This window comes from Seriola aureovittata, chromosome 3 (assembly GCF_021018895.1).
Source record: "Seriola aureovittata isolate HTS-2021-v1 ecotype China chromosome 3, ASM2101889v1, whole genome shotgun sequence".
NCBI classification, from domain to species: domain Eukaryota; kingdom Metazoa; phylum Chordata; class Actinopteri; order Carangiformes; family Carangidae; genus Seriola; species Seriola aureovittata.
The window spans coordinates 11,179,573-11,323,751 of NC_079366.1; the positions used below are offsets into that span (position 1 = coordinate 11,179,573).

At 36.9% G+C, this 144,179-nt stretch overlaps 4 protein-coding genes and 1 long non-coding RNA gene across 7 annotated transcripts; all 5 read left to right on the forward strand.

The window, feature by feature from the left end:
- Positions 1–10,875: 10,875 nt before the first annotated feature.
- rbm20 (RNA binding motif protein 20) lies at positions 10,876–59,020 on the forward strand. Its single transcript, XM_056372894.1, has 14 exons — positions 10,876–10,999; positions 41,070–42,102; positions 42,482–42,546; positions 42,999–43,108; positions 44,387–44,487; positions 49,959–50,105; positions 51,260–51,391; positions 51,500–51,579; positions 51,799–52,495; positions 52,584–52,670; positions 52,776–53,355; positions 54,367–54,432; positions 55,683–55,804; positions 57,894–59,020. The coding sequence occupies exons 1-14, from the start codon at positions 10,878–10,880 to the stop codon at positions 57,960–57,962; spliced, it is 3,411 nt and encodes a 1,136-aa protein (XP_056228869.1). The 5' UTR covers positions 10,876–10,877; the 3' UTR covers positions 57,963–59,020.
- A 724-nt stretch (positions 59,021–59,744) lies between these two features.
- On the forward strand, positions 59,745–70,484 carry pdcd4b (programmed cell death 4b). 3 transcript variants are annotated; one of them, XM_056372352.1, is made up of 12 exons: positions 59,745–59,763; positions 60,306–60,412; positions 60,745–61,062; positions 63,299–63,393; positions 63,665–63,778; positions 63,891–64,112; positions 66,144–66,241; positions 67,672–67,786; positions 68,822–68,929; positions 69,260–69,370; positions 69,494–69,633; positions 69,758–70,484. In XM_056372352.1, the coding sequence occupies exons 2-12, from the start codon at positions 60,370–60,372 to the stop codon at positions 69,816–69,818; spliced, it is 1,425 nt and encodes a 474-aa protein (XP_056228327.1). In that variant the 5' UTR covers positions 59,745–59,763; positions 60,306–60,369; the 3' UTR covers positions 69,819–70,484. The 3 variants fall into 3 exon arrangements, with proteins under 3 accessions (XP_056228327.1, XP_056228326.1, XP_056228324.1); XM_056372351.1 differs by having other exon boundaries at positions 59,750–59,835; XM_056372349.1 differs by having other exon boundaries at positions 59,752–59,820.
- A 2,624-nt stretch (positions 70,485–73,108) lies between these two features.
- Positions 73,109–88,701, forward strand: shoc2 (SHOC2 leucine rich repeat scaffold protein). The gene is made up of 9 exons (XM_056372360.1): positions 73,109–73,173; positions 77,022–78,093; positions 78,485–78,622; positions 78,783–78,913; positions 79,450–79,638; positions 80,727–80,849; positions 81,365–81,502; positions 82,408–82,525; positions 83,771–88,701. The coding sequence occupies exons 2-9, from the start codon at positions 77,391–77,393 to the stop codon at positions 83,977–83,979; spliced, it is 1,749 nt and encodes a 582-aa protein (XP_056228335.1). The 5' UTR covers positions 73,109–73,173; positions 77,022–77,390; the 3' UTR covers positions 83,980–88,701.
- Positions 88,702–93,083: 4,382 nt separating this feature from the next.
- adra2a (adrenoceptor alpha 2A) lies at positions 93,084–96,823 on the forward strand. The gene is made up of 3 exons (XM_056367537.1): positions 93,084–93,364; positions 93,711–94,136; positions 94,320–96,823. Exon 3 carries the CDS (start codon positions 94,512–94,514, stop codon positions 95,772–95,774), a length of 1,263 nt encoding a protein of 420 aa, XP_056223512.1. The 5' UTR covers positions 93,084–93,364; positions 93,711–94,136; positions 94,320–94,511; the 3' UTR covers positions 95,775–96,823.
- Positions 96,824–108,312: 11,489 nt separating this feature from the next.
- LOC130166613 (uncharacterized) lies at positions 108,313–110,498 on the forward strand. Its single transcript, XR_008827170.1, has 3 exons — positions 108,313–108,611; positions 109,081–109,170; positions 109,533–110,498. It is a non-coding gene; the product is annotated as an uncharacterized LOC130166613 (long non-coding RNA).
- The last annotated feature ends 33,681 nt before the right edge of the window (positions 110,499–144,179 follow it).

Consider the following 144,179-nt stretch of genomic DNA (forward strand, 5'->3'; position numbering starts at 1 on the left):
CCAGATATTAACAACTCTGCATGTTATATGTTGCCAACTCAGCTGACGGATGATGAGGCTCAGAAGACCAACTCTGCTTATTACACCTACCACATATTTCACTCTCTTGCACCCATCTATATCCTAGTGTCCTCTCCTCTCCTCTCCTCTCCTCTCCTCTCCCTTTCATGTAAAATGTGTACAATAATGTAAAAGTTTTGGTTCGATCTGGAAATTTTTATTGTTTTAATAGACATGACAGCCATTTCCGCCAACACTTGATAATTCACCCAATAAAATAATAATAATAATAATAAAAAAGTGCGACCTATACACTAATTTCTGCAGATTTATCAGCTGCACATTCATGCTGCCAATCTCCTGTTCTACCACATCCCAAAGTGTTGAATTCAGTTCTGGTGACTGCTGAAGTACACTGAACTCGCCGTAATATTCTTGAAACCTGTTTGACATGTCTTTTTCTTTGGGACATGTTGCATTATCATGCTGGAAGTAGCCATTAGAAGTTGGGTAGATTGTGGCTGTATTGGGATGCACGTGGTCAGCAACAAATACTCTCATAGGCTGTGGCATTCAAACAATGATTGATTGATATTAAGGGGCCCAAATTAGACCACCACCACCACCACCATCCTGGACTGTTGACACAAGGCTGGGTGGGTCCATGAATTCATGCTGTTGATGCCAAATTCTGACCCGACCATCTGCAGCCTCAGCAGAAATCCAGATTCATCAGACCAGGCTGCATTTTTCCAGTCTTCAACTGTCTGAGCCTGTGTCCACTGCAGCCTCAGATTTCTGTTTGTGGCTGACAGGAGAGGAAGCTGACGCGGTCTTCTGCTGTTGTAGCTCATCCGCCTCAACGTTCAACGTGTTTTTCATTCTGAGATGCTGCTCTGCACACAACTGTTGTAAAGAGTGGTTATCTGAGTTACTGTAGCCTTTCTGTCAGCTCCAACCTGTCTGTGGTCATTCTCCTTTGACCGTTCTCCTAAGCACTTCTGTCTGCAGAACTGCTGCTCACTGCATGTCTTTGGCACCATTTTGAATCAACTCTGGAGACTGTTGTGTGTTAAAATCAAAGGTTTCTCAGTTTCAGAAATACTCAAAGCAGCTCGTCTAGCACCAACAATCTTGCCAAGGTCAAAATAAGGGATTCTGATATTTGAGATAAACATTAACTGAGGCTCCTGACCTGTATCTGCATGATTTTTATGTATTGTACAGCTGCCACATGACTGGATAACTGCATCAATAAACAGGTGTACAGGTGTTCCTAATAAAGTGCTTGTGAGTGTATATGCTAATGTTAAAAACCTTTCCTGTTATTTATCAATCATTGTTTGAAATCTGTTAATGTCAGTGGATTTATTAGTTATGTTTTTTAAAGATGACACCTCTTGTATTCTCATCTTGCCCACCCCCCCTCGAGTGCTTTCACCCCTGGCATCCCCTCTTCGTTCTATTCTCCGACAATAAACACCATATCTTTTCAACCATCTGCCCGCCCTGCTGTCCTCTGGTATCAGAATGTGGTGTACAGTAATGAACAGATAATACCAACTCCCATAATCAACCTCCTTATCATAAAAAACATGCATAAAACTGTCCTGGTTTTTACAGTCAACAAGTTAATTTGTTGTCTAGCAGGTGTTTGTTAACTGCAGTGCAGAGTGGGAGGAGGAGGGACCCCTGTGAACAGATTGGCACTGTCCTTGCATTTCATGGTGGTCCATCTGCCATGCAGGCCTTCACGGGCTGACTGGCTATCTGTCTCTACTGCTCCAAAGTCATCTCCATATCATCTGTCTGGTTTAGCTGCCTGTCAGCTCACCAGTCTGTCTGTCATCTGTCTACTTGTCTCACTGCCTATCACAGACATGTGATTCTGGTCTGTGTTGAAGTCCCTATATAAACATTTTACTGTCTGAAAGAGCCCTAGATAGAGCCTGGAAGTGGTGGTGAGGGATGGGCTGCAGGCTGCCAAGAAAAGAACAACTGATGACAGTTGTGGTTTTGTAAGCAGCTCTGGGGGAAAATAATCTCATTCATTAAATTAAATCTCAATAAGCACAGCCAAGGTTTTTCTGACATACATTATGACAGCCCAGGTGAATATAGGTACAGACAATTCTTAGGAAAAATATTTTTAGCTGACTCCCCCTCATTATTAACTCATTAGTTTAGACAAATTCAAAGAAAAGTCAGAATTCCTTTAGACCTTGTAGCAATAATCTATCTCCAAACTAGTCTTACATCTTAAAGCATTCAATCAAATGTAAGTCCAATGCATGACTATTCCATACTTTGGAAAGGATCTCTGGATAATATTGGAAACATAGGCTAACTTTGTTTTAGTTAGGCTGTTGGTGATGAATTGGCAAATTATATATAATGCTACCCCTTAAGATAAACTTATGATTAGGATAATACAAAGCATGAATACTGACAATGTGTCCTCTATGCTCTCATGTAGTATTACATTATCTGATAAAATATGTAGCCTTATATCAACAACTCTGCCAGGTACTGTTAAGAAGTCCAAATTCCGTTTTCCTGCAAACGCAACCCAGTGAACTGCTCAAAATCTAATGTTAGCATGACTTAGTGCTTTTTTCCACAAGAAACCTTCACGTAGTTCTCATGTTTAAATAACTGAGCGATTCCTTCTCTCATAAACTCTTACTTTGTTCTGCTCTCTTAAGATTCAGGAATAACTTTATTCAGTACATACACCTCTACGTTATCAAGCTGGATACTGTTGTCATGGCGGTCGTTAAGGTCAGCTAGTAACGTGAATTAGCCACTAATGTTAATGCTAGGACAAACAGCACACTCTATTGGTCAGTCTGGTTGGTAAGCTAATCAAAAAATCCCAAACTTTTGTTAATATAACATCTCTTACTGAGCAATGCAGCTGCTGCTTTCCTGAAAGAAAACAATTAGAAAACACACACAAACATACAAAACGAATGAACTAAATAAGTCATCAAATGAAGAGTTTCACAGGCAGTAACTGGCAGTCAACGCAAGAAATTACTCTTGAGACAAAATGGAGTGAAGTCCTGGGTAAGTTGTCGCGAACAACACAGTTACACTCACTCCTAACAGAGACACGTATTTAAAATGTGTTGCTGCATACATTTATGCAGTGGAAATGATGAAACTATAAACAGGTGAACTCAATTAGGCCTTTTTCACAGTGTTTCGACTCTGTCACTCTAGGAAAAAGCACAGGTGTCACTGATAACATGAACGATATCCCTAAACTATGTCAATACAAGGATCCTGAAACTGAAGTAGCTAAATGAAATTCAGCACCACTACATTTATTATATACAGCTGTGTGTTTTTTTGAATTATGACTAATTAAAATGTATTGAATGACAACGACCCATTACTGCTGCAACTATGTTGCTAACATGAGCAAAAGGCAAAAACTTTGAGCCTTTTCAGAGGAGGTAGGGGAGATAAAATATCTCATGTGTATTGTAATATCCAGACAGTTTACCTTTATTTCAGCCATGTTGTGTTCAAATGCAAGTGGCTTTGGTGGCATGTGTGTGTGAGGGATTTTAGAGAGCAAGCTAGTGCTCACTGTAGAGTTTGAAGGTAGAGCAGCTCTTATATTTAACATATCCTGTATGGTTCATTACTAGCCTAGTTGGGTTGCCACAATATCCTATAGCTGCCATGGTAAACTACTTCATTAGCCAGTGACCTTCCAATAATATGTTAGCTAGTTAGCTACATTAGCCTCGTAGGCCTGTAATAATATAGGTAAAGTATTCAGCCAGACATTTGACCCTCCCTATACTGATTTCTCAGCCTTTTGCCAAAATCAGCATGATGCCTAACATCAATTAAGTATGAATATACATGAAACTATTATGGACAAAATACTGAGTAAGATTTTAATTAAAGCATAATATTTGTTTTGTGTCTCAGAGTAATGTTTATTTAGCTGACACAAATCAGCTGACAGGCAGACAGACATTAACCCCCATTGGCCTGCTGTTGAGCTGTTGGAGCCCTGCAGGAGGCCCTGGCTCAGACTCCGTGGAACCAAAGGTCACCAGCCGTTCTGGCAAGCCAAGCTTCTGGCCTGAGGTAAAGTGTGATATGCTTGAGATGGATTGGTGTTGTTTTAACAGCTTATTCTGTTATTTGCATGGCTTTTCAATCTGGATTTAATTTGAATTGCTGTAAAACTAGCAGGGATTCTTTAACAAAACGTGTTACTGAGTGTAGGAATGGTCTGAAGTGGTAATCTGTAATAGTCCATTGTTCATTTCTTTTATTTTCTAGTTGTAGTCATTGTTTTTTTGCATGTTATTTCGCAGAGAAGTGTCAAACAACCTGGACAGAGGTGGTCATGCTGTTGAACTGTGTTGTGTTATATGGACAGGTGTTTCTATTATTTTGTCCACCCCATTCATATCAATGAAGGTAGGCTAGAATAAACACCTCACTGTATAATACAGTACAGTTCAACAGCACCATAAACTACATCCTAAAATTGATCATAATAATTGAATAAATAGCTCTTTAAAACAATTTCAATAAATCTGAACATTACAACCTTCATGGAGAAGGATTTGTTGCAGAACTGCATTAGGTTTAGATAGGGGTTCCTAATAAACTGACAACTGAGTGTAAATGCTTACAGTCAGGATTCCACTTTAATGAATGAATCAAAAACATTTTACTAAGTAACTGAATGCAGCCTTCTACACAGCTACTTTCTTAACTTTCTTTTTACATTAGCTATTTCATTTCAGCTGGAGTAATATTTAAGCCAAGTAATAGTACTTCTACTTCAGAATAATGTTCTGATAGTCTTTTCATCCCCAACAGGAACTTGATGGAGTAAACTGTGTGTACTCAAGTTTTGCCTGTCAGAGGATTATTTTTAGGTAAGTGTGAAGTCCTGAATATACAGTTTAATTTGTATTTACCTGTAGCTGTTAGGCTACCCATTTAATTACAAGAATTTGTACTATCCTTTTACCAGACTTGCCACTTAGTTATTTGCTAGTTAATGTAGGTGCTGTTTAAGTCTATAAAATGTGAATGTGTTAACAAACTCTCCTAATCTCAGCTGTAAAAGCTTCTAAGGTTTGTGGTGAAATCCATTAGCACATGATCTGATGTAGTTTCCACTGTTAATGTTGTTCAGGTCTATAAAACATTAAGTGTTCATAAACTTTATAAATTATTTTTGGCTGTTTAAAATAGGCCCTTTTCTGCTTGTTCTCATAAAGCCAGTGACATGATTTGATGATAGCGACTCTAAATTCTGTGGCACGGCTGTGTGTCACTGTGTAATTTTAGTTCAACAATAAAAAAAAAATGCAACTGCTGTGCTGTCGTGAACAATGGAATTTACAGGCTGTTGTTGTCAGCGATTGCTGGTGCCTCATTCCTTTTTTAAGCTCTTTTTATGAGGTCATGTGTTCTCTGGATCCTTGGCCAAATGCTGATGGCTGATCTTTACTAGGACTAAAAAACCTGCCATGAAATCTACCTTCCCTTACTTTACTGAGATAGCAAGGAACCTAACAATATTTTTTGGCATTGGAATAAAGGCGAATTTAAGTTTTCTTTGACTGTGTAAGTGCTCTGTTAGAGCCTGTTCCATCATGCAGAGTATACATTTCTATGTAATCCACTCTTTTTGACACAAAATTAATCATTTAAAAAGATAAAATTATCTTAAACTGCTTCAACCCAAAACCAGATAAACACTTCTGTATGTTTGTGTACTGCATGTCACTGGTGCTAGCTGGTGGGCCTGTTCACAACAAAAGAGGCCTGCTGAAATAGATACCTACTTCTCATGCAATGTCCATAATCACGTTTGACCTTCAGTGTGTATGTAAGTGTGTCACATGTGTTCGTGAATGATTTTGTGAGCTTCGGCTTGTCACACACTGTGGCCTGCTCAGTTCTCGACATAGAGGTCTCACTATAATGAGGCTAAAGGTAGAAAATTAGAACAGTTTTAATTAACAGACTAAGCCCGCTTAATGACTTCACACATGTCAGCTTAAATCCTCTGCAAAATAAACATTCCCCACTTCATGGGAATGCTCAGCTCCAGAGTGGCATTCTCAGCTGCACTGGGAACATTTTCTGGAAAACTGATCGCTTGGAAAGGGAGCTGCTTTTCACTTAGCACAGTCTTATTTCATGGTATTTCAATGGTATTGATTTTTATAGTTGTTGTTGTTTCACTGAATTAATGTGTCCCAAAATATAATGGTGATACTGATAAGGAGAGGTTATATTTTTAATCCTACAAGATTAGCACGTGAGACAAACCATCTCCCTGTTTCATTTGATCTGAAAACTAGAGACTCTATAAAACCTCTTGATTTCCTAATATTGGCTGCATGCATGGTAGCACACACAAAGTTCTCGCCCTATATCTTTAAAGTCGTTTCAGAAGTCTTTCATGATTTTCAAAATTTGATCTTATATTTCAGAGAACACAGCCAACTTCTCCCATCAAATAAAACATGTAGTACTATCTCGCAGGGCTGTACATCCTATTTTTAGTATCTATTACCAGTGCTAGATAGTTTGGACATTTTGTAGCATACACCGATTTACTGCTGGACTGACATAAAATCTTTTAAAATCACGTTTCTTCAAAAGATTAATCCCCATAATATGTAGATTTCATAATTTTTTTACCCTCAATACACACATTAATAAGTAAAGGACTGACACAACTTGAAACGCATTTAGGAACAAATATTGTTCAGTGGTATATTGGTTTGAGAAGTCGTGACTTGGACTTACTCATTTTGTCATTAGTTAGGTCTTTACGAGGCCTCATGCTGCCACTCTTAATCATCAAAAATGACTTTTCATCACTCAGCTGTTCACCCACAGCTGGCTACTCAGATCTCAGTTTGCACGAACTGAGAGCTGGCGAGGCTGCAGTGGTGAATTATGGTTATTGTGGTTTGATGGCACCCTTTAGAGGAGTGAGAAGGCTTTACTGGTATTCTGATTGACTGCAACTACCATAAACAACAGGAACAGACAGCGTTTTTGCATAGGCAGCACACAGACGGACTCAGGCACACAGACTCACTCATGATCGTGAAGTTCTTTCACTGTGATCATTTTTTAAAGTTGGATTAAGAACAATAATGTTTTCCCATTCCTTAGATTGCTGTGGCTGAGACGTAGTGGCACATATTTTTTCATTTCAAAGAGGTTGGTGTAATGTATGTGACAACATACAACTGCAATGCGTACATTTTAAAGTCTGAGTTCCTAAATAAAGTCTCTTCCATTGTTCAGTCCTGCCACAACATCCTATGTGGATACATGTCGGTCCAATGAAGGAAACTGAAATCTGACATTACCTTTCTCTTGTTCATCTTAATTTCATTTAGATTGGTGCACTGTTCTCCAGAAAGCCCTTGAGAAAAGAAGAGAACAGTTTCACTGTATGTATAATAAACATCCTCTCAGAGCAATTTGCCAGTAACTGTTGTGTTGTGGATATCTAGAGGTGCAGTGTAAGAATTGGGCAACTGTCGAATTCATGCTCCAAACATATAAGGGGCAGTATATTACCAGAAAGTTGGAGAGTCCATTCCTGTTGTAAGAAACAAGGAAATGCACCTTTTGGAGCCTCCTCCACTCTCCCTTTTCTCCTGTGCCACAGTCGTACTGGCCTTCAGGCATACCTGGACACATCCTGGTAGGCTGCCGCATCAGTGGGCCAGTTGACCATTAAAACATCCACAAAGTTTTTATTGGCCATCTCTGTATACCTGTCATTCGGATTGGCACAAGAGTGTGCTGTGTGTGAATTCCTTACTGGCTAAACACAACCAAGTTTCAACCCTCACCCTCATGTTGAGCTCATGTTAACTTGAATAAATCTAAATTCCCGAGTAGTTGACATGTTGCCAAACCTGCATGGATTGGGGAATAATGTTTACCATCTTTGGTTATTGTTAGACTAAAAATGAAGATTTAACACCCAGTCTGCCCAGTCAGAGAGACAGCAAAGATGTAGTGGTGCTAGGAGTAGAAGACGAGGTAGGAGATGTTGAGGAACGCGAGGGAGAGGGAGAGCAGCTGGAGCAGCAGGATCAATAGCTGAGCTGGAGTACAAAGTGAAGGGATGATGCCGGCAAAACAGGTTTATAGCATAATCACAGTTACTAGGAGGACTAAGGGCTAAAGTGACTCACTATCGCCTCTTGAGGTACAAGGTGGTATTACGAGACGGGACAGACCAGGGCTAGCTGGTTAGCATGCTGATCTCTTTGGAACACAACATATCGACACCCTCTTAAAATAATGGCCTAAGTCATTTTTTCAGGTTTTTCAGGAAACACAAAAAACTCAACAAAAGAGTCACACTTTTGACATAGGCCATTATACAACCGGGGGTAGAATTGCATGTTCCCCTCAACTGAGGATTCAGGCGATTTTACCAGAGGTGGCCAGCATCATGAGGGGGTGATTTAGGCAAAAAAAACATTTTTGTCAAAACATGACTTAGGCCATTATTTTAGGAAGGTGACGATATAGACGTCTTTGACATAACGTCAGAACAGTTATTTCTTCACATTCTGTTGTTAATCTTTGTTAATTTTTTTATTATTATTTATTTATAATTTTTTTATACTCTAAAACTTACATATTGCCCCTTTAATTGTAATTCACCTCTGTTACTGCCATGCCTAACTGAGTCATTCAGGCATGCACCATTATAGAAACCACTTCATGCTACAGTGGTATCTGCTTTCTCCCAGGGCCAAAAATAAGTGGGGGGATTGTTATGTGGACTTGTGACATGAATATATGCACACGTCTGCACACATGCAACAGTTTCCTGGTGGTTGTCAGCAAGGAAACTGTCATATATATTTTTTTGGAATTTTGCCATTCATCATTTAAACAGCCAGTGTGAACATGGAGGGAATGCCTCCTGTCTTGATTGAAATATCCATTGTTTTAACATGATTTATAATTTAGGTCCTTGTCCACTGCTGGGAAGCAGCATGTTTTGACAAGTCAGTCGTAATAAATAAGGTCAGTGCTGAATAATGTACAAGAGTAGAAAAAGACCGACCGACCTTTATGCAACCCTAGCTTTAGATAAATTCTGTTGCAAGTGAGAGCTGTGTGTGTAAGACTCTTTGAGTGCTAAGATGTGAACTACACACTTCTTGCTGCCACTTTTAATGAAAAGACCATAAGTGTGTGTTCAGACAGAATGCAAAGCAAATTTTTGGCTTTGCCTTGAGACTGTCAGTCTTTATCCGCCCCAGTGCGCCCAGCCAATGTAGCAACAGATGTTAGCGGTAAGTTAGCAAAGGACTCACCAACCATGCGTGTGGACTGATTCTACGTGTGGGACAGCTCAGTCTCTGACTGACCTCAGAGCTTATCAGGGAACTCCAGTCCCTCTGGTCTTTTTCTTTTTTCCTTTCATCTCTGTAGAGGAAGAAGTCCAAATCTCTGATTATGTCATAAAAATGCTTGAGTTATATAAACTAAAGCCACTTGTCACAGTGTTTTGTTCACATCTGAACATTTTGTAAAATCCATTCATTAACTTTTACACCACTTTTTAGGATTAAAGCAAAGTAGCCAAATGTCTTGCTATTTAGTGAACTGGAACTTGATGTATATAGTGTATATATCCTTGTTATTGTTAATATATTTTAAAATCTATTTTAAAAAGCAAAGCAAGTAGTTTCACATGATTGTTTTCTGTGGAGGCAGAGTTTAGGCTTCTGAAAATAGCGTTTTCTTTAATGTTCTACCAACCTTAAGAGCAAAGTCAAATTAAGATCCTCAGGTTGATCCTTTGGAAACAGTCTTCACTCACAGTCACAATTTTACCCTACCAAATGACAATTTCCTATCCAACCAAAATATATAATTAAAAATCTAATGAAACAAGACTTGAAGCTAGACCCTGTCTCTTCCTTTTGAGGTGTGGTGTACCATTGAAGGATTGCTGACATGCTCTCACTCAGTACTATTCTTCCCCTAACATTGATTTATTACCAAACCCGTCCTACCTTTTGGCTCACAGATGTGAAACCCCAAACTGCCAGACCATTACAAAATGTGAATAATCTGACACTGTGCTCCAGGGACTGGAGACTGGACCCCTCCAATGATTCAGCAGCTAAATTGATCCCGACACCTACTGAGTGACTGATGGCATTCCCAGAACCCCAGTGCATCCCTTCATTGGCCAGACTATGTGTGGGTGAGTGTGTCTGTGTGTGTGTGTGTGTGTTTGTGTGTGACTGTAGAGGTGATAATCAGCAGTGGCCGGAGGGACTTTCTTGTCCCTGTTGTTGTGCCGCGTGGAGCTGTCCCGGACTGGGTCTCCCAGTTGGTCCCTTTCAACTCACCCCCCTTCTGCCGTCCCCTGAGCCCACCTCCTCTGTTATTCCCTCTTAAACTTCTCTCAGTCAACCTCCTGTTTCCCTTTTGAAGAGGCTCTGCTTTGATTTGCCCATTTTTGACACTGAAGAGAAGAGTGGAAGTAAAGGAAAGTCGTGGAGGTGTACATAGTGTAGTTTATAGTAAACGAGTTGGAGAGAAGAGGCTAAAGGGGCTTTGCTGGCTTTGCTGCTGTCGATCAGGAGAAGCTTTGTGGAAGAGCCCCTGCTGAAGCACTCAGCAGCCGGTCTCTTCCCGCCTGCTGGCCTTTCTGTCATCTGTCCATGTAGTAGGGGGAAAGAAAACCAGAGCAGGCTAGAGAAAGTTGCCTCATCAGGATTTGCTGTCTTTAGATCGTGGTAGTTATTTTTGAGGGGGAGTGTTTTTGGAGGTTGGGGTGTTAAGGCTGCAGGTGGTGCTAGGGAGTTTGTTTTGCCATGCAGCAATCTTGGGATCGGACAAGTAGCATTGAGAGTGTCAAGACAAGCCATACAAAAATGCTGGGGAAAGGACAAAGTGGCGGATATCCACCTGAGACAACGGGTGAACTCTTGCAGAGGTAGGAGGAAATTATGTCCACCATCAAATCAGAGGTTATATACAGTACACGCACATGCCTGGTGCTCACATGGCTGTATGAAAAATTCATTTGTTCCACAGGGATTTGGGTGATACCATTCATGAATACACATAATTTCCAAAAGTAGCCGTGTTGGTGGGAAGTGTTTCCAGAGGATGAATTATTTCTGTGCTGGAATGTCCAGCCGTATGAAATCTCCCGCACTGTATCGGGTCTGAATTTGATGTCTGTCTCAAAACTAAGTATTTGGATATCTCCTATGAAGTACTGGAGTATTTAATGCAGCACCGTGGAGTTGAACTGGACTCTGTTAGTCTTAAAGTAAAAAAGCAAATATGCAAAAGAGTGTGAACAAAAAGTATAAAACTTTAACTAATTATTCCTTTTTAATAAATGTTGACTTATTTTGAATGACAGAAAAAAATAGTGAAAGCATATATTTCATTTCTGATGAATCTGATTTCTTTTATCTAAATTTTTTCAGTCACATCAATTTTGAAACAAGGATTTAATTAAAAAAAAGTGTGTTTATATAATATATATATAATAATATATATGTATAAAATATACATACATAATTGCAGTAATTTCAACAACTCCTATGTTCCTAATTTATTCTACCACTAAATAAAACCTTTACAAAGAGAATTTGGGACACGTTACGTTTGAATCTTTTTTACTTTTACAATGGTTACATGTATTGCAAACATCAATAAGAAAAAATATACTTTTTATGATTAATTGTTTTAAAAGTCATAAATGTTAATATTTACGAGCACTTTATTGGAACACTTATGATATAAGGGTATTAAAAACGTTATTATTATTATAAAATTATTATATTATTAAATATATTTAACTGAACTGCTTGCTGCCAAGTTTTCTCACTTAAAATTTGCATCTTTGCCTATAGGTAAATTGTATGTTCACACAGCAATATGTATAATTGAATTTGTATAACTTTGTTAAACACAAGCAATGATACAAAATAAGATATTTTTCAGTATGTACTAAATACATAAAACCACTCATTTCATGTTTGACATACCATACCTTGTGTCTAAGATGTATAGATTTTGTTGCCTTTTTTGTGTTTATCCAGAAGTGGGAAATTCTGATGTAGTGCTTATAAGAAAAAAATGCCGTGGGTGAAGTCATTTGAGTCAGGCCTCTTGCTGTGAAAACATGTCAAGGCCCTATATTCAATTTCTCAGCTTCACTGTATAGCTGTATGTCAGCACTGGGTGCGGCTTTCACACTTAACACGTCTCACAGCTGAAAAAAAAAAAGGTGCTGTAAATGCTATCTAACAAATCCGAGCGTTATATTTTGCCGTATTCAGTGTATTCAACAGATGTTTTGTAAGACATGAAGTATTGTGTATTAAGTAAGGACTGAATCTGTTATTTTTGATTACACTTTTCGTCCACATTAGCAAACAGCGATGGGAACAAGAATGTAGTTTGTCATAATTTTATTGTTAATTATATATTATATATTAAATTATCATCATTTAAGAGTGCAGTTCCTTGGAGTCTAACTGGATCGTATGCTACTGGAGGCTGACTGTACTGGTTAAAGATTTGTCATGGACCCAGGAGAGATAATGAATAAGAATTAAATTGTGTAGTAAATTGTGATTTTATGTTTTGTGTGAATGTGTTGGTGATTACATTTTATTTGATTATTTTCTAAGCGACAAAGTGAAAGTCCATACATAGATTTAGAACTGCTGCTTATTTTAGTTAAACGAATTACGGATATACTGCCCCACCTGATATAAAGCAGGGGTTTCTAAGATTTTGTGTTAGCCAATCTTTTCTACTGTGTATATCTTTTGTATAAAGATCTGTTCATACACAATTGCTTAAAGTCATATTTACAAGGTTACATGTTACACTCAATTAATTGCACACTGTGATTAATTGATTGGCTTTGCTTTTCTTTCTTAGTTACATAACCAGTATCTGAAAATGCCAAAATTTATAGATTTAAAGTAAAGCTGGGCTTCATACAAGGGATCACATAATGTAATTATTCTACAGTGTATTTTTCATTATTTAAGTTTATCTGTATAGGACAATATTATAAGGCTCACATTTTCAATGGTTCCTGACCCAACCCGGGATTTCTAAGTCTAATGAAAAAAATTAGAGAAACTTTGTTAAGAGATAAACTAAAAAATATCAAGACAAACCAATTTAAATCACATTAATCATATAAATCACATACATTTTCAGAGAATAAACAAAGACCTTGTTGTTTGTTCTGTTTGAGTCAGAGTTTACATCTGTAATCACAGTTGCCGTCTCAACACCTGTCAGGGTCTTATACTGTTACGGGATAATGTCTGGTCTTAACTTCTTCTTCGTCTGCTCTTATATGATATAAAAACCTGTTCTTTGTTGTCATCCTCTGGACAGGTCATCAAATATAAAACTTGGGTGTCTGTTGCATTAAATATGTAATTCCAGATGTCCATCAGGACATCTATCAACATATCAGATGTCTCCCACAGTCAGCTGGATTTTCCAAATCTTTTTTAAATACCACTTTACTCAGGTTAAAATGCAGTCAATCTAAGGCCTGGGTAAAATACAAGTCACCTGTAAGCACAGCTCTTAATATAGTCCTAACAGTGAGTGAAAATGATCTACTATAAGACCTTTTATATATCTTTGTTATAGTGGTTTTGGTGCTTTGACCATTGCTGTAGCATGTTCATGTATGCACTTTGCTGACTTGTCGTTAACTACATACACTAATGTGTAGTGTGTAAAAGTAAACAGTTATAGGTGTAAGGTAGGGGCAAAAAAAACAAAGCATGGAGTTTGACAAGACTTGTGTCATCATAAATAAATCCACTGGTTTTATAAATGTAAGTCTTTGTTTTGGATCCAGGCAAGCAAGATGTAAAAAATAGTCAGAGACATGCGGTATGATGAATAGTGACGGGACTGAAGGATCCAGGTGGCTAGAGTTATAGTTTGATAGTCTTGTTAGTTTGGTTTTGATTATTTGTGATGAGTTCACTATGATGGATTGTACTACTGATTTGTAGTCTAAGAGATTAGTTAAGCATGGTTAACATGTTTTGTCACACCATTTTCACATTAGCATTCATCCTATTTCACTTTCCTCTTCTTGCTGCTCATTCCCACCTGCTGGCTCTATATCACTTTGACGGTCTGGAAAGTTGTCTAAACAAATTTCACCTGGTACCGCGGTCCCTGCATCCCCTCATCAGTACACTGATACGTGAAAATGTCACAGGAGTGGTAAATTCTACTCAATTGTGCTTTTCATTCTGCTTTATTTGTGGTCACACTCTATGTGCTTACAGGTTGGTTATATTTTTTCTTGAACTGTGGTGTCAGCAAATCCATAGCTACATTTCATGATTTAACCTGAAGACACCAAGTGTTATATAGTCTTTCTGACACTCAACATAATAAAAGGTGCCATTTGCTGTAAAGCAGTAAAGAATAAATCCCTCAGATTTTATGTTTCCTTTTCTTTTTGTGGCTAGTTGTAAAAACTGCTAGTTATTTCACAGCACTCCAGTGTCTCAGGCTAATTTCATCAGCATTAGTAAAGTTAAGTAATTCTAGTCATATGACAATATTAGTTATTACAGAAAGAATAGAAAAAAACTGATATTTAACTCCATATTGAACTGTCCATTTTTTGCTCATCTATCTATGTCTGTCTGGCTGAGTATGTGGTTAAATCTTTCAAAATATTACAACAAATCTCCATAGGTAACTTAAACCGACTGGTGAAGTGAGAGTTTCAGTCCTGTCCCACCAAAGGTCATTAACAAGGGCTTTCCCACACCTCATATGGCTCTGCCCGAATGCTTGTCTGGACTTAGATGTGATGATTGATTAGAGAGCTGGCTTTACAGCTCTTTGACAAGGGGGGGGGGGGGGGGCACCATTTATTTTGTTATTTGAGAGAAGGACAAACAGATGTTTTTGTTTTTTTGTTTGTTTTTTATTCCTGCTACTGAACAGCGGTTCATAGTTTATCCATAGAAGCTAGATGGTTGTATTAAAAAGGAATGGCAGTGTATACTCACTGTGTCGGTTGCCAACTACAAAATGTACTTTGAAACACCATTAGGAGGATTTTGTGGTATTAACATAAAATCCTCACTGCCGCAGGGACTAGATGTTATCTCTTGTTTAGCAACAGATCTCATCAGTACAGCTCACGACAAGTGGCAATAGATTAGCTGTGTCCTGGTCGTGAGAAGATTTTTCTCCCCTTTGCTTTGCTTACAGAAATTGTATATTTATTGTGTCACCCCCTGTAGTCTTACAACCATCTCCCTCCCCCACCACCACCTTAAGCACCAAGTGTTCATTGCTGTGTTGACACATGGCAGCAACTGCTAATCTTGATGTTAAACGGCTGACAGTTGCATCGCACCAGGCAGGGACCTCTGAGGCCTCATAGTTGCCATGGCCATGTTGGCGCCCACTTTTGTGGTGACATAAGTCAAGTCTAGGTGCACCCTTTAATCAGATAATTAAATCAGCATAATGTTGTTATGTAAAACACACCCATGATAACAGCCTAAACCACAATGAGGTGCAGTGAGAAGAATGACTGATTACATCTAACCTAGATACAGTAAACCTGCCTTGTATGCGCAAATGAAATTCTAGTGGCAGGTACATAAGCCTCCCGGTGTATAATTCAAAGTGACAGAGCATAATAGCAAAACATTAATTTGCAACACACCTCTCTAGCATGACCTTTATGCAGGAGGGTTGCACTTCTAATTTTGATGACATCTAGCCCTTGTTCCACTTGAGTTTGAATGCACTTATTGTGAGTTGCTTTGGACAAAAGCTTGAATGAATGCGATGTTATGTAATCTGAACAAACACTCCATCCAGGAAGGCCGAGTTAACCGGCGTAACCCATTCGGATTCATCACTCCACACACAAAAAGTCTTCATATAGTCATGGTGCATGGAATAATCTTCTCCACTGGAGCCCAACTTTGTGATTTAAGGTTTAAAGGAACAATGATTTTGTGCAATGAAGCATTAAAACATTTCAATTGATTTAACACACGTCATTCCACACCTTGATTGATTTCATTGCCAAAACTATTAAATGCACATTCTTTGACACAATAATTTGAGCATACCGTCTTTAAAATATGTTCATAGAAACACCATTATGCCCGGGATTTGTGGATACACCCCTCAAATAGTGAGAAAAAATGCAAGAGAAGGTCAATTTTTTTATATAGAAATCTTGGCTACTGCAGCTTTATTTTTAAGTATATTTTTTGGGGGCTTTTTATGCCTTTATTTGATAGTATAGTGGAGAGAGACAGGAAACGGGGAGGCAGAGAGGGGGAATGACATGCAGCGAAAGGCCGTCCGATGCGGGATTCAAACCGGGGCCAACTGCAGCGAGGACTGTAGCCTCTACACATGGGGCGCCTGCTTAGACCACTACGCTACACGATGCCCCCGGCTACTGCAGCTTTAAAGATGCTGTAACCGTTCTTCTTTGATTCTGTGGTTTGTTTCAACTGATCAGATCTGCTGTTTTATTGCATACACCAAAAACAAGTTCAAAGTCAGTTTTGTCTTTTGGCTTTCTTTTCACTATTATACCAGTGATTGTGCAACCCTAGGATGTCAGATTGTATCAGTAAACATCATCAAATATCTACCAGTGCTGTAAATGTTTGTCTGTGGTTCTCATCCTGCAGCATCGGGTATTGTGTCTTTGTGGAAAAGCGTTTACTGGCGTTGAGTTGGTCGACTTAGCAGGGCTAACTATCTGGAACAATGGGAGTGGCCAGTGTTAAAGAGGCTTAAATGTCTTTATACACTGTATCAGCATTAAAAGATAGCAATGAGAAAAGAGTGCTGTCAAATATTTCCATCTGTATATATTTACCAATGAGATTTGCACATAACTTGGACAGGCTTGAGTGGGATACACCAGTTAATCCTAAAATCATCACAGTTTCAGGGTTTAGTTCTGGCGGCTATAAATGACCCCGTAATGTGACTCAAATGGTCTGATGGCCTTCTGATATGATGCAGAAAAAAATGTGAGCTTGTGCAGTATTAAGTAAAATGAGAAGCTGTGATATAGTTTGTATGGCTTGATCACCGTCACTCAGTGTCATCAGCAACAGCAGCAGTTGCTGGTCAGTTATCTATTAATGCTAGTGAACTCTTGCAACACTGAATTGAGTGTAGTTCCATAACACTGTCCGAAGAGTTCACTTTATGACACTTTGATTCCCTGAAACATTAAGCAGCAGTTGACCTTAGCTCAAACCACAGGACACAATCAATCAAGTCCTTTGGGATCAGCTCTTCATCACTGCCTTTCCAGTCCTTAATGCTTAAATACATGAGCTGGCACAGTTTAAAGGTCTCGGTGTAAACACAATCTAAATTTAAAGGGTTGTTCATATGAAACTAATGAAGTACTTTGCCTCTTAGGACACTTTAAGGTGCAGGCTGCAAGACTCATTAAAATGAAACAAACTTACAACTGTGAAATATTTTAGATTACAGGAAAGTTCTTAAATTCTCTGTGTGTTTGCATAGTGAGTGTGTTTGTGTTAATGTGTCTGTTTTAATGTGTTTCTGTGAGTGCCTGTGTATTTTATGTGCATATATGAAAATCACATATATTTTACACTTGAATTTTGAGTCCAAATCTACATAATGACAGCCCTAATCATCAGTAATTTTCTCATTGATTATAATAATAAAACAAAACCCTGCAATCATTGCATATCCTTTTCTTAGTGGCAGATTTTTTGTGGAAATGAAGGGAAGTGACATCCATCTAGTGTTTCATCTGTCAGTTCTCGGGGACATGGTCCCATATTTTATAAAAAAGTCTTTGAAGAGCTTACTATACAATTAATCTTGTCTATGTCTAGAAATATTATGAGGTCCCAACTTTGCATTTGTTATTGCATGGTCATCCCCTTAGAATAAGTAATATTAAGGTCAGAAGCATAAGACAAGATCTTAAAAGTGGTAGACAGAAATGACACCAGTGTTTCACACTTCCAAACCATATGGTGCAGGTATTCCTGACGCCGCATGCAGAACTTTACGCATTGTCGGATTAACAGAGACCAGATGTCTTTCATTCCGTTAGGATGAATAAATGGACATTAATGGACTAGGACCCCTTGTGGCCATTGTTTCCAGACTGTTGATTTTATTTAGACAAAGGAATTTTGAAACAGATTTTCATATAAAAAAACTTTCATTATGGTTTTCACTTGTGATGTTATTGATGATAATAATGTAACATGCCGTAACTTTTTCAAACCATTCCCTCCCATGATCATATAAATCATTTGCCACTAGTTTTAGGATTTGGTTAAGATAACTGTCTGCTGTTGAGTCAGAAGACAGGAAGGCAGGGATACCCAGCTGGCAGTTTCATCCAGCAAAGCGCTCTGCGGTGTCAGTGACAGAAATTTCATGGTTAGCATGTAACACTGTATATTCTGGACAATATATTATTTCTTGAATGAATAATAAATTATGTAACTGAAATCAAAGCTGGATCCAGGGTTTGTACATGTTGTACTGTTCACATAGTTTAAATCAGTTTTCCAGTTCTTCACCAGGAACCTCCGTTTCTTGCTTCTCGTTTATTTGTAAAGGGGATAAAATTTTACATGAGTGAATCCTGTTTCCCTGCCCTCAAACTGGAAAGGGTAAATCTGTCACTGAGACTTTTGGGGGATTGGGAGGGAGCTGGTTAACCATTTAGCAGAAATGAAACATTTTTTCTCATAAATATGCTCTTGAGTCATTTTGTTGATCAGGTACTGTAGGTAAGAGGCAGTGTAGGTGAGCTTGGGTACGTGGCCACTGTTTGAATGCAGCATAATTAATCCCCACATTTGGTTCCATGAGTCACAAGTGAGTCAGATACTGTTTTAAGATCTTGTCAATATTGCCACTTCTGAGCTATTTTCTTCTGACAAGGCTAACATGAGTAGGGGGGGCCCTCTGCTCCTTGTTGTCGATTAGCTGTTTGTTGGTATTTGTTCAAGAGATATTCAAGGGAGGGAAGAGGGAGAATTAAAGGCTGCTGTGACTTTGCAAGCCACATACAAAGTTGCTTTTTGGCACTCTATACATTGTGCAAAAGCAGTATAGTGTATTAAAATTATACTTTTGAGTATATTAAAATAATAATTTAGACTTCAATAGAGAAACTATTTACAAATCAAAAGAAACATTTTCCACCAGGGACATAACTGCAGAGAGACCAAACAAAGTAGAATTTAGATATTTTTGTGATGTGCTTAAATTCATTCTATAACTTGTTGTGTAGTTCCAGATATAATACAAGAGCTTCTTTTGATCACTCTAAATAAAATCTGGGGAAATTAAATGAACAAGCTGAATTTATTTAGCATTGCAGTTAATATTTCAGCTGTGTGTGTCAACCTAGAAGACATAGCACTTGATGATTAGCTAAGTTTGACCTGGAGGTAAGATGTTATTTTAACCAAGAACGTTGGATAGACTAATATTACTAAACAATTTTCCTAACTAATAGAAAAAGATCTTGATGTTTTGATCACCCTACCGTAGGGCTACGTCAGACATCGGCACAAGGTCCCACATCACACACACAGTTCAGTGAGCCGCCACAGCTATGAATTTGGAAAATGTACTGAATGCATGTTGCCCTACAGGTTTAACAGTAGGACATTAGGGGTGTCTAAGTGACACATAAAACCCACCTCCTGTTTTAAGTCCCACACAGCCACTCTGCTCTGCTCTGTTAGGCCGGCACCAACAGCTGAGGCCAGGGGAGATTGTAGCACGTGTGCTCACCCCAAAGGCATCTTGCTTTCGTCTACATGGTGAGAGGGCCAGAATACAGGAAATCAAATTTACTGTACCTCTGTAGAAGACAGGTGCAGTACACATGTGTACACAGGATCACAGAAGGATCAGAAATTATGTTTTACCAAATTAAAGGAACAGATAGATAAGAAATTGATTTGTCCATCTTCTTGAGCAATTTGTTACCATCCCTTTCAGTTGTATATGAACTCAACTTTGAAAGAGATTCCACCACGCTAAGTTATTCATGGCAATTACTGTCTTGGCACTTAAGCACACATTCATACTGGCAGAAGCTGGGAACAGGCCATACAAAAAAGTAATGTGCCCTTTTCTTGCACACTCTCTCTCTCTCTCTGTCTCTCTCTCTCTCTCTCTCTCTCGCTCTGCCTCTCTCTCTCTGTCTCTCTCTCTGTCTGTCTCTCTCTCCCTCTCTCTCTCTCTCTGTCTCTCTCTCTCTCCCTCTCTCTCTCTCTCTCTCTCTCTCTCTCTCTGTCTCTCTCTCTCTCCTCTCTCTCTCTCTCTCTCTCTCTCTCTCTCTCTCTCTCTCTCTCTCTCTCTCTCTCTCTGCTCACCCTCTGAATGACCGTCCTCCACTCCACAATTTTGTCCATATGTAACCTGTGCGTTTGGAAACACGGTCTGATGCTGCATACTTTCCATGACTACTGTCCCCACTGAGTATTGGCTCAGAGAGGACAGTAGTCACATGCACATATGAATGTGACATTAATTTTGACATATTCATTGAAGCTAATTTTTAACAAAAAATTTACACCCATTTTTTTTTTTTTTTTTTTTACATTTTATGTATATTGTATGTGTGTATGTACGACTGTATGTCCAAGGGAGCTCATGGCTATAGAGGCAACACGCTGTAAACTAATCTGGGACAAAGTATTACTGACGATAAATTTATGTCACTGCATGGCGATAATCAGTGTTAATACAATCCCTTCTTGTCTTGGAAGAGGCAGCGCCCGCTCAAGAATGTGTGACAGGAATGGAAGCAGGCGGACCGAAAAACAGAAACAGGACACAGAGTATCAGAGGCAGATACAGTCTGTGATATATTAAGGATTTACTTTGATTTACTTATGATTTGAAATTGGTTCGTTACATAAATCAAACCGACTGTTAGTGGTTATTGAATTAGGGCTTGAATTCTATCACTGTCAGGGTGTGGATGAGCAAGTGGCCCCCATCCCATCAGCAGGGGACTGGCTATGTATAGGTCCCTAATAGCAGAGATGCCAGGCCTTGAAAGAGATGAGGCTGTTCAGGAGGGAACACCAGGCAAGCAGAAGAGAGGCGAAGGGTGATAATTACCTACCTATAATTATTAATAATCACCAGATAAATGATCCGTGAGTGAAATACGATTCATCCATCCTGACGTCAATAGGTAGAGTGGCAGTGTCTGATTATTTTTGCTAACTGCTGTAGGCCAGAGAGATGTTTATGTGTTTGTCGGGCCACTAAGCTTTTAATTATATTCCCATAGGAGAAAAAGTCAGCTGGTGTAGGATTTAGCTGTATTAAATGGTTAATATGATGTCAAGCCTACTCATTACTTTATCAAGTGTTAAGATCTTGGATACGTCTGTTTGATGCAGTGACAGCGTGATGTACTGTGTGCTAAGAACTTGGACACAATTCAGTGACAAGGCTGTGTGCCCCCCTCCCACACTGAATTACATATACCATGGATGGATGCGTAGATACACACCTAACTGTACCTCTAAGAAATACACTCAAGTCCAGAGTGGCTCAGACTCCCTACTGACAGATTGGCTTTTATGTAAAGCGAATATGTAACCCACGGGTGAAGGTGATAAACATTGGTATTTGACCCTAGCAGTATGGTCTGGCCGCAAGGTTAACAGATGTATCTTAAGCAATTTTGGAACTTCTTAAAAAGGTGTTTTCACACAAGTAAGTCAACTATCAAATTGCTGTGAGTAGATAAACTTAACACAAAGTATTAAAAACTGTTCAAACATGTTGTCTAAGCCTTTAGATAAGATCTTTGATCTTTGGGGCTTCCACCCAGAGGAGTTCATGGCTAGTTTACTTTGGAATTAGCATGAGTTATATATATATTTCCTCATAGTGTACCTTTTGTGCGTTTTGCACATGCAGTTTAAAGACTGCAGCTCAGTAAAGTCTGGCAGTTCTTTCAGTGTGGGATGTTTTTCAGAAGCAAATAGCTTGAAGTGGGTATGTGACTGGACATTTAGCACTATATCATGCATGGCAAAGTCAGACCTTGTGTGATTACTCAGTTGAATCTTTTTCTATCTTGTTTGTGCACGCGGACTTGTTTGTTGTTGAGGTAGTAAAGCAACATGTGTAGGTTCTATAACTAGATTTTGTATCGTGTTGCTTGTCTTACAGATCCAGATTTATGGGTCTGGGGTCAGCAATTTCTTTTCCATCAAAGGAAGGCCATTACCACCATTAGTCTTGCTCAATGTAATTAAATGCCTCTGTGTTTTCACCAAATCATTGCACTATTTGTAGGAGAACCTAATGAAGTAGAGGAAGGGTAATCGGCACTGTTCACACATCTATACATATTTGACTGTATGTAGCAATGAGCTTAAAGAAGCTTAGTGATTTGTGGTGGTATTAAAATACAGTTAGACATGTAATGTGGTTGGCTCATGTTGCATTTTGACCCATTCCTACTGTTATTTTTTCCTTCTAAGGCGAAAGGGAAAGCTGGACTGAGGGAGTAAATAGTATAGGCTGTTCTCAGTCTGGCACATTCAGATCATATGTTTTCTGCAGGGCACCAGGTGGGAAGTTTATAGATTATCAGACAGGCCTTGTCCCCAGCCCTGTAGCCCTCCCCAGCCTTAATAAGTCAGAGTTAGGGGTTAATAAATAAGTTTAGAGCTCAGCAATTGTAATTGTAGATACAATCTCCACCAATGTTAATGGATAACAATCCCTGATATCAACTGTGGAGTATTGGGTTTTAATCATGTGACCAGCCTTTGTCAACAGAGGAAGCAGGTGAACAGAACTATTGACATTGTTGTTGACAGTCGAGAAACAAGTCGCCTTGTATCCTGTGTCAAGACAAATGAAGGTTGTTGCTACTGTGCCTCATGGTTGATAAATACGAGTCGTTTCTCTTTGTTTGTTTGTTTTTGGCCACATATTAAATATGATGACTTCATTTAAGTTTGTTAACTTACTAAACTTTCTAAACTAAACTTTTCATTTAAAATTATTAATCCAAATCCAAATTAAAAGTATTACAATATATAAAAGGGGCTTCAATTCTTATACAATTTCCCTAATGTGTATATGAACACCTTCAAATTAAAGCTTAGACTGCACTCTAACCTCATAGAAACTGTTTCATTTTACTGTGCCATTTAATGTGTTGCTGTTCAACTGCAACATGTTGTGTGCTGGTGGCTTCAAGACTTTTTCAGCTTTCCCTTTGTAAATAAACATGCATTTGACTTGTCTAGTTTCAGTTTGCTGAAAATGTAAATTGTTGATGACATTGTTTACAGAGTCTGTCAGTTGCTGTGGTAAGAGGAGAGTTTTATGTTGCAGTTTATGTCTCTTAGGTCCTGTACGCAGTGAAACTTCTGCAATACACAAACCCTATTTTGAAGAAACATTGCAGCTACAGTTACACATTAATCTAGCCACTCTTCCCCTAAACTAGTTCACACTTCAGCCACAGATTTTACACCAGTGGGATCCCACAGAACTTTGGAACAGATTTACATTCAGGGATTAGATTTAAATGGGCTGAGAAGGATGGCAATAGGAAGAGAGACTCTCAAGAGACCACAGTGCCACCAGTGAGAACCACTCGCTCTGTCACCAAGTCCACTTTGTATTATCTTTCCTGTAATCAAACACCACGGCACCTTGCCAAACTCTCCGCACTATAATAATAACTGATTTAATGGCAGTCATTCATGAATATGTTTCCCAAACTCTAAAACTAAGGAGATTTCACAGTGCATCCTGGTAACAGTAGCTTACCATCTTTGCGTGTGTGTCTAATGTTTCATCATTACGTCAGAAAATGATTCCAGGCTATTGGGAGAAATTTGGATAAGGGTAAAGGAAATTAGAGAATGTGTTTACGTACCATGAGTTAACACGATTATAACATGGATTTACATGCAGTGGGTCAGTAATCAGATGTTCCTGAACCCTACATACTTTGAACTAATACTGCTATGTTTTATAAATTACCTGTGGTGATATATGACTCTGAAACTTGAGGATTTCTATTTTTCTATAGGCACAGACTATTTTATCTAGTGTTCAGGCCACATCATCAAAAATACATATTGACTGTATCATCATAAAACATATCACACAGTGATTGTACAAAAGCAGTTTTAGATAGGCTTTCAGAGCAGACACTGCTCACCTGCACTCTTGGTTGATGGATGTATGAAACTAAATTGCAATACAGGTAAGAGAAAACCCGAACCTTCAATAGTTGGCCATTAATAGTTCTTGCAGTCAATCTAGTTTAAAATCCTCCCTCAGTTGCAAGAGTGTGATCTGTGTAACATTAAGGACCATTGAGTGTACCGAACAGTGGAGCAGCAGGGATTCATAATTCATATTTTCGGTGTAGCGGTGAGTCATGTAAAGGCTTGTGGGTCTGGAGTGAGTCACTGTCTGTCAGCACAGACCTTACATAACACTAAAGCAGTTACTTTGGAAACTGGGTCAGGCATCATCATTGTGTTGATGTAACAACAGTTTGCAGTTCAAAGTAAAAAAGTATTGATTATTATTTAAATGTTTTGCGCTTTTTAGCTTTAATAGCAGTGTCATAAATGTTTTTCAGTTCAACCGTCATGTAGGTTAATGACATCATGAGTGAGTGATCGCAAAATAATCCTCTTCATTTTATTTTTACACTTCACTCATTGCTGTTATTTAACTCTAACGTGCATGCACATTTGTGTGCACATTCATACACTAGGTAAGATGTATCGATCACACCTGTTCTTTGGTCCAGACTGTCTAGGAAAAGTTTGCAGATTGTTACTGCATATATGCATTTGTTTTTTTGCGTCTCTCTCGGGTTGACATTTTGGTGGAGGATGTTCAATCCATCAAACTTTCAATTAACTTTTAACTAAGCATGGTGGACTTGTCCTAAGTCTCCCCTCTCTGGGATTCATTCTAGACAAGACTGATGTATGTGATGTGATGATGTGGCAAGAGGTAGAGCTACAGCTGAGACTGTCAATGGAAACGAGCAAGTTTGCTGCGTGACAAAGCTCACAAGTCCTGTATTGAGACTGTATAAATGTTTGCTAATTAACAATAATAATATGATAGAAACAATTATTTCTAAATTCTTTCAGGTATTACAGCACAAAACATGCCTAATGGACATGAACATGGACATTAGAACATGTTTGTGGCTCTGCCTGGAATAAAAGCTTGATGAGATAACGCCTCTATATCATAAAGACAACTTTGCCTTTCCAACATTATCTCATGGTGCTGGCTCCAAGGTAGAAACAACGCTACATCAGTCTCTATTCCTGGCCTCTGCAATCAGCCTCTGTATTACTGGTATCATCGAGTGTCGGGGATGAATGAAGAGATCTCTGAGTGTGTGTCTCCTGGGGGTGGGGGTGGGGGGTTATGGAGAGAAAGAAAGTGGGAAGCCAGAGTGGGTAAAACAGAAAAAGCTTTATGCAGGAAGAGTCAGTGACAGAGGGGTGTGGATGCATACACAAACAAAGAGAAGATAATAGAGCAGTGCTGTCATGCCTGGCAGTTTGAGAAACATTAGAAATCAGGCATGCTAATGGACCACATAAAATACTCACTGCGATGAGGGAGAGTTTCTGTTTGTCAGCACGAAGTCAAAACCCATACAGAAGAGCTTCCTGGCGATTAACCTCCCAACTAATCAACTGCACTTTAGGGAGACTGGTGGGCACAGATGGCGGCTTCTGACTTCCCCTTAGAGACAACTGTTATTAAGTAACTGGCTATAATTGCATCGCTGATATGAATCTGTTGTCTCCATTCCACGTTTCTCTGAGTAACATGAACTGTTGTAGGTAAAACCTATAGAGTTAGAGTGTACGGTGCCCATGAAATAAATAAAATTGCATTCATGTTTTCGTGTGTGGGTCTGGAACAGTTCAGATACAGCTGTCAGTGAGTCATAAATGCGAAGATAGCAGGGCAGTAACTTTCCTGCCTCCCCGCAGCGTGTGGATTTGCCAGTTTACCCTTGTAAGATAAAACTTTAAGATGGTCTACTGATGCTTTATTTTCTCTGGCTCTGGTGGACTACAGCTATGATATTAAACATGCTTTCTCTTTTATCTCTGAAATGCTGATAGCTTTTGGTTTTATTTGAGACTTCTGCTGATAAAATTCAACATGTCTTTTCAGAAAGTGTCTTAGTTAACACTGAGTATTCCTCAGACCCTTGTTTGAACAGTTTTTATTAGAAATACTTTTCAACCAAAGAAAAAGTTCCTACAAAAATTGTCGACTGCAAGATCTGTAGATTATTATAATGATTATAATGACACTTGATCAAACAAGCCTCGGTTTCATAATCAATAACTAAACTGTTTGAAATTGAGTATTGAGCATATGAGAACAGTGTGATTTGCTGATCAACATCAAGTAAACAGGACTAATCAGTTTACAATACAGTCATTTAAAGTCTCTGAAAGTTGGTGTGCAGTCTTACCTAGTGTTGTTAGTTATCAGTTATTGAGTTATTCATCAACATTGTTTCATGTTTTTTGACTGTTGTTTCACAGCTTTTTCACTGGTTTTAGTAATAATCTAATAAACTGCAGTTTACATTTCTTAACTCAGGAACTCTAGACGCACTCTTACCTGCAGTAATTTTATTTCTTTGGTCGTTGGTCTGTGAAAGACAAACTAACAAACGAAAGATTTTTTTCACATTGGTGTCTGTTTAGCCAGTGGTGATAACCACAAACATTTCCCAATGGGAAATTGGTCTTGGGCTTTTGGACCACACTGTATATGTAACTGTATATTGTGTAAATCTGTGAGATATATGAAGTCAGGATTTAGGATAAGGCCTTTACTTTTATATGATTATAATTTTGTGTTCAGTGGCTGTGGTCTGTTTATAACACAATCCTGTATTTGCGGTTATACATGTACAATATACTGTTTATCTGTATATACTGCACATATATACGTATGTGTGTAACAGGTTTTTCAAAATACTTGCCTCTGAAGAAGGGGATTATACAAATTCCTCTCTTATAATGCACTCACTTTTTTATGAGCACTTTCTGAACAAAGCAAATCCTACCATGTAATTTTTCTTCAGATCTGACATGCTCAACCTTCGTCTCTGGTTTCCCCAGTCTCATATGTTGTGTGGGAAAAAAAATTATTTTAATAATTTTTTTTTTAATTTAGTATTATATGATCATGAAACTAAAGCTAGGTATTGATACTATATATTAGTGGTAAAATAGTAAAATACAAAATGAGAAGTCTTATTATATCACTTCTGTTTGCATTATGTCAATAACCAGGCTCCACAGAGAAATCCCTTGATGGTCATTACTCCAGTGCATAGCCAACCCATTCTGTTCACCAGCTTTGATGGGGATTTCTCACTTACACTGGAGTTGTGCTGGAAGACTTTCTCTTTTTCCTTTTATCTCCTTTTGTACATTTGTCATTTTGGGGACTGCAGAGCAGCTGTTGGAAGAGTTGCTGAGTTCACTCACTTTCATTGTTTAGGCCAATTTGTACTAATGGCTATTTGAGCAGCCTGTAATGCCAACAGCTTCCTGGAATGAGACATGTTGAACCATATGGCCGCTGTGCCCTCCCTGTCACTGTCAGACCTGCATTGTGTCCACCATGTGTGTGTGTGTGTGTGTGTGTGTGTGTGTGTGCGCGTGCATGATTGGCTGTTTTCCCCTAAATGCTTTACCCATCTGTTGTCTTCACTTTGAACAAGATGCTAATGTGATTTCAAGACACTCGAGACAACCATATTAATTCATTTTCATTGTTAATAAAAGATGACTGAACTGTTGTCAACACAATTTTAATTGAACGGTTTTCAGTATTGGAATTTAAACAGAAATGAGCGGAGAGCAAGAGATTCTCACATCTATTATTTAGTCCTCATAACCTCCTTACTCTGTCATTCTTTAACAGTCAGTTGCCCCATAAATAAAACTTATTTATTTGACTCAATAATAGGACATACAATCATTTATCATACTGAAACTTTGTCTGTCTCTGTCTTGCTTTAGATCTGTGTGCATGGTACTGATGTTACCAAGAAACGTATAAAAGCAGTAGAGATCATCTGTAATTTTAAAAGTAGAAGTTCAGAGCTAATCACTGTATTTTGTTGAACCTGAGGCCCTGAAATGATCCCATGCGAGTTAAACTCAATTATAACAGTGATAACTTCATCTTAAAATATTGACATTAGGCACTTTGTGTACATAATTCTTAGTTGGGAAAGTGTGAATGTGGCTTTTGTTTTTCTTTTCTGTGCTTTTCATCTCACACTGAATTAATTGCTTGACAATAATGGAAAGATGTTTATACGGAAACGTGTTTATTATTTTACCTGACTTTTTAAAATCATCAAATATATTTAAATATATATATAATTTTAAATATATCTCTTCTGCTTTTTTCAAAGCAACCTTTCAACCTTCAAGTAGGGAATCCTGTGCAGGCTTGGTTCACTATCATTGTCAGCCACGTGCTTGGTGTAAAAACAGAATTGCTAGGGGTGAGTGGCCGTAAACCAGCATGGAAGTCATATGACAGGTTTTACACTGGCCCAGGCACATAGACATATCATAATGAAATTTCCTGCAAGAATTGATGGGAGCATGTGGAAGCTGGGATATAGGATAGCACTCTTATTTGGGGTTTATTACACTGAGTGAAGATGAAAACATACATTGACTACTGTTGCAGGGATGATATTTGTGCTCTTCTGTTTCCTGAACAGTCTTTTGAACCACAGGGCTCCTTTTGGCACTCGCGTTCAACCACCTGTCGTAGTGGATATAGGCTTGGACTGGATTTATACTCACAACACATTTTTTGGATTATGAATGCTATATTTTGATTTTCTTTCAGTATATACATTTTTGCTGATTCCCCACAATACTCTAAAAATAGAACAGGAAATCCTAATGCTAGCCTAAGCATTGCTCAAGGGCAGTGAAGTAATTTAAAAGAATTATTGGGTGGTGAGAAGGGAGCTGTGCTGCTATTGGTTAGATAGTGAATGAGTGTGACAGCACAGCTGGGTTTGATTGGTATTTGTAAGCCAGCAGCAGTGACAGATGGTAAAATGCGATGCTTGCTTTGGGCAGAGATGGAGGAGAGTAGGAGTGAGGTAAGAATGAAGAGAGAGAGAGAGAGAGAGAGGGTGAGAGGGTGATACTGAAAGGAAGGAAGGACAGAAGGACTGAAGGAGGGGTTGTGGGAATCATCGCTACGTCACCATGTACACCAATATAGCTCCGATGTTGCTGACCACTGTTGGGGAAGACTCATTTTAGGTGTTCCTTACTGCAGCTACTCATGAATAGTGAGGCTGTGGTCCATAATGGTTCATTTATATGTTTATATTTGGAACTGCAGAATTTCATCAAGAAAAATGATAGACTCTTCATGTGTCACCAGGCAGCACAGCAGCAGCATTGCCAGTGAAAAAGAAATTTACTGTCTACACCCAGGCAGCAGCTATAAATAACTATTTCAGAGCAGCAGGAAAAATGGCTGCTCAGGCTCAGTCGTCAAAGCCAATACAATCCTCACCCACTCCTCATATTACTTCACCTCTGAGTCTTGTGACGCTTCCTCTGCTTTAATTCCTGCCTCACAAATATTTCTCCAATCCAACTTAAACAACACTAACATGCTAACGAAAAGAACCTTTCTTTCTGTTTTTTTTTTTTCTTTTTACCTGATTTGGGCTCACCATGTAATACTCCCACTAATGTAGTTCACTCTCCCTGTTTTTTGACTGACCAGAGGATTAATGGACAAGGACCTTTTTTTGTCAAACTTGTGGCTTCTGTAACAGGAGCTATAGCTGCTGTAAGTTTAGACTTTCCCTGCAGCTTGTGCAGTCGCCATCCTTCTTTTTTCCCCGCAGCAACTTTGACAAGCCAGATGGATCTCTGATGTCACTCTGTCCTAAGTCCAAGCAAGCTGTTCAGAGATTCAGTCACCTGGCCCCGAGCTCTCAGCACCCATTTTGACACTCAATGTCAGCGGATCCCAGGTAACTGAGGGGCTTTTCTAAGCTCTTGTCAGCACTCTCTCATCAAAGCTGACCACAGAACACCTGATAAGAAAAGATAGGCAAGTGTTGATAATCTGTCAGAAAAATGGTAGTGTTGGAATTTATGGTTTACATTTGAAGGCTTTGCTAGTTTACTTTAGAAAAGTGCGTCATGCATTTTCTTGAGTCTTGCTTCTTTTCATCTTTCAAGCTTCCTATGATATTTTATTTCTTAGCAAATGACTCAAGCAGCTGTCACTCTCAAGTCCTAAAGCGGGCACTATGTCAGCAGAACCTTAACGACTAATTGCAGTTTTCCTGCTAGGGGACATATTTGAAGGATTGCTCGCTCCACAGTTGGAAGGCAGCTGTCAAGTCAGAAGGTTTCTTTTGACCTGTATGTTTCTCTTTGACCCCAGTATCCCATGTTACACCACCTCAATGGGTGAAACAAGATCATCTACAGCTACCATAAGAGAGATGTGGGGAGAAATGTTTCTCCAGCATAAACCTCTCTGGGTTTAGTTGCATGTCTCTTGGCTGAACGTGTGCTTGTGCGTGACTCAAGCAGTGACTTAATGTCAGGCATGTGCACTTACAGGTTTATTTGACAGTGAATGGCCAAAGCCGGGTACATGCGGTTCTAGTTACCTCACAAACTTTTTCGTTTACCTTGTGATATCACTTCATAAAACCCGTGACTGATCCACAGTATAAATCCGCCCATTTTACAAGCATCATCAGAGAAACACGGTATGAATCAAAGTGATGCATTACTGTGGACGGGCCGGTCTAATGGGGGTCGTGATGAGGCCAGACCCTATGTCTCTGTGGCCAGGATACCTCACCCATTGCTAGGGTGCCATAAATCAGGAACCACTCCCCCCCTGCAACTGTGCCAAATGTGGAGTAAAGCAAGCTGACCCTGCATCCTCACCCATACCTCGCCCCATGCAAGCGTCTCTCATGGCATGATGGTGGCTATGTGTTGACTTTGCAGGTCACAGCTACGTGTCTGATTTGTTGAAAAGTTAAATTAAGGCTCTGGCATGTCAATAACAATTTATGCCATATTGGGAAGAGTAAGGGTTACATGGTCTCCTTATGATTTCCTTATGATGATCCTTGAGTCACATATTCTGAAGTTCATGCATATGTCCATTTGTCTCTGTGTATTAATGAAAGTGTCCACATTTGCTTGTGAGCATTTATTGTCTGCCATGACCATTCTGTCTGTATGGCGGTTTAATCAGCGTTTTAGACAACTCTGTATAAGGAATTCAATTCAAAGTATTTCTCAAGCACTTTCATCTTATTCCAAAAGTGACATTACATTATGAGTCACTGTATGACAATAACTCTCTGCTAATGTAAACATTGTGACTCCCATTCTAGCAGGTTGGCATAGGACTTGCTGATTAAAATGAATACAGTGCCCTCATACGGCAAGCCAACACATCCCTGTCAGACCTCCTGGGGCCAGTTGTGGCAGCATATGGCACCACCTAGTGGGCCATGGAAAAAGTGTTTCATAAGACATCTAGTGTGTGTGTGTGTGTGTGTGTGTGTGTGTGTGTGTGTGTGTGTGTGTGTGTGTGTGACTTAAAGGGAGGTTTCTACAGCTTCATAGAAAGAAAGTAGGAAGAAGTTGAGAGGTTTTTGGTTTTAGGTTTTACGAGTTACTTTTCTGCATATAAGATTTCAGATTTTCAAAGCTCTATTTCCGGCTGTAGTTCTGAAACAAAAACTCCCCCGAGCACTTACCACCACCTACACTACTTGCATTTCCAGTTGCTCACCCAACGAGGATGGTGCTAAAACAGAGCATCCAGCATCACAAAACATTTCCGCTACAAAAGCTTAAAGAACTGTTAGGACCTGTTAATTTCTCAAGTGAAATTAAAAAACTAAGAAAACAAACTAAAAAATATATATATGTATATATATATGTCAAAAAAGGATTACATCGTACTGTAACAAACAGTATTATTCATTGCATTTAGATAAAAAAGATATCTTATTGGTCTCAATGTCAGAAATGTATTTATAAAAATATACCCTGGCATACATAATTGTTTAATAATTATAATTATAATAATGATGTTGGTCATACAAGTTCATATATTAGTATTAGTATTGGAACATAAAATTGGGCCTGATGGTTGTCGTTATTGATGCAACCGTACACCTTTCTCTATGTTTAAATTAGTTCACTGAATTAGTGGGCATAATAATGCTGATGATAATAATGATGATGAAGATGATGATAGCAATAATAATGATAAGAAGAAAAATAATGATTATAATAAGAAGAGGAAGATGAAGGAGGACATACTCAGATAATATCCCTTTTGATGATCATATAGCACATATGGTCGCGGTACAGGATAAAAAGTGACTTTTTCACTCTTTCCTTGTCTGAGTGTGACGCTAACAGATGGACTGACAGTAAATCTGTCAGTGTGATGCTTCTTTGAAAATTAAATTCTTGTGTGCTTAGATAAAGCACTCATTTACAGCTGTTAAAAATCTACAGATAGAGCTCTATAGAAGAAGGCAGAAAAGAAAAATAATAGATACAGTAGATAAAGTTGTAGGCTTATATTTATTATGCTGTAAGATTATTTTATTGTGTGGTACTGTTTTACAATGTATACTTGTTTTATTGTTGTCTGCAATGGCACTGTTTAGAGAGGGGAGATAATGAGAAAAAAAAGGGAATACAACATATAATATAAATCCTATCAGTACTTTTACAAAATTAAAGTTAAAACAGGGAAGAAATTGATTACACATTTATGCAAACATATTACATTATTATGTTTTCATATAAAAACTATAAAACTGTATATAATATTTAATAATCTCAATTTGTTTACACAGTGCAGGAAGACAAAAACAAGCAGGTACTGTTGTTGCAGTGTGTCTCAAACTTGCTGTCCTCCGTCTGTCAGCATCCTTTGGAAAAAGCAGAAACAGCTCTGCATATGTTCATATCATTGCATAAGAAATAAAAGAAATGTGTTTGTACAAAAATATAACCATAATAACCATTTTATAGCTCCAGCTTGTCTAATACATCGCCTGTGATATTTAAAATTATTATTGTTTTTTTAAGGATTTTACTTGCACTACTATTTTAAATGTTGTTCAACATTCAAAAAGTATCTTGTGTAGTCATTCGCACAGAAGAGGCAATTTAAAAAAAATAATTATTTAACAATAAGCCAGCATATTGTTAAAAAATAAATGTTTTTTAATTCCTCTTAATAAATACCCATTTTTGTTTGACTGTGTTTGCATTTACATCTTTTACATCAAGCAGTTTTATTTATTTATTTTTTGTTAGATTTTAGTAAGATGTCCTAAATATTGATAATGATTTGACATTTTAGAAGCACAGCAAAAAACACATTCCATCTCCCCAGTGTTGAGTGCCCCCGTCCCACCGGTGGACGTGCCGACTGCCACCCCCCCACCCCCCCCACCCCACAGCTTCACTCCACTTCACTAGTAATAGTAAATAATCGTCGTCAACTTTATTTCTAGAACACATTTAAACACAGCTTGAGCTGACCAAAGTGCTGTACAAAGGACATTAAAATAATTAAAAACACAAGAAAGCATACTAAATATAACACTATAATACTAACAAAAACAAGAAAACAACAATAGCGCATCACTAATTATACACACACACACACACACACACACACACACACACACACACACACACACACACACACACACACACACATGGATCCCCCATGAGTTTTGTCCTTAATAAAGATTGAATTGAACTGAATATATATACATATATTATCTCTATATATATGTTTGTGTGAGGAAATTTTAGAAGCACAACAATGTCTGAACTTATGAGGAAATTTTTCAATTTAAAATGGATTTGCAATTTGATGTCACATCAGTTTTTTACTGTAGTTATTTAAACCTACAAGGAGGAATGCCAGTTTATTATTATTCATATTTAGATAAATTTGTGCCAGTCACCCAGGTGCTCTTCTCCTTTTGGCAGCATAGTTGGTGATATCAGAGCATCTCACAGGGAGAAAAGAGGCCATTTGTAGAGTATAAACAGTTCCAGAGAGCTGCAAAATCCATTGCTCGAAGCTGTCTGCCAGTCACCAGGCACACTGAAAATGAAAAGCTCTACCAGCAAAGAGTCCATTATAACCCATGTTGTCTCATAGAGTAAATGGGCTTCATGGCTGGCAGGTAGCATATTCTTCAGTGTTCTTTAAAGAAAATTAATGTTCTATAGTTTAGAAGGAGTGGCAGAACATTTGATTTAATATTTTATGTGAGTCAAAAGATGGATGTGGTAGTTGGTCAGTAGTAATCAGATATTTAGTTGTTTTCTACTCTCCTCCTCTACCCCCGTCCTCACACACACATGCTGAGCACTTGTGACTTTTCATCACATGTGTCTCTTCTGCCTGTCCGGTTAAGACAGGGAAGCAGCGTCACTCACATAGGCAAAAGACCACTAGCAGTGATGTTATGCTAGTGTACATGTGCTAGCACTAGTCGTCATGTTAAAGGGAAGAGACATATGTCAGTTTCAGCTGCTGGGCAGAGGTCAGACTATAGAGAAGCAGTGCAGTGTAGTGTCAGAGGTGTAACTTGGACCTCCGCTTCCTGTCTTTTCAAGGTTTGTGTGTTTCTTCCAATACCACCAGGTGTGCTTTTCAATATAAGCCTGTAGTAGTGTAGTGAATGTGGTAGTAAGTCTGTACAGCTGTACTGTGTTGGGGCTCTGCATAGAGGCAGGATTTATGGTTGTCTGTGGAATTGCAGTGTGTTTGGACGCTGTGGGATATTTTGTTGGATGTTTCTCTGGACTCAGTACAGGGCTATTCTGTAGAGTCCACTGGACTTGAATCCTTCCTCTAATTTGTTACTTCCTCCGATGAAGCTCTGTGGACTGATTAGACCCATGTGGCGTTTTTGTTATGACTGCGGACCTGTTTTTGATCTTTGTGAAAGTGAGGACAATGGGGCTCAGCCTTGGACTGTCAAATCAGAATGCGTTTGTTTTTTGGCGCTGACTGAAAAATTTTGAAACAGTTTGCCAAAAGTATTTTCATAATTTATACTGTGTTGTTAGGCCACCAGGTTTACATTTGCAGAAATGTGTAAAAGAACTTGCTGAACTCTCATATTGGTTGTGATGTTTGTTAGTGTTAATGCATATTTAACTTTAAAGCTGAAGGTCTGCCATGTTTTCAATGTGTTTTTTTTAAGTACACAGTAGGAAACAGTTATCCATTAATTTCAGCCGATTTTGACATCAGCTGTTTGTGACCCACATTTAGACCGTAGAAAATCCCAGTCAGATAATTATGTTTTTTTGTGAAATGAATGATACAGCAGTGAATTACACCTGTCTTTGATGATTGTCAGTTGTTGTCAGTCATTAACAATAGTTGTTTTGTTGATTGTGGAGTTATGGACGTGTATTGAGAGGTGAGGTGAGTTTTACGAAAATTTAATACTAACAAGTTTTTTTTTTTTAATGTAAACATCATTTACTTCTTATGCTTTATTTTATTGATATTGACTTACTATTGATATTATATATTTTATTATATTTCTCAAGTACTCTGGGTTGTTTACAGCGTACAGTGTGATCACCATTCTCTGGAAAGCCATAATTTAAAATACAATAAGAAATTGAAAGCATGTGTTGAGCTAAGTTCCTGTTGGACACTTGGACTATCACACTTTCTCGTCAGGCTTTGCACCTGACATTAGGCTTGGCGCTGGATGAGAAATCCTTGCCTCAGGAGCAGATGGGAGTAGAAGGCCATTTCAAATATTACAGCCATTTCTCCATGTCATGTGATTATTTGTTCAACAGATCCATAAAATATTAGGTGTGTTTTCACAAACACACGACTGACAGGAGCCAGGACAGTATCACTTATAAGAAATTCTTGTTACGTTCACAATCACTCATGTTGTTTTATTAGATAAGTCTGTAAAATCTGGCCAAACGTTTAAAAAATAGTATCTGACAGGCAGAATTAGCAAGAGATGTCAGGTGTCAAGTAGAAAGAATAAAATTTATGTTTCAGAATCTATTCTGAAACTGTCCTTCACCTTACACTCCGTTAAAGCCTCTGATTGACAGGTGTGTCCTACATTAAAGCCAGAATATGTTTTAAAGTAAGTCATCACTTCTTCTTCACTTTAAATACACACAAACTGTGTTTTTAAACATGCTCAATAAATAATTTGACTTGGCTCATATTATCTTTATTTTTAAGCCTCATGAACATGTTTCTTTATCTTTAAGCTTTGTTAACCTTATTCCTTTTTATTTATGAAACAAAACAGAAACATGTTGAAGTATGTAAATTTGGAAATCTGGTAACATGCATGAGTTTTTAAAGTGACTACGAGTCTATTCTTAAGACTGAGCTAATACTGTCTGTTGGAATCGAAGCTCTGTCGTGACATGACTGAGTGTGACACTTTTTTCAGCTGTCAAAGGTACAGTATAGACCTTAATCCAAGCGCTATTACGTATTTTCCGCAAAGAGTTTATAGAATGTATTCACCCTTAAGACAGTTCTTTAGTATAGAAGAAAAGTAGAATATCCGCTTTTGCTTATGTGTTTTAAATTATGTGACTCTTAACATGTTAAAATTAATTTGTTTCCTTCGTCAAAAACTAAGTTAATTGCTCCTGACAGGTTCCATTCTTCAGTAATAGTTTTTTGTCTGCTGCCAAAACCTAATAGCAGCCGTGGTTCCCTGCATCGCAAGAATTAGCAAATATCTGATGTATAATATGTTTTTTTGATTGCTCAACAATTGACATGTCAGTGACGACGATTAATCACAAGATGTTTGTATTCCCAGTTGGTGTAAAAAGAGTCTGTTTTACATAAATAACACTTTGCTACGCTGCTCTCTGCTCTTATGCAGAGACTAAATAATGCTCATGATTTAGCAGATCTTTGGTCTGTTTGAAGAGTGGGTTTCACCCAGTGTCTGAATCATTGGGTTTATCAATTTGTAATTTAAATTGTTGTGTTATTTACACCTTACATTATACATACAAAACATAACTCAGTTTCTCTCTCTGGGACTCTCAGTGCATATAGTTACATATATTGTAATGCATTTAAAGTGCATGTATCATAAATTAACAGAATGATAAGCACATCCCATGTGTGTGTCCTGGGAGGTGTCCTGGTAGTGTGGCTGTGAGGGCTGTTTCAAAGTAACATCATTAAATCACAGTGAAGTGTCTTCATTATTACATTTGCAAGCTTTTCTCTCTTGTCATCCCTGTGTCACTCTTTTAAAGTCTTCCCTTTCACACCTGGTTTAGGTTTGTTTGACACCTATATTCTCTATCGTCATCACAAGACTGGTCTGAAGTGTCTAGCACACTCTGCCAGCTGCCCAAGAGTCCATATTAGTCTATTAAGGACACTGTGTCTCGGGATGGCAGAGGCCAACTCTTGTATTTATAGCTTTGAGTCATAAGTTGGAATGGTGTAAGTGTATCTCTCCATCAACATGCTTGTTCGCTTAAGAGTGTGTACAATCGGCAGCAAAACTGGAGTTTGTCAATTGTTCAAAATGCATCAGGTATCATAAGTACATTTGCCACATCTTAGATTGTCAAATGTTATTTTGCACAAGTATGGGCCTATTTTAACTTTTTGTTGATATATCTATCACAGATGCATAAAACCTAAACCATGCAAAAATACCCATGTTGTCCTTTAACTTATTTCTTAAATAAAACTTTTCTGAACAAAAGTACAAAGTGCCTTACAGTGCAAACTTAGCAAAATGAGGTTTAGTCTAAAACGTCTACCAGATGTTTGATCTAAAACACTTGCACTCAATCACATACATATATATAATTTGAAATAATACTTTTTAAGCTTTAAGCTTTTATACCAGTCATACCTTTAGTGACTGAAGTTGCCATAAATTACATTTTCCTAAAACATGCTACAGCATTATCTATTATATTTCAAATTAGTGGGGCAACAGTGTGAAAGTGATCACGTGGTGAATGGTTTTAAAGAATTTGAAATTAAAAAGCGTAATTTTCTTTGTAATCAGCAGCTTCAGCAGATTTGATTTCCACTGTTGCCCTAAGTTTTAACTGGTGAGCAGCCTGTCTGCGTCAGAGTTGACTGGACAAATATTATGGTAGTAAGCCATAACACTGAGTATGACTATTAAATGAAACAGGTATACCAAAAATAAAGGTATATTGGTGTAACTATGTCATTGTGATGTAGAGTTGCAGACACAGAACCAGTTGTTGGAAAATTAGATTCTTCTTCTGTGACAGAATTACAACTGTATTGCTAAGCTGAAATTGCACAACATTCAAAAGCCTTGACTCAATACATTGTTGTAACAATAACATTGAGTTTCTTAAGTCAGTATACAGTATATAAGTCTTTGTATTTTCAGTCATCTCAAAATGCAAAACAAACGTACATAGTTTAATTGCGTTTTCGTGCTCTAGCTCAAGAGTGTGATGGCAGTTTATGATTTGGCAGTGAAATCACAAGACCAATGACAACTATAAAAGCCAGCCGGGAGACTGACCTGGACGTTCAGTTGCGTAAATTCATTTTTATGTCTCTTGAACTTCTTTGTATTTTAAAGGGACAACCACAACCGGCTTTGTAATATATATATTGTTTTTGAAAGATCTGTGTAAACATGAGTACAAATAACCATAATGTGTCAGTATCTCCATGTGCAAAAGTTTATGGCTGACAAATCTCTGTCTAACAATTTAGAATTTCACCCTGCATAATCGGATTGGTCTGTCACCTTTCATCAGGGTTGGTAGGAGCAGTGGCTAGATAGAGGGGTGTCAGGTGCTTAACATAGATGATGTGATGAGTAGTTGAGTAGACTAAGTTTAGACAGCATGTGAGAGCATTCATCAAAAATTGAAAGGACAGACCAGTCAAACAGGGTCATGGCACCAGTGGGCGATGTGGTTTTAATTGGTTCTATTACAGCAGTTTGTGTTGTAGGAAGCTGGTGTGCAGTACAGTATACCAGTAGGAAAATAGAGGCTTGGGCCACTAACCTTTTGATATTTGAACCATGCCCTATTCAGCTGTCTCTCTGTTACTTTAACTACTCTTTCTTTATTCAAGAAATTTAAATTATGTCATACCATCTGTCCGTGGTAGAAATGCTGTGAAAGATTAAATCCATTATTTTCCACTCTGGCGAAAAGTAATTGAAATGATTAGAATTGCTCCTGTTATATAATCTTGAGACATCTTGTTACGATGTCCCATGATAGCTCTGGTTTACACAGAAAGCTAGCAAGAGCAACAAGACTGAATAGTGGAGCGGACACAGAGAGTCTGTTCATGGTAAATGGACCAGTGTAATGACACAACGTAGGTGGTATCAGGAGGCTACTGTCTGCTTATGTCTACGGTTCCCTGACTTAGCGGGTGATTTTTTTTGTCAGTAAACTGGAAAATCATTTCTGCGAAACCAGGAAACAGACAGGCGGGTTTCAGTATTTGTTTTACAATTACATCATGCCCTCCATATTCACATCATTCCCAGTTCAGTATACCTAAACCATTGTCCCGGGTTTTATTGCATTGGGTGGTGGTTGATAGATTTACCAGAGCAGGTGTAGGAAAAAATAAATAATACAATATAAGATATTATGGGCGTATTGCAAGTGGAAATAATGAACATTTGCTTTTTCCTTGCTACTTTCATCAGCCATACCACCAAAGGATAGGTTGAAGAACAACTTCATCAGCAAACTGCTGTGTAAAACATCTTGGCACTGATTACTTTCTTTTGTTTGTCCTAAACCCAGCAGCACTGACAGCCAACTGATGGCTGTGCCCAACTGCCCACCATCTGCTGGTTGATCAGTTTGATTCAACGTGTTTGCTTATGCTAGCTGTGGAAACAGTTGTGTGAATATGAGGAGCTGAAACTGAAACTGAAACAGCCAATCAACAAGAATAGGAAAACAATGGTGCACTGAGTAAATGTCTATTTGAAATACCAGTAATTTATCTTTTTCTGTAGTTTGATGGTTAGTGAAAGTAGCAAATTTAACAGACTCATATGCCAATTAACCCTTTTCTACTGTACAGAAGTGATTGTTGTTGGTGTTTTGTGACGTACATAAAATTGTCTGCACAGCCACAGTTTTTCCATTAGCAGTCAATAATTCTATTGTAGTAATGGTTGAAAATGGTGTGAAGTTAAATGTGAGCAGGACAATGTTATTTCCTCCTATTGAATGTTGAGGAAAAGTTTTGCTACTTTAAATACAAGTCACATTTGAGACTGATATAACATTCACAATAACGACCATGCATTGCCCTTCTGTGCCAGTTGCAGTAGGCAGCATTAAGTGTATCCAATCGGTGTTTAAAATTTCGAATAGACATTTGCTCTTCCTCCACAACCCACGCTTCCATAACATACATAGCTTGTATTAATGTGGCACCACCCAATCTCATTGACATTGGTTGCTGCTGGCATTGTTCCTGCATTCATGTTTCCTCCAACTCCATTGGAGGGTTGCAGAGAACTCGTTGCTGTATATCCTACTTACATTCCTGAGCTGGCAAGTCAGAGTGTCTGAGCGTCTGCAGACTCAACTGACATTATGTCATTTATAATAAGAAGTAGTGAGAAGCCGCTGGCTCTGATTTAGAGTCTGTTAAAAGTGCCTAGTCTGAATCCCACCTCCTTGCTTATGATCACACAAAACCTCTCAGCTATTGTGTGGCAACTAGCAAGTGATTCAAGTGGATTAGTCCTTTGAGATTCATGAAGTATGTGATGTTTTTGTTTCCTACAGCATCAGTGCGATACCTGTAGACTGCACCGATAAGAAAGGCCTCCAGGTCGGTGGCCAGTTGCCAGGCAGTGTGCAGGCGGTGCCTCAGCAGCAGAACCAGCAGCTCCTCCTGACTCCAGCCAGCCTCCAGCTTGCTCAGCTCCAGGCCCAGCTCACCCTCCATCGCCTCAAACTGGCTCAGGGGGGCAACACAGCCACTGCCGCCACTGTTCTCAATCAGGTTCTTTCCAATGTCGCCATGTCCCAACCCCTGTTCAATCAGCTACGGACTTCGACTATGGTTGGGAATCCACAGGGTGCCTTCCCCACGGGAGTGCTAGGATTTCCCTCTTCAAATTCAGCCTTGGGGGCCTTAGTGGGTGCGGGATACCACCAAAACCCAGGGAATGTAAGACTGAACCATCCTGGTGGAGGGGGCACAGTGGGCCAACAGGGTGCGGAGTATGGTAAAAAGTCAGGTTCAGCTTACCCCTCTGATACTGACAGGCGTCTTCAGTACAACTTAGTTGGAGGGACATCTGCAGCATCAGCCACTGCTAGTGATGAACATTACACAGTGATAAACACTCAGGCAAAGAACATGAACAATGTTGGTTTTCAGAGAGATTTCTATGGGCAGGATATACAGGGGCAACAAGCTGGATTTAGTGTCAATGAGCAGAACATAAATGTTTATAACTCCCCTGGGCAGAAGGAGCAATGGAAAGGCCCCAGTAGCATGAGTCACACTGGAAAGATGGATATGGTTTCTAATGCTGCCACTGTGTGGACAGCAGCTGGGCAGCCAATTCGTTCCCAAACGGAACTATATAACCCAGAGGAGCCAACCCCTGACCCCAAGTTCAATCACAGTAGTGGGGGTTCCTCGTTGGGTTCAAGTGGCACACAGGGATTTGGGGGCTACCAGCCCCTGCATGGAAGTGAGGAAACCAGAACACTTCAGCCCTATCAAGTCAATGATTACCATGCCATCACACCCACTCAACTGCCACACCAGTGTAGCATCTGTGACAAGAAGGTTTACAACCTCAAGGTGAGTCAACTGATCAGTCAAAACATAAATGCATGCTTCTTTTGCAAATGTTATTGTACACCACAAACTATTTTTTACTATTTTTCAAACTATTATTCACCACATGTGAACATTTGTCAGCTCATACCTTAAAAATAGACAATAGAGAATAAAACAAGCAGGCAACCCAGTTTCACTAACTAACTAATCCAAGATGTTGTCTCTTTAATTGCTTTCAGCCATGAGCTTATACAGGGGGTATGTAAGAGCTATCAGGGGGGTGGGCAAGCAGTGAGCTTCCAGTGTGTCCAAGCTGTTTGAGTCTATGTTTGGACGGTGTGTTTGTGTGTGTGTGTGTGTGTGTTTGTGTGTGTATTTGTGTGTATGTGTGTGTTTGTAGGACTGGGACCAGCACGTGAAGGGGAAACTACACCTGCAGAATCGAACATTGTACACAAACGAAAGGTGAGTAATTTGCAACTCTAAAATTCACTGGACAGAGTTTAAATTGGGTTGTGATCGCAACATGTGCTCCCCCATGTCCTTTTATTACCCTGCAAGAACTTCAGATATTCACAAAACTAGTGGCTTCACACAGTCTATTCAGTTTTTTGTTGATTGTCAAAAATTGAAGTAAGATGTTTGCTTTTACAACTATCTCTTACCATGGTTTGGTAATTTCCTCATTCTCTTACAAGCTGTGTTTAAGTGTGATTTTTTTTTTTTTTTTTTAGATTAACAATATATTGATCATTCCAGAGCAAATCTCTCTTGAGTGTAGGAAGCAATTTATTTTCCTTTTCCTTGCTCTATATACAGCTGTCTTAATGTTTCTATGAATATGAGCTCTGTCACAAGATATGAGTGAGCAAGGCAGGGGAGCAGCAGCTAAAATCAGCCTTCTATGATTGTTGCAGCTCCGCCGTGGTATCAGCTGGAGCTGTTCACTACGCTGTCAGCAGGCCTTCTGATGGAGGTCTGAAATCCGGAGGGACAAACTCCATGGTCTACTCTGCTGCAAGTCAAGGTAGGATAACCCATTCGTCACCACCACCTACCAAGTGTCCCTTTTTGCTGGAGATGTTAGAGTGATGTTTTTCTGATGGCTGGAATATGTGAAACGGAGTGATAAATGGAGGTCAGGGAGTATTTTTAGTTGGGTGAGAGTACTAGGCAACATGTTTTTATAACGTGACGCAGTCTATTTTGATATATTGACTTATAATAAAGTGTTTTGAAATCCAAAATATCAAGACCACAGCACTAACCCAAACCTTCATTCATACTTGTTGGGGGTTTATGACTTTTAGTGCACATATTATAACTGCAAACCCACAAAGCTTATGATCTGTGTTGTGCTTTTCTACACATAAACAAACTGAGCACCTGTTCTCTATCATAGCAATCCTATCTCTCTACTGTATTACATATCCCTGTGTATAATTACTTTAAGACATACATCTGTGGGTGGTCCAGACAGCAAAAAACTCTCATTGTTCACAGTTTCCATGGAGTGGATCTTTTAGCAGCCTCAAGTTGGAGAGATGGTCTCTCACTCTGAGAACCATGGTTACACATGTAACCTTTCAATAGCTGCATTTAGCTGCACACGCTTTTTTTCCCATTCTGATTGAAATCATTCGGACTGAAGATTTCGGGTTTACTGTTCACATGGGATATGATTTACTATGGTCTAGTGTTTACATGCACCGGTGCATGTAAACAAAACAGCTGTGTGACATGCACAGAAGTGGTGAATACATCGTCCATTTGTCTTCCTTAGTGGCTGTATTAAAACAAACTCTCTGTAGAGGGCCAAATCAGCTATGGAGCCGCCATTTTTGGGAAGTGGAGAAACGTATGCCCCCCACCCATTTATGTCATGGCAGAGGGCGTGCGCAGAAAGAACGCAGTCAGAAATCATTTACGTGGTACAATTTTTATTCTGATTGGTTTATGAAAAGGTTTAATCTATCCCCCTCCAACCACTATAGAGCATTTTAATTCTTTTGGGGCTTTTAAATTGATAATAATCTGAATGTTAGTCTCCATGGAAACATATTTGTTGGGTCTTTGTCCTCCAGTTAAGTATTCAGTGTTTAGAAATAAAATAAGAAGTGTCTTCTCCCCATCCGTCAGCGCTGAGAACATGTTTTGAACCCTTTTCTTTCAACCTAGTGTTTTCAAATAAAAGTAAGAGTTTGAGTGAGACATTTCGTTAGCAATATTTATAACATTGAACTAATGTAACTTTTCCCCCAGATTTGCTTTACTATATGAGGACAATTTCAAATTGTTTCCACAGATGTATCCTCAGGAGCCAATACATCATACTTGCCAGCTGCAGCCATGAAGACTTATCCCATGTCAGACACAGGATTTGCCTCACACCAGCCAGAGTCAAAGGTCAGACAAATGTTTGGATTTTTTCACAGAATCATTAGAGTCTGATCTTAGCATGTAAATCAAATTTTGTGACAAGTTCTGAAGAATGTTAGCGACAAAGGAACCTCTGTCGCTCTCGAATTTAATTATTCTATTTAATTAAAAAGTGATTTGTAATGTTTGACCCGTGTCTATGACTCTTGTAATAATATACTTGGGGGGGGGGGGGCGCAGTTTTCATTAGTATTCTAGTATTCTTCAGTGCAGAGTAAGAGGGTCAGACTGAGTGGGTATGTTATCATATTTTATCTCTGTTTAGGTTTTCACTGAATTTTCCTGTACACTGCATCTCTTCCATGTATCTTTAAAGACGTTGCTCTGTAGTAGGAACACGTATGTAAGGTGTGTAATGAATGGATGCCAAATGTGTTTTGTGTAATGAATGGACCCGGACCCCCTTGTTGACAGCTGCTGGGGCCCAACAGCAGGCTTTGTCCGGGCTTGACAACTCTTTTCCAGTGAACTGGATAGCCAGGCAAAGTGTGTAATTAAATACTGGGTAGAAACTAGGTGTTGAGATTTTTCATTAATCCGTAGTTTACTACTTCAGGATTACCCAGCCCCTGGATGAAAATTTAAGCTGTGAAATATGGCTATAACAGGAAAAACCTCTGTATATAGGAACATTTTGTTTAGCAGTGAACATTGATGAAAATATTCATACTTTGTTTTGAACTTTTTTTCCTTTTATTCCTACTTGCATTAACAGATTCAGTTCATTTTAGGCAGGAAATATATTTAACAATTCTACTGTAAAAATTTGTTAGGACCAGACACAACTCAGCTGTGTCTTTAATTGTCTGCCTTTCAGAACAGAAACGGTTTCATGTTAACTAAAGCAGCAAGTTCTGAACAGACCGATGCTCCAACTACGTCACACGCATGTAACTGCATAGCGAACTGCATTTCAAAAATCTTATTTTAATTCTACTTACAGACATAATCAAGACGATGTATAATCACTATGGCTGAAATGTAGAACTTTTGTGGACACTGAAGAATTTAATAGGCTGCATGGTTGGTTAAGACTTTGAGTCACAGTAAAAAGAAAGAGATGAAAATGTACACAACAGCACAGCAACAACAAATTATGGAGACATACTTTATATAACAACAACTACAACCTGGAAAGACGCTGAAAATGTACCACTTGGATTAGAGCAGAGGGTGCAAACTGTGGAGGGTTTCCAATAATGAAGCATAAGTAAATGTTAATCCCTTCACTTTGTCTTTGGCTTCAATTAATAAGGAATATTCATAAGAGCTTATCTGTCAATACTTGCAGCCCAACAGTTAGTTTGTCTGTCCAGAAATGTTGGCTCTTGACTAGAGCTGAAAAACGGCAGCTGTCGATAAGCGCCCATCAAGACGGCAGGTCTCTTAAAAAGCACAGTGCAGATAGTGAGCGAGGTGAAAGGGGGTCCTAGCAAACCTGGGGAAAGCTTAGTCTGGTGCCCAGCACATAGATTTAGGCAATATATTGTTTATTTGTCTTAGCTGCTATTTTTTTAAACTCTTGTAACATACCCTACCGCCCCTTGAATTTCAATGTCCAGAAAATACACTGAATAATGTGCATCTGTATCTACTTGCAACAGAGTTTATATGAAGCACATTAATCTCACTGCTCAAATGTAAGATTCTATTTTTAATGTTGCGTTACTAAAATAAACATTATTCCATGTTTAAACATCTTGGGATTTTCACAGAAATGTAAAACAAAACTCAGCAGAGTACACATATAATAATTACTACAACCATTTATACAGGTAAAATAAAGCTCAGCTGTAGAGTGAAAATAAGATATAAAGAAATGTGTTTAAGACCTGAGATAGGGGGCTGTAACAGATTCTGTAGTTCTTGTTTAAATTATATCCCTTCTTCCATTCCAACAAACGTTTTGTGTGGCTTCGCTTTTTCATGTCAACCATTTGTTGTTCTCTTCCTGGCACTATTTAACAGGAGCCTGATCTCAGTTATGTGAAAGTCATGGTTGGTTGGTTATTGACAAAGGGTTTTATTGGATCAGTGGAAAAATATTTATAGGCTGTGCTACATGAGCTAATGTTAGTTGCTATAAACACACACCTGTCTAAGCAGAACAGGTGGAGTTTTATTGTTTGAGGTTTGAGCAGAGCACTCACACAAAAGTGCACGCACAAACACACACAATGATAATTTGTGAACTTTTATTTGTACGTGTGAAAATTAAAATGTAAACACATATAACATAACATTTGTAGAAACAGACTGTAGAAATCAAACTAGAAGAAAACTCCTTTGGTAAAGTAAAATTGAACATGAATTTCAATGAGACTGATTTTTGATCGAAATAAAGAAAACCAACATTACTATAGACCTGTACATGGAGGCTCACATACATGTGCCTAAGCACATACATGCAAGCTTGCACATATGCATGCTTGCACATACACAGACGTTCCTTAGTTTGGACTGCACTGTCCAGCAGCCCAGTTTTTAAGTAACACAGTAGCTACATGTGAAAACAGAACTCAAACAGAGATAAACACAGGATTACAGCTAACTGCTGTAAGGAGCACAGACCTAAAGACCCCTGGGTCGCACCCCCGGGTAGCGGTGTAAAGTTTCAGGCTGGTGAGAGACTGGTAAAATGATCTGAGGAATTGGCGTGCAAGCACTCTGTGTAGGAACGTGGGGAAAAACTGTGAAACCAAACTGACCATCTTCCTGGATCCTCCAACATGTATCCTGCTTTGTACAAGTAAACAGGCATGTCCTTAGGACAGATTCCAGCTTATGTCAATCAGCATGCTGTCAGTGAAAGCACCATGTGAAATGGTTGTTATACTTTACACCATCTGGCTCTGAGTTGCCAGGTCATGCTGTTGTCATAACACATATGGCTGAACACACTGTGGCAGGTAAAGCCATTAACTTTGACTGTAAGCTGTAGTCTGGGGGTGTAAATTGTCTAATCAGAAGATTTATGAAAAAGTACATCACAGGAAAAAAAATCTGTAAATTATCATAACTGTTTTCTTCAGGTTAAATTGAGAATAACAACTGTAAAGTCAAATAATGTATAGATGAGAAACTGTAATTAACTCATAAGGGTGCAAGGTACAAGGTGTATTTCAATCACAATTAATTCCCAGTTAAATTAAAATACTTTTGACAATTATTTGGAGCTGACCCAGCAGATTGGCTTAGTAGATTGGTTTGTGAGTGTGCAGTTACATAGCATAACTGCACTTCTGGTTTGCGGTCAACAGAAACAGCTACTGTTTGAAGCCTGAGCCAACCTCGACAGTGATATCAATGCTGTGGTCAAACTGTCTGGGCTTTCAGACATAGACAAGGTTTTACAGGTCAGACATTAGTGAACATAGTGAGCAAAGAAGGAGACTCTTGTTCTTTCTAATATTCCAAAGACATAAACAGCCTATTTCTGGATCTGTTTATTGAGCCCAACCTGCATTGACCTTTATATATTCTGGTGGTGGCAGTGGCATTGGCACAGAGCTGTTAATAGAATTATCACTCCTGCATCTGAAGTTGTTAATGTCATCTTGCTGGCCAGAAACCGTTAAGTTGTGGCATAACAATCCAGTAATCTGGCTCATCTAAAGCCAAATCATCCAGGTCTCTTGTTTGGTATTGAATGAGCAGTAACATAGCCTTTCCACAATTTGTGAATAGAAATACCAGTTCAAAATCTAGAGCATCCAATTTGTAAGGGACAAAAGCACTTTTTAAAAAGAAGGTATGAGTCCTCAATTTATTAACTACTTCACCATTTCGGTCTCAAGTCATCATTCAGGATTTTGTGATATAGAATCACATGTTATTAATAGATTATTTGTGATCAGTGTTTCATGTGTTCTCTGAATATGGATACAGTTGCCTCTGATTATGTTTCGACATGCATAGTGCAAAGTGACTTTGAGATCGTAAAAGTTTCCTCCTCCCCCTTATATAGTTCATACTTCATGGCTATTGGACCCAGTGTGAAGTGTATGTTAGTGTTGGGTTTTCCCTGAACAAATTCCCTGTAAAAACACAGACCCTGGCTGCTGGTCTGAGGTGGAATTAGGACTCCCAGTCTGTCCCTGCACATGGGACTGTCCATCAGGTCTGTCAGCCCGAGAAGCAGGAAGAGGAGGAGGGGCACAGGGAAAACTGCAGTTGCAGCATAATGGTAGCAGAAATAAGACGCCGTCATATAACAAGCTGAATTTACAACTGCTTTCTACAGCGATGTTAAAGGAACACGAGGTATCAAATGGTATGTGCAAATACTAGTTTGATGATGAATGTACTGTAGATAGACAGAGCAAATAGTCAGTGGTTGTTGCCTTTGTGTTTTTAAGGTGATATGTAGATATATTGGGGGAGCTAATGAGAAAGATGAAACAACCACTAAAAGGGAGTCATGCAGCTCATCAGAACAGTAAAGATGCACACTGCTCTTCTTTTCCACATATTTCTGAATCACAACATCCAGAGTCCCCGCTACAGTGGAGCAAGTTCTTTAGATTATTTTTGTCAGCTTCATTGTATGTCTGTTCTTTAAATTCTAATTTTGGCAGAGACAGATGTTGAAAAAAATTGTTGGTGGTGAGTCAAAATAGGGAAAGATGGAGCTAAAGATTGCAGAGATTTTAGGATAAATAGTTAAGCAGGGAGTTGGAAAAAAGAGGGCAGTAATAATTGAGCTGGAAATGAAAATGGAGAAAGAAAAGCTGAAAGAGAAAGAACCAAAGACTTGAACTGTTAACTTTATTTGTTATAATGCAATAAAGCTATAAAAGTAAATTATGAAAGTAATAAGCAATAGATTGTCAGAAATAAATAAAACATGGCTACTTAATATAACAATTTGGTTTTACAGTATCTAAAACCAAAATGGATGATTTTACTTTCACCTTCTCGGTACTATATCTCTGTAGCCTTCTTCAACTCCATGAAAAAGGCTCGACTCATTCCTGTGTTACTCATCTTCATATTTCCTTTAAGATAAAAAAGGGGGAAAGACAAATGGATGTTGAGCAGTGCAGGTGTCAAATGTGGGAAATGTCTGGTCCCAGTCAGCTGACAAGTCTCCAAATCCAAACAAGAAAACTTCCATTATCACTGCTGCTCTACTGCCAATTAACTATTAATAGATGCAATGAGTTGGGCTGTATCAAGGAGGGAACATGACATGACATCCTGTATGATAGTGTTGCATTGATGTTAGACAGACTAGTTTCCTACAGTATTCTTGACTGAGATTTTTGTAATTCTCCTTTTTTTTTTGTTATCAGTCCAACAGTTAGATGAGAAGGTAAATATTGATTTCGAGGGTTAAGCCTATCTTCATATTATTACTGATAACACCGTCAAAAGTGGTGGTGTTTTAAACAATGCTTATGGTTCAAAGTTTGTCTTTTTTTTATTTTTATTTGCAGCCATTTCCACCCAGAAAAGCGACCGTAGGGCGTGTTGTTCACATCTGCAACCTCCCTGAAGGCAGCTGCACAGAGAATGATGTCATCAACCTGGGACTACCCTTTGGCAAAGTCACCAACTACATCCTCATGCGCTCTACCCATCAGGTACAATAGATTTGGTCAATTATTTGTTATTCATATTTATATAGCAATAGCAAAATGTAAAGTCTGACCCACATTATTTTTATAATGACAATATATAAAATTGTGGCGATGAACCTACAGAGAATTATCACCTGAATCTGCAGCTCACCATGGCTTTATAGTACTTTATAGCGAGTTTCAGCTCGTTGTTTAAAACTAGACAATGAGCTGTTGTCGTTTTCAGCCTCTGCAGGCTGTTGTACAAGTTGTTGCTGTTGTCAGAGAAAAACTTCTAAAAACCCACTGTACACTATCTGCTCAGCACAGAAAGATAGACAGACACAGTTAAAGAATATATAGTGGAGCATTTAGCAGCTGAAGAGCCAGATATTTACCTCAAGAGTTGATAGAGACCAAAACAAAGCTAAATGAGAGCGGACATTGGCTTTCCAGGTAAACAGAAATGTGACTCCAAATGAACTACAATGTTGCTCTGTAACTGCTGGATTTCTAAATAAGCAACTGTTTGCTAACATCTTTGCCACTTTAACTTAAAAGGTCATGATATGTCAATGTTCTGTTTCTGCTGCCTCCAAGTGGACAAAAATCAGTTATTGCAGGTTTAAAATCATACTAATGATGTAAAATTCAGGCAGTTTAGTTTGTATGGTTTAATTGCATCCTAACTGAATCTCAAAATCATCTTAATAGTCCTTATGTATTTGCACAGATTTCTGTCCTGATGTGCTCGAATTGCTGTGACTAAATTACCAATGTGCATGTTTATGATTATCAACAGCTTTTTTCAGCTGTAACTGTTATGTGGTATCACGTACTTCGCCATAGCTTGCTGGCGGTTTAACTGCCAGTATATGACAGCTCACTCAGGTTCAGAGGTTTCATTTATCAGGAGTGAACCGCACCATTAATATCACCCATATCAAATTCAAGGCATTCATACTAAAATCATGGTATTGGTTACGGAGACTAAAGCAACTGTTCTGGTGATTTATTATAGTAATGAAACTTGATGCCTTGTGATAATAATTTTCAAAGATTCGCTTGCATGCAGTTTGACAGATATGAAATACTGTATGTTATACATCCTGCATGAAAGAACATATAACTGTCAGGAGGACATTATTGTTTACAGCAAATTTCTCTTTTCCCATCAGGCATTTCTGGAGATGGCATATGTTGAAGCAGCTCAGGCCATGGTTCAATACTACCAACTTACTCCAGCTATGATTAGCAATCAGAAACTTCTCATACGAATGTCTAAGAGGTACAAGGAGCTGCAACTCAAGGTAAGACTTAAAAACAAAGTGAACAGTGTGATGTCCCTGAGGGGTCACTATATCATAACAGCAGCTGCTGTTTTAGGTGATGACTAAAAAAAACTTTTTCCTGTTTAGAAACCAGGTAAAGATGTTCAAACGATCATCCACGATATCAACTCTCAGCGGGAGAGGGATGAGATGCAAGAACTTGAACAGTAAAGCAACTTTTAATTCTCCTTTCAGTCACAAATGGTTGATTTTGTGTCACTGAGTTCTTTGAAGCACCAATAGAAATTTAGTGATATGAAAACGTCATAGATATTAACTTAATTTGAATCGGTGCAATATTTCTGAACAAAAAAATTCCAGCACAGTTTTACACAGAGTAGTTTTAGAAGATTCCACTGTGTAATCTGCCTATCATCTGTCTGCAGCTACATACCAGAGAGAGCTCGCTCCCGTAGCCCTATCAGCCGCTCTCTGAGTCCTCATTCCCATAGCCCTAGTTTTACATCATGCAGCTCAGCTCACAGTCCCCAGGGGGCACCATGCAGAGGTCCAGAGAGGAGCAACGGCTTCGGCCCCTGCCGGGGCTCTTGGGATTGGTCATCACACTTAAGAAGGGGTGAGGACGAAAGGGAAAGGGATGACCCATGGAGGAATGGGGGAAGCGTGGATGACGATCGGCCTAACGGACGGGGAGCTGACCGTCGAAAGGCCTACCAGAAACCCATGGATCATATCAGCTCGAGATCTGCAGATGAGCGAGGAGGAGGTGAAGATCGGATGAGGGGCAACAGAGACTGGCACCCACGAGGCAGCCCTCAGGGGATGTCCTTTAACACTTACAGGAACATGGAGGACGACTTCTACATGAAAGAACAAATGTACAAGTCAGACAAGCCGCCCAGACCTCCATACCAAAGGCATGACACAAAGCCAAAGAGGAGGGATGGTGGTGACTACCATGGTAGGCCAAGGCATTCTGAGTTTGAGATGAGTGAGGAACCACTTTGCAGAACACCAGAAGAAAAGAGGCAGAGTTCGCCGGGCAGGGGCAGGAGCAAAAAGACAAGCAGGAGGCACACCACTGCAGAAAAACACGAGAGAGAGAATGCTACTGAAAATACCGTGAGTAACTTTTGTAAAAGTACACTATTGTTGTATACCTGCTTTATGTGACACATTCTTCTAGCAACTAAGTCAATTCTTTTCTCAGGATCGCCAGTCAAAAGAAAAATCGGTTTCACCTCAGCGAAACAATAAACCAAAAGAGGCTACTGAATGTAGTAAAGATAGAGAGACTGTAAGTAAACACTTTGATCTGTATGGAGTCAGACTCTTATTTAACCCTTAAGTGTAAATGTGTTTGTACCCTCTTAACAAGTCTTTTCTTGATCCATTTCCCAAGGAGAAAGAGTGGGAAAGTGGAGTTGACACTGATGAGGAGTGTTGGTATCCTAAGAACATGGAGGAACTGGTCACTGTTGATGAAGTGGGAGGCGAAGATGATTCCATTATTGAGCCAGACCTTCCTGAGCTTGAAGAGTACGTGTCCTGCCCCAAAGAGTCTGCCCAGGAAGAAGCAGTTGAGAAGCATGAATCACCACCTGCGCAACCCTTGGAGGAGCAGGAGACATTTAACAAGAAGTCTAACCAGGAAGAGTCCCGCGGGGCTGCTGGAGACCAGGCTGAAACATCTGTGACTGAGAAAGCAGAGAATGTTTTAACTGAAACCAGTCATGAAGAACAGAAACCCAGCCAAGTGACTCCTGAGCTGCCAACCACTAACCTCAGTGACTTCCCCAGTGAGGAGTTCAAGGCTGCACTGGAGGAGGCATGTTTAGAGGATAAAGTAACCAACTGTGGGCCATCCGAAGAGCCAATGGAAAATCACAGAGTATTAGAGGACAGCAAGACCCAGGAAGTAGGACAGGTCACGGAAATAATCACAAATGGGGCACAACTCAAGGATGACATTCTTAAAAAAGGTACTTTATATGAGAAATCTTTGTAGCTTTGTGAAAACTATACAGATTTCTTTTCAGGATGGTCAGTTAATTGTTACACAAACATGCTTCAGAGTAAACCACAAAGAAAGCCTCTTTTGAAGTATTCTTAATATCACTGGCCTGACTCACGGAACAGATGTCACATTTTTTTTGCTCTAGCATGCCACTTCAAACAAATGTTCCACCTTTTATATGTTATGAACCTATTAATAGCATCAATATTGATTAATCAAGGCAGCCAGTACCGCATAAGAGTGTTTTGATTTCGTTATAGGCATAATAAAATAAAATCAGTGAATCAGTAAATTAAAAACAGCTGTGGTATTCCTATATATTCCTCATGGATCCTACTTGAAAAAATATTTGTCTAGTAAATTTCTCCAAGTGGTGATTACAGAGTCTCAGCGACAGGTGCGCAGGATCAAACACTCTTAACTAGAGAACAAATGGCAAAAATCCTGCACACTGTCCATCACTTGTACTCACTTAAAGAACAACTTTTCGGTCCTCAGCCCCTCATGAGGCAAAATTCAATTCAGTTGTCTTTAGCCTGCTGAAGACAGTTTGGTCGGTTGCTGTCCGCTCTGTTTCTGTACTGTTAACAAACAGCTGGCTCTGGGGACCGAGGCGTCCAAACTGAGGTCAGAGTTGATGTGGATTAAATGGATCGTTACTTCAAAACTGCTTACACGCCGCTCATGCCTCTTTTTATGTGAATTCCCAATGGGCTCTACTTCATAAAATGTGATTCCTTTTCTTTATTCATTGAGTGGTAGTAAATCTTCTTTTCTGATAATTTAACTGCCCCAAAATTTTATGTTGGAGCGAGCCCCATCCCTCCACCAAGTTCAAATCAGTTTGCTGCATTTGTGTAATCCTGCTGACAAATAAACAGACTGTGATAAAAATATACTGTCGGGAAAAGTAAGTATAATTTCTAAGGGGGTTTTGTGCATCCTGCCTTTCTCATAAGTTGTATGCCTTTCACAGAGATGGAGGCCCCCTCACCATCTCGTGAGCAAGACAAAGCTGTCAGTGAACACAGCATCCCATTGGGTAAGCATAACACATTTTATTACTATTATGAGTGAGTGTTGGAGAATAGAGAATAGACAGAATTACTGAGGATGTTAAAACATAGTCAGTAAGGTTCCTATTTTGTCAGCAAATATAATCTTACATGAAATAGACTGAGCATTACAATAATCTGATGAATGATGAAAATTGAATCAGGTTTCTCTGGCTGTAGTCATCCCAGCGTCCTCGGGCTGGTCTATATTTAAACGTTGTCACAGACAAGTCTTGAGCCTGTGGTCTTAGTCCTAAAGATACAGTGTTATCATGTACACCATTAATAAGTGCACTGACAACCTGGTGCATTAGCACTCTAATTGACTGGAATTGCTTGGCCACTTGCTGACCTATTTCCGTGAGCAGGTTGTGAAATGCACCCCGGAGAGATGAGTATTTATATTATCATTGGGGCTAGAATGACATGGCCAAGCACATGGCCGGTGTTGGACCTGCTGCATGGAGACTTACATAAGCTCTGATGCAGTGTGGCAACAATAGACCACAGTACAGACTCAAGAGCTGTGTGTGCCGTGAGCTGTGTTGCTATTTCTGTTGTATGATACCCCAAGAGTGAGTGTGTCTGTCCAGAGCAAACTGTGTCCATTGATACCAAATATAAAACGCTGAAGAGTCGTCTGGTTGTTGTTGTTGCCATGTTGGTCATTTTTTATTGTCACATTGATCTGGAATGGGAATACTGACAGCCAAGTGTGTGTTGTTGAAATGTGCTCACCAGAACAGTGTGTTGATGAAGGACTGAAATATCATGCATAATTGATCTTCCTGTCTAATTTCATGTAATCAAGATAAAGTAATTGTACTGTGTGTGTATATTAATACACACAAAGCACACACATAGAGTCAATCACATTGGCCCCATGTTGTGGTTGAAATATAGAGCAGAGTGGTGAAGTGAAAGGTCACATTATTCAGCCTGCTGTTGACAGAGGCATTGTTTGGTTTAAATAAATAAGACTGACAAAAATGTGAATGAATGAGAAAAACAGATTTACAGTAAATAAAAGAAACTGTGTTTTCTTTACTTTCCTTTTACTTTGGTTTAAAATGGTTTGTTTTCATTTCCAAAGTAAGACAAAAATTGTATCATTGAATCAAATGGATTCCAGTGTCACTTTAAGTTCTACTCACTGGAAATACCCTTTGTGAGTTCCCTCATGTGTCGTACTGATTTCTGGGTTTGAATTCTAATTGTTGTGTTCACTGTCTAATAGGAGTGGAGTTCATTGTGCCAAGGACCGGTTTCTACTGTAAACTCTGTGGATTGTTCTATACCAGTGAGGAGAATGCAAAGACGATACACTGCCGCAGCACTGTACACTACAGGAACCTACAGGTACACACTGCACAGTGACACGCCAGTCCTTCAGCTGACAATGATGACGAGGGCAAGTTTGAGTTAAACAGTTTCCTGAATTATATGAGCATACCGACCCTCAGTAAATGAGTGTCTGCATCACTCACTTTTATTCTTGTGGGTGGTGTGTCAAAAATTGAAATCTATATGCCTCCACGCTCGACTGTACTGAGGGCACTGCTGGTGGCAAAACTCAAGAGATTACACCACCTGTTTCTGGGTTGGTGAGTAATCACTGTGTTTCATACTCAATATGTACAGTCCATTCAACAGTTCATTTAGTTTAATCAGTGACCAGTCAATAGGCAGAAGTTTTATAGTATTATTGATATGATAATTGAGATTAACACTCATTAATCAAGGAAAACACTGGTTCCAGGTTCATAAATTTCAAGCTTTATATGAATTTAGATTGAATGTCTTGGTGCTTTGTTCTGTTGGTTGAACAAAACAATTTAAAAACATCTTGGGCTGTGGTGTGTTTTAAAAAAAAAACTATTTTCTGACATTTTAGAGTGTAAATGGTTAATTGAAAAAATAATTGATAGATTAATCAGAAATGAAAACACATGAATGCAGTCAGATCACAGCAATATATAGCAGCCATATATACCCAGCACACACACATGCCTGTAAACTTGCAACTGTATTAGGTTTCTGATTATTGGCCATTCAGCACCAAGCCATCTTGCATTTCTCTCGTCCCCGGCAGCTGAGCCAAACCAGATGAGCGGCAATTCCCTAACATTTGATGGATTACATTCCAAGAGGAAAAAAACAGTTTTAAACAGTTGTGCTGTCTGTCAAAGCCCTGTGTGTGTGTCTGTCTGTCTGTCTGTGTGTGTCTGTGTGTGTGTGTCTGTGTCTGTGTGTGTGTGTGTGTGTGTGTGTGTGTGTGTGTGTGTGTGTGTGTGTGTGTCTGTGTCTGTCTGTCTGTCTGTGTCTGTCTGTGTGTGTGTGTGTCTGTCTGTGTGTGTGTGTGTGTCTGTGTGTGTGTGTGTGTGTGTGTGTGTGTTGTGTGTGTGTCTGTCTGTGTGTGTGTCTGTGTCTGTGTGTGTGTGTGTGTGTCTGTCTGTGTGTGTGTCTGTGTCTGTGTGTGTGTGTGTGTGTGTCTGTCTGTGTCTGTGTGTGTGTGTGTGTGTGTGTGTGTGTGTGTGTGTGTGTGTCTGTCTGTCTGTGTGTGTGTGTCTGTGTGTGTGTGTGTGTGTCCTGGTGCTTAATAGTTTTACTTTACTCATTCTTCTGACCATAGTTTTAGTTTTACTAGTTTTAATTTATTTACTCATCTACACAGGTGAACCTCAACATTGTTTCTGCATTTTAAAAGGATTAACTGTATCTCATTTAGCAGGCATTCTGCAACCATGCAAGTTTCTATGTCCATTATTATAATAAATTCAAACCTAGAATTATCTTTCTATGTTGGCTCTGACAGTTGTTTTAAAATCAGATATATAATTTCTATTTAGTTTCAGTTTAAAATCAAATTGTCTTCTTTAACTGATTTTTGAAAAAAAAAGTAAACTAAACCAAACCAAACCATTATTGAGTCAGAACCTATTCTCCAATATTGAACTGAAACTCGTGGACATGGTTTTACCAACATGACCTTTTGGGGGCTAATGCATATATTTTTCAGACTGAAGCTGGAAATCGTTGATATTAAATGCAGATACCTAATACACACATTTAACAGATTATAATTTGTCACTTCATAATTGTATTTGTTGAAAATCATACCAAAAAGTATTTGCACTTTTTAAAAAAATTTCAAGTAGCCAAAAGTGTTTCGTAAAATCATGCAATTATCTCCACGATGAGGGACGTGGAAAAGACGGACCAGATAGTTGTTTGTCTACAATGGTGACATTTGAGATTCTGCTTTCTTGTCCTTTTCTCTCTTGAAAAAGACCGTGGTCCACTGGTTCTAATTTGGAGAAAACACTTAATCTTATAAAAGACCTTTTCTAATTATTCACAATGTCTGTTACATTTTGTATTGTTGTATAAAATATATTTAGATATATTTTGGATTATAGATTTTAACTTTTTCTTTTCTCCCACGCAGAAATATCTATCTCAGCTGGCAGAGGAAAGTCTGTCGGACACACTTTCTGAACCCTCAGCTGCACAGTGACATAAGCTAGACCTCTCACCTTTTGGAAAGATTCTTGTACGTGTGATGTTGGTGCCAGGCTATGGTCAACTACAGCATAGATAATGTGACACATGAAAGATAGAGTATGTGGACAATTGCACTGGTTTTGATATTTTGGGGGGAGAGACGACTGGATGTCTAGAATGGCATTGATAATCCCAGCCAAAGATGCTCTCAATTTTGTACATACCTAAAGTGTCATGTATAGTGAGGCTACAATATTTAATTTCAATTTGTTGCTTTTTGGTTTATCAATTTTCTTACTGTTTATTTTATTTGGTTGTGTGTGAATTATTTTTTCATTTTTTGGAATGGAAATGTTTTTGCATTGAAGTCTATTTAGTGAAAAGACTTATATAGTATGGGTTTATGTTAGTCTATTTTCTGAGTTTAAATCAATTATTCTCATGAGATAACCTCATTTTTAATTTGATCTGTACATTGTCCTAGCAACAATGACACATTTATAGCTGCAAAATGACTTGAAATATCAGTCAAGGAACCTTATTACTCAGTTAAAAAGCTGAGGCAGACTCTCAGGTTTGTTGTATTTGTTGAACAGATTTCGATGTATAGCACGATAAACAACATTTACATTTTTATTTATATCTGGGGCTTTAAAGGCTCTTGCCATTTTTATTTAATTCTGTGCCAGTTTGTGCAATACATTATCTGTCAGGTAAAATGTTCATCATTTGGACAAATAATGATGCAACTATGCAATCGATCTTTATTTTATTGAAGATTTACGTCAGATTTAATTCATAAGAAAATCTCAGTCATATCTGCCAACATATAATGCCTTAAATATTAAAGACCTTAAACTGGACCATGTGTTTAATTTATCACAGTTAAACATGCAGTGTTTCATGTTACAGTGATTTGTTTCAGAAGGATTGTCAAGCCAAACTCTGTTTTTGTATACTGTGAATATTGATCCTGTGACATTAATGATAGTGTCGTTTTCATATGATTTTTCATGTGATTTTTTTTTTTTTGATGGAAAAAAATCTTGAATAAATGTTTCAAATACTTGAGTTGCCTCATCAATATTTCAACAAATACTAATCATGTCATAGTGCCTGGAACTAGTTTCAGAAGGTATTTCTGCTTCTCTCTAACAGTGTGTATGCAATGTGGTATAATGATTATACAGTCATGAACACCCCCACAGACAGAGTTCAGTGCACCATCCATTTTCTCTACCAGCTTGTAATAGGACTTTGAAAGGACTGTAGTAAAAGAGCGCCCCCAAGTGTTGTGGCAGAAAACATCTGTGTGCAAACCTAAATCCGAAGGTGTAAATACTTGTGTAAAAAAATCAGTTTGGATGGACAATTAACATTGATCGTGCCCAAATTATTAATAATAAATTTTCACTGTCATACATTTAGTCTGCTTACCCGCACAGTCTGCGCATTATAACATCACATTATAATCGGAAGTGAAATAACGGTTCAGGATGGTCAACATTGGCCAAAAAAAAGGCAAAAATCATTATAAATACTTGACAATTTATAATGATAGTCACAATCATCATCATCATCAACTTTAATTAACCAGTGTGTTGTAGTTGATGGCATAAACAATAACCTAATAATAGGGTGCAGTTCTACAGTACCAACGATAGGGGGCAGCCCTTCATAAACAACTCAGACCCCACAGAACATGCGAGAAGAAAATCCCGTGTTGCATTTTCATTGGTTCTTTGTTTTAAAAACCCACGTCCCTCCAGCCAATCAAAGAAGAAAAACACGGAGCTACGTGCCAGAGTTGCTGGGTAGGTGAAACAAAAACAGTGTTCGTGTCGGAGTTAGAAGCTCGGACACAACAGACGGTCAGTGATTTGACAGTGAGTTATTTAATCGACGGGCAAAAGGAGATAGAAATGCATGTTGTATATAACAGTGTTGTTAAGGATTTAACGATTTTATCGTTATGGCTTGAAGGTGTACACCGAGCTAGCGTACTCTGTGCAGTTTGGTTTTATCTTCCACTGACGTTTGTGTCTCTACAACAGATAAATTGCGAGTCAGCGGTGTATAAGAACGACCAAACAAACTGTAAACTGCATATTTTAACTTTGAATAGAGGAAATAACCGTCTTATATGTGCATTTAGATGCCCTGGAGTTTGGTCCTTTGACGCAGCTCCTTCCTTTGACAGTGAACATTCAAGCTAACGCAGCGTCAGCCATTGTTTATCAACACTGTGACTTTGAATGAATAGGGGGAGGGGAAGCTGTTGCGTTGCAGCAAGTCTGGGCATATTATCAACGCATGTCTGCTTATTAAATTTCTTTTTTTTTCTTCTATATTGCAGGTATCATTTGAAACTATTTTTTTGCACGTTGTGCTGCTGCAAAATCTATTTTCTACTGTTAAACATGGCAACTGATTGCGAGGCCTGGCTGAACGCAAACCCTGTTGGTAAGTGTGTGTCTGTCACAGCGATTTAAATGTTCATCAGCTGTATCTGATGTGGAGCACTGGTACTGTTTTCACTGCCTGCCGGTTTAGTGATGTTGCATTTGGCATTGATTTTATTCTGCTGCTCATCCTACAGTTAGTGAGTGACAACAGATAGAAATAGATTATTAGTATAGTTTCTTTTGACATAAACTATCTTATCTTGTATTTACACATGGTTCACACAAACAAGTATAAATGTTTGTATCAGTTTTAGTCTCCTTGATCTGTTCTGCACATAAAAGCTCATTGTCTGGTAGCTCAAACATAAGCTTTTGCTTGTAATCCAACAGAGGCTGAGGACCTGAGTGACTCGTTTGCATCTGGAGATGAAGACAATGGCAGATCGGCTATTGCCAACAAAAACATAAACAATGAGGTCAATGGCAACTGGCTGTCCTCGTCAAGCAACAGCATCCATGAGGCACGCCTAAAGGCGAAGGCCAAGCGGAGGCTGAGAAAGAACTCCTCCAGGGACTCAGGCAGGGGGGACTCCCTCAGTGATAATGGGGACGTTGTCAGGGGAACCTCTGCGGCACCCACCAGCCCCAAGAGCAAGCTACTGGACAGAAAGTCCCGACTTGGAAAGGGCAGAGGCCTACCAAAGAAAGGTAAGAGGACCTGACATTTTGAGTCAGTGCAGTTAACAGTAGGATAATTTTGTGCTATCATGTTACATTATGACCAAATGTATCAGTTTCTCTTGAATTTCAAAGGGTAACCTTTTGCTGGTCATTACCTAAGGCGAGTAAAAGTTAATTGAAGAGCCACTGGTGTTGGTGCCCAGTACTTCAAAAGGAAGAATGCCTTCATCACTGTGTGACCTACTGTTGTCATCACCTGGTGGCTTTCCATCTTGTAGCCATAAACCAATTAGCATGTAAACAAATGGCTGGGTGATCTTGAGCAGTGCATGCTCATTTAAAAGCACGGTTTTCTTTTCGTGCCATCTGCTCAGCCAAGCTTTTCTGGAAATTTCCATTAGAAGTTAAATCATTGTGTTAAGTTTAAGCGGAGTTGGTGTTAGTTACACAAGGTTTAGGGATCATTTGTTTGCCTGTGTTTGATTTTGATGTGTCATCTCTCATTGTGTTGTTGTTAGACGATCAGTGTGCCAGGGCACAGTGATAGCTATAGATATAGATTTTGTTATTGTGTGTGACACCACTGATAAAGCATCAGGCATTCAGCTGAAAATGTTGCATAATGTATTTCTGTGATTCCTTATCCAATATTTATATCAAGCCATAGATAGCTCTTATGACCCGCTTTCTCCTTTGCCTCAAATTGTCTTTTGTACCCAACACCAACACATCAGAAAGGTATAAGTGTGTCAACCTCTTGTGATAGTCGAGCTGTCTATCACTGCGGGTCTTCATTCAGTGGTGTAAGCACACAGAGTCTAGTTATGTCCCTGCAGAAGGAAGTACAGTTTAGTTACTTTGCTTTTCCCAGGGGCAGTAAAACTGGAGCAAATGTAGTTTCTCTTGGCATCCGTTTTTCTGGTTACATAACAGAGCTGTCATGCCAGTGGTGCCCTGTAATTTGAGCTGTGAGCTCTCCTGCATAAAAAGTTTATGCATTGCAGTTTTGAAAGACAAATACAGTGGATGTGCAGAATCTCTCTGGTGAGTGCAAACTAGTGGATACCACGTTTTAACGCTGAAGTAGGACGGGTTCTCACAACTAGTGTGGCCTGTGCTAAATACAGTGGTATGTTATATGTGACATACTGGGTGGGTTTTAATGGGGGTTTTAAAGCATGACACACAAGCTGCTTTGGTATTGGGCTTCTTAAACTGTCTGCAATCTGTTAGTGGTGACCCAGCAGATGTTTGTTTGTGTAACATGTACAAAGGTCTCACCTCCCCAAATAGAGGGATTATATCTCAGCATGTTGGGTCCTTGGGTTAAAAAAATTTGCATGGGGATTGGTAGAGATCACACACAAAGCTAATGATCCATATTAACATTGGTAACATTATAACTATAGTATTAGTATATATACTCTAGCTGAGAGTTCCTGTTTGAAAGAAGGAAGTCAGATTGTGTGTGTGCGTGTGTGTGTGCGTGCGTGAACTGTACCAATACTTGAAAACAAATTGGTGAGACTTGACTCTATAAGGCCTATAATGGAAAAATTAAACTGAATTGGATGAAAAAAGTATCTTGCATATTTGAAAACAATCTGGATGTCTCTGATGTTTGTAGCTGAAGACAACAAAATAGCTTATGGAGCCCCAGCCCTCTAACGGCACAGGGGCAGTCAGGCTCTTAGTGAGTGGATTCAAAAAATTTGTTGAGGATTTGTATTGGTCTAGTTTTTAGTGGGCATTTGGGTATTTTAGCCTAAGTCATTCATAAGAAGGAAATCAACGAAAAGCTTTTTAATCTGACGGATGTTAAAATTTTTTTGATGAAATACAAGATATTTTAATGGTATAGATCAACACTATCTTTCTGTTTCTGTTTCTTAGAACTTGTACAGTTGATACACTACACAACGACTTGATACGTGACTTCACGCTCTGTAACCCTCAAAACTCCCACCAACTTATTATGTTTTCTTTGAAAAGGCTTTCAGAGCTTGTATATCAGGGACATCATGTGAAGAGCCTCTAATGCTCATAAAAGCTGCTACTTCACTTTCTTTCCTTAGTAACCATGAATTGTGAACTATGTGTTAAACAGAAGTCACAACTGTTTTCTTTTTTTTACAAAACATCTCATGTTTCAGGTTACCAAGATATGTGGGCCATGAAAAAGACACTGCATATTGCTTTAACATGATTGTTTTTGATGTTGTCAGATGTCATGTATTGCATTGTCACTGCCCTTCGTCCGCAGGTGGGGCTGGAGGCAAAGGCGTCTGGGGCCGATCTGGTGAAGTTTATGAGCCGGAGGCGGTAGATGAGAAAGACCCCAACTATGACGAAGCTCAGGTAATAACTGTTGTGTTTTTGAGTGTTTTGAACAGCACAATCACATGTAAAATCCAATGCAGAGGCAATTAACATTTCTTATGTGGAGCTTATGTTTAATTTTGTGGATGTTGTGTGGTAATTTTTTAAGGTGTAGATTGTAGCACTGCTGTATTAAATTGAATCACATTGTATAAATGTATTTTCTATTAGGGGATAAAATAAGAAAAAAATGTTATTAATGTAGCACTGGCAAAAACACTAGACCTGGAACATGATTGTGTTTTGACAGGAAAACTGTGTGTATGAGACTGTGGTCCCCCCACTGGATGAGAGGGACTTTGAGAAGACAGTCACCCCCATAGTGCAAGAGTACTTTGAACATGGCGACACAAATGAAGTAGCAGTAAGTGGCACATCATCATGCAGGAAATGGCCTGTGAAAAGTAAAATTAATTTAGAGACCATACACTTGCGTGAAGACATCAATCCATGCCAACACCTCTTTCCATATCCAGGAGCTGCTCGCAGAACTGAACCTGGGGCCCATGCGGAGTGAGGTGCCCTCACTGGCTGTGTCTCTGGCCCTGGAGGCCAAAGCCAGTCACCGAGAGCTCACCTCCAGGCTGCTGGCTGACTTATGTGGGCCTGTTCTGTCCCGCAGCGACATGGAAAACTCCTTCGACAAAGTGCTCCAAGAGCTGCCCGACCTGGTTCTGGACACACCTGGAGCCCCACAAGTGAGTGCAGATAAGTGTGTGTGTACACACCTGTAGCTAAGTTAGCAACTTATTGAATGTGAGTGTGCGACAGCGCTGAATATAAAGCTTAAAATTACCTTAATTTATAATTAGGATTCAGGATGGCTGTTTACTTCAAAAATTCAATCTATGATCCCGAATGAAGTGGTTTTCACTCAGGTTTGTCAGATGATCTGGGTCAGTTGGTCTGATAAACAATTGTTTAAATTTAATGCAATCAATAAAGGAAGAACCTGGAGCTACAGTAAATCCATGTCATATTTATGTTTTAAGATATTTCAACTTTTTGTTACCATCAAGAAAATTTAGACAAACTGATCTGCACAACCTTGGTTCACATATGACAGACCCTTTACAGTAAACACAAAAGACTCTTTAGACTCTCAGCTTAAGTTTCTATTTGAGATTGCATGTTTGAGTTTTCAGTCTGTGGTGGAGCACAGGGGAATAACGCTGTGGTTTGATTTGTTGGTGTGTAGGAGAGAGTTGGTGTGTGTATTTGAGCTCTTTCCTTTTCAGTCTGCACAGACATGAGATCTCTGGCCATTGTCTGTCTGTGCTCACAAAATGCAAGCTCAGCGAAGGACGCTCAAAGGGTTATTGGTCATCCTCCCCCTCACACCCCTCCTCTCACTGTCTCATTTAGTCCCACTAGTCAGTTCTGTCCCTCTCACAGTTCTATGTGGGTTTAAATGGGTGTTATGGCTCTGTCCTGCCCCCACCTGCCTCCCTTCACCCTTTCACTCTCTTTCTCAGTTTCCCCATACACACACTCCTCTCTTTCTTTTCATATGCCTGCCAGTCTAGCCACAGCCACAGATTAGATGAGACGGAGCTGCCTGTTGTCTGTACAGAAACAATGACCAGTGATGAGCGCAGGCTTTGTGGGGGCCAGAAGAGCAAAGCCAGCTCTTTCGTTTCTCTAAATCATGCGCTTACACTACTGTAAACAAACACACACACGTGCCCCTGAGGCCACTGTCAGTCGCCGGTCATGTCAGTGTTTTTGTAGGGCCTCTAGTTCTTCAAACTGAAAGAATTTTGTAATTGTGACCTAGTAATCTGTAATAGCAGTATTGCAGGACTTTGTCAGTTCGCTTAATTTTTTAAGCAAATTTTAAACAAAACTAAAATATACTTGAACATTCTGAAAGAAGTGGTAATCAGTTTAAGTTTAATGGTTTCTCATCATACCTTTTCTTTCCTCCTGCAAGGGGATGCTATTCCTCAAAATAATGGAAAATGAATTGATTATGTTAATCAGATTTTCACTTGACTTAAAGGTTTAATGTGCAACTTTTTTGCATTGAAATGTACAAAAAAACAGCTAGACCTATGTCATATATTTTGAGTTCTGTACTTGTATTATCCCAAATGTTTCCAGTACTTTTCAAACTCAGAGAAGTGTGTGATTTTAATCATGGTAATGGTCCATTTCATCTGGTTGCCTGTTGTGGTTGTCTGCCAGAAGTGGCCAAAATTGAGTTCTTATCCAGTTTTAAGCCACATTTTTACAATACACTTTTTTGATCTTACTGTTTCTCACAATATATTTTAATCAGATGAAGGATTTTAGTCATTGGACTTCTGGATCTGAAGTTATCAGAGACAAGCTGAGCAAACGTTAGCAGAAGCTTGGCTCCTAGCCCCTCCCTGACTTCCTGTTTTCAGTGCTCAAGAAACACTGATTTTCTAATGTGGAATGTATGCTGCCTGTAAAAACCTCCTGACTATTGAACACTGAAGGAATCCCAACCATTAGAAACTGACTGCAGTGACTGGCAATGGTGATGAAGATAACTCCCATGATCCCACGCTACTTCACAACATCACCAAACTCCATAATTTTTTATTGTTTTGATACAGTGACCCATAGTGGCAGAAAATGACATATCATGTGTTTAATACCAAAATATACACCAAAAATATACTCAAAATGTATACAAAATGGTGCTGTGCAATCTGTTTGGCTTTGTTTCCATTTTTCCCTCTTTTGTGCTTCTCTTCCAGTTGGTGGGCCAATTTATTGCACGTGCTGTTAGTGACCAGATATTGTCCAAAGGCTATATCGAGGGTTACAAAGGCAGAGTTGACTGTGAATACACAAGGTATGTGATTGTTGGCAAGGCTGTGCTACTTGTGATTATAATTTCCTGTTTCAAACTCTTATCATGAAAATCTCTTATGTCAGGGTTTTAAGTGTCTGCATGAGGTGTTAATGACTGCAAGATAAGAGGGGATTCAGTCAATAATAATATGCAGAAGCTTTCTTATATGTACAACTGTTATATCATTAAATACGGATTATTTATTTATTTATTTTTATTATTATTAAGAATATGTTCACAATTTTCAAGTCTGTTAAACAATGGTCAGGTGCCCATTTAAATGTGGAAACAGGCTTTTCTTGCTTTAATCATTCCTCCTGTTCATACTGGAAATTAAGCATCCTAATACATGTTGAATGTAAATGATGGGGAACAATTTCCACCTTCCTCTTCTGTGTAAAAAGTTTATTTTGTTATGTAAGCTAACCCTTGAGAAGTCCGAGTTAAACAAAACAAGTGAATATTTAACAAAGTTACAGTCTTTTGAGTATCTTTGTGTTTCCCTGTTAAGCTGCAGTGGAGGGCTAGTAACAAAAAAGGTAAGTTTGCACTAAAAAGACAGTAACTTTGGAAGATATCCACTTAATTTGTCTAAAGCTGGTGTTATACTTTCCAAAAAACGCAAGGGTCTGTTAGGATTCATGTGATGTAAATTTTGTAATCACAGGGTGTACAGGAGGCTCTGTGTGGACATCTGTGTACCCACCAATTTGTTGTGCCCACACAGACTTGTCTGCACAGCTATTATGCTACCAGGGCACCAACTGTGCATGCGCTCCCCCAAGTGGACTAGAAAGAAATATAATAATAAGAACTACACGTCCATGGTGTCTGCAGCTGTCCATGTGCGAATCCGCAAAGGAACATAATTGAGGCCTAACTCAGCGAGCCAGTCTTGTTTTAGTTTCAGATAAATTATTCAGTACATTTTTGCATGGAAAGAGGGCTGTGGGTTTTGTTTCCAATCTCTTACATTGAAAGTGCATTAGGAAGAGATCTTTTAATGGCCAGTATGAACAGGAGGAATGATTACACGAAAAAAACACTGTTTCAATGCTCAAATCTAACTGTTGTTTTATGACAAACTTGAGGAATTGTGACACTATCCTTTATAGAGAGTGGCCACTTCAGGAAGGAAGGTATGACAGAGCAGGAGAATCTGAACTTAACTTGCATGTAAACAAGAGTGGAATGCTTTAAAGGTAAAGGAAACAGAATCAAGAGACACCACACCAAGTGCCTTTCAGGAAATATAACAATGCAATGAACAAAAGTTTCTTTGTAACAAATACATGTGAAAACTTTTGCATATTAGAGCAGAAGCAGCCTGATCACTTGCAGGCGGGGGAGGGGATAGTAATGACAATGAAAGTTGGTGTTGCAGTGTGACAAGTTTGCCCCACAAACCTTGCTTGTTTTATATCTTCCAGGGAAGCACTGGATCGGGCAGCTGTGCTGCTGAAGATGAATATGGGTGGGCTGCGCATAGACAACCAGTGGGGGACAGGTGGGGGCCAGAGACCTGTCATACAGCTCATCAAAGAGGTAATTTTACATATTGTAGCTCAGACTTAAGAAGACGCAGGTGGGAGACCAGGTCTTTGTGAGCACTAGTCAAGTATTCTGTGTTAATATCTTATTTTAATTTTTAATTTTTGAGTTATTTAAAATGTTCTGTTATATAAAGCTTTAAATGATTGAAAACATTCACCATCTTGAGAAATGCAATGTAGATAAGGAAGTTTTGGTCGCTGGGAACGTTGTAAACAGGTCCACACAAATACGTTTTCATTAAAAACGAAAACGATCTCGGTCCGGATGAGCGTTTTAGCTCCGTGTTCAGAAATAAACTCTGGCCATACTAACACCTGAAAATACATATCACATGACCATTCACGTACACTCGGCATGTGCGTGCTGGTGTAAACAGGATATTGCAGATTGTCTTCTCTGCAGCTCATTGCTTAGTTGCAGAAAATACTGCAAACGAGGAACAGAAATGGCGACGCATGGACCAACGATGAGGTGGAACTGTTACTGAAAGTAGCACATGAGTATAAGGCAGTCATGGTGGCGGGAAACATAGATTGTGAGTCGTGGGTCTCTTTTTCCAGAAAAGGGACGCATAATAGGAGCATGATGAATCAGGGAAGGATACACGACGGATAAGACTGAATCAGGGAGTGATGTGGGTGTCTATGTCATCGTTTCTAAAAGTCTTTCTCTGCAAATCTAGACTAAAATGCAGCCCTTGCATTTTCAAACTAAAATGGGGCCAGCAGCGTTTCCAAAAGTCTCTGTGTTAGGGCCTCAAAAACTCCAGAGTAGTGTGACATAAATGTAGCAAAAGTGATGGGTTTTTAAAACTAAAATGTATTAGTGTGTGTGTAGTCTGAGAGTCTTTTTCTCACAAACACTGCTCTAAATTTAATCAGTGCAACATCCCTTGAGGAAAACAGTTTTCAGTTCTCTTTTTCTCAAATGCTCAAGCACATCTGATTGTTGCTTTACAACTCTTTGTAAGAACAAAAAATACTGTAGGTTAATAGTTGTTATTACCTGTTTTGTTTACCCTACCAGATGAACCTCCTGCTGAAGGAGTACATCCTATCTGGAGACAGTAAAGAGGCTGAAAGATGCCTGAGAGATCTGGAGGTCCCCCATTTCCACCATGAGTTTGTGTATGAGGTAAATACTGTGCTACACTTGATATCAACAACACAAGCAGGTGTGCAGGAGGCCAAAGTAAAATTGTGAAATATTCCAGAATGGTTTCAAGCCAATCCGTCATCTGAAATATCTTGTTTTAGTTTATCTTTTTTAGCTTAGTTTTTTTTTTTTTTTTCATTTTCATTCATCTTTCATTGAGGAGTGTGAACATCTTGTGCCATGAGGTCTAAACTAAAATCTGTAGATAAATCAATATGTGTTTTGCACTGCAGTATGTGCTTCTAGTAGCTACTACCAAAGTTTTTGAGCACTAATACGGTGTTAAGAATATTGTGCAATTTCCTTCAGGCGATAGTGATGGTGTTGGAGTCCAAAGGAGAGAAAACATTCAAAATGGTCATGCGACTACTCAAGCTGCTCTCTGTGTCCTCCATCATCACTGTGGACCAAATGAGAAGGGTAAGGTGCCACCTGGTGTCTGACTTATGTACTGCACAAAACAATTTCACCTAAAGGCAGCTCATTTGTTTGCTCTCCCTATGAGATAATGTTTTATAAACAGTGTTTTCTTTTCTTTTAAAGGGCTATGAAAGAGTTTATATGGACATTGCTGAAATCAACATCGATGTCCCTCGTGCATACTTCATCCTGGAGCAATTTGTTGATAAGAGCCTCAGTATGGGAATAATTGATGTAAAGTTAAGAGATCTTTGTCCCTGTCGGTAAGTGCAATAGTTTTCTCAGATACAAACCTTATATTTATCTCTGTAGGGATAAATCATGTCCTCTTAGTTATGGTTAATTTTACTTTGAAATTTTTTTTTAATGCGATCTGTCTCTTGCCAGGGGCCGAAAGAGATTTGTCAGCGAGGGAGATGGTGGTGTTGTCAAAGTCGAAAGCTACTGAGGAATCCTTTTTATGTACCAGGAAAGAAGAGGATGAGGATAAAGCTACTTTTTTACATGCATATTTTTCAAAATAGTTGGGTACAATTTTTTTCCCTTCTAACAGTCAAGAGAATGTACATTTCTGAAATTGAGGTGGGCTAAAAAAAAAAAAAAACTGCACTTTCAATTGAGACTGAAGATCACTTTCTCTAAGGTGTTTCAATATAAACATTTACATAAGCTAACCCTTAAAGTGCCACACCTCTCAGTGTCAGTCATTCCATGTTGTTTTGTACAGTATTTTCTTGATTTCACTGCCACTCCTTTTGTGTTTTCTAGAAAGCAGTGTTTGTACAGAGATGACTGGTTTGTGTCAAGAGCTTTATAAAGGGGTATAAAAATAAATAAATAAAAGGGAGCATGTTGGTTCAATGCAATACTGGCTCCCCAACTAGCTGCTGTTTCTATGCTGTGCTTGTCTTATTTTTTTCTTTTTACCCTTTAAATCACACAAAGATGTCATTACTGAAGGTATCGATACACGAGTACAGTGCAAAAACAAATACCAGTCGTGTAACTTCATAAAGTGGTGTTTAGAGTGTTTATTTTTATATCTGAGCAATACTGGTGTGTGAAATGTACCATGTATTGCTCCTTGTTTGTTCATTAAACCACTATTAAATAATGCAAGACTGTTTTGTGAATGTCACAATATTAACACATGCTATTAACCAGGGTTGCAACTAAGCTCTTGGGTCGGAAAGGGCAATTGCACTACGACTCAAAAAGAAGGCGGTTAACTAACATTTTGTTGTATGAATTGAAGCCATATTGCAGGGGTTATAAATGAAATGTCTGTAGAAGCACACAGGTCTCAGTAGTCAACCATGCTTGAAAAGCTGGCAAGCAATAAACTTAATCCCTATTGATTACATGCAGTAAATCATTCAACAATGCTTATACAGGAAGAAGAGCTGAATAGTGGTTAAGCTTAGATGACTACTTTTACCACTTCCTTAACTCTTCTGCTCTATGAAGCCAAACATCAATTACTTCATGTTGCATGTCGCTGTCCATAAAAATACTTGATCTATTAGTGCTTGAAAACACTATTTTTGGGCCATCCATCTAAAGGAATTTTGTGCCACTCTGGCTGCCTCTGCTGTTGCAAATCCTCCATTGGGCGTCTACTGCGACTGCTCTTTCATTGCCAGTTCCTGCTGTTTGACGGCCTCTTGAGCCTCCATCTGCATCTTCTCCAGTTTCTCTAGGGTGACTGATTTGAGTGGGAGCAGCTTTGGCTTACACAGAACCATGGTAGGGACATCTTCCATGGAAAGCTGCCCTGTGGAAATAAAAATCAATTCAGCATGAGCTCTCCCATTTCTATAACTAATCTTGATTTAAATACAAAGAGAAAAGAAGAGTTGGAATTAGTTGGCTATCTTTCACAAAAACCTCCAGCACATTAACAGTGAGAAATGTTCTATCTACAATTGAACTTTTAATAAATACTAGATCTGCGAGAGCATCACTGCCAAAACTGCAACCCCCAGGAAGTGGGGCCCAAGGTCACATCTGCAGGCTTTTTAAATCTGTGGGCTCTTGGTTGTGGTCAATTGCTTGCCAATATTTTTAGTTTCTGTTGCACTGGTGGTCCGTTTTTAGCAAATAGACTCACTGCATGAAACATCTGGACGTTTTACACAGCTGGTGCATTGCCCCTGAACGACTTGTACACATTAAAAGGCATTACACTTTTGACACTAAAAATCCATTGATATCCAGCTATGGTACTTGTCCTAATTATGTAAGTGTTTATATTGCAACAATGTCAATGATGCTGCTCTGTAAGAGACTAAAGAAGGCGCACACAGCACAGAGCACCCACTGACTAATTTTGCAGGCTTTTGCAGATTTCTGAACAGTTCACATGTTGTATTGGGCTCCACAAACAGCCTTTTGTTTGAAACTACTGCTGTCCAAAGACCTAATTGCTGCAGTACAAACCTTGTTTAGGCAAAACTTCTCTGAATATTGACTTGACTTCTGGCATTGTGTCTTCCTGAATGCCCGCTGAAAGGTAAACACATTAGTTTATTACATTTTAACAGAATTTCAGCAAAAATTGATGAAAACAAAGTATTATGGACAATCTACTTGAGGAATTGCATAGGGTAAAAACCCTGACACTGTTGGATCGTGAAGAAAGCTGCTGTTAATAACAAATATAGCTGGGTATTTTCTCAGCTGATAATGAATGGTGATCTGACTCATGAACTACTCACGAGAGTAAGCAATTTGATAGAGACTGTATTTAAGCCGGATCTGTGGCACAAGCTTAGTATGAACTTTAGCATATTTACATACAGCCACTAGAGGTTCAGTAACAGAGACGATATGATCACCCTGAAGGAAAAACATTTATAATCAGTTCCTTTTGTGTTGCATTTGTTACATATGGCTGTTGCAATGTTGAATGTTCACGTTTTTTTTATTATATTCGGTATCAATTTACACACGATTGTTTTAATGTAACGTTAACGTTTAACCTAACGTAACCATGATCCTTGTTGGAATAACTTAAAAGATTGGGAGTAAAAATAGTTTTTACAATAGCTAGATTCAGCTAACGCTAGCCATGTTTAGCACGTAAAAGACACAACCTCGGCTAGCTACAGGCCCAGCTCTTCTTTCTTTCAGCGAACTAACGACCAACTATAGCTACTACTTAAGTCAATGCACTGCGATATATCGTTGCTGTCGTGTGTGACCACGTCGAATCAAAAGCAGATCTTATAAAATCCATTCTTTAATAACCCACCTTTAGCACCAGGCAAAGATTACAGCGGTTGTCAAGCCAACGCGTCCGCGAGAATCACGTGACCTTCTTCTTCGCTTTACCTCTAAAGCGACGCTTTACTGACATCTGCAGAACAACTCAAAATTATGACAATTTTTTTGTTTTTTCTGCTGCCAGTTTTTTTCAAAGTAAGAGTTTTTGCAGAATTGTTGCAGTATTATTTGTGACGTGAATGTAGTTAGATATATACAACAAATTCAGCAGACACTCAGTTAAGCCATCACAACGACAGTGTCGTCATTTAAAACTTTGCTTTCAAAGTGTGTCTTTGAAGTCTTTTTGCTGCCACTATGCACTTGAGAAGTTTTAATTTGAATTTAAGCATCTTTAGTGTTTTGATGTATTTGAAGACAATGTATATCCAGGAATATTTGATTGTTTCAAAGTCTCGTGATAACAGTGGTTAGGCGTGCGAATGACGCAGTTTGGTGTCAGGAGAGGGGGGGGAACAGAGCAGCAGTGTAGGAAAAGAGGAGGAAGCAGCAAGGATGGCGGAGTCACACCTCTGAAGGTAAAACAGTTATATTATCACAATAACAGTGGACGTTTCATCCCTCACGCAGCACTGTAACGCATCACTCCAAAGTTAACACACTCCTCTGTCTCTTGTTACGGCGTGAATAAGGCCAAAGTGTCATTTTGCGATGGCGAGTACGAACGCACTCTTTTGTTCAGCTTCGGAATGGCCGCTGTTTTTCAGAGTGTTTTCTTTTTTTCCTCGGCTAATATTCAGCACGGGCACCGCGCTTAGATACTATGATGCAGTTAGTTGGCACCTTGTATGCCTTCAGTGGCCGCTGTGAGATACAAGGCACCTCCACCGGCTGTGCTCCTCGGGTGTCTGCTGCCCGATTGCGCTCAGCTGGCTGCAGCAGACGTTTCCTCTCTCGGTCGGACTCACGGCGGACGGGTCGGTCCTCGTCCGACAGCCGCTTTGCTCGGGCCTACACACAGTTAGCCGTGCTTCAGATAAGGCTAACCGATGGGTGTGAGTAAATGTGTCAGGGGAAACCTCCACACCCTTTGCACCTTCTGATACGTACTATAATAGCCGTTTGTTTTAATACTTCATCCCGACCGTGACGGGACTCTTGTGGTTTGATTGCTCGCTGAAATACAGCTAGCTGGTGGGGTAACTTGTCCGCTAGCTGACGTTAGCAAGTTAGCAGTCTGGCATAACTGACGTTTGCTTTGCTGTTGACGTTTAGCTTAGCTGCTTTTATTTCCTGCCTTGTTGTCAGTCGTTTTCGCAGGCTTAGCCCGTGTATTTTTCTCGTTTTGAGTATTGGTCGCTGGCGATATGCAGTGTTGATATTTTATCCCAGTCAGTTTGAAGGCTGGCTTGGCTAACATAAGACATTTTCAGCCTACGTGAGTTGGCTAACGACCATTAGTTAGCTAGTTGATGATGGGTTAACAGTCAAACCGTAACGTGTAACATCAGGACTGTCCGCTTCAAGGTAGGCTGTGTCACACCAGTGACCATGCACTATCGCCAGCCCTGGTGTGTTTAACTCAGGTGTTCATATTATGTAAATTGATTAATCTCGCAAGGCGACTTGACTTTCCGACCTGGTACCGTTTTGTCGGTAATCTGTTTCCAAGGATTTGTCATTGGCGTAGCCATCAAGCTAGCTGCGTCCCGTGGAGTGCTGTGTAGCAGCAGTAGCTGATAGCTGCCACCTCACCTCTGTTTTGCTATTTAACCTCTCATATTAACGCTACACAGATACCCATTTAAACTGACAAGCCCAGATGATTTCTGGTTTGTTGATTCTTTTGCTTGAGCAGTAGCGTACTGTCAAGCAGCAACACAGGAGCTGGGTTTTAGATATATTTCCTGACTCTAAATCTGTAGGGCATTTTGTCATAACCCAGCACTTCGTTACATTTGCTATAAACACGTGCTTGATTTATATTCTCTGATTAGCTAACGTTGATGCATTTCTAATTTGACACAGAATGCACTGTAATGGATAAACAAAAGCTGGAGAACATTAGACAGTTCTGCTTAGGCCTAAATGCACTGGCATTATCAGATGGGTTCAAGATATCCTTAATGGAAATTTCATTAGTCTCTATATGGGTTGCATGTGCCATGAAGTCCAAGTGTAAAGTAGCACTTAATGGTGGTGGGGTTAGCATTGATGGACATGCAGTAGATTTTCGTCAAGGTTGTATACCAGTTGATCTTTATATTTACATCTACTAAATGGCTAGTCCTAACTCAATGGAACTCACAACATGTGTGCAAGTTTTGTTACCTGTAAATTTAACATTATCCCACAGCTTTGGCAAATGTACAACTGACATGTTTAAAATGATTTTCCCCACACCTGTGTGGTAGACCGTTGTGAAGGCCAATGTAAGGACTTTAAACAGACACTGAGTGCCCATCAATAGTGCAGTTTTCTGATCAAAAAGACATTTAATGCATGGTCACAAAGTGATTACACCGTTTTGTGCTCAACTAATGGATTATTTACATCTCTGCATATCCCTTTTTCCTTTACTCAGACTGTTAAGGCAAACCAGTCATTGCATTTATGAACAAGTGCACACTTTCTTAAGCCTGCCAGGGATGGAAAAGTTACTGAATCTCACAAACCCCTGGTTCTGTGGTTTTCTAACATAGTTATTACCCACACTTTTTTCTTGTTCCTTTTGTTTTTGTGAAGTCAGGGCTTAATCGGTCATCTAAATATTGAACCTCTGTGCTGCTTTTGCAGAAACCACTGCATTCATTTGAAAGATGCAGCGAAGGAACATGTCCTCTTAGTTATGGTTAATATTTTGTTTGCACAATCTGGACAAAGAAAGACAACAAGTTTTGTATGAGCTACTAAGCTTGTTATCTTTGATTAAAAATTTAATTATTGACATGATAATTAAAAATTACATTACAAATTGTAATAAAATAACTAGGAAATGAAATGCTCCAGTTGGGTCTTAAACTCCTCATCTGGTCTCATTTGGTCTTTCATTAGGTTTGAGAAGCAAACATTAGTCTTTAAATATAGAAATAAATCAATACAGATAAGGTTTACATTCAATTTGTTATAAACAGAATGATATACCAGGGCAGAGACATAGACAGTACAACCATAAAAGGAAGTTGCTTGCACAGTTTGGTTTAGATGGCCCCAGCAATTGGGTTGGTCTGGCTATTCTCATTTTATGTTAATAATTATTTTGTGAACATGTATACATATTACATCCAGTGTTAGAAGTTCATCTCCTTATTTATGACAGGACGGAGCCTTTTTTGTTTACAGAACTCATTCTATCATGTAAGGGGTGCTACTATTGACCCAGCATTTCTTTTACCTAAAAGGTCATATGACCTGTTGTTGTGCGGACTTCATGCTTTGAAGGCCACTTCTAAAGATTAGTCTCAGCAGTCCTAACCTTTTCACTTAGCTCTGATCCTGAGCCAAACCTGCCTCTCTTTTTGCAACAGCTTAGCTTGTACTAGTGCTGGAGAGCTTTAGACAGTCACTAAGGTACAACAGCAACCGAGACTAAACAGAGGAAGGCCGCCAGAGACATTCTGGCTCAGTCTGTCATATAAAGCTCCAAAAGGTTGTGTGTTTCATCTGGCTACCTTTTGAGATGTAAATATTCAATGTGATTGTTGCATCACAGACTTTATTAGGGAAGGCTAAATAGCTAAATGCATGTTTAGGTGGGGCTGTAGGCTTAAAGTAATGTCAACACCCGCTCGGCCATGTTTGTTTAGTAGGAGTAAGTTGGTGTGAGGTTATGCTTAGTACATTCAACAGATTTGCGTGGACTGGCACATCCAGTACCACCTATCTCATGGTACTGACAACCCACCAAACCTGTGGAATTTTTTTTTTTTTTTTTCTGTCGCAATGTATGAGGTAGAATATTGTTAAGGCTCCTTTTTAATTCTATTTCTTTATTCTTTTTACACATTTAGCCCACAGTAGACCAACCTTAAAATAATATTTTATTTAAATGCATTGGTAGTGTTTTTTTTATTGTACCTGTGGTATTATAGCATCTATTGCAAGAGGAGTGTCAGTTAGGATTTGGTGTGGTGGGCTCTTTTTCAGGCTCATTTTGTTTCCAGCATTAAAAAGTTTTTCAACTAACTGCAGTTCTTTAGAGGTGGGGTTTTTCTGCAAAATGTCACTGACACAGACGAAACGCGCAGAAACATATTTGAAATCACTGACTTCTGCATCAATTTCAAAGGATTGAAATTGAATTGGGCTTTAAAATCAGAAACCTATGGGTGGACCACTCACCTGTTGAAATTCAAAATGCTGAAAATGTTTAAGTGTGAAAATGAAATTGTAAATGTGAATGAATTTTTTTTCTCTCTCCAAAAAGCAAATCTTCGAGGGATTAAAAAGAACCTTGATGACCTTTGCAGCCTGAGAGAACTTCTATCTGAAGGTCCTGGGATTGTATGCAGTTCAGACACTTAAGCATGTGGCCCATGGATGCCACAATCCAGCTACTTCAAAGGATTTTTTCTCCCATGGCATTTTAACAAAGGGACAAAGTATCAAAAGTATCTAAAAAACCTCTGGATCACAAGGCCTTTATTTCAAGGATAATAATAAATGTGTGGGCCTGCACAGGGATGTTTTCTTTAAAAGCCTCCTTGGTTGTCTGTGTCCCTTTTTTCCCAAATAAGTAACCTGACAAGAGAGACTCCCATATGAGCAACTCTGCAGGAGGCCCGATAACGTCGACATGAGTAGTACTTTAGGCAAAGAAAAAGATTCAAAAGAAAAGGACCCAAAAGGTGGTCCAGCGGGGAAAGAAAGGGAAAAGGAGGCCAAGGCTCTGACTGGCTTGGTCAAGGATGGTGGTAAAGAAACGAAGACCAAAGGGAAAGATGCCAAAGAAGGAAAGAAGGACACCAGCAGCTCAACACCAGGTGTTGCCTTCTCTGTTGACAATACGATAAAGCGGCCAAACCCAGCACCAGGTACACGCAAGAAGTCCAGTAATGCTGAGGTGATCAAAGAACTTAACAAGTGTCGAGAGGAGAACTCAATGAGACTGGACCTATCTAAAAGGTCCATTCATATGCTTCCCACCTCCATTAAGGAGTTGACACAGCTGGCTGAACTGTACTTATACAGCAACAAGCTGCAGAGCCTGCCGGCTGAGGTGGGTTGCCTATCAGGCCTGGTCACTTTGGCCCTGAGCGAGAACTCCCTGACCAGTTTGCCTGACTCCCTGGACTCCCTTAAGAAGCTTCGAATGCTCGACCTCCGGCACAACAAGCTGAGAGAGATACCACCTGTCGTCTACCGGCTGACATCTCTAACCACGCTGTACCTGCGGTTCAACCGTATCACAACAGTAGAGAAGGACATCCGAAACCTATCCAAGCTCACTATGCTCAGCATCCGTGAGAACAAGATTAAACAGCTGCCTGCAGAGATAGGTGAGCATAATGGATGTGTAAAGACAGTACAAATTCCCCAAATTGATGTAGGGCAAGAAGCAAATCGTTCTGCTTAGTGGCCACAAGTTATTTTGCTAGATAGTGGGCTACCATTGGGTTTACAACATTTCACTACTGTTAATTTTCATCCAGAGATTAGGTCACCTTGTGCTCATAATGTTATTATAATGTCAATCATTCTCACACTATGCTGGACCATGAATCCAGCTGGCCATAGTAAGAGAGAGTACTGACTAAAATTTATGATTCTGTGAGTGGGGAATATGAAAAATTTGTTGGTGGCTGTATTACTGACTGTGGGTTACTAAAGGCACTTTCATCTTCACTTTCATCAACTAAATTTCTGAATTTTGCATGCATCTTTCTGTAGGGGAGCTATGCAACCTTATTACTCTGGATGTTGCCCATAACCAGTTGGAACACCTACCGAAGGAGATTGGGAATTGCACACAGATAACCAACCTTGACTTGCAGCACAATGAGCTCTTGGACCTCCCAGAGACTATAGGTAACTTCAGCATATTTTAGGACTCAAAAGCAAACGTATTGTGTATCTGTCAATGCATAATGTATGTTTTTTGTCTTATTCTACCAGCCTGATTCCAGCTAATTCTTATGAAATTTACAAAGGTAAAAACGTAACAGTAAAATTTTTGGTTTTGTTTCAGGGAATCTGGCGAGCATAAATCGCTTAGGTCTGAGATATAATAGATTATCAGCTATTCCGAGATCATTAGCCAGGTGTCGAGAACTGGAGGAGTTAAATCTTGAAAATAACAACATTTCAGTGTTGCCAGAGGTAAGTAGAGTTTGGCATGTAATCTCAAATATAAATGCAGACTAATACTGAATAATGGAAATAATAAGTTTCAGAATTGTTTTCTATTTAGTTTACATCAGTTGTTTCCTGCAGTGCTTTGAAAATGGAAACATCAAACATGAAATTAATTTTGAAACCTCAACTCTTCTGTACCTGTGCTCTAAAATTTATATACTTATACATACATACACGCACACACGCACATATATATATATATATATATATATATATATATATATATATATATTCATGTTAAATTCACTTATGCATTGGTATTTTAGCCACAATTGTTTACACCAAAATCACAGTCTTTAATCACAGATATTTTTGCACTGCAGACTGTGCAGAAACTCAGGTTTATCTTGAATACTTGTTTAACATGTATATAGCTTATCCACTTAAATTCCTCTTTATGTCTTAGGGCTACTAATACACATTGTGTACAAATCATAGCCTTTAGTGAGTCCTGTCCTGATCATATTGTCTGTCCTTTCTCTTTTTCTGTACTTGATCAGGGCCTACTTTCAAGTTTGGTCAATCTGACAAGTCTAACACTGGCAAGGAACTGCTTCCAGTCTTACCCTGTCGGTGGACCATCCCAGTTCTCAACCATCTACTCCCTCAACATGGAGCACAACCGTATCAACAAGATCCCCTTTGGTATCTTCTCCAGGGCCAAAGTGTTAAGCAAGCTTAACATGAAGGTATGAATACGTGTATGTTTATCTCCTTGAGGTAAATTCTCCAGTCAGCTATTGTTAAAATTTCTAAAAGATTAAGAAATGATATGATCATCACAAGATATCTAAATCTGTGAATAATAGGCCTTTTTTTATTATTTATTTATTTATTTTACAGCAGACATTTTCACTTGTCATAGTAGAAAAGCATGGGTGTTAACAACAACATTATCAGTGGCTCTGTTTTATTCAAGTGTCCCAGTAAGTCATGACAGCATCACAGTGAGCAAGCATGTACAATACCAGGACCCTGAAACTGAGGCAGCTAAATGGAATTGAATTTTTTATTCACACCTGTGCTTTTCCTGCTGTGTCACAATATCCTCAGTGAAAAAGACCTATGGGATCATTTGAGCTTGAATCAGACAAAGTTTTAGGTCTTAAACAGCTGTCCTGAGAAATGTAGATCTGAGGAGGTAACTGTCTTTAGCATGTTGGAAGTGTTCAATATAATTGAGCCAGCACTGTAAAGGTGGATATAATTGTACACTTCAACAGAAGAAGGTCTTATGATGCATCTTTTATTTAAAAAAAGTTTAGCTGTAGACACTTTTTTTTTTTTAAACAGCTGTCCTTGAGGGTTAGGCAAAAATCTTTTTGGCATGGTGAGAAGTAGTTTTGGAAATAAAAAATAAATACATTTAGCACACGGGTAGCTGCATCCACTGGTATATGTTAAATGTTAATTGTACCTCTTAAGTTCAACATGATAGAGTGAAGCTATAGTGAGAGAGCAATTATGGATTTTATTTTTCCCAACCATTGCTCAAAGCTAAGACTGTTGAAAAGAGCACCTCCATCGAAGTTTGTATTGGCCTCTAACCAGGCATGTACTGACAGGCATTAAAAAGCCCTTAACTTGTTACATTGATGTATGTCTATACTGGATGTAGTTTGGATTTAAATCTCCATTGGAAACATTTTATCCTGGCGCCAGGCATGGCTGATATTGTCCACTGGTCTGCTCAGTGTCATGAACAGCACTGTCCTTGTGTTGACCCTGTGAATTGTCAGTTATTTTGCTAATAATGGTATTCCATTATCTCCCTCAGGACAACCAGTTAACGTCTCTGCCGTTGGACTTTGGCACATGGACTAGTATGGTCGAGCTTAACCTGGCCACTAATCAGTTGACGAAGATCCCGGAGGACGTCTGTGGACTAGTCTCTCTGGAGGTGAGTATTCAATACACACAGTGTATAGTAGAATTGAAATTAAATAAGTAAATTGTACATTTTGTGCAATCAATATGTGAGAATAGAAGTGACGGGAGACGTTATGTCTACACGTTAAGGCCCTTATCTTGTGAGTGAATCTTTGAGGCTAATGTCTGATGTAATAAACATGGATAGCAGTAGAATTTTGCTTAACAACTCTGACTCAAGGTTGTAGGTTTTGAGTTATTTGGGTTATTATTACTGAACAAACCTATTTCCTCAAAACTATAGTGCCCTAAATGTTGGTTGAAGATAGGGCGCTGCAAATATGGCTGAAAAGTAAAACTTTTTCTAAAGATGTTTCAGTCAGTATTGTTTCCGATTTCTTCATTGATTTTTTTTTTTGTGACATCCTTTGAAAACAATGTGATAATACCGCTAATACAGGAGTGATTGCTGTATTGCTTTGGAAAAAAAAAATCAGATCAAAAAGATGCCAAAGTTTCACTTAAGAATTTTCATTGTCTTCACAGGTGTTAATATTGTCCAATAACCTTCTCAAAAAGTTACCACATGGTATTGGGAACTTGAGAAAGCTACGAGAGCTCGACTTGGAGGAAAACAAGTTGGAATCTCTACCTAATGAAATTGCTTATCTCAAAGATTTACAGGTAAGTTTTCCAGACATGCAGTTCTCTCCCGTGCTACTTGTGGCTCTTTGTTGTTGGGTTTTTACAGGGTTTTGTTTTAGAGAATCTGGTTTGTTTGAGTTGCCATTGGGAACAACAACTATTACAAAGACTGGGACACATTCCATAATATTTTTTTATCCACATTTACTTCTCACTACTCAGGTCTTTGTTGCTTCTTGTTACTTTTCATGGTATTTGATAAGGCTCATTTTCAGTTCGTAGCTTAGGACTGAGATGCCTGTAAGTGGATTTGAAAAATTCCAGTGGTAGTATTATAAAAGGCACCGCAGAAACCAGCGATGGACGTCTTTAACAATCCAGTAAATAAAGGTGTTTTTTGCTTTTGATATATTTTCAGTTATTTGGTTGCTCAAATTAACAGACCAAGAATTACAACCAAGAACTAATGAGAACCTGAATCAATGACCAAAATCAGAATTGGTATCAGTTTAATGTAAATGATACATAATCCCTGAAGCTGACGGAGTGGAAAGATACTCAAAGTTATGTTATGTCATTGCAACAACCTAAGGAATCAAGAGCCATGTCTTTCTGTGATATGCAAATTATTTTGGCTTTAAGGAACACGTTACTGGACATGCTGTCTACCCTTAAGATAATCATCCACAGTTAGCCTCTGCGAGGAGTGGACATTGCTACTGCATATAACTTGATGATAAATGGCTTGACTGACAACCAGAGAGATCCTTTTCACTGTATGTTTGGTAACTTGGAATATTGGTCACATCCTGTCTTGCTGAGTTTTTTTTTTTTTACTTTTATGCAATATTCAGACTTTCACCATGTCTACCATGTAAATTAATTTTTATCACTGAGTAACAAGTCCTTCCAAAAACATCCTGTCCTCTCACTCTCTGTATTAGAAATTGGTGTTGACAAATAATCAGCTGACTACGTTACCCAGAGGCATCGGCCATCTCACCAACCTGACTCATCTGGGATTGGGGGAGAACCTGCTGCAACACCTTCCTGAGGAGATTGGTAAATACTAATTTCAGCAGCTACTGTACTGTATCAGTGACACGCTCAGGGCTTCACACACTATCAAAATAATGTCAGTGAGTGATGGTGGGGAACCAGAACTGATCCAGGGACATTTCCCTGTGAGTGACTTGATTCTGTGTCTAGAAATGGAAATTCAGAAAACTTGACTGATTGTTTAAAAACACAACTTTGACTTTTGGCACATAATGTTGTTACTTTAAAACACCTTGTATCATAAAACTAAAGACTAAAACATTTTTTCACATAGTCCAGAACAAGTAAGTTGTTGCTTTTTTTATTTTAAGTGTTGTTTCCTGATAAAAGCTAAACTTAACCATCAGGATTTAAGAGCTTAACAGTTGACAGTATGTCCGTCCTCTGACCCTTCCTCCAAGTGATTGGACCAACCCCGGCTAGGCTGGTTACTGCTGAAGTTAAGCCAGAGATTAAAATAGTTGGAGGAAGGAGCTAAAGGTGGTTGTATTTTTAGAGTATTCAGACTGGGCACAGAATTGAATGATACCTGTTGCATTGTCGCTAGTAATTTGCTAATTTTTTAAGATTTGTGTCCTTACTGACGATCTTGAGATGTACCCGAGACTAGATGAAGGTCATGGTGGTCTCTTCAGCATCACTTCCCCTCGGCTGGTGCCATAGTTGAACTTCTTTCAGATCTCATCCACACATCTTTATCATGTCTTTCCAGGGGTGGAACAAATAATTGATACAGCAATATAAAGAATTAGAGCTAACATGATTAGACAGAAAATGAATCACAAACTATTCTAATTAACAATTGTCGTCTTTTTTAAAGCAAAAATACCAAACAGTGAGGAGTTGCTGCTTTCTATTGTTATATGAAATAGTAAATATTATACTATACTACTTATACTACTTATGTTGGATCCTCAGAATTTTGATGTCCATCCCCCACCCCACTTTTTTCCCCTCATATCATAGACTAAATGATAAATTATGAAAAAGGGCAGAATAATCAATAGTGAAAATAATCATTATTTGAAGATACACTGAGATTCAAAAGTCGGAGATTACTTTCCCTTTCAAGTGAATGGGAATTACTATTCACAACTAACAACAACTTCCTCAAAGTTCATGTTTAAAATGATCAAATTTCAGGAAAATGTAGTATAACCATAGAATCGAGTCTTGAGAATCTTGTTGACATGACAGCATCAGCTGCAGTTAACACCTTAACTAACACTAGCTGATGTCTGTCCTCAGGTACACTGGAGAACCTGGAGGAACTGTACCTCAACGACAACCCCAACCTGCACAGCCTCCCGTTCGAGCTGGCCCTCTGCAGCAAGCTGTCCATCATGAGCATCGAGAACTGTCCCCTCAGCCACCTGCCACCCCAGATTGTTGCGGGAGGCCCCTCCTTCATCATCCAGTTCCTCAAGATGCAGGGTCCATACCGTGCCATGGTCTGAGCCAAGAGCAGCTCAATCCCAGTCCTACTTGACTCCAAACCCTCCACTTGCTCTGCACCCTCTCGCCTGCCGGCCCCCATTACGTGTACCATACACTGTAAAGAAAACAGACTCGCCACAATCAGTGTCAGGGGCAAAAGAAAGGAGGAGGAAGAAAAGGAAAAGTTTTCTTTCACCATCCTTGGGCAGAAACAAGGTGAATTTTGGAGACTTGACTTCTGTGTTACTCCAGAGTTTATCACGGTCATTTTAGGACCCCAGCCACCCCCTGCTCATCTTTCATTCCGAATCATACAAGAGGAAAATATTTCCATCTCTTTGCCAAAACTGAAGATATATAAAGTTATATATATTGAGTAACTGTGAGCTAAGTGGCAAGTCTTTTAACCATATAAACCATGCTCCCATTGCCAATGTATTTACAGTAATTACAAGCATCTATTATGTGAGCAAGGATACAATTGTATGCAAAAACAAACAAAAAAAGTCTTTTGAACTTCACATTTACTGCTGCTGCCGTAATTTTTAACTGTCATCTTTTCTTTATTCCCTTTTTTTTTATCATCTTCCTTGAGATAACTTATGACAATTGCTTCTTGACCATAGAGAACAAAGGTCTAATGATGGTGTGTTTATATTTTTTTTTTTTTTTTTTTTTTTTAATTTTAAAATTATTATTTTATTTTTTTTTACCTTTTTTATGTTTTTTTTTTTTAAACTGTGCCTATGTTTAGAGTGATCCAGTGGTTCATTTCTAAACACAATTGTCCATGATAATACAAAGATATAAATTATTTCAATAATTCTTTTTTTATTACTGCTGTTTTTTTTTTTTTTTTTTTTTTTTTTTTACTTTTGCTCTTGCATTAATCTGTTAAAGCAGGTGATATCAGTTGTAAAATAGGGTGATTGGAGATCTTTTTAACAAATAGCAGCAGTAGTTGTTCAACATTAAGCTAGTAATGTATACATATGAGAAATGCCAATCATACATGCTTGGCGACAAAAAAAGAAGCAAGTTGGACTTGAATGGGTGTCGCTCCGACCCCCGTCTATATTGCTTTTGTGTGACAAAAAGGTATTGAAAAAAGTCAAACATGGTGATGGGATAAATGATAGGAGATGCTTTTATATATGTAAACAAATCCTGGTTGTTGCCTTGAGTGCAATTTTTAGTTATGTTTACTTGTTTGATATTACCTTCAGTGTTGGGCTGCATAGCTGTCATCCAGTTGATCATTGACCAACATATCAAGCGTTTTTAAAAAGACGTTATTTGGGTCTCTGGAGCAAGTGGTGAGTGTATCAGAGCTTCAAACAAGGTTTCATAATAAAACATTGACAGGTAAATTCTTCTTGACACTTCTTTTTTGTTACTATCTTTAATTTTTCTGCAGTCTTTTTTTGTTTGTTTTTTAACAGGGCCTACCAAGAATCTTAATCACATGATGGAAAATGTTCCCTTGATTTAGATAATTTTTTAATATCTCCTTTTGTCCCACACTGTCCTTGCAATGCTGCTGCTCTTATGCACTTTTTTAAAAGACATTGGCATCCTCTATATTAAGACAAAAACACAGTAGCCTCTCATTGGTTATTTTGAATGGGGGCATTTTTGTTTCATAAAGAAGTATTTTATCCGTTCAACAGTTTATCAATTAAATATAAATGTTGAGTTTCACGGGCTCAGAATATACTAGTAATTTTCTTTGGGGAGGTTTTATCCTGTCAAACTGTAAAAGGGTTTGTGTGGCTATGATATGGTTTAAAATTCCCATATCCTGCTTTCTCCATCGCAAGTAAAATGGCTTAATGCAGTTCAGATCAGCATTGTTTATTTGAAATCTATTTACATTGAGTGTTTTTTTGTTTTTTTTGTTTTTTTTTTCCTAAATGATGAAATGTATATTCAGTTAGTATTATTTCAAGTGACTGTACATTAAAAGTCCCAACAAAAGGTAATCAAACCAAACATTTTTTTTTTCATTTTTTAAAATGTGTTGCATCCCAACTCTATATTCAATCATGATTCTGTTTTGTATTGAAATGTGTGGGTCTACTATTTCTTTGCAGCAGCTTGGTGTGTTTTGTGTGGGCTGTGATCCGGTCTCCTCCACAGGAGGCCTGAGTGATGAGAGCACCACAGCTCACCTCTGCGTGGGGTCGGGTATGGGGGGAAACAATGTACCGCTGCTTCTAATTTACCAGCAGAACCTGTTGCTGCTTTTCTTGGACTGAAACATATGCTGTACAAGACGGGAGGGGAGGAGCTGGGGAGGGCAGGAGGTGGGAAACGATCCACTCCCAACACTGATACAGACTTCACTCGAAAAACCTGACGAGGAACAAATCCACTGACCTTTTCGATTTGGCCCGGTGGTTTTCTCTCAGATCAAATCGTTTGGACACAACGATGAGACAACACAACAAGGTGCATATTTGAGCTTAACGCAGTTACAGTACAAGACTGTCAGAAAAAGACAAAAAAAAATTGTAAAAAGGGCTTTCTGTGTTCATGCTCAACAACACACCGGAGGCATTGCATTCCTGGGTTTTATATAAAAGCTTTGGAAGTTTCTTTTTTTGTGTATTTTATTTACTTTTAGCTGTAAACAATTGTGTGAAAAATGCCTTCAATGAGTACTCAAGGGTGAGATGTGCATTAGGTATGCAGCAAGAGTGCTGTGACCCATTTTTACATTCAGTCTCTCTGTTTTTACTTTGTTCTTGTGCCATTCTGCAAGGTTGAGAATGCCAGTGTATGAAGACGCAGAGGATGATGGGGGGGTGGGGGGCAGAAACTGAACTGGGCTAATTGACCAGAGAGCATTTATCAGATCCTGGAATGTAGTTTTGATGTGCTGTGGAGGAGATGGAGATCACCGACTGGCCCGTTCAGTTAAAGGTGTGACCTGTTGTTGGATCAAAGTGATGACGATGTATTACATAGTGGTGCATCCAGAAATAATTGGAGTATAATTGGTGTTTATTTTTCTATTGTCTGTGATTTTAGGCCATGGAGAGCATCGCAGAATCAAAGTCATTTTGCACCTTTTGCTTTTCTTTCTTTTTTTTTTTTCCTCCTGGATCATTCAGCTTGTCTTTTTCTTGCCTGGTTATTTTGTACAGGAAACAAGCATGTTGAACACATATTTGACATGATTTGGCTGGGTCAGAATCGGGCGTTTTTGCATAGAGGACTTCGAAATAGTGGCTCTTTGGTGTATCTGCAAATGCTCCCTTTTTGTATATTGCAAAGGGTATCGAAGCATTGTGTGGCAATGCTTATCCTACTTAATCTACATTGACAAGCAGCCTTAATGGTCTTTTTTTATGTGTTTGTTTGGCTATTCCTTGTGTCTATGGCCACTGACTGTACTTGATGACAAGCAACTGGTCGTTACAATGTAAATTTGGGTCTAGATTCTTTCTGTCTTATTTTTCCTTTTACTCTGTACAGTAATCTGATGTTACGGTAGACTCAGTATTACAAAATCTGTAATGTGATGAGAGTTTTACAAAAAGACAAAGAGTGCAATGGAAGATAATGCCATTATGCTACCAAGTGGATGTGCATTAGCTTGCGTCTCACTTGTCTTTGGCATTAAAGGGGAATTCCACCAAAACTGACTTGCATTGTTATTCTGTAACGGCAGATCTTTTTTTTTTCCAACTTTTTCAACCTTTTTTTTCTTTTTCTTTTTCATAAATTTTTCTTCACAAGTCATATCAGATTTGAGTCATGAGATTGTAAGATCGGGGGAAATAAAATTATGTGACATCAACTTTGATAGTCTGAGATAGTTGAAAACTGAAGACTTTTTTTTCTTACCACATCTATATAAAAAAATGCAGTTTTGGAAAGGAAGGAAAAACACTTTGTCTTGAGAAAAGACACAAACACAACTTAAATTTTTTTTTAGTTTTTTTTTTTAGTTAGCTTGATGTTGTCGGATCACTTGTTCCGTCATCTTGAGCTCACATAACCACATAAATACCCACTTTTTTCTGATTAAACCAATCCAGCTTTGGTGGAATGGCCCTTTAATGTGAAGCTGCCTGCTCTCTCCCACTGCGTACCTACCTGAAACCCTGAATCCCACCCACAAGAACTCCCACACACACCCCACTATACTATCTCCATACATTTACTTGACTGCCTTATGCGCACCAAGCAGAACCTTTATGACCGTTTGATTTCATCAACAGAGACAGATAATCACTTTTCTTTATTTCTTCCATTAACGTCAGTAAAGGGATCTGGGTCCACGGATTGTTGAAGCAAAGCTTTCGGGTCAGTTGTCTCTTGACTGGATGAGCAGATGCAGACATGACTACCTCTATGTGAGTCTCCATTGCTAACCACAGTGACCAAGATCCAGTCTGAGGTGTTTCTACCTGTGTACATACTGTACAAAGCCGCAGGTTGACAGCAGGAACTTGGATTTGGACCAGCAATTCAACAACAATTTGTTTTTATTTTGGTTAGATGCCTTTACTGAGTATTATTTGGCAAATGAAAAAGAGGAAAAAATACACTGACTTATGTGCTTGGTTGAAAATGACAAACTTTATCAATGCCGCCCCATTGTAAGACAGTTATCCTGAATCCAACTAGTTGCAGAGTGCTACTTTGCAAATGAGTGAAAATGACCATGTTTGGTGATGTTCTGTACATACATCTTTTTAACTGTAATAAAACGATAAATATTTACAAATTTATGATGTGTTGTGTGTGTATATATTTCAGTTAATGCGAAACAAATCTGAAGTTATTTTTGTTGCCTCGTATCTTTTCATGCTGCCTCACAGAAAAGTTTTTTTTATTTTTATTTTTTAGTCTCAATTAAGATGGACACTGGAAGTATTGACTTTATTGCAAAAAGAACTAAGTGGATATTTTCTTAATGTAAAGGATAAAAATGCTTTGTTACTTAAAAAAAGTAACCATTTACATTTTTAATGGAGATTTATTTTTAATAGTAAAGTTGATATTCAGCCAAAAATCTTTTAATGACTGATAAATATTGACCTTTTTGTTGTTGTTGTTGTAATTATTCATTTTGATGATCATCAAAGCTTTTTGTCATAATTCACAGAGTAGTACTTTTGTTGTTCAAAATCAACAAATTTATGTGATGTTGGCATGCAAGCGGGGCAGCTGACCAACAGGTGTTACCACTGACCTGTGTCTGAGCCGAACCTGTTCCTGGAAATATTGTTGTGAATCAGTGTTCTTCCTGCACAGTTACAAAAATATAATTCAGAGAACAAACTTGCAAACACTACTGAGAACCATATGCAGAAGTAAACACATGATCGCTCCTGTCCTGCCTGTTTGTATTTTCCATCCAGCATTTCTCACATATAATTTACAGCTTTTGTCATTTAGATCAATGAGAAAATAAATATAAATAAATATAAATATAAATAAAAAAAACTATTTTGAAGGTGTAGTCTAAAATGTGTGTTGTTGCTCTTCTCTTCAACTTGATCACAGATTGTTGAAATAACAGCAAAACCTTCTCAGTCAATCCTGCTCCGTTTATTGATTTAAGTTTCCGTGGTTACTTTCCTATCACTCTCAATACAGAATGTGTAAAGAAAGATTGTTTACAGGGCAGTACGCCACCGGTATACTTTAAATAAATGTTTTTATATTTATTTCTGTTGCTACTTTATTTCTCAGCAGTGGCCTGAGCTGTGTCTCTGCTCCAGTGCAGCACCGCCCCCTGCTGGTGAATCAAAGTAGTTAATAGTTCTCTAATATTCAGAGCCTCACCCGCCACGGAGCATGATGACTACTGTAACACTGCCACCTGAAAGTCAGTGATGTCACAGGCAAATGAACACAGTCAATCATCTTGTCTTGATTCACCAAACTGTTGAGTTGTGTAACCCCCTCCCCCCCTCTTTTTTTTTTTTTTTTTTTTAACTAACTTACCTGAAAAAACAACAAAAGTATGTTACTTAAAAGAGACAAGCCTGAGCGCACTGGCCTCCCCATCCTCTCTGACTTGTCATATCTCTCTGTAAGCAACGTTTTTATTATTATTGTTATTATTCATTTTCCCACGGACGCGTCCGCCGGAAGCTGGGAGGCTCTTGCAGGAGACGACAGGTGTCACTGTATCCTTGCGCTTTGTCTGCGCCCTCATGCATCAACAGGCGCCAAGACAAGGAGATGTTTACCCAAAAACAGCCAGCCAGTGCAGCGGACATGCGGCTGCTGTTATTTTACCAGCCTGGACAGACAGGATTATCACGCTGAAATGAGGCGCGTGCGTGTGCGTGTGTGTGTGGAGAGTGAGAGACAGAGAGAACGCTGTCTCACAGGTGGGCGCTTTAAATATTCATTTCCAGGTAAAAGCCTTTCACACACAGCTTTCAGATACTTTGTGGTTCCTGAACTCAGCTGGTAGATGGATATCAAATAATCCACCAGGTTTTATGTTATGCAAAGTGAAAATGTATGTCAGTAACACTCAGGTTTTGAAAATCCTCCTCAGGGTCAGGTGACACGCCTCCGTTTCCTGCAGGAACAGGTGTGTGTGTGATCCTCCACAAACTTCAATTATTTCGTTTTGAGGTGTAAAAAGAACTAAAAGATTAGAGGTAATGCTGTATTTCAGATACTAAGTTTCCTGGAAACACAAGTTACAGGAAAAAAAATTCCTTGAAAGAAAAGCTCCATTTAAGCCCAAGTAAATTCATCTATTGGAATTTGTCCTATGTGTGTTGAGCTGTATGTTTAATTGTAGACAAATTTCATGTTTATGCATATTTAACTAACCTCTACTGACTAAAAAATGTATTGGAATTAATTAAGTGGAAAAGTTCCACTTGAACACCGTCCTTCTTATTAAGAAACATCTCGGATGTCAAGTGTTCGTAAGAAGAGATCGCATCTAACATCTAAAAGAGTGATTTTTAAATGGTCTTTTTTTCAAATCATTCACATCATAATTTCTTAAGAAAATTCTGCATACTTACAGCAGAAATTGAATAAATGTAATATTAAAGGAATATTAAATTCATAATCAAGGCCAGACAGAAAAAGGCACAACTGAGATAAACACTACTTTGAAAAAACAAGTTGTAAAATTGTACCACTGATCCTCGGAGGACTTATCTTTTTTCTCTCTTTTGAGTTCGTTCCTGACCTATATTTTTAATATTTTTATTTCATAGACAGCAGTATAAACACTCGCAGTAAACACCATCAAGTCATTGTCGAATTTGTGTGTGAGTAGCAGAAACTACATTAAAACAAAAGTAGTGGGCACCATGCTGAGTCTTGTACCGAATGTGACCACGGTGAGGAGTGTACGCTGTGTCCTCCCCAGTTTCTCAAGAATGTCCCCCTCGAGTCGAACCTCCCTGAGTGAGTTTTAATTTTACCACAGAAGAGAAACACAAACAGTCGATTGAACTGTGTAAGTGAGAGTCACAGCCTTTGTGGTAAGAAGGAACTCCAGTTACAGGAAATTTGGAAAATTACAAATCCCCTGATGGTCTAAAGAAATGTTGTTTCCTTTTTGTGTATTTGCTGGAAACAATGATCAGTTATCCATCTACAAAAGTGGAGGGAATTAGAGTTGGATTGTGATTTCAAAGTGATATTGGCTACAAGCAAAACCATTTAACTTGATCACAGGTAAGCTACAGAAAACTTTGCTATAAATGATGAAACTGAATCTTTTTGTACATTTTTTGTAACACGTAGCAGTAATATTTAACTCAATACATATTTATTTAGTGAGTTTTAAATCACATTCAGTTTTATAGTGACTTGTAAAAGTGTAAATCTCCTGCACACTGTCGCTTACTGCTGGTCAGTCAAATTGAAAACTCAGTCCAGTTTTCAGCTAATAAACAAGACAGTTGAACTGTTAAACCTCGGCTATCACCTGCCGCATCTTAATTATGTGGGCAAATTAAACAAGATGGAGCTATTCGTGGACATGATGTACACATCACATGACAGCTAAATATGATCTAGTTAAACAGCTCTGGGCAGATCAGTGTTGACTCCACGGATTTCACCAAATACACATCATGCTGTGCATGTGAAACTGTTTACACACAGAGAAGGCCTGTGTAGCTTTAGAAATGTAGCCCTACGCACAGCTACGTCATGTGATGAACAGTAAAGAAATGTTACAGCTCCCAGCCAGTCTAAAAGCGGGTTGGACCTACAGGCCAACCACAATCATTCAAAATACACACTGTGGGAAGCTTCCAGACTCCCCAACAAGAGATTACATTTCTTTAGACGTAGACCTCAGCACTGTGAGGGTGAAATATAACCTGCGCCTGCTTGTATCGCTGCTACCAAGTCACACCTGTAAACCCCACAGTACCCTCTCAGATGTTTCCTTTAGGCAAACCTCCCTCACATACAGGTCTGTGACTCAGTCTGAGGTCTGCTCCAGACCATGTCCGGGGACTCCCACCTGTGTTACACATGAAGTGTAAAAGGTGGATAGATAAATTAAGTTTGGACAAAGTAATAAAAAGCCTCTGCTGATATCCAGGTGGTGTGGCTCTGGTTGCTGCTTAGCAACGGAGTCCAGCTGCTGCACTGCAAAAAATGTCTGTCCCAACAGTAGTTTGATCTTTAAATAGTAAAGTCAAGGAAAAAGACAAAAGCCAACTTGTGCCCCCCCCCCCCCACAAGTTATTTTCTCATCTTAATAAAATAGATACTGACAGTTCACTTCATTAGAAAATGAAAACTGATTCCAGTTTTCCAGTTCTGAGCTGAGGAAGTTAAAGTTGAAATATAAAAAACATTTTTAATGCTCTCCAGCTTACCTATTTTCAAATTAAATAAGGCTTAAACTGATGACACTGAACAGTGTGCAGCAACTGACTGATGAATGGTCACATATACTGTAGCTGGACAAAAAATTCAGACATACTTTTTTTTTCACTTAGAAACTAAATTCCTGATGATGTTTGAAAAAAATCTATTGTAAAACAAAAGCTCTGCTGTTCTCATTTGACTTTGATTGATGAATTTCTCTATTGAACTTTTATTCTCCTAATTAGTTTCAGACTACTTATTACTACACTGGAACTGTATTTGTCTTGTTGTATTTGTATGTTGATCTACCGCATTTCTTCACCTTATGTAAAGCACTTTAACTTGCCTCTGTGTTTGAAAGCTGCTGTGCAAATATACTTACCTTGATCATCTAAATAGCTCTCGGCGATTGTCTCGGTATTTACTTCTTCTTCTTTCTTTCTTTCACTTTCTTCTCTAGACATAATGGCAGAAGCACCTACAATATGACAGAAAAAACTAAAGCAAAACACCAACAACATCAACTATAACCTCAGAGAGGACCACTTTACTGAACACTAACACTGTCAACATGATGTAACTGATGCAATTAATTTTTTTCATCAAAATGTTTTATCATCACTATTATATATGTATTGTTTTTTATTATATATGTATATTTATTTATTATCATTATGTAGCCTATGATGTATGTAGGTAAACGTGTGTATACATGTTGATTTATACGCGTATAGTTAATATAACAAGCAACTTACATCACATTGTTTTACTGTAGCTGTGTGTGTAGCTGTTATTTCGTTCAGGAGCTGTACCTCTATGTGATCTATGTCTTGTATGTCCACGTGTGCATAGACACATTTACATGGCTTCGTTTTTTTCATTCTTGTCCTGCTTTTAATCTCCGTCACTGTTCTACTTCCAGCTGATGTTATTGCCTTCAGTGTCCCATGTTATCAGACCCACATGTCTGTCGGTGTTGACACTCGGTGGACGCACAGTGACCCGGTGAGCGGGACACTTTTTGCAGCGTGCGGGCTATAAAGAGAGGGAGTGGCGCACTGGTTAACACTGAGGAGAGAGACTCCACACGCAGACAGCAGCACGGCAGCGCCCGGGATAACATGATTAGCTCTCTATTAGGTCCGCTCCTGAGCACAACTAGATGCAGCACAGGGATCATAGTGTGTCCAGAGAGAGGAGACACAGAGGAAAGAGTTGACGCCTCAGCTGCCACATGGATCTTCTCTGCTTCCTATTGATCTGCCTAAAGAAGTTACCCACTGACAGTTTTTTTCATGCCCGTGCGTCTCTGGCACTGGAGAGGTTGTGTCACCGCTGGTTGCCCCAGGTAAGATTATTTCACACTTCAAATGCTTTCTTTTCTTAGTGTTTTTAAGGGAGAGCGCTGATATAATGCTTGAGCTCATTATAATAGTCATAGCATAAAAGACACGTTATAAGTGTCAATATAAAGTGTAAGTATGTAGCACCGACAGATCTAATTTCTCCTCTTGTTTCCTCATATTTTCAGATGAACTGACAGCACTTTAAATAATTAGTGCTTACCCTTGTGGAGGCAGTGCACGATGAAAGAGAGAAATCCGGCTGGGAAAGCTTCAGAGGAGTGATTCAGTTCCTGCCTTTCTCAGCCCTGCTCTGTCCTTCCTGGTGGATGATATTTGTTAACCTCTTCTGAACCCAGGAAGTGGGCCAATCTGCTCCAATGGAGTTTAACAACGAGACCAACCTGACTCTTCCAAAGGTGGCCTCTTACAGCCTCCAGATGTCCCTGCCGCTCACTGTGCTGGTGGGGCTCATGATCCTGCTGACAGTGTTTGGTAACGTGCTGGTGGTCATAGCTGTGTTTACAAGCCGAGCCCTGAGGGCTCCGCAGAACTTATTCTTGGTGTCTCTGGCGTCAGCGGACATTTTGGTGGCTACACTCGTGATGCCATTCTCCTTGGCCAATGAGCTCATGGGATACTGGTACTTTGGCGAGGTGTGGTGTGAAATATATCTGGCACTTGATGTTCTTTTCTGCACCGCCTCCATTGCCCACCTCTGTGCCATCAGCTTAGACCGCTACTGGTCCATCACGCAGGCCATCGAGTACAACCTAAAGAGGACGCCGCGCCGAATTAAGTGCATCATCTTCATCGTGTGGGTCATTGCAGCAGTTATCTCTTTCCCGCCACTAATCACCATGGAGAAAGAAAACAACGAGAAGGACCGTGTGTGTAGGATCAATACTGATAAGTGGTACGTCATCTCCTCCTGCATTGGCTCTTTCTTCCTCCCCTGTGTCATCATGGTGCTGGTCTACGTGCGAATCTACCAGATTGCTAAAAAGAGGACGCGGGCCCCTCCAGGAGACAGGAAGCAGAAGGAGATGCCAAAGACGCCCACCATCGCTGCTGCCAACCCAAAGGAGAACGGTGTGGGCGCTGATGACCGCCTCTGCCATGAGAAACTGAACGGCGAGCAGGACATCGAGCTGAAGAAGGAAGTGGTGGAAGGAGAAGGAGGAGCAGATGAGCAGAAAGGAGAGGTCAACGGGGTGGACATTGATGAGTCGTCGTCGTCTGACCACAAAGTGAACAATCCCTGCTCAATCAAAAAGAAATCAGCCAAGGGGAAAACCAAACTGAGCCAAATCAAACCGGGGGACAATGACGTCCAAAGGCGGGCGCCGAGCACCAAAGGCAGCCGCTGGAAGGGCCGCCAGAACCGGGAAAAGCGATTCACCTTCGTCCTCGCCGTGGTCATTGGAGTGTTTGTCATCTGTTGGTTTCCCTTCTTCTTCACGTACATGCTAATGACGTTGTGTGAGTCCTGCCCTGTACCCGACACCTTGTTCAAGTTCTTCTTCTGGTTCGGTTATTGCAACAGTGCGCTGAACCCCATCATTTACACCATCTTCAACAATGACTTTAGGAGGTCATTTAAAAAGATACTGTGCAGGAGGGACACCAGAAGATATGTATGACGGACTCCATCTTCATGTACATACTTTTTTTTTCTACTGTTGTACATAAATTGTAAAGTACATAGACCATTGTGCATGGATCACTGGCTTGTGAATGCTCTAGGTGTAACTGCTTGAAAAGGCTTTCCCAGGATGAGCTTTACGTGCAGCATCTTCTTTTCAGAACATCCACCACCCACAGCCTCGACACCGACCACGATCACGCACAGAGAGGTCTGAACTGAACAGAACACCACAGTGAAACCATGTTTTTATTGTAAATGTTATTTTTATTTTTATAAAAGAAACAAACATTGTGAAGTCCATGATATGTGTTGTAATTTACCACAGTATGCTATATAAAATAACCTGTCTGAATATTTGTGTCTATTTTGATTTTGGTGGTGATGATGATGATGATGATGATGATGATGATGACAAAGTGTGGGAAAAATGTCAGCTCTTTAAAGAATAAAACCCATTACCTGAACTGGTCTCAAGGCTTCAAAGCAAGCTAAAACATCAGGTTGGTGACTTTATCTCATTGTATATGTTACACTGTGTTGTCACACACATATCCACACACTCATGCACACACACACACACACACACACACACACCCACACACACACACACACACACACACACACACACACACACACAAACAAACAATAGAAGCTGGGAAACAGAGAAAAGGGTAGCAATAGAGTCAGCTATAGGTAACATTTGAGTCTAAATTTGCTCTCAGTAAAAGGTGTTAAGTGAGAGTTTTGAAAATGAAAAGCTGTTTTGATCCATGTGAAGGTGTGAAAAGGTGGATGAGGAGGATAAACCCACAAGTCCTCTTGTACCGTGAATTGGAGAACAGAGTTTAGCCCTTCAGCTGTACTCCAACAGAAAAGTGCAAATTCTCCGGTCTGTTGAATCTGACCTTTGCAAGAGCTTAGCTCTTAATGAGCCTGAATGGAATATGTGCAAATGTTCTTTGGTCCTTGGTTTAATCATGTTTGTGATTAGATAGAGGTCCTTTATCTGAGATGTCAGAAAATTAAATTACATTTTTAATCTTTTTTTTCTCTCTAGTGTGTTTGCTTAGGCTTCAGATTTCAGAGTCGGTTCATGAATCAACTGTGAATGATGAATACAGTTGTAATGCAAGGCTCAGGAAGAGGAGAAGTAACGGTTCATTTGCCGTTTTGTGTTACCACGGTATGCATCATTAAGTAAAGACATGGAGCCCGTCAAACCAGAACCTGATTGACTGGTCTCTCTCCCTGTCTTTACTCTGCCCTCTCTATCGGCTCAAGGAGAATGAGTGAATAAAACAAAGGAGAGACTATCATCTGTGCAGTGAATACAGAGACTATATCTTTTCCCTGTGGAGGTAGTGTAAGTAGATGCATTCCTTTTGACAGTCAGGAAGACTGCTGAGCGGCACTATCCTCAGAAAGCTAAGCGGCTCTTCTGGGAGTTTCTCTATCAGTATCTCCACCGCCTCGTGCAGCAGAGCCTGGTGTGCGTGCTCGTACTCAGTTGTTTCCCTGCACGTTTACAAAGTGTGTAAGTGTGTTGAGCCTGTGAGAAAGAGCGAGTGTATACGTGTGAGAATGTGCATGTGTATTTGCAGCACATGTAAACACATGGGGTGAGCTCCCACTGGACAGACAAGTTTGCTGAAGTGGCTCCGACGCTCCGTGTTCAATTTGAATTGGAGGAGAAATTTTGTGGGAGACTGTGGGATGATGTCAACAACAACAAGGGGGGAAAAAAACACGATTACTTAACAGAAAAGTCAAACATCGGGATCCAGCTTGAGAAGAGATGAAGGTGTCTGACAGTCGGAACACATTCACATTAAAGAGATGCCATCTCGGAAAACTTAACAAAGGTGAAGTTATTTAGAAGGAAAGACCCTTGAATGTGTTCCTACCTAAACTGCTGCTATTTATTTTCAAATCAAAGGATAGGTTCACATTTTTAAACTCTGTCACAATACAACACTCACATTTTACATAACATTGGAAGAGTTATCGGTTGGTGTAATCACTCCCTCTCTCCTTATTTGTCATGTGCAATTGCATTCCTAGTGCAACTCATGATGGGGGACAAAACAGATAGTCCTCATTCTGAGCAAAAATACTTTCTTAAAGTGACAGTGTGTAACTTGTAGAACAAATAATTACACATTCCTCCTCTAACATGAGAAAAGTAGAATTCATAAGCAATAAAACATGAACTTCTTCTCTTAGTTACACTCAGGCTTCTCTGACACAGCCTGATGTGGTCTGGTATGACCAGTAGTTTATGGTGGCTAGTGTTAGCAAACTTTGGATGAATACAGTGTTGTGTAACTCACATTACTGCGTCACTTTGATGAGTATGACTCTTCACTACTTATGTCTTACTCTGCATTTTAGCAATGCTTCCTTGCTGAGCTGTGGCAGAAGGATAGTAGACTAGTGCAAAATGAGAAATTCACACTAAAAACAGAAAAAAATGACAATAGTCAGTCAGTTCATTAGGTTAATTAAACATTGAAGCCTCATTTTAGATTCGACTGAGTTCATCTTTGAGCAGAATGCGTACTGTGGATTTATACTCCCATCTCTAACACCTTCGATGTACGTATTAGCATGCGAGTTTTGTTCTAAGACACCCTTGAAAAAAATGTGAACCGGTGACAGGGTTTTTCAATGGACACTGACTGATAAATATTTGTATGTTTGTCTCCTCTTGCCCTCCTCTCCCTCTCTGACTGCCTTTCTGTACCTCGCACATCAACAAGCAGCAGTGATATCATTAGGCGGATGTGCTTGCTGACAGCCTATTGGAAGAAGCCAGCTGTTGAAGTCAGCAGACCCCTCACACACGCATACACACACACACACACACACACACACACACACCACACACACACACACACCACACACACACACACACACACACACACACACACACACACACACACACACACACACACACACACACACACACACACACACTTAGCCTCTGGGAATTGGGGCATGGATCATCAGGTTAGAGAGCATATCCGTCTCCAAAATGCTAAGCATGGTGGCTAAGTGCAGCTACCATTCAAAAAGACAGAGACAAAATGTCAGCAACCAAAAAATCATACAAGACAAACAATCATTTGCAGTTGGATGATGCAGGCGTGGGGTGTGGGGGTGAAGCAGGATTTGACTTGATTGCCTCACTTTTGAGATGACAGTCTTTGTTTCTTAATGTGAATCTGTGTGTTTGACTGTGATTGTGTGTGTGTGTGTGTGGGGGGGGGGGGTATTTTTTAAATGTGGGTGTGGGAGGATGGGCGTGTCTGCTTTATATATGTGTACTGTAGGTGTCTGGGGTGAAAAGGTAACGATGATGGTGAATGTTGACTGAGGCACCCACGTATTACAACCTGTACATCTTTTTTATTATTATTATTTTTCAGAATGACATCCGCCTATTTGAGGTGGCCGCAGTAATTACTCCCAGTGTTATGACTCACTGTTGTTTTCTCCTACTTTTATTTGCCTGTCTTCAATGTAGCACTTTCACAGGATGTTTGTATTTGTCATCTAAAATGTACTTTACATCATCCGAAAACATATTATTGAAGTAGCATCATATTTTCTAACAGTCAGCTTGTAGTTGTCTGCCTCCTCTTTGATGGAGGACTCTTAAAAGTGTTTCAGAGGTATCATTTGAAATGGAGTCCCAGTCTCATTAATGGTTGGCTGATTAGCTGTCAGGCCTCTGGGACTGATTGGAAACACAAAACAACGCTGGGCAGCTGATATTTCCCTGGAAAATAATTTGTCTAGACAAATCTATTTTCCAGGAGCTCATTATGATCGAGAGCAATCAGCTCCCATCGTCCCAGAGACCACATGGCATTATGCAACATGATTATTAGACCTGCGAGGTAATTCGTGCTGGCTGAGGAGAGAATAGGATGCAGGGTTTGACGTTCGAGTGCCCTGCATAAAGAAAACATTCAGGAGTTGGAACAGCAGGGGAATGATATCCCAAATAACCAACTTTGTACCTGAAATATGTCTTTTTGCAAACTGGATTAAGAATTTACAATTGAGGCAAGAAAAACTAGAAGCAGTCCTTGGTTTCAGAACTTCCACAGTTTGAAAGTAATAGTGATGCACATGGTGCAAGTGTTTGAGCAGCTTTTCATGAAAATCATAAAAAAGGATTTCTGTCTGTTTTCATGCTGCTCAAGTTCAGTTTTAGTGACAGGACTAAGCAGCACTTTGATTCATTGATTCATCAGATGGTCTGTAAAATGTAATAAAACAGTGACTATGATCAACACTTGTCAAAGCTTTTCAGTTTATGTGATTTTTGACTTTTTTTTAAAAATCACTTACGACTATAATGTTGGACAGATGTTCAATTTTGTCTGGAGATAAATATTGTGTTGACATCAAAATCCAACATTGGCTAATTGACTTTTTGACGTTGAGCTGATGTTGGATTTTGCTCATGTCGAGATGTTGGCATGAGAAATTTGGGAGATGCTAGATTTCAGTTACATAACAACACAACCTTAAACCAACAAAATATCAGGGACAGCTGCCGTCGATTTTCTACGTCGAATTGATATGAAAAAGTTTGAAAACCCTTGGAACAAACAACCTAATCTAAACAGTCATTAACTCAATTTCTGTTGACTAACTGGCCATTTCCATTGATTAACTTAACTTGATTAACTTATTAACTAATGTCCCAGTGGTGTTTTGGCACAAGAGTGGTTAAAAGAGTATTATGAGGGAGCGTTTAACAGAGTTTTTTAATAGAGGTGGAAGATTAGAAAAACAACCAACACACTTCCAGCCCCTAGCACAATGTGTGGCTCTGTAATTATTCCAGATAAAAGCAACAAAGAGTTGAGCGCTTTCTCTCTCCATTATTCAGTCTCTTTGTGCTGGAACTCCCTGTCTCTCCACAAGTGACAGACAGCAAAGAAGAATATCTGTTCGGTGACACGAGAACAGCAAAGTGAGTGTGAGGCAGAGAGGGCAGCTGAAGTGGGTTGCTGTAGTGTCTGTAATAACTGTCTAGTGTGTACTGATGGACAGGCCGGTGGGCGTTTGGAGGAGATTATACCTGAGCACTCCACTGTTTCATCGCTGCGGACCTTAATGACGATGACTTCATGAAACCAGCTTGTTGTGTTCATCATGAATTTGGCAAAGTGTTTGTGTGCGTGTGTGTTTTTAAAGAGACAGAGCCAAATGTAATTTGGTTTTGATGTTTATCTTTAAGTTTATCATGCTGTAACTCTGCAGTTTATTTCTCTAAAGCCGACTGGGCTGCTTCAGTTTGCATGAATGCAAAATATATTTCAAACTGAAAAAAATGATTTTGTATCGTTGTGTGCTGGTAAAAAGACTTTTCAGGAGGCGTGACTGTGACTTGATAAGGTGATTTTTTTTTGGCTATATAGTGCAAATAATCGAGGAATATTTGCTAAAGGAACATGTATAGACCAAACTTTGTTAATATGGTGCAACTGTGGCACCGTGAACAGGAGAAGTCACAACTGCAGTTTGATGCTGGTGCAGAAATCTTGCAGATTACTCTGGAAGGATAATCTAATGTACAATAGCAACATTGTTCATCACCATTTCTGTTCATTGATTAACAAAAAGGCATTGTTTCCTGTGCACATCTTCATGCCATATAATAGCATAAGGAATTACTAACTTCAGTTTCCAGAAATCCTCTGAGGTGTTTTAAATAAACCACACACAGTACATAACCTGACAGGGCTGTAGTGTTTTATACCAAACAAATACAACATGCTAAAGACCTCTTGATGAGTCCAGCTCACTCACTGCTGCTGCTTCACTTTGTTGTAATGGATTGTTCTGTTTTGTTGTTGTCAATGGAAAGATTGAGTGAACGCAGAGGACTAGTTGTAGTAAGTTGTGTTGGTGGTAAATTTACACCTTCCCAAACATTCATTTATATCCCCTATTCTGCCACTCTCCACGTCCTCTATACCATGCAGTGTTAGAACTGGCAGATGGGGATGTCGGATGGTGTCATGTTTGATTACGGGATACCTTCAGAAACACCCTTGCCTGCACCTTTAAAAAACAAAAAAGAAAGGAAAAGGATGCTTCGGGACATGTCAGTGAAATGCAAGTTGTTGTCGGCCAGTATAGATGTTAAACAAAAGGTACATGTGTAACTACGTTTGCATGGATTCTGACACACATATCTGGGTGCTAAAACATCTGAAAATGGCTGAAACATCTCAGACAGCAGCTGAGTGACTGGAGAAACAATTTGATATCTTGTGAGCATCTGTAGGGAACTGTGGGGCAGGGGTGTAGACAAACACAGGTAGGCTATCTCTGGTGAAATACACCAAACCACCATTACTTTGGCAGGAAGTTGTGTGTTCATATAGGAGCCCATCATTCATAGTAAGAAAGTCGTCGAAGATGATGGAGGTTTTTAAGGGCCTGCCTCAGATGTAGCCTCATGTAGCTGTAAGGGAACAGAGCTATAGTTTAACAAAAAAGTTGCCATAGCAACAAATGTTTTGTTCAATTACTTCTTGTCCATTGTTAGTCTCTTGTTCATTGTTCAAGCTGAGGTTGTAAATTATAAAAACGCCACGAAGGCCTTATATACCTTATTTCCAGAGTGCTTTTCTACTGTGGCCCTTCAGTTATCAGATATAGTCGTGTCCATTCTCAGCCAAAAAGTCAAATCACAAATTTCCCTCATTATAAGTACAAAATGACACCTTTTATCCTTTGACAGTTTATTTGGAAAAAGAAATTCTTCTCAAAAGAAGCAGCAGTGGTAGAATCACAGTGTAAAGGAACAGAATATAAATATCAGGGTCACTGTACTGAATGGGCCCAACAAGTGTGGTCATGCATAAAACTATAGAGAAAGTGTCTCTGTGATCACTTTCAGTAGCTGCTGTGTAACCTAGTTTCTGTGGTTTGTTCCACTCCCACATTATTATTCGTACTTTCATCTAACAGGCAGCAGCCTCACAGTTTTCTGATCTGCTCTCCTGCAGTTTTGTCTGAGGCGTTATCTAAATTTGAGAGATAATCTCCTGTTAAAAGACCACACTGTAAGAATGTAATTATACACATTTGTGGAAGCAATTCAAGCTGTCATGTCACGTCAGGTAGAGTCCCCTCGTTATCTCAATGGCACTCCCACTCTCATCTATCTGCGCATCACCTCTACAGCACCCAAGCCATGTTTCTGCATAGGTGCTCACTATAAATACATCATCAGCACAATAGTTACGTCAGCGCCTGGTAAATATGGATAATTCAGAAGCATGGTATTTTATGTGTGGTTTAAAGCTTTCAGTGCAACTAAAGTGGAAGCCTGCAAATCATAGGAAAAGAAATGCATTATAGGCAATCAGTATCGTGGAAAATTGGAAGGGGTGTGCCAGTGAGCATAAATCCAAATGGTGTAGATTATGATCTAATATGTGGGTGTTATGATGACATGGACCCCATTTGTTTTATGGGAGATGGATGGATGGATGGAAATGTTAGTGGAAATATAATAACGATGAAAAAGAGACGGTGGAAAGGAAGAAGTAAAAAAACAAACAGCACGAGATAGAGACACAAAATGTAGCATGGGAGCTCCCGGGATATTCTGAAATTGTCAAAACAAACAGCTAATTGAGACTACAGCCAAAGGTTCGCAAGCATTAGGTGTGTGTGTGTATGTGTGTGTGTGTGTGTGTGTGTGTGTGTGTTTTGAGTCTCAGAGAGAGTGGGTGAAAGAGACAAAGAGAGAAATTCAGAGAGGAAGAGAGACGGTGAAGAGAGTACACAGACCACTTTGGGGGGAAACACATCTCCATCTCATGTATATGCTAAAGCCTTCTGCTCTATTTGCATGACAAGATGAAACCTCTACAAATTCTGCCCTGCTAATTCCTGTATATATTACATCCTACCCAAACTGCATTCTGACTGTCATCTTCTCATGTAGCAGTCCCCTTTTTGTCAAAGATGATGTGATTCTGCCCCTTCCCATTGTTGAGAATAATCCTATTTCCCTGAGACAAAAGGCTCATCTTTCATATCAATGCCAGTGGTAAATTAGTCTGAGGCCCAGACATGGAAAATGGACATGATAGCCCATATTTATAGGTGAATTGGGTTATGTGGCTGGCAAACACAAATGGAAGAAAACCACTGGTATTCTCTCTGGAACGTTCCCAGCAAATCAGACGACAGCAGCCAAGCAGTGTGTACATTAAACAGTGGAGCGGCTGGGAGCGTATGGGTTTGGAACCCCTGGGACATTGTGCATAATTGAAAAAGTCATTACAAAAACAGCTGCATATTGTAATGTGTCAAAATAGAGCACCAGCAAATCTGTGCTTCTTCACTTTGACTGACTGCTTTTATGTATTTCCCTCAACACACAACCACAGTGCCTCACATTGTGTTTTTAAAAAAAAATGTAATAAAAAAAAAACAACTCTTTTTCTCTTACTCTTTCCTGCAGCATGGCCTCTCCCAAATAGCGCTTAGCCACAAATTGAGTTCAATGCTCTCCTGAGAGCACGCATTTGTAAATGTTTGAGCTGTGAAACGTGAAACATAATTGCACAACAGAAATCGGGTGGGAGACAAATATTGCTTTGTTGAAACAAGGGGAAAGTGGCAGCTACAGCTGGACTTTGCGACCATGTCGGCATTGTTCCTTCAAATGAAGTGATAACAAAGGCTGGTTGCAGCACATTAGACTGCATTATACTGTATGAATAGCTTGCTATTTGTGAAAGAGAACATAAGGCATTGTTGCACAAACCCAGGGCTCTATATGTAGTACCGTTTTAAAAGGAGAGGGCCCCTTATTACACAATACTATTCTAACCTTATATAGACAACTATATCTGAGAGACTTTCCTCTATGAAGCCTCTGCTCTCTGATCTTTGCTCAGGTTGTGCTCAGCAGAAATGCTTTTAAACTATGCCAATGAATTCATAGCATCTCTTCTCAACAAAGGTCAGCCTTAAAATGGCTCTCTGAGAAAGTCTGCAGGGAGCCGGATTATTTGCTCTCAGTTTCGCAGGGCACTGTTAATCAACACAGCATGGTGTCTTGGTGTGCGTTTGTCCATCCGTCCGTCTGTGTGTGTGTGCACGTGTGCGTGTGTGTGTGTGTGAGTGTTAACTTGAGTGTAGGAGTAAAACTCAAGACTACCACACATTTTGATCTCAGTAGTAAGACAGAAAAGATTCTGCTTCCCAGATCTGTTCTGAAGGCTCCACGTTGTATTTCCCCTTTAACCTCTCCTCCATCTGCCTCTTCCCCTCTCATCCCTTGTGGATATATTTTGAGGAAACTACAAAATACCCGTCATATACGAGAACAGATTTAATGTCAGACTTCTGCTTTCTTTTATGTAATTCTTTCATTCTTGAATTTATTGAGACTTTCAGCGGGGCATTGGTGGTGGGCGGAAAAACAGATGCAGAATGTGAAAAATGAGACAGAAAGAAACGGCTATGCATGGGCAGCAGAGAGGTAGACAGCAGCGGGGAAAGGGCCTGGCTGTGAATACTGATGGGATAATCATTTGTGTTTCGATTGTGCATGAAAAAGCCAGTCAGCATTGGTCTGGAGAGCAGAAAAAAAAAGAAAAAGAATAAATGGGAGCCAGGCTCAAGAAGGACGACATCCGGCGTGGTCTCTCGTTCTCTCCTGTTTGCGTTTTTCGGGTTGTTGTTTGTTTCTGGGGGGAAATTACTGAGCCCATGGGGGAGTTAACTGAGGGAAATACAGACATCAATCTCTCATAACATGCAAGAGAAATAGAAACACATCAAAGTAGTGCTCTCAACATGATGTGATGCTTAAAATCCAAGTCCTTCCTTTAGAAATGCATGGGAAACAGTTCTCAAACCTTGTCCCCATTTTATAAAACATGTCACAAGTCAATCAAGCTCAGCGAACGGATGTTTACATTCTGGCTATCAGTCATCATTGTTCATCATCAAGATCCTGACAGTTAGAGAAATCTATTTCTTAATGCCATGAAAACTGTCACTGAACATATTTCCATGAATATCTCTGCTGTCAGAAAGGTCTTTGATTGAGCAGGTGGCAAGCTGCTGTGTAATAGTCCTCAACATTTAGCTCCCTGCTGAGTTATGATCATAGCTGGCTCCTCCAGACTGTGTGTGTGTGTGTGTGTGTGTGTGTGTGTGTGTGTGTGTGTGTGTGTGTGTGTGTGTGTGTGTGTGTTGCCTCTCCACATGGAGTCTGTCCAGGGTTCAACAGTAGTCAGTTCTCACCGGGTTTCAGCTCTCCTGAGGGGATTAAGTGATAAACAGCCAAGATTATTCTGGAACTGCCCACCCCCTCTCCTCTCCTCTCCTCTCCTCTCCTCTCCTCTTCTCCTCTCCTCTCTTCTCCTCTCCTCTCCTCTCCTCCCCTCTCCTCCCCTCTCCTCTCCTCTCCTCTCCTCTCCTCTCCTCTCCTCTCCTCTCCTCCCCTCTCCTCTCCTCTCTTCTCCTCTCCTCTCCTCCCCTCTCCTCCCCTCTCCTCTCCTCTCCTCTCCTCTCCTCTCCTCTCCTCTCCTCCTCCTGCCCACTGTTTCGTCCTTTTTCCTAATTCAATTTCCTGTCTTCATCTCCTCTCCTTTACTTTCCTCTTCTTCTCAACTTCTTTCCTGTTCCTTTCTCTCTTCTTTCCTATGTGTTTTCCTTTTCTCTCCTCCTCTCCTTCCCTTTTCCTTTTCTCTCCTTTCTATCTAATTACCTTTAGCCTTATTTTTACGCTCCTCCTTTCTTCTCTTCTCATCTTATCTCCTTATATTTACACCCCTCCTATCCTTAACCCTTCCCTCTGATTTCTTTACTTTTCCCTTTCTGTCACTCTTCTGCTCTTCCCACCTTTCTAACGCCTTATTACCTGCCTTGTTCTTGTCTCTCTTTTCCTCCTGTCTTATAATTTTCAGTTTTTCTCCTTTCCTTTCATTTCCTTACATTACTCATTCTCTTCATCCTCTCTCCTCCTCCTTGTCCTCCTCTTGCATCTGGCGACCTCTCCTCCCTTGTGACTGTTTGACTAAGTGGGAACTTGTAGCAGAAATATGAAAACAACAAGCCAGACACAAGGCAGGGGGATGTGACTGCTGCCTGGAGATAAGAGACAAACTGCAAACGATTTTTGGAGTCCCTCCTCTTCAAACACACACACACACACACACACACACACACACACACACACACACACACACACCCTCGACCCTTGTCTCCCACACATATGGTAGCAGGCAGGTAATCACTGCTACGTTTCGGTGGACAGGAATTATAGTATTACCAGAGGGGGATTCAATTGTAGGGACCTTGTGCGTAATTTCAGGGACCTCCCATAGGTGTTGGATCCTTACTCCCATTACAGTGTTATTTTGCAGGCGGATGATGAACTTTCACTTTTCATTCGGATGTGACACTGGGGAGATGCAATACAAACAGGAACATTCACAAACAGTACAATTAATATTGCAGCACTTCGCCGTGCTAAATCTGCTGCTGTGGAAAAATAAATGCAGCTCTCTGGATCCAAGCATTGGAAGGCTACAAACGACAGCCCAAAAAAGATGGAACAAACAGGAAAATAGACTTTTTCTTGTTGTCTGGAGCAGACATAGGTTTGTTGGTTGTAAACAAAAAGCAAATGAACATAGGTGGTTTAAGGGAGTATGGAGGTATGGCCTCCAGACATGGGGCCTGCGGCGATATTTGATCAGAGAGAGATTACAACGTTTACTCAGAGGAAGGTCTGTCCATCATAAAACAAAGATAATAAGAGAGACAGGGACATGAGCTGAACCCCATCACTGACAGTAATGTGTAGTAGTGTGTGTGTGTGTCTAATTCAACTGGTGTTGAAGCAATAAAAAAAGTCCCTCTTAAAAGAACACATTTTATACCCTTGTACCCCTTAAGAGTACCCTTTTTTATAATTGCTTTATTTCTCTCTCTGTGGTTCTTGCTGCTTGTGTCTGTCAGTGTTACCATGGCTTTAACTGACTTTCTTTAAATGGGTTTTGGTTTTCAATTTGAATCTGTTGTGTGGTTTTTACCTAATTTTATTAGTGTTGCTATATAATCCCATAACTCTGTGAAGTAAGCCGTTTATTAAGAAAATCTGTCAAGTACTGAATTGAGTATTCATGAAATGTGCACTTTCACTCTGCAAACTGAAACACCATTAAAGGAATAACAAGCAGACGGTTTGAACAGGGGTGAAGATGAACTGCAGCAGCTATACTGAGGTTTTGACTTTTTAAAAACTTAACACTTTAAGTGAGAAGACATGATTCATTTCTGTGCTACTTCAGACAGGAGATAGAATAGGCAAGGGAAATGTATTTGAATAGCACACTATCATCTGAACAGAATGATTTTTTGACCCTGTAATTTTTTACCTTGATTATTTAGTTAAATTCTACAAAAAAATTATATTTAAGTGCTTTTACTTTAAAACGTCGTCTTCTATTTAATCTGCTACTTGGTGTTTGTTTGTAATTATGTGTCCTCATTTCCATATGTAAATCTGATCGTTCACACCAAGTAATATTAGCTAAACTACTGTACTGACTGCACAACCTGACACAAGAAAGAAAAATTTACTTGGGTGATGGGACTGAACCTGGCAACCTTGTACGCGCTCAACGAATGACGTCAGAGGAGAGTTTTTCGTTTTCCCCTTCAGAGTCACCTAAACAACAGGACCTGGCCTGGGACCACAGACTTGAACTGCGGCTGGTTTTGTCGTTCATTTGATGAGGAAATTCATGGATGCGAAGCCACGGAGGTAGGTTGTATAATTAACTTTGTACATTCCTATTGTTTCGTCGGTTAAAGTCAGTGTTTGTGTACTGAATACTTAACATTAGCATTAGCTGTTTAGTTTACCCTGCTAGCTAGCGGCACATGTGCTGCTCTTTGCGACCCTGCCCTCTGTCTGTATTTTCTTATTTTCTCGTGAGTTGCTTTACTTCGGGGATTCCGGGCTTTAGCATGGTTGGCAGTGGTGTGTAGCCCCCAACCAATACAACAAGCTGGTTGTGAGGGCGGGACGCTGCAAAGATGCAGCGACCCATGGTTACAAACCTTCCTGCAAATTTTGCGTTTAAACTTATCTTGTAGGATTTTACCTTCAAGTTACACCCTTCTCAACTTGTCTTGTTAAAATAATGTTGCAGAATGGCTAACACTCTGTTTCCATTTGTATTGTGCAGTTACAAATTGTTTTCTGCTCTAAATTCACTTCTGTCTAACAGCAACATGTTGAAGGCAGAAGAGATGTCAGCATCCACTGCTTGATGGAGTTACTTGGAGAGTCTGGAGAGGAACTTATTAAAGACCACCAGGTAAATTTTGAAAATTTGGGATTTTCTGATATTTATTCTGACCAAAATGAACTTGTCTTTTTTCCAACCTAATAATCCAATTTTAATATTTATATACTAATATTTTACAGGTAAGTAGTCACGAACATACAGTACCAGTTAAACGTTGTATGCTGTAAATTAATCAAAATCATTAGTTAACTAAATACTTACCCAGCATTTATCCAGTGTCTTGCTCTGAGCATCTTACTTCTGTTGTTTAATTTATGTGTAGACTATTGATTGGCCACTTCTACCCAGTAAGTCACCTACTGCATATACAGGAACTTTAGAAAATATGTGTAGTACATTGACTTCTGAGCACTGATTCATGTTTTTGACAGGATGTCAGCAAAGAAACCATCAAAGAGGACTCTGCTTATCATGTCTTTGTTGTGGAAATTCAGCACAAGAAGGCCACATCCCTGCCCGTGTGTCGATCATCATCTGGGGAAAAGAGGTTCTTGGTGACTGTAAAAGTGCAGCATTGGCTGCTCATGGACTTTATCCACACAGTGAACTGGAGTCACGAACCAAAGTTTCAGAAGCTCTTTCTTGAGCTTGATGTTGTGAAGCTGTCTCCTAAAGTCCAGTCTTTGCACAACAAACTTCTAGCGTAAATGTTTCCACTCAAGATTCTCAACCAACTTCATTGTGTTTAAATCTTTGAAAATGTTTTGTCTTTTAATGACAGTTGTTAAAACATTTGACAGTACTGGGAGCAGAACTAACTTATGAATGTACACATTATTTTTTATTATTATTTCATGTTTAGTAGAAGCCTTATGGTAATACAGTCTTATTGACTAAAAAGTAGCCCATAGTGAAAATGCAACAAATCCATATTATAATAGTGTTGTAGGGTAGTGGTAGATAGAAAAAATATTTTGTAAAAAATTACAAAGAATTTTAACTGGAAATTGTTACTGGGCTTTTTTTTTTTTTTTTTTTTTAAGTAAATGCCATTCCAAATTTCTTTGAGTGCACAGAGGTCATTCAATGTGCTTGTTCACTAATAGACTAATAGATATCTGCCTGATTATCATTTACATTTACTCAAGTACTTAAGAACTGAGCTTCAGAAGGAAATTTTGTAATTCACTCTACTTATCAGATTGCTGTGGTGACTATAGAGATCATACTAAAGTCTGAACATTTAGGTTTACTTAAGTATCAGCAAAAAAACACAAAAAAATTAAAGTTCCTCTCCAGATATTGTTTTAAACTATGTAAAAATATTCTGCCATGAGTAATATTTTGTTTAACTTGGTTTTCCCAAATAAAAAGTGAAAAAAAAATGGAAAACTTGCGACTGGGAGCATGTCTGTGATTGCTTCTTCATTGAGAAATCCTTGATCAGGCCACCAATGCTGGTGCTAGGGTAACAGGTGAAGGAGCAGTGCGCATCAAGATGGTTAAGAGAGGAAACATTGGAGAATCAACTGCACATGTTTGAGCCTCAGACTCAGGAGTTTTTGAGGAGTGAGGAATTCTGGTGACTAAAGACGTATCAGAATGGAAACTGTAGTTATTTGTTTATTTTGTTTGCTAGCTTGTAACTGGCTGTGGCTAACACAGTGTTAGCGGCTGTGCTAATCCAAACTCTCTCTGTACCAACATGGTTTCAGTAACTGGTGAAAGAGCAGTGCGTATCAAGATTGTTGTGTTAGAAGAAACATCAGAAAGACGCAGCCACATGTTTGCGGTTCAGTTGGACCAAGACTCGACAACTTGCAGGCGTATCAGTTTTTGTGTTCACACTTGCTGCTTTGCTGCTGCTGCCAGCTCTATCTCTCTACATAGAGTTTGTCTACCAATTCCTCTTCAACTGTTAAATGCTCCACTATAGTCTCTGAATTTGTCTGTCTGCTGTTTGGTGGTCAGCAGGTTGTGTACAGTGGGTTTATCAAAGCTTTTTCCACCTGCCTCCTGCAGCTGAAAACAACACTATGAGAGCTGTGAGAGTAAAACAAAACAAAGTGGTGAGCTGGAAAACCAAGAATAATGAGCTAGAAAATGCTATAAAGCGAAATAGAGGGTCTGAAAACGTCTTTCACCACTTTTGATTTGGTATTCCAATAATTGTAGCTTGTTAACGATCTAACCATCCCTATTTTGTAAAAAGATTTGCATCTGATTTGTTATTTAGTAGAAAATGTAGGAGCAAATTTTGTAGCAGCTCTGTTTGTTTAACTGAACATTTTTCCATTTCAGAGTGACACTCCAATCAGAGGACATGAAAAGGTCTAAAACACTTCTTTACACTTTACAATTTTTTCTTGACATCTGTATATTGCAGTAGTTATGTGCTGCTTGTGTACAGCGCGGTTTTCTCTGGACCTCCATGAATTCACAGATGGTGGTTGCTTTTGAGATGCAAATGCAACTCTGACATAAACCTCAGGGTTAACTGTGCCAAAAATGGCCACTGTAAAGTTTAATGCATCATTTTATTTATTTATTGTTTTATTATTTATTTACTTGTGTATAAGATCCTGTTATAGGTTTGTCAAATTACTATCCGTAATGAGTCTGTAATATGATAAAACACAGTGAATGCAACAGTGTCGGCAGTGCTGTGTGTTCTGAGCTGGCATGAACACCTTGTGCCAACATCTAATACTCCAAACGCTATAATGGACTTTATTTTTATTGATGGCAGTAATTTGGTGGTTATGGTTATAGTGTTTTTAGGCCACAAACATGTTCAGTGCAAACCAAACCCCAGGGTCTGTTCTCAATTTAGACATTATCATTAAACACTGTCTGGTCTGTGCTGTGAATCCACATTACATCAGACTCTACCTATCTGCTCTATTCTGTTTTTCTCCCAAAGATGAGTAAATATCTAATTTGCACAAATGGTTTCATCTTATAAGACTTCGGCCTTTGCAATATCCGCTTGCCACTTGATACATTGTATTTCATTCATCCCCCCAATGGGAGATTTTTCCTGGTTAGTGTTTGCTCCTAGCATTAGCAGCCCCCTTCCCTAACCCCACTCCACCAAATCTCGCCAATGTGAACAGAGTAGATACTAATAAAACACCTTGTTATGTAAAAAAGCAACAGCCACATGAGTCACTCCAATGCTTTCCTCCTAAATGGAAAAGTTGTCATGACGCACAGAGATTGAGAGAGAATGAGAGGGAGGCAATCCTCCCATAGCTTTACACAGATCGTTGCGTTCTTTTAATGAGATAAGAGGCTGTTTTATCAATTTGTGGCTTTTCCATTTTGACAGATAAATGAAGTATGACAGTATTTCTGAGTCCTGGACTGCCTGAACACAGGTAACAGCTCTTTGTTTATCTGTAAAACTGTTGCTGAAGTGTCAAGTCAAATTTTATTTATATAACCCAATATCACAAATTTGCCAGAGGGTGTGTGACCCATGATGACACCCTCTGACCTTAGATAGGTTGGTGCTTGGGTTGGATCATGTTGATTACATATGTAAATGTAGTCCTGGAATACACATGCAGCATGCTTTCTCGTGCACCCAGAATGACAGGCATACAGACAGGGCTGGTAAAAACTTAATGGGTTGATTTCACAGTCCCCTGGCCCACCGACGCAGTGGCCCACTGTGATTTGTCCCGCTATGCCCAATGGCCAACACACCACTGGACCTGAGCCAGACAACCTCCTCTCACCATGAAGACCTGGAAAGAGGACAGACTACATCAAACATACAAGATGCAAAGCCAAAACCAAAAGCATGGTGATATCTAGGAGAAGAAAGCAAACACGCTGAGGAGGAGAGAGAAAGAGGAGTCTAGGATTCCTAGAAGATGAAAATCCTGGTCTAAAACATCAATTTAGGCACCAACTTTAGCAAGTGCAGTTTCACTTGAGTGACAGGCTGTAAAAAGCACATTGAAAATGGTCAAAAAGATTACTGTTATGTGGGCTGCAAGATCATCTATTTTACTGCTGAAAGAGTCTCTAAAATCATGAGACGTAAAGGATGACCAGCTTAGAGACAACTGCTTTTCAATAAGTTTGGCTACAGTGTCAAAAACAAATCTAGGATTATGTTGATTGTTACTGATCAAGTAAGAGAAATATGCTGCTCTAGCAGTAGACAGAGCACATATGTAAGTCAGTACACACTCGTGCCACTGGAGATAGAAGACTATCAGTTTACACTTTCGCCATTTGCGACCATCTAGTTTTGGTGATAAGAGGTGCAACTGAATCAGACTAAACAGAGACTAAACAGAGCTGTGTTGAAGACACTGGCTCAGTTTTCAGTAGTGCCTGTCGCTGCAGTGAATGGAACCAGGACCACTGGTAATCACTCGCCAAGAGCAGGTTGTATGTCTGTTGCCCTGAGCAAAGCAATTTACAACCGATGGAGATGGTTTTAATACAAGAGCCTCAGTAGAGGTAAATATCCAGTTTTGAGGTTAAATTGTAAATAGACTTGTAGATTAAAACAATGCCCTATCTTGTTTAGTAGCCCTAGCAACATGGGCATTGATACAGTAAGGCGGTTAAGCTGCATTTAATGGCATGAAAACATTTGGTTTAAGCCATGTTTCACATAAACCAATGATATCCAAATTATGCTGAAATATCTAGTCAGGCTTATTTATATTTATCAGGCTTTAGTAGACACTGATCTGATATAAAACTAAATGTGAGAGTCTTGTTGTGGCTGGACTTTTCAGTAATTCACTAATTTGTAGAGGTACTACTTGATGATGTATTTCTTGGAAGACATCTTGTCGTGTTTTAAGTAGAAGATTTTGATGGATGGCCTACACATGTGGCTGTGTTGAGATATATTTGTATGTGATTAGCTACCTAGAGGTGTAGTGGTAATTTGCTGCGTTTCCACCACAGGAACTTTCCCGAGGAACCAGGAACCTTTTGAGGAACTTTTTGTTTAAGTCTCAAAGCACACCTATGATGCATGCATGTGCTTGTTCTGAAGGCCATGTAACCACTGTTCCTCCAGTGGCTGGCTTACATGCATAAGTCAACCATAATGGAGCACGCAATCAAATGTGAATATAGTTTCATCATGTTGAAAATATTAGGCAGTAGTAAGACTGACATCTGGCTAAGTAGTATTACCCGCTATCATAGATGTTGTAGACTGTAATGTGCATGGCATAAAGCAATACAGGGGAATGAACACAAGTAGTCTGCTGTTTTGAAGAATTTAATTTACTTACTTATCGAGCAGAGTTGCATTTGAAACATCCATTCTAATGAAAATTTGCAGTGCAGTAAGAGGTCAGTTCATCTAAAAGGTTAGGCTATGAAAACGTAGCTAAACAAGCATTCATTTCCAGCAGGCACTGTCCAAGTTTAATGGGCTGGCTTTGTAATGTTTATTTGTAAATGCAGGGATGGGATGAAGGCTGGTCGCGGGTAATGGACCAGAGACAAGTAAGTGATGCTGACACATTTTTCTGGCAAACTCAATTGAACAAGCTTGGCTTTTCTTTGTGATCTCTGAATGCTTCATCCTCACGTTATTGGTCAGCACCTTAAGATTAGCTTCTATGTCTGAGGCTCTGGCCCTGAGTAGACAGTAAATAGTGGCTGGCGATGCAAATATAATGTTGTATTACACCTTGTCAGCAATGGCTGAGGAAGCGCATAGGCTACAAGACCACCAAAGAGGGCTGATCATCTGGAAGATGTTTGTACACATTGATCGGAGTCCACCTGTGGTAAATTCAGTTGACTGGATATGATTTAGGAAGGCACACAACTGTCTATATAAGTCTATATCACTCTGACTGGAGCCAGAGATCCTGTGTGGAGATAGAGAAACTTCAACATCAACAAACAAAAAAACATCACTGCAGCACTTCACCGATCTAGGATTTATGATAGTGGCCAGACAGAAACTTCTCCTGAGGAAGAGACATGAAGGCCACTTGGCGTTTGCAAAAATCACCTAAAGGACTCTAAGACTGTGAGAAATTATATTCCCTGGTCTGATGAAACCAAGACTTAACTGTTTCACCTCAGTAGTAAGTGTCATGTCATGAGGAAAACACGCACCACTCATCACCTGCCCAATACCATCTCAGCTGTGAAGCATGGCAGAGGCAACATCACGCTGTGGGGGTGTTTTTCAGTGGCAGGAACAGGGTGACTGGTCAGGGTTGAGGGAAAGTTGAACTGAGCAAAGTACAGAGATATCCTTAATGAAAATGTGATATTTTAGTTTTTCTTTTTTAATAAATTTGCAGTAATTTCTAAAATTCTTTTTTTCGCTTTGACATTCTGGGGTAGTGAGTGTAGATTAATTAGGGGAAAAACAAGGGAAGGGTCTGAATACTTTCTGAATGCACTGTATTCTTTGTAGCTCGAAGCAGACAGTTAAACAGCACTCTTGTATTTAACATTAGTTGTTGAGGCATTTTTCTGTGGTGACTCAGCAACGCATTTTCAGACAGTGTTGTTTTTAGACAATTAGATGAGGTCTGGAGGAGGAGATTAACACAATTAATTACCATGCTGATTGTGTATATATTGCATCATAGCACTTAACAGCCTTTGTTTAAGCAGGCACACTGGAAAAGAACACCTTATTATTTACAGCACCAACCCAGGGGAGACACATTCATACCTGCGAGCTGCCCACTGTAACCTAACCAGTCTCATGCTTTTGTTTACTGGGCAGCTGCAGGTGCGAGGAGCATCAGTGATTCACTTCCTCCAAATGCAGAGCCGGCCCAGGCCTTTATGGCATCCCTACATTGGTAGGGATGCAACAAACCCGCCACCCCTCCAAAACAAAGAGATTGACTTTTTAATGCTTTCAACTGAACAGTTTATTAATATATGACATCTGAATTTACATTTAGAAATGCCCATATGCAAAGGTAATGTATTTAAATGTGTTGAATCTCGATATATGAAATATATGTACATATGATGTAAAATCATATATGTATATAAAGTATAGCCTATTAATGTAAAAATTACATTTGAAACCTGTATTGACATATATGTCTAGCTAATAGAAACATGTATTTTAGTATGTCTGTGTCTGTTTATGTCTATATTATATGTTATATTATAGACATATGTTACATAAATATAAATCCATCCCGAAGCCTGTCAGTATATATTCATTGTATATGTAAATATAAAAGATAGAAAAGTGTGGTTAAATTTAGTAAGAAATTATTGAGAAAATCATATACAAACATATTTATTATATATTTCATATTTTTCATGAACTTATATCTTCATATATACAGAGGATTTACACATGTCATATTAATATATATGTAAGGCATAAAAACGTGAGAAAAACACCATAGTAAAGTATGGGATAAAAATGCACCCAGAGTGAATCCATGTAGGCATAAAATAGAACATGCCAACTCCACACAGAAAGGGCCAAGCCTGGGATTTGAACCCCCAACCATCTCACTTTGAGACAACAGCTTTAACCATTGTACCACCCTATTACCCCATCACAATGTCAAAGTATATACAATGACATAAAAACTAGTAAGGCAAAAAATAATATGATGTCAGAAACTATCATATTATATAAAATGTAATAATGTCGAACAACATCATAGTATATATAGTAAGGCATAAAAAACGTCACAGTATAGTAAGCATAAAAATGTAAAAAAATGTAATAGTATAGTAAGGCAAAAAAAGGTCAAAAAACGTCATACTATATTAAGGCATAAAAATCTTAAAAAATGTCATAGTATTGTATGGAAAAAAACTGCATAGTATAGTAAGGCATAAAAATGTCAAAAAATGTCATAGTATAGTATGGCATAAAAATATAAAAAACGTCATAGTATAGTAAGGCATAAAAATTTTTAAATATGTCATAGTACATTATGGCATAAAAATGTCTAATATACTGATGGATTGCAGGAGGTAGCCAGAGTACCCAAAGAAAACCCATGTAGGCATAGGGAGAACTTGCAAAGTCCACACAGAAAAGCCCCATGCTCAGGATTTGAATAAACAACCTTCTCAGTTTGAGGCAACATTTCTAACCACTGTGCCACCCTCCTACCCTGTCACCAATTTAAACAATATCATAGAGTAAAAACATCATATAATAGCAAGGCATAAAAAGGTAAAAAACTGTAATAGTATAGTAAGGCATAAAAATATCAAAAATGTCATAGTATAGTAATGCATAAAAAGGTAAAAAACTGTCATAGTATAGTACGGCATAAGAATGTCATACTATGACAAATTTTCAGAAGTCATAGTATAGTAAGGCATAAAAATGTTAAAAAATATCATAGTATAGTACGGCATAAAAAAGTTTAAAAAATGTCATAGTATAGTAAGGCATAAAAATCTTAAAAAATGTCATAGTATTGTAAGGGGAAAAACTGCATAGTATAGTAAGGCATATAAAGGTAAAAAAATGTCATAGTATAATAAGTCATAAAAATATAAAAAATGTCATAGTATAGTAAGGCATAAAAAGGTCAAAAAACGTCATACTATAGTAAGGCATATAAATGTTTAAAAATGTAATAGTAGAGTAAGGCATAAAAATGTTAAAAAATGCCATAGTACAGTAACGCGTAAAAAGGTAAAAAAAATAGTATAGTACGGCATAAAAATATCAAAAACGTCATAGTATAGTAAGGCATAAAAATTTCAAAAAATGTCATACCATAGTAAGGTATAAAAATGTCAAAAACATCATAGTATAGTAGGCATAAAAATGTCAAAATATCTTAGTACAGTAAGGCATATAAATATCAAAAATGTCATAGTATAGTAAAGCATAAAAAGGTAAAAAGAACATCATACTATAGTAGGGCATAAAAATATAAAAAACGTCATGATATAGTAAGGAAAATAAATGTCATAGTAAAGTAAAGCATAATAATGTTAAAAAATGTCATAGTATAGTAAGGAGAAAAAAAAAAAAAACGTCATAGTATAGTAAGGCATAAAAATGTCAAAAACTGTCATAGTATAGTAAGGCTTAAAAATGTCAAAAACTGTCATAGTATAGTAAGGCTTAAAAATGTCATACTATGACAAGTTTTCATAAGTCATAGTATAGCACGGCATAGCAAGGTATAAAAAGTTCAAAATATCATTGTATAGTAAGGCATAAAAATGTCATAAAATGGCATTCTATAGTAAGGCATAAAGAGGTAAAAAAAAGTCATCGTACAGTAAGGCATAAAAAGCTCAAAAAACGTCATAGTATAGTTAGGCATAAAAATATCAAAAACGTCATACCATAGTAAGGTATAAAAATGTCAAAAACATCATAGTATAGTAAGGCATAAAAACGTCTTACTATAGTAGGCATAAAAATGTAAAAATATGGCATGGTAAAGTAAGGCATAAAAATAACAAAGGCACTATTGTATAGTAAGGAAAAAAAACTGCATAGTATAGTAAGGCATAAAAATGTCATAGTATAGTAAGGCAAAAAAAAGGTCAAAAAACGTCATACTATATTAAGGCATAAAAATCTTAAAAATGTCACAGTATTGTATGGAAAAAAACTGCATAGTATAGTAAGGCATAAACATGTCAAAAAATGTCATAGTATAGTAAGGCTTAAAAATGTCAAAAAATGTCATAGTATAGTAAGGCAAAAAAAGGTCAAAAAACGTCATACTATATTGAGGCATAAAAATCTTAAAAAAGGTCACAGTATTGTATGGAAAAAAACTGCATACTATATTAAGGCATAAAAATCTTAAAAAATGTCACAGTATAGTAAGGAAAAAAAACTGCATAGTGTAGTAAGGCATAAAAATGTCATAGTATAGTAAGGCTTAAAAATGTCAAAAAATGTCATAGTATAGTAAGGCAAAAAAAAGGTCAAAAAACGTCATACTATATTGAGGCATAAAAATCTTAAAAAATGTCACAGTATTGTATGGAAAAAAACTGCATAGTATAGTAAGGCATAAAAATCTTAAAAAATGTCACAGTATAGTAAGGAAAAAAACTGCATAGTATAGTAAGGCATAAAAATATAAAAAACGTCATGATATAGTAAGGAAAATAAATGTCATAGTAAAGTAAAGCATAATAATGTTAAAAAATGTCATAGTATAGTAAGGCAAAAAAAAAAAAAAAACCGTCATAGTATAGTAAGGCATAAAAATGTCAAAAACTGTCATAGTATAGTAAGGCTTAAAAATGTCAAAAACTGTCATAGTATAGTAAGGCTTAAAAATGTCATACTATGACAAGTTTTCATAAGTCATAGTATAGCACGGCATAGCAAGGTATAAAAAGTTCAAAATATCATTGTATAGTAAGGCATAAAAATGTCATAAAATGGCATTCTATAGTAAGGCATAAAAAGGTAAAAAAAAGTCATCGTACAGTAAGGCATAAAAAGGTAAAAAAAAGTCATCGTACAGTAAGGCATAAAAAGCTCAAAAAACGTCATAGTATAGTTAGGCATAAAAATATCAAAAACGTCATACCATAGTAAGGTATAAAAATGTCAAAAACATCATAGTATAGTAAGGCATAAAAACGTCATACTATAGTAGGCATAAAAATGTAAAAATATGGCATGGTAAAGTAAGGCATAAAAATATCAAAGGCACTATTGTATAGTAAGGAAAAAAAACTGCATAGTATAGTAAGGCATAAAAATGTCAAAAAAAGTCATAGTATAGTAAGGCAAAAAAAAAGGTGCAAAAATGTCATACTATATTAAGGCATAAAAATCTTAAAAAATGTCACAGTATAGTAAGGAAAAAAAACTGCATAGTATAGTAAGGCATAAAAATGTCATAGTATAGTAAGGCAAAAAAAAGGTCAAAAAACGTCATACTATATTAAGGCATAAAAATCTTAAAAATGTCACAGTATGGTATGGAAAAAAACTGCATAGTATAGTAAGGCATAAACATGTCAAAAAATGTCATAGTATAGTAAGGACAAAAAACTGCATAGTGTAGTAAGGCATAAAAATGTCATAGTATAGTAAGGCTTAAAAATGTCAAAAAGTGTCATAGTATAGTAAGGCAAAAAAAAGGTCAAAAAACGTCATACTATATTGAGGCATAAAAATCTTAAAGAATGTCACAGTATTGTATGGAAAAAAACTGCATAGTATAGTAAGGCATAAAAATCTTAAAAAATGTCACAGTATAGTAAGGAAAAAAAACTGCATAGTATAGTAAGGCATAAAAATGTCATAGTATAGTAAGGCAAAAAAAGGTCAAAAAACGTCATACTATATTAAGGCATAAAAATCTTAAAAAATGTCACAGTATTGTATGGAAAAAAACTGCATAGTATAGTAAGGCATAAACATGTCAAAAAATGTCATAGTATAGTAAGGCTTAAAAATGTCAAAAAATGTCATAGTATAGTAAGGCAAAAAAAAGGTCAAAAAACATCATACTATATTAAGGCATAAAAATCTTAAAAAATGTCACAGTATTGTATGGAAAAAAAACTGCATAGTATAGTAAGGCATAAAAATATCAAAAATGTCATTGTATAGTAAGGCTTAAAAATGTCAAAAAATGTCATTCTATAGTAAGGCATAAAAAGGTAAAAAAAAGTCATAGTACAGTAAGGCATAAAAAGCTCAAAAAACGTCATAGTATAGTTAGGCATAAAGATATTAAAAACGTCATACCATAGTAAAGTATAAAAATGTCAAAAACATCATAGTATAGTAAGGCATAAAAACGTCATACTATAGTAGGCATAAAAATGTAAAAATATGGCATGGTAAAGTAAGGCATAAAAATATCAAAGGCACTATTGTATAGTAAGGAAAAAAAACTGCATAGTATAGTAAGGCATAAAAATGTCATAGTATAGTAAGGCAAAAAAAGGTAAAAAAACGTCATACTATATTAAGGCATAAAAATCTTAAAAATGTCACAGTATGGTATGGAAAAAAACTGCATAGTATAGTAAGGCATAAACATGTCAAAAAATGTCATAGTATAGTAAGGCTTAAAAATGTCAAAAAACGTCATACTATATTGAGGCATAAAAATCTTAAAAAAGGTCACAGTATTGTATGGAAAAAAACTGCATACTATATTAAGGCATAAAAATCTTAAAAAATGTCACAGTATAGTAAGGAAAAAAAACTGCATAGTGTAGTAAGGCATAAAAATGTCATAGTATAGTAAGGCTTAAAAATGTCAAAAAATGTCATAGTATAGTAAGGCAAAAAAAGGTCAAAAAACGTCATACTATATTGAGGCATAAAAATCTTAAAAAAGATCACAGTATTGTATGGAAAAAAACGTCATACTATATTGAGGCATAAAAATCTTAAAAAATGTCACAGTATTGTATGGAAAAAAACTGCATAGTATAGTAAGGCATAAAAATCTTAAAAAATGTCACAGTATAGTAAGGAAAAAAACTGCATAGTATAGTAAGGCATAAAAATGTCATAGTATAGTAAGGCAAAAAAAAGGTCAAAAAACGTCATACTATATTAAGGCATAAAAATCTTAAAAAATGTCACAGTATTGTATGGAAAAAAACTGCATAGTATAGTAAGGCATAAACATGTCAAAAAATGTCATAGTATAGTAAGGCTTAAAAATGTCAAAAAATGTCATTCTATAGTAAGGCATAAAAAGGTAAAAAAAGTCATAGTACAGTAAGGCATAAAAAGCTCAAAAAACGTCATAGTATAGTTAGGCATAAAGATATTAAAAACGTCATACCATAGTAAAGTATAAAAATGTCAAAAACATCATAGTATAGTAAGGCATAAAAACGTCATACTATAGTAGGCATAAAAATGTAAAAATATGGCATGGTAAAGTAAGGCATAAAAATATCAAAGGCACTATTGTATAGTAAGGAAAAAAAACTGCATAGTATAGTAAGGCATAAAAATGTCATAGTATAGTAAGGCAAAAAAAGGTAAAAAAACGTCATACTATATTAAGGCATAAAAATCTTAAAAATGTCACAGTATGGTATGGAAAAAAACTGCATAGTATAATAAGGCATAAACATGTCAAAAAATGTCATAGTATAGTAAGGCTTAAAAATGTCAAAAAACGTCATACTATATTGAGGCATAAAAATCTTAAAAAAGGTCACAGTATTGTATGGAAAAAAACTGCATACTATATTAAGGCATAAAAATCTTAAAAAATGTCACAGTATAGTAAGGAAAAAAAACTGCATAGTGTAGTAAGGCATAAAAATGTCATAGTATGGTAAGGCTTAAAAATGTCAAAAAATGTCATAGTATAGTAAGGCAAAAAAAGGTCAAAAAACGTCATACTATATTGAGGCATAAAAATCTTAAAAAAGGTCACAGTATTGTATGGAAAAAAACGTCATACTATATTGAGGCATAAAAATCTTAAAAAATGTCACAGTATTGTATGGAAAAAAACTGCATAGTATAGTAAGGCATAAAAATCTTAAAAAATGTCACAGTATAGTAAGGAAAAAAACTGCATAGTATAGTAAGGCATAAAAATGTCATAGTATAGTAAGGCAAAAAAAAGGTCAAAAAACGTCATACTATATTAAGGCATAAAAATCTTAAAAAATGTCACAGTATTGTATGGAAAAAAACTGCATAGTATAGTAAGGCATAAACATGTCAAAAAATGTCATAGTATAGTAAGGCAAAAAAAGGTCAAAAAACGTCATACTATATTGAGGCATAAAAATCTTAAAAAAGGTCACAGTATTGTATGGAAAAAAACTGCATACTATAGTAAGGCATAAAAATCTTAAAAAATGTCACAGTATAGTAAGGAAAAAAACTGCATAGTATAGTAAGGCATAAAAATGTCATAGTATAGTAAGGCAAAAAAAAGGTCAAAAAACGTCATTCTATAGTAAGGCATAAAAAGGTAAAAAAAGTCATAGTACAGTAAGGCATAAAAAGCTCAAAAAACGTCATAGTATAGTTAGGCATAAAAATATTAAAAACGTCATACCATAGTAAAGTATAAAAATGTAAAAAACATCATAGTATAGTAAGGCATAAAAACGTCATACTATAGTAGTCATAAAAATGTCAAAATATGGCATAGTATAGTAAGGCATAAAAATCTTAAAAAATGTCACAGTATAGTAAGGAAAAAAAACTGCATAGTATAGTATGCATAAAAATATCAAAAAATATCAAAGTAATTTAAGGAAAAAAGACTTCATAGTATAGTAAGGCATAAAAATGTCAAAAAACGTCATAGTATAGTAAGGAAAAAAAACTGCATAGTATAATAAGGCATAAAAATCTTTAAAATGTGACAGTATTGTATGGAAAAAAAACTACATAGTATAGTGAGGCATAAAAATGTTAAAAAATGTCATAGTATAGTAACGCATAAATAGGTAAAAAAAAGTCATAGTATAGTAAGGCATAAAAATGTCAAAAAATTTCATAGTATAGTAAGGCAAACAAAAGGTCAAATAACGTCATACTATATTAAGGCATAAAGATCTTAAAAAATGTCATAGTATAGTAAGGCAAAAAAAAGTCAAAAAACGTCATACTATATTAAGGCATAAAAATATAAAAAAATGTAATAGTATAGTAAGGCATAAAAATATCAAAAAATATCAAAGTATTATAAGGAAAAAAGACTTCATAGTATAGTAAGGCATAAAAATGTCAAAAAACGTCATAGTATAGTAAGGCATAAAAATGTCAAAAAATATCATAGTATTGTAAGGAAAAAAGACTTCATAGTATAGTAAGGCATAAAAATGTCAAAAAACGTCATATTATAGTAAGGCATAAAAATCGTTTAAAAAGGCAAAAAAAGGTCAAAAAACGTCATACTATATTAAGGCATAAAAATGTTTAAAAATGTGACAGTATTGTATGGAAAAAAAACTACATAGTATAGTAAGGCATAAAAATGTAAAAAAAATGTCATAGTATAGTAAGGCATAAAAATATAAAAAATGTCATAGTATAGTAAGGCATAAAAAGGTAAAAAAAAGTCATAGTATAGTAAGGCATAAAAATATCAAAAATATCATAGTATAGTAACGCAAAAAAATGGCAAAAAATATCATAGTATTGTAAGGAAAAAAGACTTCATAGTATAGTAAGGCATAAAAATGTCAAAAAATGTCATAGTATAGTAAGGCATAAAAAAGTCTTACTATGACAAGTAGTCAGAAGTCATAGTATAGTAAGGCATAAAAATGTCAGAAACTATCATATTATATAAAAGCATAAAAATGTCAAAAAATTCCATAGTATAGTAAGGCATAAAAATATAAAAAATGTCATGGTAAAGTAAGGCAAACAAAAGGTCAAAAAACGTCATACTATATTAAGGCATAAAAATCTTAAAAAATGTCATAGTATAGTAAGGCATAAAAAGGTCAAAAAATGTCAAAAACATCATAGTATAGTAAGGCATAAAAATATCAAAAATTTCATAGTATAGTAAGGCATAAAAATATCAAAAACGTCATAATATAGTAAGGCATAATAATGGTAAAAAACGTCATAGTATAGTGAGGCATAAAAATGTCATAGTATAGTGAGGTATAAAAAATGTCACAGTATAGTGAGGTATAAAAAATGTCAAAAACATCATAGTATAATAAGGCATAAAAATGTCATACTATAGTAGGCATAAAAATCTCAAAATATCATGGTACAGTAAGGCATAAAAATATCAAAGATGTCATAGTATAGTAAAGCATAAAAAATATTAAAAACTGTCATAGTATAGTAAGGCATAAAAATGTCAAAAACTGTCATAGTATAGTAAGGCATAAAAATGTCATACTATGACAAGTTTTCATAAGTCATAGCATAGGAAGGCATAAAAATATAAAAAATGTCATATTATAGTAAGGCAAACAAAAGGTCAAAAAATGTCATACTATATTAAGGCATAAAAATCTTAAAATATGTCATAGTATAGTAAGGCATAAAAAGGTGAAAAAATGTCATAGTATAGTAAGGCATAAAAAGGTGAAAAAATGTCATAGTATAGTATGGAAAAAAACTGCATAGTATAGTAAGGCATAAAAATCTTAAAAAATCTCACAGTATAGTAAGGAAAAAAACTGCATAGTATAGTAAGGCATAAAAATGTCATAGTATAGTAAGGCAAAAAAAAGGTCAAAAAACGTCATACTATATTAAGGCATAAAAATCTTAAAAAATGTCACAGTATTGTATGGAAAAAAACTGCATAGTATAGTAAGGCATAAACATGTCAAAAAATGTCATAGTATAGTAAGGCTTAAAAATGTCAAAAAATGTCATAGTATAGTAAGGCAAAAAAAAGGTCAAAAAACATCATACTATATTAAGGCATAAAAATCTTAAAAAATGTCACAGTATTGTATGGAAAAAAACTGCATAGTATAGTAAGGCATAAAAATATCAAAAATGTCATTGTATAGTAAGGCATAAAAATGTCAAAAAATGTCATTCTATAGTAAGGCATAAAAAGGTAAAAAAAGTCATAGTACAGTAAGGCATAAAAAGCTCAAAAAACGTCATAGTATAGTTAGGCATAAAGATATTAAAAACGTCATACCATAGTAAAGTATAAAAATGTCAAAAACATCATAGTATAGTAAGGCATAAAAACGTCATACTATAGTAGGCATAAAAATGTAAAAATATGGCATGGTAAAGTAAGGCATAAAAATATCAAAGGCACTATTGTATAGTAAGGAAAAAAAACTGCATAGTATAGTAAGGCATAAAAATGTCATAGTATAGTAAGGCAAAAAAAAGGTAAAAAAACGTCATACTATATTAAGGCATAAAAATCTTAAAAATGTCACAGTATGGTATGGAAAAAAACTGCATAGTATAATAAGGCATAAACATGTCAAAAAATGTCATAGTATAGTAAGGCTTAAAAATGTCAAAAAACGTCATACTATATTGAGGCATAAAAATCTTAAAAAAGGTCACAGTATTGTATGGAAAAAAACTGCATACTATATTAAGGCATAAAAATCTTAAAAAATGTCACAGTATAGTAAGGAAAAAAAACTGCATAGTGTAGTAAGGCATAAAAATGTCATAGTATAGTAAGGCTTAAAAATGTCAAAAAATGTCATAGTATAGTAAGGCAAAAAAAAGGTCAAAAAACGTCATACTATATTGAGGCATAAAAATCTTAAAAAAGGTCACAGTATTGTATGGAAAAAAACGTCATACTATATTGAGGCATAAAAATCTTAAAAAATGTCACAGTATAGTAAGGAAAAAAACTGCATAGTATAGTAAGGCATAAAAATGTCATAGTATAGTAAGGCAAAAAAAAGGTCAAAAAACGTCATACTATATTAAGGCATAAAAATCTTAAAAAATGTCACAGTATTGTATGGAAAAAAACTGCATAGTATAGTAAGGCATAAACATGTCAAAAAATGTCATAGTATAGTAAGGCTTAAAAATGTCAAAAAATGTCATAGTATAGTAAGGCAAAAAAAAGGTCAAAAAACATCATACTATATTAAGGCATAAAAATCTTAAAAAATGTCACAGTATAGTAAGGACAAAAAACTGCATAGTGTAGTAAGGCATAAAAATGTCATAGTATAGTAAGGCTTAAAAATGTCAAAAAATGTCATAGTATAGTAAGGCAAAAAAAAGGTCAAAAAACGTCATACTATATTGAGGCATAAAAATCTTAAAGAATGTCACAGTATTGTATGGAAAAAAACTGCATAGTATAGTAAGGCATAAAAATCTTAAAAAATGTCACAGTATAGTAAGGAAAAAAACTGCATAGTATAGTAAGGCATAAAAATGTCATAGTATAGTAAGGCAAAAAAAAGGTCAAAAAACGTCATACTATATTAAGGCATAAAAATCTTAAAAAATGTCACAGTATTGTATGGAAAAAAACTGCATAGTATAGTAATGCATAAACATGTCAAAAAATGTCATAGTATAGTAAGGCATAAAAAGGTAAAAAAAGTCATAGTACAGTAAGGCGTAAAAAGCTCAAAAAACGTCATAGTATAGTTAGGCATAAAAATATTAAAAACGTCATACCATAGTAAAGTATAAAAATGTCAAAAACATCATAGTATAGTAAGGCATAAAAACGTCATACTATAGTAGGCATAAAAATGTCAAAATATGGCATGGTAAAGTAAGGCATAAAAATATCAAAGGCACTATTGTATAGTAAGGAAAAAAAACTGCATAGTATAGTAAGGCATAAAAATGTCAAAAAATGTCATAGTATAGTAAGGCTTAAAAATGTCAAAAAATGTCATAGTATAGTAAGGCAAAAAAAAGGTCAAAAAACGTCATACTATATTAAGGCATAAAAATCTTAAAAACTGTCACAGTATTGTATGGAAAAAAACTGCATAGTATAGTAAGGCATAAACATGTCAAAAAATGTCATAGTATAGTAAGGCAAAAAAAGGTCAAAAAACGTCATACTATATTGAGGCATAAAAATCTTAAAAAAGGTCACAGTATTGTATGGAAAAAAACTGCATACTATAGTAAGGCATAAAAATCTTAAAAAATGTCACAGTATAGTAAGGAAAAAAACTGCATAGTATAGTAAGGCATAAATATGTCATAGTATAGTAAGGCAAAAAAAAGGTCAAAAAACGTCATTCTATAGTAAGGCATAAAAAGGTAAAAAAAGTCATAGTACAGTAAGGCATAAAAAGCTCAAAAAACGTCATAGTATAGTTAGGCATAAAAATATTAAAAACGTCATAGTATAGTTAGGCATAAAAATATTAAAAACGTCATACCATAGTAAAGTATAAAAATGTAAAAAACATCATAGTATAGTAAGGCATAAAAACGTCATACTATAGTAGTCATAAAAATGTCAAAATATGGCATAGTATAGTAAGGCATAAAAATCTTAAAAAATGTCACAGTATAGTAAGGAAAAAAAACTGCATAGTATAGTATGCATAAAAATATCAAAAAATATCAAAGTAATTTAAGGAAAAAAGACTTCATAGTATAGTAAGGCATAAAAATGTCAAAAAACGTCATACTATATTAAGGCATAAAAATCTTTAAAATGTGACAGTATTGTATGGAAAAAAAACTACATAGTATAGTGAGGCATAAAAATGTTAAAAAATGTCATAGTATAGTAACGCATAAATAGGTAAAAAAAAGTCATAGTATAGTAAGGCATAAAAATGTCAAAAAATTTCATAGTATAGTAAGGCAAACAAAAGGTCAAATAACGTCATACTATATTAGGGCATAAACATCTTAAAAAATGTCATAGTATAGTAAGGCAAAAAAAAGTCAAAAAACGTCATACTATATTAAGGCATAAAAATATAAAAAAATGTAATAGTATAGTAAGGCATAAAAATATCAAAAAATATCAAAGTATTATAAGGAAAAAAGACTTCATAGTATAGTAAGGCATAAAAATGTCAAAAAACGTCATAGTATAGTAAGGCATAAAAATGTCAAAAAATATCATAGTATTGTAAGGAAAAAAGACTTCATAGTATAGTAAGGCATAAAAATGTCAAAAAACGTCATATTATAGTAAGGCATAAAAATTGTTTAAAAAGGCAAAAAAAAGGTCAAAAAACGTCATACTATATTAAGGCATAAAAATGTTTAAAAATGTGACAGTATTGTATGGAAAAAAAACTACATAGTATAGTAAGGCATAAAAATGTAAAAAAAATGTCATAGTATAGTAAGGCATAAAAATATAAAAAATGTCATAGTATAGTAAGGCATAAAAAGGTAAAAAAAAGTCATAGTATAGTAAGGCATAAAAATATAAAAAATATCATAGTATAGTAACGCAAAAAAATGGCAAAAAATATCATAGTATTGTAAGGAAAAAAGACTTCATAGTATAGTAAGGCATAAAAATGTCAAAAAATGTCATAGTATAGTAAGGCATAAAAAAGTCTTACTATGACAAGTAGTCAGAAGTCATAGTATAGTAAGGCATAAAAATGTCAGAAACTATCATATTATATAAAAGCATAAAAATGTCAAAAAATTCCATAGTATAGTAAGGCATAAAAATATAAAAAATGTCATGGTAAAGTAAGGCAAACAAAAGGTCAAAAAACGTCATACTATATTAAGGCATAAAAATCTTAAAAAATGTCATAGTATAGTAAGGCATAAAAAGGTGAAAAAATGTCATAGTATAGTAAGGCATAAAAATATCAAAAATTTCATAGTATAGTAAGGCATAAAAATATCAAAAACGTCATAATATAGTAAGGCATAATAATGGTAAAAAACGTCATAGTATAGTGAGGCATAAAAATGTCATAGTATAGTGAGGTATAAAAATGTCACAGTATAGTGAGGTATAAAAATGTCAAAAACATCATAGTATAATAAGGCATAAAAATGTCATACTATAGTAGGCATAAAAATCTCAAAATATCATGGTACAGTAAGGCATAAAAATATCAAAGATGTCATAGTATAGTAAAGCATAAAAAATATTAAAAACTGTCATAGTATAGTAAGGCATAAAAATGTCAAAAACTGTCATAGTATAGTAAGGCATAAAAATGTCATACTATGACAAGTTTTCATAAGTCATAGCATAGGAAGGCATAAAAATATAAAAAATGTCATATTATAGTAAGGCAAACAAAAGGTCAAAAAATGTCATACTATATTAAGGCATAAAAATCTTAAAATATGTCATAGTATAGTAAGGCATAAAAAGGTGAAAAAATGTCATAGTATAGTAAGGCATAAAAAGGTGAAAAAATGTCATAGTATAGTAAGGCATAAAAATATCAAAAATGTCATAGTATAGTAAGGCATAAAAATATCAAAAATTTCATAGTATAGTAAGGCATAAAAATATCAAAAACGTCATAATATAGTAAGGCATAATAATGGTAAAAAACGTCATAGTATAGTAAGGCATAAAAATGTCAAAAACATCATACTATAATAAGGCATAAAAATGTCAAAAAATATCATAGTATTGTAAGGAAAAAAGACTGCATAGTATAGTAAGGCATAAAAATGTCAAAAAATGTAATTCTATAGTAAGATATAAAAACGTCAAAGAATATTAAGGTATGATACGGGGCTTGAACCACATCTTCTCGATTGACAGACATGTGTCGAAACCACTACACTACCATGTTGAACATTCCACTTTCATATTTAACTTGCTACTTAAATGTCAAAAACACCATAGTATAGTAATGCATAGAAGCATCATAGTATGGTGAGGAAAAAAAAAACAAAACGTAATGGTATAGTAAGCTATTAAAATGTCAAAAAACGTTATAGTATAATGAGGCATAAAAATGGCAAAACATATCATAGTATAGCAAGGCATAAAAAATGTCATACTATAGAAGGCATAAAAATGTCAAAATATGTCATGGCAAAGTTAGGCATAAAAATATCAAAAACGTCATTGTATAGTAAGGAAATAAAAACTGCATAGTATAGTAAAGCATAAAAATGTCAAAAAAATCTCATAGTATGGTAAGGCATAAAAATGTCAAAAAACTTAATTGTATAGTAAGTTATAAAAACTTCAAAGAATATTAAGGTATAAAATGGGACTTGAACCACATTTTCCCGATTGAAAGACAAGTGTCCAAACCACTACACTACAAGTCAAACATTCAGTTTTCACATTTAGTTTGCTATATAAATGTCAAAATCATCATAGTATGGTAATACATAGATGCCTCATGGTCTGTTGAGGCAAAAAAAACCTTAGTGGTATAGTAAGCTACAAAAATGTCAAAAAAACGTCATAGCATAATGAGGCATAAAAATGGCAATGAATGTCATAGTAAAGTAAGGCATAAAAATGTCAAAAAATGTCATATTAAAGTAAGGCATAAAAATATCAAAAAATGTCATAGTATAGTAAGGCATAAAAATGTCATAAATGTCATGGTATAGTAAGGCAAAAAAAAAAAAAAATCAAAAAAACGTCATAGTATAGTAAGGTATAAAGACGTCAAAGAATAGTAAGGCATGAAATGGTCAAAGTGGGACTTCAACCGACAACCTTCTGATTGACAGACATGTGTCCTAACCACTAGACTACCATGATGAACCACTCAATACCTTTATCTAGTTGGGCATTTAAAAATCAAAAACACCATAGTATAGTACGGCATAGAAGCATCATAGTATACTGAGGCAAAAAAAAAAGTAATTGTATAGTAAGCTATAAAAATGTCAAAAAACGTATTGGTATAGTAAGGCAACAAAAATCAAAACAACGTCATATTATAGTAAGATATAAAAAGGTCAAAAACCGTCATGGTATAATAAGGCATAAAAATGTCATATTATGACAAGTAGTCAGAAGTCATAATATAGTAAGGCATAAAAATGTCAAAAAAATGTCATAGTAAGGGATAAAAATGTTAAAGAATGTCTTTGTAAAGTAAGGTATAAAAATGTGAAAAAAATGACAGCATAGTAATGCATAAAAATGTCATACATTGAAAAGTACTCAGAAGTCATAGCATAGTAAGGCATAAAAAGGTCAAAAAATGTCATAGTATAGAAAGGCATAAAAAGATCAAAAAACGTCATAGTATAGTAAGTATAAAAATGTAAAAAATTGTCATAGTATAGTAAGGCCTAAAAATATCAAAAACGTCATAGTATAGTAAGGCATAAAAATGTCAAAAACATCATTGTATAATAAGGCATAAAAAGGTGAAAAAATGTCATAGTATAGTAAGGCATAAAAAGGTGAAAAAATGTCATAGTATAGTAAGGCATAAAAATATCAAAAAATGTCATAGTATAGTAAGGCATAAAAATATCAAAAATTTCATAGTATAGTAAGCATAAAAAATATTAAAAACTGTCATAGTATAGTAAGGCATAAAAATGTCAAAAACTGTCATAGTATAGTAAGGCATAAAAATGTCATACTATGACAAGTTTTCATAAGTCATAGCATAGGAAGGCATAAAAATATAAAAAATGTCATATTATAGTAAGGCAAACAAAAGGTCAAAAAATGTCATACTATATTAAGGCATAAAAATCTTAAAATATGTCATTGTATAATAAGGCATAAAAAGGTGAAAAAATGTCATAGTATAGTAAGGCATAAAAAGGTGAAAAAATGTCATAGTATAGTAAGGCATAAAAATATCAAAAAATGTCATAGTATAGTAAGGCATAAAAATATCAAAAATTTCATAGTATAGTAAAGCATAAAAAATATTAAAAACTGTCATAGTATAGTAAGGCATAAAAATGTCAAAAACTGTCATAGTATAGTAAGGCATAAAAATGTCATACTATGACAAGTTTTCATAAGTCATAGCATAGGAAGGCATAAAAATATAAAAAATGTCATATTATAGTAAGGCAACAAAAGGTCAAAAAATGTCATACTATATTAAGGCATAAAAATCTTAAAATATGTCATAGTATAGTAAGGCATAAAAAGGTGAAAAAATGTCATAGTATAGTAAGGCATAAAAAGGTGAAAAAATGTCATAGTATAGTAAGGCATAAAAATATCAAAAAATGTCATAGTATAGTAAGGCATAAAAATATCAAAAATTTCATAGTATAGTAAGGCATAAAAATATCAAAAACGTCATAATATAGTAAGGCATAATAATGGTAAAAAACGTCATAGTATAGTAAGGCATAAAAATGTCAAAAACATCATACTATAATAAGGCATAAAAATGTCAAAAAATATCATAGTATTGTAAGGAAAAAAGACTGCATAGTATAGTAAGGCATAAAAATGTCAAAAAATGTAATTCTATAGTAAGATATAAAAACGTCAAAGAATATTAAGGTATGATACGGGGCTTGAACCACATCTTCTCGATTGACAGACATGTGTCGAAACCACTACACTACCATGTTGAACATTCCACTTTCATATTTAACTTGCTACTTAAATGTCAAAAACACCATAGTATAGTAATGCATAGAAGCATCATAGTATGGTGAGGAAAAAAAAAACAAAACGTAATGGTATAGTAAGCTATTAAAATGTCAAAAAACGTTATAGTATAATGAGGCATAAAAATGGCAAAACATATCATAGTATAGCAAGGCATAAAAAATGTCATACTATAGAAGGCATAAAAATGTCAAAATATGTCATGGCAAAGTTAGGCATAAAAATATCAAAAACGTCATTGTATAGTAAGGAAATAAAAACTGCATAGTATAGTAAAGCATAAAAATGTCAAAAAAATCTCATAGTATGGTAAGGCATAAAAATGTCAAAAAACTTAATTGTATAGTAAGTTATAAAAACTTCAAAGAATATTAAGGTATAAAATGGGACTTGAACCACATTTTCCCGATTGAAAGACAAGTGTCCAAACCACTACACTACAAGTCAAACATTCAGTTTTCACATTTAGTTTGCTATATAAATGTCAAAATCATCATAGTATGGTAATACATAGATGCCTCATGGTCTGTTGAGGCAAAAAAAACCTTAGTGGTATAGTAAGCTACAAAAATGTCAAAAAAACGTCATAGCATAATGAGGCATAAAAATGGCAATGAATGTCATAGTAAAGTAAGGCATAAAAATGTCAAAAAATGTCATATTAAAGTAAGGCATAAAAATATCAAAAAATGTCATAGTATAGTAAGGCATAAAATGTCATAAATGTCATGGTATAGTAAGGCAAAAAAAAAAAAAATCAAAAAAACGTCATAGTATAGTAAGGTATAAAGACGTCAAAGAATAGTAAGGCATGAAATGGTCAAAGTGGGACTTCAACCGACAACCTTCTGATTGACAGACATGTGTCCTAACCACTAGACTACCATGATGAACCACTCAATACCTTTATCTAGTTGGGCATTTAAAAATCAAAAACACCATAGTATAGTACGGCATAGAAGCATCATAGTATACTGAGGCAAAAAAAAAAGTAATTGTATAGTAAGCTATAAAAATGTCAAAAAACGTATTGGTATAGTAAGGCAACAAAAATCAAAACAACGTCATATTATAGTAAGGTATAAAAAGGTCAAAAACCGTCATGGTATAATAAGGCATAAAAATGTCATATTATGACAAGTAGTCAGAAGTCATAATATAGTAAGGCATAAAAATGTCAAAAAATGTCATAGTATAGAAAGGCATAAAAAGATCAAAAAACGTCATAGTATAGTAAGTATAAAAATGTTAAAAATTGTCACAGTATAGTAAGGCATAAAAATGTCATACATTGAAAAGTACTCAGAAGTCATAGCATAGTAAGGCATAAAAAGGTCAAAAAATGTCATAGTATAGAAAGGCATAAAAAGATCAAAAAACGTCATAGTATAGTAAGTATAAAAATGTAAAAAATTGTCATAGTATAGTAAGGCCTAAAAATATCAAAAACGTCATAGTATAGTAAGGCATAAAAATGTCAAAAACATCATTGTATAATAAGGCATAAAAAGGTAAAAAAAAAACGTCATACTATAGTAAGGCCTAAAAATATCAAAAACGTCATAGTATAGTAAGGCATAAAAATGTCAAAAACATCATTGTATAATAAGGCATAAAAAGGTAAAAAAAAACCGTCATACTATAGTAAGGCATAAAAATGTCAAAAAACTTAATTGTATAGTAAGTTATAAAAACTTCAAAGAATATTAAGGTATAAAATGGGACTTGAACCACATTTTCCCGATTGAAAGACAAGTGTCCAAACCACTACACTACAAGTCAAACATTCAGGTTTCACATTTAGTTTGCTATATAAATGTCAAAATCATCATAGTATGGTAATACATAGATGCCTCATGGTCTGTTGAGGCAAAAAAAAACCGTAGTGGTATAGTAAGCTACAAAAATGTCAAAAAAACGTCATAGCATAATGAGGCATAAAAATGGCAATGAATGTCATACTATAGTAAGGCATAAAAATGTCAAAAAATGTCATAGTATAGTAAGGCATAAAAATGTCAAAAAATGTCATATTAAAGTAAGGCATAAAAATATCAAAAAATGTCATAGTATAGTAAGGCATAAAATGTCATAAACGTCATGGTATAGTAAGGCAAAAAAAAAAAAAAATCAAAAAAACGTCATAGTATAGTAAGGTATAAAGACGTCAAAGAATAGTAAGGCATGAAATGGTCAAAGTGGGACTTCAACCGACAACCTTCTGATTGAAAGACATGTGTCCTAACCACTAGACTACCATGATGAACCACTCAATACCTTTATCTAGTTGGGCATTTAAAAATCAAAAACACCATAGTATAGTAAGGCATAGAAGCATCATAGTATACTGAGGCAAAAAAAAAAGTAATTGTATAGTAAGCTATAAAAATGTCAAAAAACGTATTGGTATAGTAAGGCAACAAAAATCAAAACAACGTCATATTATAGTAAGGTATAAAAAGGTCAAAAACCGTCATGGTATAATAAGGCATAAAAATGTCATATTATGACAAGTAGTCAGAAGTCATAATATAGTAAGGCATGAAAATGTCAAAAACATCATTGTATAATAAGGCATAAAAAGGTAAAAAAAAACCGTCATACTATAGTAAGGCATAAAAATGTCAAAAAACTTAATTGTATAGTAAGTTATAAAAACTTCAAAGAATATTAAGGTATAAAATGGGACTTGAACCACATTTTCCCAATTGAAAGGCAAGTGTCCAAACCACTACACTACAAGTCAAACATTCAGTTTTCACATTTAGTTTGCTATATAAATGTCAAAATCATCATAGTATGGTAATACATAGATGCCTCATGGTCTGTTGAGGCAAAAAAAAACCGTAGTGGTATAGTAAGCTACAAAAATCTCAAAAAAACGTCATAGCATAATGAGGCATAAAAATGGCAATGAATGTCATACTATAGTAAGGCATAAAAATGTCAAAAAATGTCATAGTATAGTAAGGCATAAAAATGTCAAAAAATGTCATATTAAAGTAAGGCATAAAAATATCAAAAAATGTCATAGTATAGTAAGGCATAAAATGTCATAAACGTCATGGTATAGTAAGGCAAAAAAAAAAAATCAAAAAAACGTCATAGTATAGTAAGGTATAAAGACGTCAAAGAATAGTAAGGCATGAAATGGTCAAAGTGGGACTTCAACCGACAACCTTCTGATTGAAAGACATGTGTCCTAACCACTAGACTACCATGATGAACCACTCAATACCTTTATCTAGTTGGGCATTTAAAAATCAAAAACACCATAGTATAGTAAGGCATAGAAGCATCATAGTATACTGAGGCAAAAAAAAAAGTAATTGTATAGTAAGGCATAAAAATGTCATAAACGTCATGGTATAGTAAGGCAACAAAAATCAAAACAACGTCATATTATAGTAAGGTATAAAAAGGTCAAAAACCGTCATGGTATAATAAGGCATAAAAATGTCATATTATGACAAGTAGTCAGAAGTCATAATATAGTAAGGCATAAAAATGTCAAAAAAATGTCATAGTATAGTAAGGGATAAAAATGTTAAAGAATTTCTTTGTAAAGTAAGGTATAAAAATGTGAAAAAAATGACAGCGTAGTAATGCATAAAAATGTCATACATTGAAAAGTACTCAGAAGTCATAGCATAGTAAGGCATAAAAAGGTCAAAAAATGTCATAGTATAGAAAGGCATAAAAAGATCAAAAAACGTCATAGTATAGTAAGTATAAAAATGTTAAAAATTGTCATAGTATAGTAAGGCATAAAAAGGTAAAAAAAACCGTCATACTATAGTAAGGCATAAAAATGTCAAAAAATGTCATAGTATAGTAAAGCATAAAAATCTCAAAACATCATAGTATAGTAAGGCATAAAAATGTCAAAAAAATCTCATAGTATAGTAAGGCATAAAAATGTCATACTATGACAAGTAGTCAGCAGTCATAGTATAGTAAGGAATAAAAATTTCAAAAAATCTCATAGTATAGCAAGCTAAAAAAAAATCAAAACAACGTCATATTATAGTAAGGTATAGAGATGTAAAAAAACATCATAGTAAGGCATAAAAAACTGCATAGTATAGTAAGGCATAAAAATGTTAAAAAAACATCATAGTATAGTAAGGCATAAAAATTTCAAAAAATATCATGGTATAGTAAGGCATAAAAAGGTAAAAAAACATCATACCATAGTAAGGCATAAAAATGTCAAAAACGTCATAATATAGTAAGGCATGAAAATGTAAAAAAATGTCATAGTATAGTAAGGCAGGAAAATGTCAAAAAATGTCATAGTATAGTAAGGCATAAAAAGTTACAAAAATCTCATAGTATAGCAAGGCATAAAAATGTCAAAAACATCATAGTATAGTAAGGAAAAGAAACTGCATACTAAAGTAAGGCATAAGAATGTCAAAAAAACTCATAGTATAGCAAGGCATAAAAATGTCAAAAACATTTCATAGTATAGTAAGGCATTAAATGGTCAAAAAATCTCATAGTATAGCAAGGCATAAAAATGTCAAAAAAATATCATGGTATAGTAAGGCAAAAAAAATCAAAACAACATCATATTATTGTAAGGTATAAAAATGTCAAAAACCGTCATAGTATAGTAGGCATAAAAATGTTAAAAACATCATAGTATAGTAAGGAAAAAAAACTGCATACTAAAGTAAGGCATAAGAATGTCAAAAAAACTCATAGTATAGCAAGGCATAAAAATGTCAAAAACATTTCATAGTATAGTCAGGCATTAAATGGTCAAAAAATCTCATAGTATAGCAAGGCATAAAAATGTCAAAAAAATATCATGGTATAGTAAGGCAAAAAAAATCAAAACAACATCATATTATTGTAAGGTATAAAAATGTCAAAAACCGTCATACTATAGTAAGACATAAAAATGTCAAAAAATGTCATAGTATAGTAAGGCATAAAAATTTAAAAAAATGTCATAGTATAGAAAGGCATTAAAAGATCAATAAATGTCATAGTATAGTAGGCATAAAAATGTTAACAATTGTCATAGTATAGTAAGGCATAAAAATGTAAAAAAACATCATAGTATAGTAAGGCATGAAAATGTCAAAAAATGTCATAGTATAGCAAGGCATAAAAAGATCAATAAACGTCATAGTATAGTAGGCATAAAAATGTTAAAAATTGTCATAGTATAGTAAGGCATAAAAATGTAAAAAAATGTCATCGTATAGTAAGGCATGAAAATGTCAAAAAATGTCATACTATAGTAAGGCATAAAAATGTCATACTATGACAAGTAGTCAGAAGTCATAGTATAGTAAGGATTAAAAATGTCAAAAAATGTCATAGTATAGTAGGCATAAAAAAATCAAAACAACATCATATTATTGTAAGGTATAAAAATGTAAAAAACCGTCATACTATAGTAAGACATAAAAATGTCAAAAAATGTCATAGTATAGTAAGGCATAAAAATTTCAAAAAAAGTCATAGTATAGAAAGGCATTAAAAGATCAATAAACATCATAGTATAGTATGCATAAAAATGTTAAAAATTGTCATAGTATAGTAAGGCATGAAAATGTCAAAAAATGTCATAGTATAGTAAGGCATAAAAAGGTAAAAATGTCATAGTATAGTAGGCATAAAAATGTTAAAAATTGTCATAGTATAGTAAGGCATAAAAATGTCAAAAAATGTCATAGTATAGCAAGGCATAAAAAGATCAATAAACGTCATAGTATAGTATGCATAAAAATGTTAAAAATTGTCATAGTATAGTAAGGCATGAAAATGTCAAAAAATGTCATAGTATAGTAAGGCATAAAAAGGTAAAAATGTCATAGTATAGTAAGGCATGAAAAGGTCAAAAAACATCATACTACAGTAAGCATAAAAATTTTAAAAAATGTCAAAGTATAGTAAGGCATAAATAGCTCAAAAAACGTCAAAGTATAGTAAGGCGTAAAAATGTCAAAAACATCATTGTATAGTAAGGCATAAAAAGGTTGAAAAATCTCATAGTATAGCAAGGCATAAAAATGTCAAAAAATGTCATAGTATAGTAAAGCATAAAAATGTCAAAACATCATAGTATAGTAAGGCATAAAAATGTCAAAAAAATCTCATAGTATAGTAAGGCATAAAAATGTCATACTATGACAAGTAGTCAGCAGTCATAGTATAGTAAGGAATAAAAATTTCAAAAAATCTCATAGTATAGCAAGGTAAAAAAAAATCAAAACAACGTCATATTATAGTAAGGTATAGAGATGTAAAAAAACATCATAGTAAGGCATAAAAAACTGCATAGTATAGTAAGGCATAAAAATGTTAAAAAAACATCATAGTATAGTAAGGCATAAAAATTTCAAAAAATATCATGGTATAGTAAGGCATAAAAAGGTAAAAAAACATCATACCATAGTAAGGCATAAAAATGTCAAAAACGTCATAATATAGTAAGGCATGAAAATGTAAAAAAATGTCATAGTATAGTAAGGCAGGAAAATGTCAAAAAATGTCATAGTATAGTAAGGCATAAAAAGTTAAAAAAATCTCATAGTATAGCAAGGCATAAAAATGTCAAAAACATCATAGTATAGTAAGGAAAAGAAACTGCATACTAAAGTAAGGCATAAGAATGTCAAAAAAACTCATAGTATAGCAAGGCATAAAAATGTCAAAAACATTTCATAGTATAGTAAGGCATTAAATGGTCAAAAAATCTCATAGTATAGCAAGGCATAAAAATGTCAAAAAAATATCATGGTATAGTAAGGCAAAAAAAATCAAAACAACATCATATTATTGTAAGGTATAAAAATGTCAAAAACCGTCATACTATAGTAAGACATAAAAATGTCAAAAAATGTCATAGTATAGTAAGGCATAAAAATTTCAAAAAATGTCATAGTATAGAAAGGCATTAAAAGATCAATAAACGTCACAGTATAGTAGGCATAAAAATGTTAAAAATTGTCATAGTATAGTAAGGCATTAAATGGTCAAAAAATGTCATAGTATAACAAGGCATAAAAATGTCAAAAAAATATCATGGTATAGTAAGGCAAAAAAAATCAAAACAACATCATATTATTGTAAGGTATAAAAATGTCAAAAACCGTCATACTATAGTAAGACATAAAAATGTCAAAAAATGTCATAGTATAGTAAGGCATAAAAATTTAAAAAAATGTCATAGTATAGAAAGGCATTAAAAAATCAATAAATGTCATAGTATAGTAGGCATAAAAATGTTAACAATTGTCATAGTATAGTAAGGCATAAAAATGTAAAAAAACATCATAGTATAGTAAGGCATGAAAATGTCAAAAAATGTCATAGTATAGTAGGCATAAAAATGTTAAAAATTGTCATAGTATAGTAAGGCATAAAAATGTCAAAAAATGTCATAGTATAGCAAGGCATAAAAAGATCAATAAACGTCATAGTATAGTAGGCATAAAAATGTTAAAAATTGTCATAGTATAGTAAGGCATAAAAATGTAAAAAAATGTCATCGTATAGTAAGGCATGAAAATGTAAAAAAATGTCATGCTATAGTAAGGCATAAAAATGTCATACTATGACAAGTAGTCAGAAGTCATAGTATAGTAAGGATTAAAAATGTCAAAAAATGTCATAGTATAGTAGGCATAAAAAAATCAAAACAACATCATATTATTGTAAGGTATAAAAATGTCAAAAACCGTCATACTATAGTAAGACATAAAAATGTCAAAAAATGTCATAGTATAGTAAGGCATAAAAATTTCAAAAAAAGTCATAGTATAGAAAGGCATTAAAAGATCAATAAACATCATAGTATAGTATGCATAAAAATGTTAAAAATTGTCATAGTATAGTAAGGCATGAAAATGTAAAAATGTCATAATATAGTAGGCATAAAAATGTTAAAAATTGTCATAGTATAGTAAGGCATAAAAATGTCAAAAAATGTCATAGTATAGCAAGGCATAAAAAGATCAATAAACGTCATAGTATAGTAGGCATAAAAATGTTAAAAATTGTCATAGTATAGAAAGGCATTAAAAGATCAATAAACATCATAGTATAGTATGCATAAAAATGTTAAAAATTGTCATAGTATAGTAAGGCATGAAAATGTCAAAAAATGTCATAGTATAGTAAGGCATAAAAAGGTAAAAATGTCATAGTATAGTAAGGCATGAAAAGGTCAAAAAACATCATACTACAGTAAGCATAAAAATTTTAAAAAATGTCAAAGTATAGTAAGGCATAAATAGCTCAAAAAACGTCAAAGTATAGTAAGGCGTAAAAATGTCAAAAACATCATAGTATAGTAAGGCATAAAAAGGTTGAAAAATCTCATAGTATAGCAAGGCATAAAAATGTAAAAAATTGTCATAGTATAGTAAGGCATAAAAATGTCAAAAAATGTCATAGTATAGCAAGGCATAAAAAGATCAATAAACGTCATAGTATAGTAGGCATAAAAATGTTAAAAATTGTCATAGTATAGAAAGGCATTAAAAGATCAATAAACATCATAGTATAGTATGCATAAAAATGTTAAAAATTGTCATAGTATAGTAAGGCATGAAAATGTCAAAAAATGTCATAGTATAGTAAGGCATAAAAAGGTAAAAATGTCATAGTATAGTAAGGCATGAAAAGGTCAAAAAACATCATACTACAGTAAGCATAAAAATTTTAAAAAATGTCAAAGTATAGTAAGGCATAAATAGCTCAAAAAACGTCAAAGTATAGTAAGGCGTAAAAATGTCAAAAACATCATAGTATAGTAAGGCATAAAAAGGTTGAAAAATCTCATAGTATAGCAAGGCATAAAAATGTAAAAAAATGTCATAGTACAGTAAGGCATAAATATGTCAAAAACATCATAGTATAGTAAGGAAAAAAAATTGCATACTATAGTAAGGCATAAAAATTTCAAGAAAATGTCATAGTATAGTAAGGCGTAAAAAGGTCAAAAAATCTCATAGTATAGTAGGCATAAAAATGTTAAAAATTGTCATAGTATAGTAAGGCATGAAAATGTCAAAAAATGTCATAGTATAGTAAGGCATAAAAAGGTAAAAATGTCATAGTATAGTAAGACATAAAAAGGTCAAAAAATGTCATAATATTTTAAGGCATAAAAATGTCATACTATGACAAGTAGTCAGAAGTCATAGTGTAGTAAGGATTAAAAATTTCAAAAAATGTCATAGAATAGTATGCATAAAAAATCAAAACAACATCATATTATTGTAAGGTATAAAAATGTCAAAAACCGTCATACTATAGTAAGACATAAAAATGTCAAAAAATGTCATAGTATAGTAAGGCATAAAAATTTCAAAAAATGTCACAGTATAGAAAGGCATTAAAAGATCAATAAACGTCATAATATATTAGGCATAAAAATGTTAAAAATTGTCATAGTATAGTAAGGCATGAAAAGGTCAAAAAATGTCATAGTATAGTAAGGCATAAAAATGTCATACTATGATAAGTTGTCAAAAGTCATAGTATAGTAAGGCATAAATAGGTAAAAAAATCGTCATAGTATAGTAAGGTATAAATGTATCAAAAACGTCATAGTATAGTAAGGCATAAAAATATCAAAAAGTCATAGTATTGTAAGGTATAAAAACGTCAAAAAATTGCATAGTATAGTAAGGCATAAAAATGTCATACTATGAAACGTAGTAGTCAAAAGTCATAGTATGGTAAGTCATAAAAATGTTAAAAAATGTCATAATATAGAAAGGCATAAAAAGGTAAAAAAAATGTCATAGTATTATTGGCACAAAAATATCAAAAACGTCATATTATAGTAAGGTAAAAGTAACATCAAAACATGTCAAAGTATAGTAAGGCATAAAAATGTCAAAATATGTCGCAATATAGTAAGGCATAAAAATCTCATAGTAATGTAAGATGTAAGAAGTCATAGTATAGAAAGTTATAAAAATGTGAAACAATGTCATAGTATAGTTTACTACAAAAAGAGTATATAATATGACATAAAATATGTCATAGTATATGATATATGTAACAGTAAGGCATAAAAATGTCAAATAACATATTGTCTTTGCAGGAGGTAGCTGGAACCAATGTAGGCATAGGGAAAATATTTAAATTTCACACAGAAAAGGGACATGCCCAGGATTCAAACCAACAACCTTCTCAGTTTGAGGCAACAGTTCTAACCACTGTACTACTCTGTTATAACATCACAATGTTATAGTACAGTAATACATAAAATCGTCATATTATCTTCAGTCATTAAAATGTCTTGATATAGTAAGTCAAAAAATGTCAAAAACTGTCATATTTTATAAAGGCATAATAGTGTCAAACAACGTCATACTATAGCAACGCAGAAAAATATAATTTTATTATAAGGCATCATTGTTCAGCATCATTAAAAACCTCAATTTGTGGCTGATATTGCTTATTAGTGTATATTTCTGCTGCTGCTGATGACTAACCAAACATATACATACACCATACCAAAGTCATCACATGGATATGGATACATGGACATATTTCCAGTGCAGATGTAACAGCATTTAGCAGTGTTTCAGGGGTCTAAAATATCAACAGAAGGGTGCAGGGTTTGGTGTCGGCACTTTCAAATGAAAGATCACTAAAAACATTCAGGGGAAGCAGGGGGAAAACCTATTTTAGGTCACTGGTTTAAACCCCAACTGGAGAGGCCGCTCAGAGGCGGTGGTGCGAAATGGCTAGAAATGATGTTTATATACAACTGATTTGCAACAGAAAATAGGTTTTGAGGGAAACATATCTGGCAAGTGGCAAAAATGTTGATACTGAACATATCAGTCCAGTGTTTACTGACAACATATTTAATTTGTTTATCCAAATAAAATATCCAATCTCACAGTAAAATAACTGCTGTTAGTGTCTGCAACATTATTAAACTTTTTTATGGTTATGTTTAGACTCTCGCAGCACTTAAGGTTAGGGAAACATGATCAACTGAAATAGGAGGCACCTGATCTAAATTTTAAGTGTCATAGCAAAGAGTCTGAATACTTATGCTCTAAGGTCATGATTTGAAGCTCCCTTCTCTCCCTTCTAATCTTTTATTGTAAACTGCTGCTTAATTGTCTGTAAGTTTATTTCAAAAGGAGCAGAAGAAAATGCCTCCTAAACTCTGTGATTACC

Coding starts and splice junctions, on each gene's coding strand:
- shoc2 (XM_056372360.1), top strand. CDS start 77,391: ATGAGTAGTACTTTAGGCAAAGAAAAAGATTCAAAAGAAAAGGACCCA. Junction 81,503..82,407: donor CTTATCTCAAAGATTTACAG/GTAAGTTTTCCA, acceptor TCTCTGTATTAG/AAATTGGTGTTGACAAATAA. Junction 82,526..83,770: donor ACACCTTCCTGAGGAGATTG/GTAAATACTAAT, acceptor GTCTGTCCTCAG/GTACACTGGAGAACCTGGAG.
- pdcd4b (XM_056372352.1), top strand. CDS start 60,370: ATGGCAACTGATTGCGAGGCCTGGCTGAACGCAAACCCTGTTG. Junction 64,113..66,143: donor ACACACCTGGAGCCCCACAA/GTGAGTGCAGAT, acceptor CTTCTCTTCCAG/TTGGTGGGCCAATTTATTGC. Junction 68,930..69,259: donor ACCATGAGTTTGTGTATGAG/GTAAATACTGTG, acceptor AATTTCCTTCAG/GCGATAGTGATGGTGTTGGA.
- adra2a (XM_056367537.1), top strand. CDS start 94,512: ATGGAGTTTAACAACGAGACCAACCTGACTCTTCCAAAGGTGGCCTCT.
- rbm20 (XM_056372894.1), top strand. CDS start 10,878: ATGCAGCAATCTTGGGATCGGACAAGTAGCATTGAGAGTGTCAAGACA. Junction 42,103..42,481: donor AGAAGGTTTACAACCTCAAG/GTGAGTCAACTG, acceptor GTGTGTTTGTAG/GACTGGGACCAGCACGTGAA. Junction 43,109..44,386: donor CTACTCTGCTGCAAGTCAAG/GTAGGATAACCC, acceptor TTGTTTCCACAG/ATGTATCCTCAGGAGCCAAT.